The following is a 111,667-nucleotide window of genomic DNA, read 5'->3' as shown; positions in this document are numbered from 1 at the left end:
AGTGCAACTAGAAGGAAGATAAGAAGTTCTTTAAAATAAAAAAATCATACAAAATAAGACAAGAATAACAAATAATGTAAAAAAATTGTCCAGTGTGTCTCTGACAGATAATAAAATCCACTAGTTGTACGTGTGTATTCACATATTTATTTTGACGTTGGGTGTTATAGTTTTTCATTTTTTTTGTTTCATGCCAATAATCCTGGGTTATTTTTTAGGGGACCACTCACATCAAGATGCACAAAACTACTTTTTTTTAAAGATTATGCATGAGGATGTGACAAGTGTCCTCACTTGTATTTTGGTTTATTTGAACGGGTTACTATAAAAAAAAGCCAAATTTTATAACTAAACCTTATAGATAGAATCGATTCGTTTGGATCATTTTAACCGATTTTTTTTACTTTTACATTAAAAATAAAATTTTTGGACAAATACAATATTGGGCTTGGACAGTTTATGTTAAAAAAACAATGAAAAGAGTCAAAATTGATCCTTACATTTCACCAAAAAAAACAAATCATTACAAATTATGCATTAGTTTGCAGGTTCCTATTATTTTTCAGTTTGAAGGTGCTGCAAAGTCTCTTGCTACTGGTGTTGGTAAATCCATGGAATGTCACAGAGGTTGCTGTTTCTATTGGTTATGCATTGGATATGCCAGCTGATGAAAGAAAAAAATGGCATTACAGAACAAAGCAAATTATGATGAAATCGGTAATTACAGCATAGCAGAGCTTCCTGGAGAAAATGAAATCAGTAGCAGCAGCAAGGAAGAAGAATTGGCACAGAAGGGGAGGAATTATGATGCCGCTGAGAAACTGAGTGTTAACTAGACTCCAAAAACAACGATGAACCTCGGACAAAACAGCATCACCGCCGGCGAAGATCCAGGCAAAGGCGAGGAAGCAGGCTAACGAAGGCATCAATTGGATGGGAAATGGCGAGGAGGCAAGTCGCATATTGGGAAATAGAGTTCTCTCATCGCATCGCTGGGTCCCTCATCCAAATCGCTGCGTCGCCGGAGCACCAACACGGACAGACCCGTGGGAAGAAGACGAACTGAACTAAGCAAGAGAAGGAGAAGTGGCGCTACGAAAAGGAGGAATGGGACCTGAAACGACCATTTGGGACACGAGGAGCTGCAAGAGAGTAGAAGTTGGATGGCATCTGCGATAAGGGAGAAGAACCGATCAACGAAACCAGGCAACCAGCACCTCTGGCTCGAGGAAGAAGGAGATCGATGCAGATCTTCTGGGTTAGGTTGGGTTGGGTGGGGCTCAGGGGGCCGGGATTTCTCGGTTGGTAAAAAAAATTAAGCATGCCAAGGACTGGTTTATTTAAACCGAATGGCGTCGAACTTGGTTTAAAAAACCGAGTTTGGAGAATAATAATTAATCGGTTATTAAAAATTTACTAATCACAGTGTGACATGTTACCAACTTTAAAAAAAGTTGTTTCATGCATCTTGATGTGAGTCTCCCCCTATTTTTTAATAAGTCTAGTATTTATCATTACAGATGAAACATATCAATTGTCATACTATTACCATTCCTGAACTGGCGTTTATAACATCATCTTTTTAGACAACAACGTGAAGCAGTAACTTTTTTTGTCTATCCTTCCATTTTATAATATTTTTGAAACTTTCTCTTTATATGTTTATTATGCAGCTTTAAAAGTTGTGTTCTGTATCTGTTTTACTAAATAATTCTTCTTCTTTTAAATGTTTTTTTTGTATATCTTACAATTTATTGATATTTATTTTGTTGTGTTTATTTCTAGGTGTCTATGGTTTTGCATTTTTGTTTGATGGTGCCATTACAGTTCAAGTGGTACAATCTTAAAGAAAGAGTGTGTTCTGGACTGATCTCACTTTTGTTCATTGCCTATCATACTTTTGTAATTGAAATTGACTATTCTTTCTTCGCAGAGTTGGATCAACCACTGTAATTATTTTGTTGTAATTTCATTACATGTTGTATATGTCTGATGGATTTCTCTAATGGATTTCTGTTGCAATATAATTCACATACAACTGCACATTCTTTGTCTATTATATTTGTTTGTTTTTGCAAGATATGTCGCAATGTGATTTTGTAATCTTGTGAAGTCTATGTTAACGTAAATTTTTTTTCAAAAATAAATGCTCTTATGACCGTCAAAGGAGTATGGATGTATTATAGTATCCAATAATAGTGTATAATTTATTTTGATATCATTGTATCAACACCACACCCTATTTAATTTAGAACATGAGAATTCGGAGAGTAATTTTGGTGGTTACTTAAAATATATATTCTTATTTATTATAATTTTGTTGTTGGTAGATACTTTAAAATTTCTATAGTATGATAAAGTGTTTTATGAAAAAAATGTTCTTGAAAAATTTGAGAGTAAGGCTATTATTACAAATATAAAATTAGTATTTTATTTGTTACTGCAGGAATTAAAGATTAAAGAAAAAAAAAACATTGTAATTTTTATTGATAACAAGAATATAGTAGGATGGCTAAATGAAAAAAAAAATATGTCTTGTGAGTAATGAAACCTAAGAAATAAAATTCATGGAATAAAATATTGAGATCAGATTTAGGAACACCAATAATTTTAAGACAAGAAAATAATAGAGAATGTGGCTATGACAAATAATAATTATTGGAGTATTGAGTAAAGTGAATTACATAGATATAAAGTGCATGGTAACGAAGGTGGGATGAATGAGGTGAGACTGTGAAATTAGAATGATATGAGTAGTTAACATAGTGAAATCATTTGGGAGAAAATCAAAGCAAAGACAAACACAATATTTAGAGTGCTAAGCAATATATAAGTAAAAATTTATTTATGTTTTGTCATATAATTTTAATCTGTTTGTTTAAGGCTCTGTTATTATATTTTGGTTGTTAGTTGTTTAGATTATTTTATTGTGATGTATATTTTATTTAATTTGTGTTTATCTTTGATGACAAAAGAAATAATTCACAAATTAAATTCTTTCTCCCTAGTTTTAGGTCAAGTCTATATATAACGATATAAAAAAAACTACTTATACCATGTAACATTTTAAGTTAGGAGAAATATAGGGTACTAATATATTATTTGCCAATTTATTATCAATAATAATTCATATTAAAGATACTTCCATTAGAAGACACATGTATAAAGAGACATATTCAAGAAACACATTTATAAAGACACTTTCATTAGATATTGTCATAAAAAAAATATTTTTATTAGACACATCCATAAAGATATTTCTATTAAATACAGCTATAAATAAAAATTGGCAAAAATTGATAAAATCTTTGTTAGTTACGTAACAAGATTGAGTTAGTTAGGATAGTGTTCATAATAATCAAAAAATGGATTTTATATAACTATAATAAAGATATTTTTTTAAATTAGTATAATTATGCATTATTATTTAAATGCTAATTATAGTATAATTATAATAAAGATATTTTTATAAAATAAATTTATAAGAGAAAATAGTGCATTCATTTTGGCGAAAAAATGGATTCATGAAGAATTGACGCCTTACTTTTATTAATTGGGAAAACCCAATTTTAATATATTAAGTAGATAGATATTTTCATTTTTATTGAAATATTTATTAAGTATAAACTTTTTAGAACAATTTTGATACATTTTTTTGTGTCTATATTCATATTAAATATGATATTAAATAATCAAATTACTATATATATATACACAACAACCCATGTTGTTTTTTTCTTTTTCTTAAATTAATTCTTGAACATTTGATTTGAGGACGAAACATTATTATTGCTCCTGCTTGAAATTTGAATAATCTAAAGTTCTAAACACATTTAATTTTGTCACTAGAACCATACATTTGATTTGAATATTGTCATGGCACCATCTTGAGGGTCCACCATCCACCATGATTGCAACTTGGAAAAGTATAGACTACCAATATATTATTTGTCAATTTATTGTCAACAATAATTAATTAATATATTTTAAATATATATATATATATATATAAAGAGACACATCCAAAAAATATATCTATAAAAATACTTCTATTAAATACAACCATAAAAAGAATATTTTTATTAGACACATCTACGAAGACACTTCTATAAAATACAGTTATAAATAAGAGTTGGCAAAAGTTGACAGATATGTTGTTGGTAACGTAGCAGAATCGTTGCAACTTTTATAACATTCGCAGGGTAACACACTAGTAGATCAGATATAGATCTTCATCATCATTATTGCTTTAAAATATATATAGTTGCAAATCGTGGTAATCACAATTGCCAAGTTCAATCTGCATTAAAAAAACATCACGCATGCACTTTTTTACGCCTAACAATAATAATAACGATAAAGTCAGAGAGACCAAAAATTTTTTTTATTTTATTTAGTATTTATTAATTATTATAATAAATATTAAATAAAATAATTTTTTATTATTTTTTATTATCAAACATTTCTGTAATAATAATAATACTATAATTTTTATTTATTTTTTGGTAGTCTATGTTATGTAATGAGAAATCATAGTAAATAAATAGTTCTATATGTACTCGTAAATTTACGGCAAAAGAGAAATCAATCAATTAAATTATTGGGAAGAAGATACTTGAGGCGCTGATTAAGATGAGCTATAATAACATTATGGTTTTGAATTAACAATATATAATAATCCATGATCTATATATATTACATGCAATGTTATTGATAGGTATATATAATATATTATATGCATACATTCTAATAACCCAAATTGAAGTTTCCATTTCCATATGGATACAAAGGAGTCGTTGAACCTAAAGCTAATAGTCTAATTTGTCTATTGTGAAGTTGTGGCCCTTCAATTCAAACCCGCAATGTCTAGCTACTAATAAAGATTCATCTATGTAATTCTCGGAGTTATTTTCTGTACTGGATGTCTCCGGTACGGGTTGAGAGATGGATCGGAAACTTGCGGGTCGAGACGGATGCCGGATCGCTTGACTGGAGCAGTGGGGGGAGGTACCTGCAAAAACACTCCGACGCTCAAGTCAGAATGGATCTAAGAGGTAGAAGGTGTGAGGATGAATGAATACCTGGAGGGACGTGGGTCCTCTATTTATAGGTGATGGTGAATATCTTATCTTATCTTATTTGGCTAAGATAAGGGAGGCGTTTGATTTCGAAAGTCGGTTGAGAGTTCTAGAGGGCCGGTTTTCGGGCCTTCTAGAAGAGAGAGGCGGGTTGGACCCGGGAAACCAAGTTCGGGTCTAACCTCGGGCTAGGGATCTGTGGCCTAGATCTGTAACAGTTACCCCCGCAGCAGGAGAGCGAGCAAGGTCGGTCTGTCGCTGGGAGATATGGTTTTGACCGCGGGTTAGGTCTTTCGTTTTTCTCGGGTTGTCATTTGGTTCTCCGGAGGGAGGTCGGTACCTCGGACCTGTCTTTGCAGAAGATTTCGTCCGGCCGTTTTGGTGTGACGTGACTCTTCCGTATCTACTGCGTCTGTTGCGTTTTTCGAGGTGTGCTTTATTAGTTTCTTTTTTCGAGGGGCATTTAATGTGAAGGGACGTTTTCCTTTATTGCCCCTACGCGCCTTTTGTTGCTTAGGGCTATTCGTGTCTTTTCCTAGCCCTTTTGAAAACTGTTTTTAGTTTTCCTCCTTGCTTCCCTTGATCAGTTCATTTTCCTTTCGTTCTCTCTTCTTCTGAAAAACTGTTCTTCTTCTCTGTGGTGTTTTTGGGCGTTTGCTTTGCTGTGGAGCTTCTGCGTTCATCAGCTTTTTTCCCAGGCTTTTCCTGCGTTTGTTAGGTTGGTTTTCTTCTGCTTTTCCTTGTTTTTACTTTTTATTGTCTTGTATTTGCCTATGTATTGTTTTGCCATTTCCTTTTTGTACTGCATTTTGTGTTTTGGGTGGTGGTATTTGTTTTTTAGAGGGGTTGAGCACCGCTGTGTTGGGTTGTTAGTGGCAGTAGGGTTTTGGTTGTCTTCCTTGCTTCTGCGTAGGTTTAGTAGGCTGATGGTGGTGCTCCTCCCTATTTTAGGTATGCATCGGCGGAGGAGTGAGGGTGTGGGTACTCCAATAGCCCCTTCCAGGGGCGTCCCTACTCGCTATACTTGGGTGACTAGCGACGTATGGGGCGTCCCGTCGCGGATGACGGAGGCCGATCTTCAATGCCTCCGTGATCAGGGGGCGATTTGTGGCGGTGGCGACATGGAGCGGCAGTACGAGCTTGCCCTTCCGGACGCCGATGAGCGCGTTTGCTATTTGAACCTTGATTCGCCCACTGTTCCGGACTGGATGTGGGTTTACGAATCAATGCTTACTCGGCTTGGCGTACGGCTTCCTTTTTTGCCGTTTGTTCAGGAGTTGCTAAGTCGGTGTTCCGTGGCGCCGTCTCAGCTTCATCCGAATAGTTGGGTAGCCGTTCGGACTTTCGAGCTTGTGTGTCGGTATCTTGATCTCCCGACTTCGGTTCCTGTCTTCCTTTTTCTATTCTTATGTACTCTTCCGTCTAAGGAGGGGAAGCATAAGAAAGGGTATATGTCGTTTCGGGCTCAGCCTCATCGCCGCATTTTCGGTTTGTTTGAAGACTCTTTTCATGGTTTTAAGAGAGAGTATTTTAAGGTGCGCCCTGTCCGGGGGCATCATCCATTTTGGTTGTCTTTAGAGGGCGTGCGCCGGTTTCCGACCTATTGGAATTTCCGCGCCGGACCGTCGGTTTTGACTAAGGTCTCCTATGATGGTCTGTCTTCGGAGGATAAGGATATTGCCAATGTCTTGTGGCATTTGTTTGGCGAGCGCCCGTTAAATCCTCGAGACGTCATGGGGGATCCCGAGGCTTGTCAGACGTATATTGGTGTGTGACTGTTTCTTTCTCGTTTTTCGTGTTTGTTCTCCCGTTTTTGTAACTTGAAATTTTTCTTTGGTTCTTTTCAGTTGAAATGGCTGGTGGTTTGACTTCTTTGGCGCGGCTGAAGGCAGCGATGGGTCGGGAGGAGGGGTCTTCGTCTCCATCTACCCCTGTTTCGAATCCTGCCGTGGATTCTCAGCCAGTTTCTCAGGAGGTGGTCTCTTCGGGGGTGCAGGTTGATGTTCAGGCTTCGCCTGGTCTCGCGAACTCGCCTGAAGTCGTTGTGGTCATGGCTGCCAAGGCTTCTCGGAAGAGGAAGAGGCCCGAGGAGCCTAACAGTGAGACTTTTGAGGAGGAGGGTGATGTGCCCAGTGTAATGGATCGGCGTTTTGATGCTTCTGGGTTTTATTGATCAGCACCTGATGCCTGGGACGGAGCCATTTTTCGATGATTCTGATGTTTCGTTCCAGGCTAAGTCGGTGTATCGTGCCCTCCTCCGATCTGCTGTTGTTGTTCGGAAGGCCGAACCTGTGATGGCTCAGGTTGGTTTGTTGGACAAAAAACTTCGTCATTCGCACGCTGAGGTGGCTAATTTGAAGGAGCAGCTCAAGGCTGCCGAGGTCGCGAGGGAGAAAGCGGTGAAGTCTTCCGAGGAGGCTGGGGCGGAGATCCTTCGTCTTTCCGAGGTAGAGTCTTCACTTCTTTCCCAACTGAGCGCGGAGTGACAACGGGCTTCCGACGCGGGTTCTCAAGCTGCCGTGTTTCTTAGCGAGCTGGAGGTTTTAAAGGCTGAGGTTGCAGCTCTGAAGAGGGAGAAGTCGGAGTTGTTGGCTGATGCTAAGGATGCGATTGCTGCTACTGAGGAGACGATGAAGGCTCAGGCCTTGGTGTTGGATCCGGGTGTGGACGTGTCTGTGATGGGGGCTTTCAAGACCATCTGCGATGGCCGAATTGTCGACCTTGAGTAGCTTTATATCTTGTATTTTGAATTTTGCTTTGAACTTTAGTTTTTGCTTTGGGTATTTGGTTGGCCGTGGGCCGTGTAACCGTGAACTCGTAGTTTAAACTTCGTTTAATGATTTTTGGGTTGTTCGGGCCTCTTTTTGTATTCCGTTTTAAGCTGTTCTATTGTTCATTTGTTCCCTGCTTGGGGTGAGCGGACCGTCGTGAGGTCGGTTTTTATATGGATATCCGTATTTCGGGCCTGGGGGTGATCGGTCCTTCTGTGGTGGCCGTGTTTTTGTTCCGTATTTGGGACAGTTTAGAAAATAAAGAAAATAGGGATAGCTTTTAATGGAATTTTATTGATTGGCGGGCCTCGTTAAAACCCTCCGTATGTGGCGGGAAAGAGTACCCGGGATTGATACTTAAGCGAAATAAAAAATTTAGGATTCGTAAAGAGAAGATAAGTGAAGAAAAGACATAAGCGATAAAGAGAAAATGGGTGACCTAGGGAGGTCGGTCTAAGTGTAGTATCGTCGTAAGTTGGCGGCGTTCCATGTCCTCGGGACTTCGTTGCCGTTAAGCCGTTCGAGCTTGTATGCTCCCTTTTCGATTGCATCCTTGATTCTGTATGGTCCTTCCCAGTTGGAGGTGAGTTTTCCCTCTCCTGGGGTTGGGGGACCGATGTCGTTTCGTCGTAGGACGAGGTCGTCAGTTGCGAATTCTCGCCGGATGACTCCGTGGTTGTATCTTAGGCTGATTCTCTGTTTTAGGGCTAGCTCTCTGAGATGGGCTATGCTTCTTACTTCATCTGAAAGGTCTCGTTCTGCTTCTTCGTCATTACCCCCGATCGTTCTCCGTGGACTGGGGTCTCCGATCTCTACTGGGATAACAGCCTCCGTGCCGTATGTTAATCGGAAGGGGGTTTCCCCGGTGGCTGTCTGGAGGGTCGTGCGGTACGACCATAAGACCGATCCGAGTTTGTCTGCCCATAGTCCTTTGGCTTCGTCGAGCCATTTCTTGAGTCCTTTGACTATTATTTTGTTTGCGGATTCCACCTGTCCGTTCGTTTGGGGGTGTTCGACTGAGCTAAAATAGTGGGATATGCATAGTCCTTTTAGGAATTTTCTGAATTTTTTGTCGGCGAATTGGGTTCCGTTGTCCGAGATGACGATCTCAGGGATCCCGAATCAGGTGATGATCTGTCGCCAGAGAAATTTTCGACATTGGGTTGCCATGATGGAGGCCAGGGGCTCGGCCTCGATCCACTTAGTGTAGTAGTCTATGGCGACGATGAGATATCGGAGTTGGCCAGGTGCCGTGGGGAAAGGTCCGACAAGGTCGATCCCCCAGGTGCCGAATGGCCGTTCTGCCGATATGATGCTGAGCTGGTGTGGGGCGGCTTGGTGGATATTGGCGTGCCTTTGGCATTTGTCGCAGTTTTTTACTAGCTGCATGGAGTCTCGGATGACCGTGGGCCAGAAGTAGCCAGCCCGGATAATTTTTTGGGCAAAGGTTTTACCTCCGACGTGGTGGGCGCAACAACCTTCATGGATTTCGCGGAGTATGTACTCCGTGTCCCCAGGCTCGACGCATTTGAGTAGGGGTTGCGAGAATCCGCGTTTGTATAGTTGTCCTGCGACGACTGTATAGTTGGCGGCTTCCCTTTTTGTCCTTTTTTCCTCTTTGGGATCTTTGGGCAGTGTTCCTTTGAGGAGATATTGCAGGATGGGATAGGTCCATGATCCTTGGTTGGAGAGTGTTAGGTAGGTGTTAGCCGTCGTAGATATGGACGGTGATTTGATGACTTCCTGAATTAGGGATTTGTTGCCGTGTCCTGGTTTAGTGCTGACTAGTTTAGAGAGGAGGTCAGCCTTGGCATTACACTCCCTGGGGACGTACCGTATGGTTACGTGATTGAATTCTTCTTTTAATTTGTTAACTTTGGCAAGGTACTGTTGTAGCAGGAGATCTCGCGTTTGGTAGTCTCTGTTAATTTGGGAACTGACTACTTGCGAATCCGTGTTTATTTCCAGGACCTTTGCTCCGACTTCTTTGGCTAGGGCTAAGCCCGCCAGGAGGGCCTCATATTCTGCTTGGTTATTTGAGACTGGGAATTCGTATCGTACTGACTGTTCGATCACGACTCCGTTTTGACTTTCGAGAATGACTTCGGCGCCTCCGGAAGTGACGTTCGAGGAGCCGTCAACGTGTAGTTTCCATGATTCGAGGGGTGGAGTTTCCCGGCGTCATCTCGGCGATAAAGTCGGCCATGGCCTGTGCTTTGATCGCGTATCGGGGTTCGAACTTGATATCGAACTGGGATAGTTCGATGGATCATGCTAGCATTCTGCCCGCTAGGTCGGGTTTTTGTAGTACTTGTTTAACCGCTTGGTCGGTTCGAACTACCACAGGGTGGGCCTAAAAATATTGTCGTAGACGTCGGGAGGCCGTGAGGAGGACGAAGGCTAGCTTTTCTAGGCGCGAGTAGCGGGTTTCCGTGTCTTGAAGGACTTTGCTTATGAAGTATATGGGTTTTTGCTCTTTCTTTTCGTTTTCGAGGATAAGTGCCGCCGCGAGTGCTTCTTCTGCTATGGAGAGGTACAAGTAGAGAGTCTCTCCTGTTTCGGGTTTGGCGAGGACTGGTGGTTCCGCTAGGACTTTCTTGAAATGTTGGAAAGCTTCTTCACATTCTACTTCCCATTTGAAGGGGGCTCCTTTTTTCATTAGTTTTAAGAAGGGGATTGCTTTTTGAGCCGATGCTCCGAGAAAGCTAGATAGTGCTGTTAGTCGGCCGGTGAGCTTTTGGATGTCGTTTACATTTTTTGGGCTTGTCATTTCAAGGACGGCGCGGCACTTTTCTGGGTTGGCTTCAACTCCGCGTTGTGTGATCATGAAGCCGAGAAACTTCCCAGCCTCCATTTCGAAAGCGCATTTTGTCGGGTTGAGTCGCATTTGGTGCTTTTGTAGTGTGTTCATGATGACCTTGAGGTCGCTGATGAGTTGATCGCCGGAGTCGGTCTTGGCGAGCATGTCGTCTATGTAGACTTCTAGTTTGGTTCCGGACAGATCTTGGAATATTTTGTTAACGATTCGTTGGTAGGTGGCTCCGGCGTTCTTCAAGCCGAAGGGCATGACTGTGTAGCAATACGTTCCGTCGGGGGTGATGAATGCCGTTTTTTCCTCGTCGGGTCGGTGCATGGGTATTTGATTATAGCCGGAGTATGCGTCCATGAAGCTGAGGTATCGGTGTCCGGATGCGGCATCCACCAATCCGTCGATGTTTGGTAGGGGAAAAGCGTCTTTAGGACAGGCTTTGTTGAGGTCCGTGTAGTCGACGCACATTCGCCACTTTCCGTTGGACTTTTTTACCAGTACGACGTTTGCTAACCACGTCGTGTAGGGTAGTTCTCGGATGAAGTTTGCTTCGAGTAGGGCTTGTACTTGTCTTTTGACCTCGGTCGCTCGGTCTGACGACATTTTTCGTCTCCTTTGTGCCACGGGTTTGGCCTTGGGGTCTACGGCTAGCCGGTGGGACATTAAGTCGGGATCTATTCCCGGCATGTCGGCTGGTGTAAAAGCGAACAAGTCTCTGTTTTGTTTTAAAAATTGGGAAAGGTCTTCTTTAAGGTCATATGGGAGGTTCTTGTTTGATGAAGGTGTATTCGTCCTTGGTTTGCCCTACTTGTAGTTTTCCCATGCCGCCTTCCGGTTCAGGCCTAGGTTGGCCGTCTTGTCGGGCGTCCAGGTCGGCTAGGAATATCCCAGCTGCGTCGCGGGATTTTTTTCGTAGAGCTAGGCTGGTGTTGTCGTATTCTGCCGCGACTTTCCGGTCTCCATGGATGGTTCCGATGGAGCCGTCCTCCGTTATGAACTTCATAAGGAGGTATTTGGTAAAGATGATGGCCGAGAAGTCATTGATTGTTTTTCTCCCGAGGATGACGTTGTAAGCAGTGGAGTCTTTTAGGACCACGAATTCAAATAGAATTGTCATCCTTTGGTTGCCTGTTCCTATGGTGAGGGGGAGGGTGATGGAACCTTCTGGTTTGAGAAAGTTGTCCCCGAGTCCCGTGACGCCGTTGCGGTGTGTTTGGAGATTTTCGTTGCGGAGCCCAAGCTTGTCGAAGGCTCCTCGGAAAAGGATGTTGGAGTCTGCGCCGGTGTCCACCAGTATTCTCCAGACGAGTCCTGTTCCGATTCTTGCCGAGATGACGAAAGGGGCATCTTCAGTCGAGGTGCCGTGCTGGCAGTCCTCGGGTAGAAAAGTTATCGTTTTACCGGTGGTGGTGGTTGGAGCTTGGTCCCTGACGGCCAGGATTTTGAGGTCCTTTTTTAGTGTTGTTTTTTATTTACCTGATACGTCCTTGCCTGTGATAATGTTTACTATTATGGTCGGGTAGTCTTCTAAGCTTTCTCTGGGGGTTTGTTTTTGCGTCCTCGGGTTGTGCCCTTCTCTCTCTGGCGACCTATCTTTTTCCGTGCGCTTTGGTTCCCTGATGATTTTGGCGAATTCTAGGAGTTTGCCGTCCCTTATGGCTTGTTCGAGGGCGTCCTTGAGGTCAAAACAGTCTTGTGTCCTGTGCCCGTATCCTCGGTGGTAGTCGCAGTAAAAGGTTTTGCTGCCGCCCGTTCTTTCTTTCAGTTGCCGAGCTTTTGGGATGATACCCCTGTCCGCTATTTGGTGGTATATCTCGGTAATTGGGGCTGTCAGGGGTGTGTAATTAGAGAACTTGCCGATTCTGGGCGGTCGGTTGGCGTTTGTTGGCTTAGGGTGGTCCCTCTGATTTTCTCTGGGTGGGGGGTTATGTCGGGGCGCCGAGCTGCCGTGCTGGGTGTTGCCGTGTTGCCGTTTATTGGCGGCGATGACCTGGCTGACTTCCTCGTCATTGATGTAATCTCTGGTGACGTTCTGGATCTCGTGTATGGTCCATACTGGTTTGGTGGTGAGGTGTTTGCGAAAATCTTCATTCATGAGCCCGTTGGTTAGGCAGAGGCTTGCGACGGAATTCGTGAGTCCGTCGACCGTTAGGCATTCATCGTTGAAGCGGTCGAGGTACTTCCTTGTGGATTCTTCTTGTTTCTGGGTGACCCCTAGTAGGCTGATGGGGTGTTTGGCTTTAGTGATTCTAGTTGTGAATTAGGCCATGAATTTTCGCGAGATGTCGTGGAAGCTGGTTATGGATCCATTTGGGAGGGCGTTGAACCACTTGATTGCTGGCCCCGCTTAGGTTACTGGGAAGGCCCTACATCGGACCGCGTCGGCCACTCCTTCTAGGTTCATCTTGGCCTCGAGGCCGTTAGATGTTCTTGGGGATCCTTGGTTCTGTCGTACTTCATGTCGGTGGGTTTGTCGAAACCTTTAGGGAGTTTTGCTCTCTTAAGATCCTTTCTGTGAAAGGAGTAGCTCCCATTATTGTGTGGTCGTTTCTTGTGCGTTTAGTATCTCGGTGGCGCCGATCTTCGTCCGAGTCGTGCTGACGACTCAGGTCTCGGGAAGTGCTGTGGTTGTGTCTTTTGCTGTATCGCCGTTCTGGTGATTTCTCTCTCCAGTGGGTGCGAGAGGTGCTGCGACCGTCTCTTCTATCGTGTCGCCGAGTCGGCGATCTGCCGTGGCGAGATTTTGACCTGGAAGTTGCGTGGCTTCCGTGTTCGTTGTTGTGTCTTTCCTTGGTGGCCAATTTGCCTTCGAGTTCTTGGACCCGAAGGCAGAGATCTTGGATGATTTGTGCCGCTTTATCCCCCGTTTTCTTGGGGCGTCGCGGTTCCGTGATGATATGATCGTTTGTATGGTGGACAATACTTGCTATCCTTCCCTGGTTTGTGACCTCTTGGTGTTCTGGGGTCGGATTCTTTGGTTGAGAGTCCTCCCGGCTTGAGGAGGCTTCTTCCAGTACGTCCCCCATTCCGGCTTAGTTGGCGCAATTTTCCCACAGACGGTGCCAATGTACTGGATGTCTCCGGTACGGGTTGAGAGATGGATCGGGAACTTGCGGGTCGAGGCGGATGCCGGATTGCTTGACTGGAGCAATGGGGGGAGGTACCTGCAAAGACACTCCGACGCTCAAGTCAGAATGGATCTAAGAGGTAGAAGGTGTGAGGGATGAATGAATACCTGGAGGGACGTGGGTCCTCTATTTAGAGGTGATGGTGAATATCTTATCTTATCTTATTTGGCTAAGATAAGGGAGGCGTTTGATTTCGAAAGTCGGTTGAGAGTTCTAGAGGGCCGGTTTTCGGGCCTTTTAGAAGAGAGATGCGGGTCGGACCCGGGAAGCCGGGTTCGGGTCTAACCTCGGGCTAGAGATTTGTGGCCTAGATCCGTAACATTTTCTAATTTCTCACTTCTAGAATTCGCATCTGAATAAAGAAAGAAGGGTTAATAATCAAAATAATTTTCAAACGATTAAGTGGTCGTTAATTTAGTTAACGAAATATTAAATTCTCTAAATTGATTTTTGAAAGATATAATTTATTAATTCATTATTATAAAAGTATTGACTATATGTACATTAAAATCAGTCAACAAAGTCAATCACCAAAATCAGTCACCACTATAAAATACATATTGAAATATATACAAATATATATTTAAAATAAATTAAACTATATATATGTATTTATATATAAATATATAATACGTTAGTGACTGATTTTAGTGTGCGAATAATATTTTTATAAAAATATATATATGATCTCTCTATAACTAAATTAATGCATGATTCATCTTTTAAGAATTATTAAGGAGTGTTAGAAAACCAGCAACTTTTGTGATTTATAACCATCAAATAGCCATCAATAATAATTTTAATAGTATGAGATTGGTGTAAAATTTCATTCAATAACTTACTTTTTTTACTAACTACATACTGGACAGAATTTCAAAAAATTACTGGCCGTATACTTTTTCTTTATGGAATAATGCGACCCTGATGTACTGATGTACTACTAACAGTTATTAAGGATATATACAGATTATTTAATAATTCTTAATTTTTCCTTGGGAAAAAATAACCGTGAATGCTCTAATTCTCTTGCAAATTGTGAGAACAATAATGCCTCGCATAATTTTGCCAACCAAAATGAAATAGAAAATAATGGGATATAGTAGCTTGCCGTACCCATATTATCTGATAAATTAAAAAATAGTGTCTAGCATTAAGGATGGATATGTGATTCATGTGTATTAATATTATAGCTAGTGACTTCCATTTCATGATGGTAAGGAAGAAATTGAATAATAATGTAATGATAATTTTGGATACATATCCTATCATCATACAATAATAATGTAAATGGTCTTAACTATATATGTCCATCGCGACATATATTTTTTTTTTTTTTTCATAATATTTTTTAACTCAGTAAATTAACGACTAATTCATTGTAAATACGAATTTTATATAAAAATTTATTATTGGTCAATAGATTAGCACAAGACGGGAGTTGAACTTCAATAGATTATCTTCTAATAAATATTATTAAAGCATATACTAAACAAACTTTTTCGACATTAATATAGTAATATATCATAGAAGATTTTAGATAATGACTACTTATTATAATAGACAAATTATAAAGAGATATTAGTCTCTTTTACCAGCTCCTCCCTTCTAGAAACTAAGATTGGTCCTTATTAGTTATTACAAGACATTGAAGATATATAATAATATTATAAGTAGCAGAATCTAAGGCAAGATTTAGCTATCTAGATCTAAATTAAAACCAATTAAGTTGAAGGTTATTTGCATTTTATTAGCCAAAGTTACTTTATCTCCAAAATACGTACCAACTATTCTATATATTTCATGCATTTAGATACAAGGCATGCCTAGAGTAGTTAGTGCATGTGTGAAAAAGAGATGGAAAATGGAGGCACAAAAAGAGAGAAATTATTCCTTCAGATTCTCTTAAAATAATTGCAACTTTTAGGTAGTAATAATGGCTCAATTATTGAGAAATCGTGCATGTCCTTATGCAATTTTAGCTCTAATTTTCTATTGAATGTGTTCGTGACAACCCCACTATTCTTCTTTCTAGTTTATCAAATAATATCATCGTTCATGGTTGGTCTTGTCGTATTAATGAGCATTAACACGTTTACAAATCTTTTGTATCCATTTTCTCCTCCTTAATTGCCCCTTCTCACATTCTTTATATATATTTGATTAATCATCATATATAATTGGATGACCAAACTTGTATGACAATCAAGTTCGATTAAACAATTGGAGAACATGTTTTTCTTAATACTATGACTTTATCCAATAATCCAATAGGAGTAAGCATTAGATGTTATGATGGACCCCATTTTTAATTAAATATGTATGGTATATGTTTCATAGGGCTGCCTCCGTGTCATAGTTTGAGCTTTAATTTAATGCTGTGTACGTGAATGACAACCACCGAAGGCTGAAATTTTGATTCAATTCATTTTTATTTTATTAATTTTTTTTTTTTTTGAAAAAATGCATTCATGCAAGAGAGCACAACACACATATAATTCTTTCTTAATTAATAGCTTAAATAAATTTTTATATGCTTCATTAACCTAACTTATTTACCAATAAAGATTTTTAGAGAATTATTATAAAGAGGAGAAGGGTTAGCCCTAGCCTTATAGATAACCAACATGTCATGGAATTGGATGAGGTCAGCCGCCATTTTAATTAATTATGCAAATTAAAAGGAAATACTCTACTTTTAAACTAACAATCCACTTATTAAGGGGGAAAAGGTGATGTGAACTTTAATGTATTTTAATATATATTTAATGAATTAATAATGGCAATGGAAATTGGAAAACCTGTTTAGACGAGCAAAAGATACATCACTTTTTCAACCAACATATATACTGTAAACAATAATGTTTGAAAAATAATTAAAAATATTAATTTAAATAATTTAAAATTATTTTATTTAATATTTATTAATTATTATTAAAATAATTATATAATTTTAAATATAATAAATATATAATTATAATTATTATATATATAAAATTATAAATATTATATTATATAAAATAATTTTAGATATTATTTCTCTAGTTTCTAGCCTTAATGGATGTAAAATAACTTAATAACTTGTCAATACCTTACAAATGGTCAAGCAATTATAAAAGTAAATAAATAAATAAACAAATAATCCAGGACAATCTCTCACTCGAAAAAAATAACACTAATGATTTATGTTACGTTTTATTTGGTTTGTATTTTTGTATTTTTTTTTAAAATTTAATGATTTTGTTAATTCTTATCATTTTACCAAATTTAAATTATCTCTTTATGGTTTAAGATATTGTGATTAGATCTTTATATTAGATAAAAGTTTGTAATTATATTTTTATTAATTATTATTTTTCAAAAAAACACAATCCTAAAATAGCTAGAAATAACCTAATTAATTGAAAGTTTTAATTTAGTAAAATGATTCAATTACAAATTTTTAAATATAAAATTTAATTAAAAATTTGATATAATTATAAGAATTAATAGAATAATTAAATATTTTTTATTATTGATATTTTGTGTCTTTATAATTTGATGAAAGAAGTCAGTCCCACAAGTCCATTGAAACACTGGTGTTTAAATTGTTTATTTTTTTTTAATAAAAAATAAAATATTTAAAATAAAAATAAAATATTTAAAATTTATTAAATATTATTTTATTTTTTTTAGTAAATTAAATATAATGCGACAGACATCCACTTAATTTCAAAATTATTATGTTTAGACATAAGATAATGACACTATTTTCCCCACTCAATGGCCATCATTGGATTTCAGATGAATATACATGAATATAAGCGTGACAGAAGTACATTAAACTTAATTATTAAAATTAACTACCAAATTCGAATATAAAATACGTATTAAATATTAATTAAATAATACATATATTTCTATATAATTATATAATGATTGATTTTAATATATATATGTAATATTTTTATTAGAGTTAGTAATAGATAAAATAGAATAAGATTATTTATTGGTTTAGACTTTACAATAATTTTATTTGTAAATTTATTTTTTTTTTTAATTCAATTCTATCTTATTTGTTAATTAAAATTTTTTTAATCTTAATCTTACCCACATACTAAAATATACACTTGAACCTATCTGAACTGACCTGCAACAAATTATTTTTTTAAATTAAACACAATATTTAATTATTTCATAATACATGAATATACTAATAAAATTAAATTAAATTTTTATTAAAATTAAAAATAATAAAATCATAATAAAAATGAGAAGATATGAATTTGATTTCCATCCACTTAATAATAATAATAATAATAATAATAATAATAATAATAATAATAATAATAATAATAATTTTTAACTATATACTTGTTACGTTGGGTAACCGGAGATTAATGGGTTGGACTAGGTGGGTTGGCCAAATCGTCTGAGGAAGGAAGTCTCTGAGCAGTTTTGCGTTTAGGAGCCTCCGTCCGATTTGTAAACATGAGAGAATGGGGGTGGTACCTGCAAAGACATTCCGATGCTTAAGTCAGCAAGTATCTAAGCAAGTTTAGAGAGTATTGGGATTTAGTGATACCTGAGGGGTGTCAGTATATTTATAGTGGTGAGCCAATAACAACCGTTGAAGTAGTTCTACCTTTTAAGGAGGATAACCGTCCCTGTATCTTAGGGAAGTTGGGATATGGCTCCTGAAGTGGGTTGAGAGATTCTAAGGGTAGTTACCTATTTGAATAAGAGTTATCTACCAACTAATCTTCGTCCCCGACTTCTTTAGAGCAAGTCGTGGTAAGAACCGACTTCTTGAGGGAATGTCTATGTAAAATGAGGGTCAATCCTTTAAAATGGGCCTCTCATTTGGACCTAGATTTCAGCGTTCACCAGGATGTGAACAATACTAAAATATATTAAAGATATAAGTTTATTGTGTAGAATTAAGTCTAAATTCACATTTAATTTTATCTGTAGTTTCACTTATTTTATTTTCAACTCAATCCACTGCAGATCAAATTATCAATTTTATTCGAATAAATTAAGTCGAATTGAATACTCATAAATAAGATTAGTATTGTGAATCCTATCTTTTATATATAAATATGATTCAACAGATAAATACGAGGAGACTCAAAAGATAATGTTGTCCAACAACTATTGTATTGTATGTATATGTATATTTGGACATGCATATATAGACAATCATATAATAGCTAGTATAATGTTGTTGGTACATAAATATGGGTAACTGCCATTCACATGAGGCGTGCGTGTCTTTAACAACAACAACATCATCACCAATATTTGCTTCTATCATTAATTCATTAGGTATACTGCCATTGCATATACATGGTGTATGCATCCAAAGGAATTTTCAGAATTCACCAGCTAGAAAACTAGAAAAATACAAACAGGGCAACTTCATAGTTTATAGTAGATATTAAAAGTCTATGATAATAACAATAACAGAAATTGTGACAGTTCAGTAACTAAAAGAAGAAAATAAAAAAATTAAGTGACAGTCCTAAAAAAAATTAATTTTGATAATAAAGTCTAATTGAAATAAATGACATTAATATCCTTAAGAAAATTATCTCTACTAACAAAATACACCAAAGATGAGAAGACACATTTTAAAATTACTCTAAAGATCAACTTTCATCACATGACTTTCTTTTTTCCAAGTTTATTTAGGAAAATACAATATTTCTAACTTTCGAACTTAGTATTTTCATGTTAACTATTTTCTTATTTATTTATGCAAATGAACAAAATTAAAATAAAATTGAAAAAAAAGGGGTCTTGATATTAATTTTTGTTTCAAAGTTGTATATATACCTTTTAAGTAATTGTACAAATGTTTTTATAAAAAATTGAGTCAAATACATAAGATTTTTATTTTTTACCACTTTTGAAAGATATGGAAAAATATTATAGTTTGTCGAATAAAAATGATCTTTAAATGGCCAAAATAATATATTTTTTAAATATTATTTTATCAAAAATTAAAATTTTCAGAGACTAAAAGTATAAATTACTTGTTTAATGTGAGTGGCCAAAGGTGATAAAAGATTCCTATTAGAAAGGCTATGATTATAAAATTAATATTCCCTAATATTCTCACTAAAGATTATCACTTTTGAGTTTTGATATAGCTCCACGCCTTTTCAAGGAACCACAACCACCTATTGTATTAAGATTAGAGGAGATTGTGTGCGTGTGAGAGAAAGAATGGAAAAGGTGGGGGAACTTCACCTTTAGTCAATAAATAATTAAGTTCATTCTTTGAGCAATTCTATCTTACTAATGAGATAAAGAATGAAAATAAATCAGCATATTAGAGAAATTGCATGACAACTTATGATGCATAGAAACTCATATTGACATAGGACACCACGCAGAACACACATAAATTTTAAAATTTTATAAAATATAGAGATATATATACATATAAAATATAAAATATTTTTTAAATAAATTATAATATTATTTTAATATTTTTATTGATATTAAAATATAAATTAATTTTTTTAAATATTTTTTAATGTCTTGTTTTAATTATATATCAAGTATTTAATTTTTTTTGTTTTAATAAATAATAATATGTACTATATCTAAATTTATTTTAAAAATATATGTTAAGAATAAAATTGGACACGCTAACACGTGATAATATTTATGTGTGTCCAAACGTGATCGAAAAAGAACTTTTTATTTTCTATTAAGACACGATTGGGTACAACAGACGTTTGTGTCAAATGAGTATCGATAAGTATAGTGTCCGAAATATGTCCGACACGCAGACACGACAACTCAGCGAATGTCCGCGCTTCATAGATGACAACATATTAAAATGATTTATGATTCATGTGGAATCTACAATTTGGTTCTACTTTCTGAAAATCAATATTGATAGAAAAGTTCGGCAACTTATAATTCATGTTTCTCATTTATATATATACCAAGAAACACCTCCAAAATCCAGACAGCAATATTTTGATAGTCAGTTTCAAATTCATGTAGTGCCAATTCAATTAAAAGTGCAGTAAATTAGATGGAGATAAAAGAGAAGATAAACAAGAAAAGAGGAGTTAATAATGGAAATTTTTTTTTTTGTAATTTATTTGCTGACTATGTCAACAAGTCCATGCTGCTTACCCTTTTCTTCCCCCTTCCTTTTTGGCCTGAAAGGGAAATTTCTTGTTATTTGATCATATCAAGGTCATTAAATAGAATCAGTAATATCATATGTAACAAGGTTGAATCTACTCCCTTTAACTTATTCCCCACAAAAACAGAAGTTTTAATTTTTCTTGCACCTCTCCTAGTACACTAAAATCATAAATTTGATGTTGATAGATCTCCCCTTCTTTCCCTCCAAGATTTTTCCTTAAAGGCATGCCACAAACAAGTAATTTGAAATCTTGTAAAATTCTAGGAGCAGATTATTCTTGATCATTTCTATTATAAACCATATCTAACAAGCCAGAAAGTAAAAGCAACAAACTAGGTAAATGACAAAATCAAAAGTAAACTAAGATGATTTAACAAAATCAATCTCTTGTAAGTGATAACAAAATTGATGTGGCACCCAACTACCTTTCTTTCTTTCTTTCTTTCTTTCCATCCTGCTGGAAATCACCACAACTCCATCAACTACCCTTTGGTGGAAATATTCATATATCCATTCACCAATATCAGGAATATTAACTACACAAAACAGATGTAATATAGTAATAGTGGCCTCTCTACTCAACTCACCCTCTCATATCATACCACGATTTAAAATCATAACAAAATACTAAACTACAAAAACAGAAACTTCCACCAATTCAATTATTTCAACAGTAGAAATCATCAACCTTTTCCCCTCTACAGTCTACACTCTACACTACACATACACCCAAAACCAAACCAAATAAATCCCCTCCCCACCCTCCATTCCACAACACACTTCGCACTCCCAACTGAAAATCCAATTGACTAACACACACAACAACAACAACAACGACAACAGCCATTAATTATGTCACCCACAAAGCTTGCACCTTTGCAGGGCACAATGCTTCTGCTGCTCTTGATCCTTCTAACCACCACCATTACCATTACCGCTTCCACTCCATCATCACCTTCCAACAAGCTCAACCACCCTCATTTCCAGGAGCTCAACGTCAAACAAACAATAGCAGATACCAAACTGAACCCAACCCTAATCCCAAAAACACCCCAAAAACACAACACCACCAAACATGAAGGATCAGCAAAATGGAAGCTCAACCTACTTCACAGAGACAAAGTCACCACCTTTAACGCCACCCAAGATCACCGCACCCGTTTCAATGCACGAATGCAAAGAGACGCCAAAAGGGTCTCCGCCCTCCTCCGCCGTCTCTCCGCCGCAGCCGGAAAAACCAGCAACTACGAAGCAGAGGAGTTCGGGTCGGACGTAGTTTCGGGTATGGAGCAAGGCAGCGGCGAATACTTCGTCAGAATCGGAGTTGGAAGCCCACCGAGGAACCAATACGTTGTCATCGATTCCGGCAGCGACATCGTCTGGGTCCAATGCCAACCCTGCAATCAATGTTACCGTCAATCCGACCCGGTTTTCAACCCGTCAGAGTCTTCTTCTTATTCCGGCGTTTCTTGTGGCTCCAACGTATGCAGCCGCCTGGAGAATGCCGGCTGCCACGAGGGGCGGTGCCGGTACGAGGTTTCCTACGGCGACGGGTCCTACACGAAAGGGACACTTGCCCTTGAGACTCTCACGTTCGGGCGAACCGTGATCCGAAACGTGGCGATCGGGTGCGGGCACAGCAACCAAGGAATGTTTGTTGGGGCTGCTGGGCTTTTGGGCCTTGGTGGTGGGCCCATGTCTTTTGTGGGCCAGCTTGGTGGCCAGACTGGCGGTGCATTTAGTTATTGTTTAGTGAGTCGGGGCATCGGGTCGTCCGGGTCACTTGAATTCGGTCTTGAATCCATGCCCGTGGGTGCTTCATGGGTCTCCCTGATCCATAACCTGCGGGCCCCGAGTTTCTACTATATTGGGCTCTCGGGTCTTGGGGTTGGGGGCATTAAGGTATCCATACCCGAAGATATTTTCAGGTTAACGGAAACAGGGGATGGAGGAGTGGTGATGGACACCGGCACGGCCGTGACTAGGCTGCCGACAGTGGCGTATAATGCATTCCGGGATGCTTTTATCGGGCAAACCACAAACTTGCCTCGGGCATCCGGAGTATCCATTTTTGACACGTGCTATGATTTATACGGGTTTATGTCGGTTCGGGTCCCGACCGTATCGTTTTACTTCTCGGGTGGGCCAATTTTGACCCTGCCAGCTAGGAATTTCTTAATTCCTGTTGATGATGTTGGAACATTCTGCTTTGCATTTGCTCCTTCTCCTTCGGGGCTTTCCATTATAGGTAACATCCAACAAGAAGGGATTGAAATTTCAGTTGATGGAGCTAATGGGTATGTGGGATTTGGACCCAATGTTTGTTGAATAAGCATGTACATGTACACCAACCATCTGAATTTTTGTTAGTCTTAGTAAGTAATGTTACATATTCACTATTGTACTAATATCATATATATTATATTATACTTAGCTATATTGTATTATTGTAATCATATAAGCTCCACTTTTTATTAGGTGCTAAAAGCAATTTTTATTTAGTGTGCAATAGTGTGTAGGAAGGAACATATCTAATATGTTATAATGAGTGGTCAAACATAAACATTGCCAAGGGGCTAACAATGAACATAGTCAAAAGGTCAATTGCACCATTGGGTTTATGTTGTGCATAGTCATAAGGAGGATCCAAGACATAGGAAGAGTTATAAATGATTCAGTCTCTCTCTCAAGACATAACCCTGACACCTTTTTCTTTCTCTTTCCTTTGTATGTGAAAGCTCAAAGCTGCTACAGAAATTGAATGATGAGGGAAGGGGAGCCACCACCACTATTAGGCTCTGCTCTCTACCTTTGTTGGGAGTGTGCATTCATTCATTCAAGTAATGACTTTTACAAAGGCAAAAGCCATTGCTTTTTCCTCTTTAGAGAGAGACCTCAGATTCATGAGAGGGATGAGAGGGGAAAATAAATCACTTTTTACACTCTTTTTTTTTCTTTTATTAAAATGTGGATGATCATTAGCAGGACGACATATACACTTAGATGTCCCACTCACATGTTATCTGATATATGTGGTTAATTAGAGTGGATGAAAATGATGTTTTGATTGCCCATATGGTTTTGAAAGCACCTTTTAGGCCCCACCAAAAGTTAAGACTTTGTTAGTGAAAAATGGTGAAAGAAGAGGAATCAAGAAGCAATGTACCACAACACCCATTCCTTTGGTCAGAGATTACGAATCATGCAGGAATTCGATGTACTAATTACAATTAGGTGAATTATATGATAAAGATGTAAGTTTACAAATTTTTCCTTTAATAGAATAAAAGAGAAATTAATAAAGATAGGACTCACATTTTGAATAATAATAAAATAATAAAAAATAACTATAAAAGGAATTATATTCTCTCTATACTCTATACCAGTACAATCTGTACAGAAGAGTGTCCCAAACAATTATCGTACTCATCCAAAACTGCATTTGACAAAACCATCATTTTACGTATATCACTATTATCATTTTCAAATCTGGTCACAATTTCACAAACCTTGAATGCTTTGATTGTACCAACATGTTAACTCAACTAAACCAATAATTGTTAGACAAACTGTTGGGTTTCTAGACTCAGCATTTTCTTGTACTCTACTTTGAAATGAGATGTATTAAAGTTTACTTTATTGAATAGTTAGTCTTAAAAACATGGGTAAGAGTTAAAACTTAGAAGCCATCACTGATCACTTGTTCCCAATTTTCGGGCTATGACTGTGTTTTCACTTTTAATAAAATTTATTTCAAATTAATGAAAATGTTTAATAATTTTAATTTGTTGTTTAAGAATAAGAATTGGAAGCAATAACATACAGCACAGTCTGCACCTGATCAATAGAATTGTAAAATGTAGCATTTCCATATATATAAATTTAATTAGAATATTTACAGGCAGCTTTGTGCTACACAAATTAGCCAAACTCACCAGTCAACTTGAGCAACACATGTCAGCAGGCACCAACAAAAAAGAAGCCATCCATCCCTTCAGAACTATCTTTAATTCCAAACCTAACCCTCCAAAGGCAAAACTTAACTATAACTATTAACCATTCATGGCGGGAACAAGTAGGCAATAATCTAAGAATCTACACCGAAAAGATATTTCAGAAATCATCCACTGAAAGGCGAGCGTCGGAATTGTCGGCATTGTCTTCGCCAAAAGTGGATGCAACCATTTTCCTCCTCTTCCTGCCAGACATAGTTCCAACAGAATGACAACATCAGCTTATCAATGACACACACACACACTTACTTCTCCCATTATGAAAGCAAGCAACCACACAAATTAAATGGTATGGGAATTTATGAGATCAACTTGCCCTTGGACCACAAGATAACTCATGCTGATACCATTCGGCCCTTGTAGCAGGTTATACTATTAGTCTGTTACTTTTTAGAAGTTAAAAAAGGGAAAATGTTGGCCTAAAAATGTCATCTATCAACTTGTACCATTCTGTTCAAAAAATTTAAAACAGTATTAGAAAGGGAAAATATAAAGGGGAGAAAAATCAGGACTTTTGAAGTTGGCTCTCATATTCACAAACAGCAAAGCCCCACTTTGGTGGCCCTAAATCCAATTATTTCTAATGTATCGCCGTGTTTTGACGCATGAAGCAAAACTTGATAAATAGACCAGTAGAATTACCTGAAGAACCAGTATTCTGTCTTCAACTGTATCTTTTATAGTGAGCCGTGTCACTGTAACAGGACGAATCTGTCCAATTCTATGAGCTCGATCAGTAGCTTGATCTTCATTTGTTGGAATCTACCACGGATCCAAAAGAATAACATGACACACAGCAACCATATTCAAACCAAGATTTCCTGCTTTCAGCGACATCAGCATAACAGTTACCTGGAAGGAATGTCAGTTGTCAGACACCAAAAGGCTATCGGGTTGAATGCACTTGGAACAGTAAATAATTCCCATAATAAAACCAATGCATCAACAGAATGATCAAGAAAGAGGATTAAATTTCACATTACTTCAGCTACCACCAAATAGGTCCTCATACTACTTCCTATCATATTTTTAGATTTGCATAAAACAATTATCAGCTTTGACAATGTCAGGGAAGACAGAAGACCAAACCTTGGAATCAGAATTAAAATCTTTAACAGATCTGTCTCTAGCACTCAGAGACATCATCCCATCAAGTCTCCTGTATTGTATAGGGGATTGTTGCAATGATGCCTCAACTAAGTCCAACATTCTAGTCCAAAAAACTATAGCATTTATTGGTCCTACGGTTGTCAACTGTGAATACTTTCTTCTGTTTCATAATCTTAGCATCTAAGTCGCAATCTTCAATATATGAATCATCAGAAGATGGTGGTGAACCTCTATGGCTTCCAGCAGAATTTAGTAAACCAGAGCTACAACTATTCAGTTTACAATTTGAATGTAGAATCTCAAGGACAGCTTTGATTTTATATGAAGTGTACTAACTCTGCTGCTAGTGAACGAGCAAAATCATGCACTTTTATGGAATTACTACCACCAAGTTCATCAGACAAGCAACTCCTCAACGTAGCCTTGGAGAAAACACCATCTTTTGCAAGTGCTGCTTTACAACCAGGAGCAGAGCATGTATTACCATCACCATTCAAGTAATCTGATACACATTGATAACAGAAGACATGGCCACACATTGTAACAACAGAGTCTTCAGGTGGATCCTATTGAAAAGAAGTACGAATCAACTAAAGCCCTTATCAACAACGTATTGCTATTGGTTACTACTCAGCTATAGGCCCAGAAGACAAACTGAGAAATCAAAACCTAAAAATCAACCAGTGATTAGTAAACAATTAAGTACTTAATCAATAGATCATAGCATCAGAATAAAAAATTGTTTTCTAGAAAACAAATATCCATAAGCAGGGTTACAACTGTAAGCTTCAGGAGATTAAAGCAGAAAAAATTAATTAGATCAGAAATACACTCAATTGAAAGTGATGGTTTTGGACATTATCCTACAGCATCCCGCGTATTTTCTTTTTTCTTATTAAAGCTGGGATGGTAAACATTTGTGTTTTACTGAAAGCTCACAACCAGTCAACCACAGTTCCCCATGGTATAAGATCTAATTTCCATCTAGTCACTCATTTTGTTCCATTTATCCACTTTCTAGACATGTGCTTGGGGCTGTGCTAACCATGCAGTTCCATAATGACATTGACAACATATAAGAAAATCCTAAATCTTGACCAGTGTCCAGTGTGCATGTGTATTTCTCAACAACAGCATAACTTAACATTGAAAGTTTACCTATAAGATACTATATTTTTAACCCAAAATCATTACATATACCATACATAGAGTTAAACTTCCATGTTATAATAAAAGGATATATTCCATCACGTTCTTAGAGCTCATATTAACAACAAAAAAACAACTGTCTGAATACATCATGTTAGAAACTAATTAACCTGCAAGCACAGCATATAGCAAAGGTTGTTTCCGAATTATTTCCCAAGAGGATCAGAAGAATCATTTTTAACAAGACGCGGGTGATCATAAGCTAGTCAAAGAAGCAAAAGCATTGAAAGAATATTTGCATAGGTACAGGTAGTCAAGATTGACCTGAAGCACACTGCAATTGCCAACAAATAAAGGATTGAGGCCCTGCCAACCTTCATCATCTTCAAGGATGGAGAGCCCTTCGCTCAACTTGTGAGTCGCATTTTGTTTTAGAATATTCTTAGATGAGGGCTTTTCTTGGCTTGTTTAGTTTTGGTGGAATTTTGAAAACTTCAACTTTGTATTGTGGAATATAATGGACTTGCTTCCAGTTTGAAACTAGGACTGGGTTCGTTTTCTCTAAGAACATAATGAAAACATGCTTTGGTTACAGGGAAATCTAACAAGTGCATCTGGTGAAGAATGTTTAAGACCTTAGTCTGTGGTTGATAGCATGACATGGTAGCATTATCTTTGATGTTCTAGTAGATTGTCACCTATGTTGTATATACAACTATAAATATATCCAAGTCATACCATTATTTTAAATGTTAACAGCTGAATATATTCACTTGAAACCTAGCAGGTCTCAAAGTCAAGCATGAATTGATGGTGCCTGCTGCACCTTATGCATTAGATTATGCAGTACTGACAGAGATAGCCACTGGGGATAATCATATGGACAAAAAGTAGAGTCACCAAGTTGAGGTAAACAACAAAATAAACTGCATTGATGAATGAGAGTAACACTTACAATAACAGAAAGTCATTAAGCAATAAACATGGACTGATTTTATTTTATCAGTAGTGGAAACTTGGAAGGCCTAAATCGGAGGGCGATACCAAGCTTTCTTGGTAAACATAGCAATTCTGATTATCTGCGTCGACAAAAGTTCGTTGGCCGAAAATTCGATGCGATTTGGGGGCATCATTTGAATTAATAATAACTAATTTGAAAATTCTAGAATCACTGGGACAAAGGGAAACAGCCAGAACGTCATCATTTTCCGCCATGTACATGGCTTTAAGTGAATAAAACATGGGTGGATATACCCGCTCATTACTAAATACGGTGATGAACTTAGTCCAAGACTCTTGAACCCCATACTCCTCCATCACCCACAAAATCCAACCACCATAGTTTTCCTTCAAACAAACACAAAGCCTGTCCCTCAACACACCCACCGCAGGATCATAATGCTCGTCCCTATTATTCATATCAGGCAGAGACAATGGGGCAAAATTCTCGTTGGCTAAGTCAAAGGAAATGATCACCCATTCGAGAAAGTTGCTACGAGCCTGAGCTACCCAATTCAGAGTGCCATACACAAACGTCCCTATCCCCAGCTTGGGGTGGTAAGATGGGGGATCTTGAACGATGGTTGTCCAATAATTCGAACCGAAGGTGTGAATTTTGTGGCCGTATCTCCAACAACCCTCGAGAAACTTGTAATTATCATGCACATGATCATAGCCAAAACCATACATGTCAGCCCGAATTTTCAACCAATCCGATGCCGATCTGGTACAGGGGTTCCACAATCTGATGGATCCCAAGTGAAAACGACCGCTCATCAAGCCGAGGCAGATCAAGCCATTGCAGGAACCCAAGATATGCAGATCACCATCCATCTCGAAGCAGCCATCTTTGGTAAGAAGGGCGGATGGGTTCTTGAATAGAGACTGCACCGACGAAAAGTGGATTTTGCGACTATCTCGAAAGCGATATACCAGTCTTGGATCTGCTCGTGACCGGTGAACGTTTCCGCTGACGAATTCGGGGTTGGAGATTAGTGCATTCCATGATTTGCACACAATCTTCAATTTCACAAGGGTACTCGCCGGGACCCTCACCAGGATCTCCTCGATCACCTCGCCCGGAAGGATGGGTGGCGCCTTCGTTGGAGACAGGGGTTTCGGCCGCTTGTCGGTGGTTCCGAGAAGGTTTCCCCGCATTGTGGAGGAACAAGGGGCGGGGCGGGGCGGCGCGATGAGTAACAGTAACAGTAACAGTAACAGTAGTTAACATGGTGCTTGGATTTGGCATTTTTATAAGTGTAACTTTGGACTGGGTTTGGAATATATTTTCATAGACCCGACTTGATCTCAAAGGATATTTTATGAGGTGAATTTTAGGTTGTTTATCATTTGGTATCTAACTTTTATCTATTTTATTTTTTATTATAAATTTGAATATTTAATAATTATTTAATTTTATATTTTTAAAATTAAATATTAATTTTTAAATTTTTTTATAAATTAGACAAATATTTTTAAATACTATAATTATTATTATTTTATAATTACGCTATATATTTTGCTGTAAAATTAATAAAATATTATGTTTTTTATTTTAATTAATTTTTTATATTATATGACATTATTTTTATTTTAAATAATTTATTTTAAGATAAAATATATTCTTTGTTTCTGAAATTTATCAAAAATTTTAAAAATATTAATAAATTTTATTTTATGTTAATTTTGTCCTAAAAATTTTTGATTTGCTTCAAATATAAAATTTAAGACCAATTCAACCATAATTCATGACAATTATGTTTAATTTGCTTATATTGAAGGTTGTTTTTATTAGTTGTCGCTAAATTGGTTCTAAATTTTTAAAAAATTAGCCACCACCCACTAAAGATATATTTAACACAAATCGAAAACTTTTGGATAAAATTAAAATAAAATAAAATTTAAGAGTATTTTTAAAATTTTTATCAAACTTTAAAAATAAAAAAAGTAAAATTTTGTTATTTTATTATATAAAATTTACAAAATCGTACATACTAATTATATATCGACTCGACTGTATCTAACTTTGTTTATTTCAGATTAATTTAGAATTAGGTTCGGACCTTTAAAATAGACCCTTGTCTCACCCTAAACTACTAAAGTCGGACCCAAGAAGGACCACAAGCCCAATCTATAATAAGACCCAGTTTTGGATAAATAGTTTAATTAAACAATAAATATTTATATTAAAAGTGTTTATTTTTAAAAAAAAATGATAAAAAAAACTTTTTATTATAAGAGAAATCATTATTTTAACTTCTCACAAGCACTTAAATAGCTTTTTAGAAGGTTATAATTTTATTTTAAAAATTGTACAAAACATTAATAAATTTTTCATAAGTTAAAAGTTCAAAAAAGTTATTTATGGACCTATTCAAACTGGCCCTAATTAACTTCCACGCTACTCTAATGCGCTACCCGACCTCCCAGAGGTCGGGCTTGGCAACGTCAACCCAGTGTGGTTTCTTCTATAATGGGTGGATCCAAACCACCACCTACAATCTTTCCTTATTTAGAAGAGAGATCTCAATAAACTACCTGCATAAAAGGAAGCAATAGCCCACTATTAAAGGTAGAACTATTCCAAAAGTGGTTATTGATCCCACATCTACACCTATAAATACACAGATGCACTCAAGTATCTCTAGAACCCAATTCTACGAAAACCTACTTTAAACTCATACTAACGTAAACATCGGAGTCCCTTGCAGGTACCACTCTCATCTCGCTCGAAGACATCGGACACCTACCTCTATTCAGAGAAGACCTCAGACATATCATTTATAAGAGTTTGGACCTCACGTTCACACCTAAATAATCTGTTTCATATAATTCTTGGAAGATTGGCACCGTTGTCGAAAACCTAGAACTCAACCCTTGACAATAGCGGATGAATATCCTGAAAATGAACACACTGCTTCAGAATCAAAACCCCAGAAAGAGGACCAAACTAAATATGATCATGCAATTGTTGTAACCCCCACATCCTGAAGGGAGAGGAGGCATAGACGAGAACAAACACAACCCTAAAGGAAGGAGGATAAGGTCAGGAGTCCATCAACCTGGAGATTCTGAAGACTATGATTTTACAGAGTTCATGGGACTTGTTTGTGGGCACCAAGAGCGATTAGAACAGTTGGAGCACGAACTAGAAAGACAATAGGATATATTAAAGTTTATTTTATTGAATAACTAGTCCTAAAAATATAGATAAGAGTTAGAACTTAAAAGTCATCCCTAAATATTCTCTGAATTTGTTTATGATAATGTAGATTTGTTTCTAGTTTTTGGTTTACCTAAGAAAAAGGGCCATGGTTTTTGGTTCATATTCCAAGTAATACATGATCCCTCCCATGTAGAGACAAAATAAGAAGACGAGTACCATTTGAAAACATAAAACGAAGTAACCCGAAAAATGATGAAAACATGCATCAGAATGTGGCATACATAAATGAGTGGTTTAGCCATGGATAGAGAATTAGTTCCCTTAATTACATTTTTAGTTCCTAATAGTTAGACATGATACAATGGTCAGGTTGTTGCCTTGCTCCCTAAGGCTCGGAGGTTCAAAATCCAAGACACATAATTTATGTCCTCAACCTCATGCATTAGGTCACCCTTGTATATGATAATTGTTAACTCACACGTCATCCTTGTATATGATAATTGTTGCCTCATGCACCTTATGCATTAGATTATGCAGTACTGACAAAGATAGCCACTGGGGATAATCATATGGACAAAAAGTAGAGTCACCAAGTTGAGGTAAACAACAAAATAAACTGCATTGATGAATGAGAGTAACACTTACAATAACAGAAAGTCATTAAGCAATAAACATGGACTGATTTTATTTTATCAGTAGTGGAAACTTGGAAGGCCTAAATGGGAGGGCGAAACCAAGCTTTCATGGTAAACATAGCAATTCTGATGATCTGCGTCGACAAAATTTCGTTGCGATGTGCGGACATCATTTGCTTTAATAATAACTAATTTGAAAAATTGAGAGGAAACAGCCAGAACGTCATCTTTTTCCGTCATGTACATGGCTTTAAATGAATAAAATATGGGTGGATATACGTGCTCATTACTAAATAGAGTCAGCAACTTAGTCCAAGACTCTTGAACCCCATACTCCTCCATCACCCACAAAATCCAACCACCATAGTTTTCCTTCAAACAAACACAAAGCCTGTCCCTCAACACACCCACCGCAGGATCATAATACTCGTCCCTATTATTTATATCAGGCAGAGACAATGGGGCAAAATTCTCGCTGGCTAAGTCAAAGGAAAGGATCACCCATTCGAGAGAGTTGCTACGAGCCTGAGCTGCCCAATTCAGAGTGCCATACACAAACGTCCCTATCCCCAGCTTGGGGTGGTAAGATGGGGGATCTTGAACGATGGTTGTCGAATAATTCGAACCGAAGGTGTGAATTTTGTGGCCGTATCTCCAACAACACTCAAGAAACTTGTAATTATCATGCACATGATCATAGCCAAAACCATACATGTCACCATCTATCGCCCGAATTTTCAACCAATCCGATGCCGATCTGGTACAGGGGTTCCACAATCTGATGGATCCCAAGTGAAAAGGACCGCTTATCAAGCCGAGGCAGATCAAGCCATTGCAGGAACCCAAGATATGCAGATCATCATCCATCTCGAAGCAGCAATCTTTGGTAAGAAGGGCGGATGGGTTCTTGAATAGAGACTGCACCGACGAAAAGTGGATTTTGCATTTACTTCGAGAGCGATATACCAGTCTTGGATCTGCTCTTGACCGGTAAACGTTGTCGCTCGTGAATTCGGGATTGGAGATGAGTGCATTCCATGATTTGCACACAATCTTCAATTTCACAAGGGTACTCGCCGGAACCCTCACCAGGATCTCCTCGATCAGCTCCTCCGGAAGGATGGGTGGCGCCTTCGTTGGAGAGTGGGGTTTCGGCCGCATTGTGGAGGAACAAGGGGCGGGGCGGCGCTATGAGTAACAGTAGTTAATTCGGGGTTTGGATTTGGCATTTTTATAAGCGTAACTTTGGACTGGGTTTGGAACATATTTTCATAGACCCGATTTTATCTCAAAGGAAATTTTATGAGGTGAATTTTACCGTGCTTATCATTTTGGTATCTAACTTTTATCTATTTTATTTTTTATTATAAATTTTGAATATTTAATCATTATTTAATTTTATATTTTTAAAATTAAATATTAATTTTTTTAATAAATTAGACAAATATTCTTAGATACTATAACAATTATTATTTTATAATTACCATATATATTTTACCGTAAAAGTAATAAAATATTGTATTTTTTATTTTAATTAATTTTTTATATTATATGATATTATTTTTATTTTTAAATAATTTATTTTAGGATAAAATATATTCTTTGTCCTTAAAATTTGTCAAAAGTTTTAAAAATATTCATAAACTTTATTTTATTTTAATTTTGTCCTAAAAATTTTTTATTTGTTTCAAATATATCAGTTAAATTTTCAAAAATTTAAGACCAATTCAACAATAATTTATGACAATTATGTTTAATTTGCTTATATTGAAGGTTGTTTTTATTAGTTGTTGTTGAATTGATCCTAAATTTTTAAAAGATTAGCCGCCACTTGCTAGGAATATATTTAATGCAAATCGAAATTTTTTTGGATAAAATTAAAACAAAATAAAATTTAAGAATATTTTTAAAATTTTTGTCAAATTTCAAAAATAAAAAGTATATTTTACTCTTTATTTTAAAATACATTTATTAAATTTAATATATAAAAGTAAAGTTTTGTTATTTTATTATATAAAATTTACAAAATCGTACATACTAATTATATATCGACCCGACTCTATCTAACTCTGTTTATTTTAGATTAATTTTGAATTAGGTTCAGACCTTTAAAATAGATTCTGGTCTCACCCTAGACTACTAGGTTGCATTTGTTTGGACAATAGAGACATGGACAATACATATTTAAAACGTGTTTGGATAGAGAGACATGGACACTAACATAATGTCTCTCGGACACTTTTTTTTTTTTTGTGTCCACTTCTAAACGAAGGACATTGATGGACACGAAAATAGGAAGGTAGATACAGAATTTTTAATGAATTTTTTTTCTTTTTGTCCGTAATTATTTTTCATTATTCTCTTATTACCCTTTTTTATTATCTTTTATTTTAGTAATTTTACCTTATATTTTAGTCTTATTTATATTTATCCAAATATAATACTAGACATTATATTAGTGTCTTATCTATTGTATCCAAAAATAATACATAAAAAGTAATTTTTGGTGTCTCTGTCTCAGTGTCAAGTCTTGTCCTGTCTACAAAAACAAATGCAGCCCTAAAGCCGGGCCCAAGAAGGACCACAAGCCCAATCTATAATAAGACTCAGTTTTGGATAAATATCTTAATAAGACTCAGTTTTCACAAAAGTTTAATTACTTTGTTGGTTCCTATAGTTTCGCAAAATTTTTAATTAGGTTCCTATATTTTTTTCTTTTAATTGAGTCCTTGCACCAATTTTTTTTTTAATTGAGTCCCTACACTTTTTTTTCTTTTTATTTGAGTCCCTACACTAATTTTCTTTTAGTTAAGTCCCTATACAATTAAGCCAATTACTACCAAGAGGGACCTAATTGAAAAAAAATATTTGGTGCAGGGACATAATTAACAGGAAAAAGTATAGGGACCTAATTAAAAATTTCGCGAAACTATAGGGACCAACAGAGTAATTAAATCTTTGAAAAAAGAGTTTAAACAATAAATATTTATATTAAAAGTGCTTATTTTAAAAGAAGAATGATAAAAAATTTTATTATAAGAAAATTTTTTTTTAACTTCTCCACAAACACTTAAATAGCTTTTTAAAAAGTTACAATTTGATTTTAAAAATTATACAAAATATTAATAAACTTTTCATAAATTAAAAGTAAAAAAAAAAAAGTTACCTATAGTCCTATTCAAACTGGCCCTAAGTCCCACACCACTCTAATGCACTACCCGACTTTCAATAGGTCAGGCTTGGTAACGTCAACCCAGTGTGGTTTCTTCTATAATGGGTGGATCCAAACCACCATCTACAATCTCTTCTCATTTAGAAGGGAGATCTCAATAAATTTCCTATATAAAAGGAAGTAATAGCCCACTATTAAAGGTGGAACCACTCCAAAAGTGGTTATTGATCCTACATCTACACCTATAAATACACAGATGCACTCAGGTATCTCTAGAACCCAATTCTACGAAAACTTGCTTTAAACCCATACTAACGTAAACATCGGAGTTCTTTGCAGATACCACTCCCATCTTGCTCGAAGACATCGGACACCTACCTCTATTCGGAGAAGACCTCGAACATATCATTTATAAAGAGTCTGGACCTCACGTTCACACCCAAATAATCTGTTTCATATAATCCTCGAAAGATTGACGCCGTTGTCAAAGACCTAGAGCTCAACCTTTGACAATGATGGATGAATATCCTGAAAATAAATACACTGCTTTAGAATCAGAACGCCAGAAAGAGGACCAAACTAAATATGATCATGCAATTGTTGTACCCCTCCCCCACGTCCTGAAGGAAGAGGAGGCATAGACGAGAACAAAAACAACCCTGAAGGAAGGAGGATAGGGCCAGGAGTCCATCAACCTGGAGATTCTGACGATCGTGATTATACAGAGTTTATGGGGCTCGTTCATGGACACCAAGAGCGATTAGAATAGTTGGAGCACGAACTAGAAAGACAATGGGATATATTAAAGTTTATTTTATTGAATAGCTAGTCTTAAAAATATAAATAAGAGTTAGAATTTAGAAATCATCACTAATCATTTGTTCTCAATTTTTGAGATATAACTGTGTTTCACTTTTTATAAAATTTATTTCAAATTAATGAAAATGTTTAATAATTTGAATTTATTGTTTAAGAATAAGAATTGGAAACAATGACATAGGCTACATTTGGTTGAGGTGTCCAGAGGAGAGAGAGAAAAACATATCTAAAAGCTAGCGACACCAAAAATGATGACAAACGCAACTTGAAGTAGAGGCAATGGCAAATCTGAAAACAGAGAGTAGGCGTGATGGTGAATAGCAATGACGACAACAGTGACTACAACGGAAGATCTTGATTTGGAAGAAGGAATTATGAAGGAGATTAAGCTTTAAAAGTGATGAATTGGGAGGGGATAAAATGCGAGAAAAGACAAAGAGAAGAGGGGTTGGAAGGAAAAGAGAAGAAAGGAGGGCGGCGGCGTGACGTGTAAAGGAGGGAGGTGGGTAAGGTGGATGAAGAAAGAAGAAGGACGAGGGAGGAAGGTGATAGTGGAAGGACAAAGTGAAAAGTTTGTGTGTCTTAAAAGTTGTGTCTCAATTTAAAGAAAGCGCATTAAATACATGTATTTCATGAGCACTTGTGTATTAGCGTATCTATCAAAAATTTGTGTCTTATTAAACAAATGGCAGACATGTACCACCATGTCTATGTCTCTGATGAGCGGATAATTTATACGCTTTTTGGCATTGTTTTTAGTATGTTTTTAGTAGAATCTAGTTACTTTTAGGGATGTTTTCATTAGTTTTTATGTTAAATTCACATTTCTGGACTTTACTATGAGTTTGTGTGTTTTTTCTGTGATTTCAGATATTTTCTGGCTGAAATTGAGGGACTTGAGCAAAAATCAGATTCAGAGGTTGAAGAAGGACTGCTGATGCTGTTGGATTCTGACCTCCCTGCACTCAAAGTGGATTTTCTGGAGCTACAGAACTCAAAATGGCGCGCTTCCAATTGCGTTGGAAAGTAGACATCCAGGGCTTTCCAGAAATATATAATAATCTATACTTTGGCCGAGTTTAGATGACGTAAAAGGGCGTTGAACGCCAGTTCTACGCTGCTGTCTGGAGTTAAACGCCAGAAACAAGTCACAAGCCAGAGTTGAACGCCAGAAATACGTTACAAACTGGCGTTCAACTCCAAGAAAGATCTTTGCACGTGTAACATTCAAGTTCAGCCCAAGCACACACCAAGTGGGCCCCGGAAGTGGATTTATGCATCAATTACTTACTTCTGTAAACCCTAGTAGCTAGTTTATTATAAATAGGACTTTTTACTATTGTATTAGACATCTTTGGATTATCTTTTGATCTATTGATCACGTTTGGGGGCTAGCCATTCGGCCATGCCTGAACCTTTCACTTATGTATTTTTAACGGTAGAGTTTCTGCACTCCATAGATTAAGGTGTGGAGCTCTGCTGTTCCTCAAAGATTAATGCAAAGTACTACTGTTTTTCTATTCAATTCAACTTATTCCGCTTCTAAGATATTCATTCGTACTTCAACCTGAATGTGATGAACGTGACAATCATCATCATTCCCCCATGAACGCGTGCCTGACAACCACTTCCGTTCCACCTTAGATTGAATGAGTATCTCTTGGATCTCTTAATCAGAATCTTTGTGGTATAAGCTAGATTGATGGTGGCATTCATGAGAGTCCAGAAAGTCTAAACCTTGTCTGTGGTATTTCGAGTAGGACTCAAGGATTGAATGACTGTGACGAGCTTCAAACTCGCGAGTGCTGGGCGTAGTGACAGACGCAAAAGGATAGTAAATCATATTCCAGTATGATCGAGAATCTCCAGATGATTAGCCATGCAGTGACAGCGCATCAGACCATTTTCACAGAGAGGATAGGACGCAGCCATTGATTACGGTGATGCCTCCAGACGATTAGCCATGCAGTGACAGCGCATCGGACCATTTTCCAGAGAGGATAAAAAGTAGCCAGTGACAAAGGTGATGTCTTTACATAAAGCCAGCCATAGAAAGGAGTAGGATTGATTGGATGAAGACAACAGGAAAGCAGAGGTTCAGAGGAACGAAAGCATCTCTATACACTTATCTGAAATTCTCACCAATGAATTACGTAAGTATTTCTATCTCTATTTTCTGTCTATTTATTATTTATTTTCGAAAACTCCATAACTATTTTATATCCGCCTGACTGAGATCTACAAGGTGACCATAGCTTGCTTCATACCAACAATCTCCGTGGGATCGACCCTTACTCGCGTAAGGTTTAATTACTTGGACGACCCAGTGCACTTGCTGGTTAGTTGTATCGAAGTTGTGACAAATTATGAAAAACAATTTATCAAGACGTGCGTACCAAGTTTTTGGCGCCGTTGCCTGAGATCACAATTTCGTGCACCACTTGCCTGTCTTTCCGAGCCTTTTTGCTTTAAGGACTTTAGGACAGCTTTTAAGCTTTTTCCCTAGGTTTTTTGATCTCTTTTTGGTTATTCCTTATACTCAACTTTGTTTTGTTGAGCTTTTATGACTTAGGTTATTTTTGCGATGCGTTTTCTTTTCTACTCGGTTTTTCATTTCGACTTATAAGTCGGAATGTCTCCGAGTTTCTCACGATCAACTTTTATAACCTCTTTACACCGACTTGTACCTCGTCTTTTTATCCTGACGACCATCTAGGTCGGTTCATGGGATTTTCACGTTTTGTCGAGCTTAAGTCGGCGCGTTTCGTAGGAAAGAGTAATCGAGAAGGAATTCATAAGAGATATTGTAAAAAAAATATCTTTATTTATTGGGGAAGTACCTTACTGCTACTAAGGGCTTTTGACGGCCTATTTTCCCTTAGCCTCCACTATGATGCCTCGTTAAAAACCCTTCTCCAGAAAAAATCCTTTGATTTTGGGAAAAAATCATGAAGTTGAGAAAAGAGTACATCAGGGAGTAGAGTTCGCTTTTAACTATAGTACCTTTTCATGTTACAAGCATGCCACGACTTTGGTAACTCGGTGCCACTTAGGTCGGTCACCTTATAATAACCTTTTCCTAAGACCTCGCTAACTTTGTAAGGTCCCTTCCAATTGGCAGCGAGCTTTCCTTCCCCTGATTTATTGACTCCAATGTCATTTTTGATCAAGACCAAGTCATTTGGGGTGAAGGTTCTTCGAATGACTTTTTTGTTGTATCTTGTAGTCATCCTTTGCTTCAGCGCTGCTTCTCTTATCCGGGCTTCTTCTCGGACTTCGGGGAGCAAATCGAGCTCTTCTTTGTGCCCCTGTACGTTTCCGATCTCATCGTGGAGAATCACCCTTGGACTTTGTTCGCTGATTTCTATTGGTATCGTGGCTTCTACGCCATAGACTAATCGGAAGGGCGTTTCTCCAGTGGCAGATTGGGGCGTTGTCCTGTAAGCCCATAACACTTGTGGGAGCTCCTAGCCCAGGCTCCTTTTGCATCTTGTAGCCTTTTCTTCAATCCTGCCAGTATGACTTTGTTGGCTGCCTCGGCTTGTCCATTTGCTTGCGGATGTTCCACCGAGGTGAACTGATGTTTAATCTTCATACTAGCCACCAGGCTTCTGAAGGTAGAGTCGGTGAACTGGGTTTCATTATCTGTAGTAATGGAATATGGTATCCCATATCTTGTGATGATATTCTTGTAGAGGAACCTCCGACTTCTTTGGGCTGTGATGGTAGCCAGTGATTCTGCTTCTATCCATTTTGTGAAGTAGTCTATTCCCACAATCAAGTATTTGACTTGTTACGGGGCCTGGGAGAAAGGGCCTAACAGGTCCATCCCCCATTTTGCAAAGGGCCATGGGGAAGTTATACTGATTAGTTCCTCAGGGGGAGCCACGTGGAAATTTGCATGCATTTGGCATGGTTGACATTTTTTCACAAATTCCCTGGCATCTCTCTACAAGGTCGGCCAATAGAATCTAGCTCGGATTACTTTTCTGGCAAGCGACCTGGCTCCGAGATGATTTCCGCAAATCCCATTGTGAACCTCCTCCAATACCTCGGTGGTTCTCGAGTTCGGTACGCACTTTAACAATGGTGTTGATATCCCTCTTCTATAGAGAATATTTTTCACCAAAGTGTAGTGTTGTGCTTCCCTCCGGATTTTCTTAGCCTCTTTTTCCTCCTTGGGGAGGATGTCGAATTTCATATATTCGACCAAGGGGTTCATCCATCCGAGGTTTAATCTGGTTACCTCAAGGACCACTTACCTTTCTTCTGTTTTTTCCACGGAAGGTTCTTGGAGAGTTTCTTGGATCAGGCTTCTATTATTCCCTCCTGACTTAGTACTTGCTAACTTGGAGAGGGCGTCTGCTCTGTTATTGAGATCTTGAGTTATGTGTTTGACTTCGCTTTTTGCAAAGCGCCCGAGGTACTCCAAAGTTTTTTCCAAGTATCTCTTCATATTTGGGTCTTTTGCCTGATACTCTCCGTTTATCTGGGAAGTCACTACCTGGGAATCGCTATATATCATCACTTTTGTTGCACCGACTTCTTCTGCCAGCTTTAATCCAGCAATCAGGGCTTCATATTCTGCTTGATTATTTGAAGCTGGGAATTCAAATTTGAGGGAAACCTCTATTTGGGTTCCCCTTTCATCGACCAATATTATGCCTGCGCCGCTTCCTGTCTTGTTTGAGGATCCATCTACATAGAGTTCCCATGTAGGTGGCTTTTCCTCTTGGTCTCCCGCGTACTCAGCTATGAAGTCGGTGAGGAATTGAGCTTTGATTGCCGTCCGAGTTTCATACCTCAAGTCGAACTCGGAGAGCTCTATTGCCCATTGAACCATTCTCCCTGCAACATCCGTCTTTTGGAGGATTTGCTTTATGGGTTGGTTCGTGCAGACTCTTATTGTATGAGCTTGAAAGTAAGGCCGTAGCCTTCGTGAGGCTACCACTAAGGAGTAGGCAAACTTCTCTAGTTTGTGGTACCTTAGCTCGGGGCCTTGTAGAACTTTACTGATGAAATACACTGGATGCTGACCGACCTCGTCTTCTCTTATCGGGGCTGACGCGACAGCCTTGTCTGCTACAGATAAGTATAGGACGAGGTCTTCTCCAACTACAGGCCGGGTCAGAATCAGAGGTTGACTCAAGAATCTTTTGAACTCTTGGAATGCCTCTTCGCATTCAGGAGTCCACTCGAACTGACATCCATTTCTCAATAAGGAGAACAGTGGAAGGGATTTTAGTGCTGATCCTGCCAAGAATCTGGAGAGGGCTGCAAGTCGGCCGTTTAGCTGCTGGACCTCTCTTAAGCAAGTCGGGCTTTTCATTTCCAGGATAGCTCTACACTTATCGGGATTTGCTTCGATCCCCCTTTGTGTCAGCATAAACCCTAGAAATTTTCCAGCCTCCACCGCGAAGGTACACTTTGCGGGATTTAGCCTCATCCCGTGTGACCTTATGGTGTCAAATACTTGCGAGAGGTCTGTTAAGAGGTCGGCCTCTTTCTTGGTTTTCACCAACATGTCATCTACATAAACTTCCATTAAGCTCCCAAGGTGGGGGGCAAACACTTTGTTCATCAGCCTTTGGTATGTGGCTCCTGCATTTTTCAACCCAAATGGCATGACCACATAGCAAAAATTTGCTCTGGGCGTGCTGGATGATGTTTTCTCCTGGTCTGGCTCATGCATCGGGATTTGGTTATATCCCGAGTAGGCATCCATGAACGACAAGTATTGATACCCTGAGCTAGAGTCTACAAGGGTATCAATACTTGGGAGCGGATAAGGGTCCTTGGGACATGCCTTATTTAAGTCGGTGTAGTCGACACACATTCTCCATTTGCCGTTTTGCTTCTTGACTAGAACTACATTTGCTAGCCATGTTGGATATTCGACTTCTCTGATGAAGCCGGCTTCTAGGAGTGCCTGCACTTGCTCTTCCATTGCTAGGGCTCGTTCTGGGCCAAGCTTGCGTCTTCTCTGTTGTACAGGTCGGGACCCTGGGTACACCGAGAGCTTGTGGGACATAAGCTCAGGGTCTATCCCGGGCATGTCGGAGGCTTTCCAGGCAAAGAGGTCGGAATTGTCTCTTAGGAGCTTAATCAGCCCTTGCTTTAGGGTTTCCCCTAGGTTGGCTCCTATGTTGGTGTTTTTTCCTTCCTCTTTGCCGACCTGTATTTCCTCAGTTTTTCCTCCCGGCTGTGGTCGCAGCTCTTCTCGGACCCTTGCACCGCCGAGCTCTATGGTGTGGACTTCTTTGCCTTTTTCCCTCAGGTTCAGGCTTTCATTATAGCACTTTCTTGCCAACTTCTGATCTCCCCTCACCGTTGCTATTCCTGCTGGGGTCGGGAATTTCATGCAAAGGTGCGGAGTTGACACCACCGCTTCGAGTCGATTAAGGGTAGCTCTGCCGATCAAAGCATTATATGCTGACCTTACGTCGATGACTATGAAGTCTATACTCAGAGTTTTGGATTTTTCCCCTTTTCCAAAGGTAGTGTGTAGGGGTAGAAATCCTAGTGGTCTTATCGGTATGTCGCCTAGTCCGTACAAGGTGTCGGAGTAGGCTCTTAATTCTTTCTCATCCAACCCTAGTTTGTCAAAGGCGGGCTTGAAAAGGATGTCCGCTGAGCTCCCTTGATCTACTAGGGTTCTGTGGAGATGGGCATTGGCTAGGATCATAGTAATTACCACTGGGTCATCATGCCCAGGGATTATTCCTTGCCCATCTTCTCTTGTGAATGAAATGGTGGGGAGGTCGGATGACTCTCCTCCGACCTGGTAGACTCGCTTGAGATGTCTTTTGCGAGAGGACTTGGTGAGTCCCCCTCCCGCGAATCCTCCTGAGATCATATGGATATGTCTCTCCGGAGTCTGCGGTGGTGGGTCTCTTCTATCCATATCGTCTCGCTTTCTCTTCCCATGACCGTCCGACCTTTCTATGAGATATCTGTCGAGCCGGCCTTCTCTAGCCAGCTTTTCTATCACATTTTTAAGGTCGTAACAGTCATTTGTCGAGTGACCATATATTTTATGGTACTCACAGTAGTCGCTGCGACTCCCTCCTTTTTTATTTTTAATGGGCCTGGGAGGTGGCAGTCTTTCAGTATTGCAAATCTCTCTGTATACATCCACTATGGAAATCTTTAGAGGAGTATAAGAGTGATATTTCCTTGGTCTATCGAGACCGAGTTCTTCCTTCTTCTTGGGCTCCCTCTCCCTCTCTTTTGTTGAGGGGAGATGCCCAGGTCGCCAACTCGAATCTCTCAGCCTAGCATTCTCCTCCATGTTAATGTACTTTTCAGCTCTTTCCTGTACATCACTTAAGGAGGTGGGGTGTCTTTTTGATATGGACTATGAGAAGGGGCCTTCTCTAAGCCCATTGACTAACTCCATTATGACTGCCTCGGTGGGCAGGTCTTGGATTTCTAAACATGCTTTGTTGAACCTTTCCATGTAGGCTCGTAAGGATTCTCCGACCTCCTGCTTTATTCCAAGGAGGCTTGGTGCATGTTTTACTTTGTCTTTCTGGATAGAGAACCTCATCAAGAACTTCCTTGAGAGGTCTTCAAAACTGGTGACTGACCTCGGGGGGAGGCTGTCGAACCACTTCATCGCTGCTTTCGACAGGGTAGTCGGAAAAGCTTTGCATCGTGTAGCGTCGGAGGCATCAGCCAGATACATCCGACTTTTGAAATTGCTTAGGTGATGCTTCGGATCTGTGGTTCCGTCATAGAGGTCCATATCGGGGCTTTTGAAGTTCCTCGGAACTTTTGCCCTCATTGTATCCTCGCTGAAGGGATCCTCCCCTCCTAGGGGCGACTCTTCTCGCTCGTCGCGGGAGTTCCGACCTTTGAGGGAGGATTCCAACTTTAAGAGTTTTCTTTCTAACTCCTTTCGTCGTTCCATCTCCTCTTTTAGGTTCTTTTCCGTCTCCCTTTGTCGCTCCCACTCCTGTTCCAATTGTTCCAGGCGGCTTTGGTGGACATGGACTAGTCCCATAAGTTCAGTTGTATGGGACTGTCCGTCCTTCTCCGATTCGCGCCCTTCTGAGGAGTTCACCTTCGGATTTTTGACTCCGGAGGTACCTTCTCTATGCTGATCGTTGGTTCCCTGGTGGAGGGTCAGGTCTGCGTCATTGTTTCCGGTATCCAGATTCTCTTGTTCGTAATCTGATTCCACATGACCCTCTTCGGGGGATCTGTTCGCCATCACTGGTTGATCTCTCGAGACCCGGCAACGGCGCCAATGTTACGATGGGTAACCGGAGATTGTTGGGCTGGACTCGCTGGGTTGGCCCAATCGTCTGAGGAAGGAAGCCTTCGAGCGGGTCTGCGCCTTGGGGGCCTCCGTCCGACTTGTGTGTATGAATGAATGGGGGTGGTACCTGCAAAGACACTCCGATGCCTAAGTCAGCAAGGATGTGAGCAGGTCTAGAGAGTATTGGGACTTAGAGATACCTGAGAGGTGTCAGTGTATTTATAGTGGTGAACCAATAACCACCATTGGAGTAGTTCCACCTTTTAAGGGGAATAACCGCCCATTTATCTTAGGGTGGTTGAGATATGGCTCTTGGAAGTGGTTAGAGAGATTCTAGGGGCAGTTATCCTCTTGAGGGAGGGTTTATCTGCCAGCTGATCCTCGTACCGACTTCTTTAGAGCAAGTCGTGAAGATAGCCGACTTCGTGGCATCTGGTTTGTGTATTGTGAGGCTCAATCCTTTTGGTTTGAGCATTTTTACTTGGATCCTGGGCCTTAGCGTTGGGCCAGGGTATGAACAAACACTAATAAAAAAATGAATTATATTATGTGTACACTAAAATCAGCTACTAAACTTAGTCATTAGTATAAAATATATATTAAAATATAAATACATATTAAAAATAAATTAAACCATATATATTTATATACAAATACATTGGTACATGATCTTAATAGCTTATTTTAATGGGTGATTTCATATTATTTTTGCAAAGAGGTAAATACTAAATCGATACCCGAAAGATTTTGACTCTGACAAAATAGTACCTGACTTTTGTTATTGACAAAATAGTTCCAAAAAATTTTAAAATTTGACAAAATCATTCCTAACATAAAAAGATGATGTCACAGTGAACGGAAAATGCTCGAAAGAGAGCTCCAACGACGTTAAAACCACCACCAATCCCTCTTCCAACTCCAACCCATTCTTCTTCTCCTTCTCCGGCGCCGGGAGCGAGGCAGGACACATACGACGACGACGCAAGAGAGTACGACCCACTGTGGCGTAATGGAGGAGGGCGACACGTTTTCTTATGGCCGCTGCTTCACTTTTGAATCTCTGTTCTCCTCTCGCATCAATTGCCGCGCGCCACTTCCACCACCACCAACTATATCTCCAAACCTCTTCTTTCCCTCTCTTCCACAACAAAACCCTCTTTAAACCCATCGCCGCCACCACAACACGTGCCGTTGGCTCCGCCAACCACAACTCTCCAATTCCCAAGTCATAACACCAACACTTGTCTCTCTTCTCCTTTTCCAATGACGATGAAAAATCACGTGAAGTATGCGGTATTGTTGGAATCTACGAAGACCCCAAAGCCTCCCGCCTCTGCTACCTCGCACCCCACACTCTCCAATATCACGGTTAAGAAGGTGCCGGCTCGACCAGCTCTTCGGCCCTTTCTTTGTGTGCGTCCTTCCTCCCCGGCGCCGAAAAAGAAGAAGAAGAATGGGTTGGTGGTAGGAAGGAGGAGGGTTGGTGGTGCTTTTTAACGTCGCCGGAGCTCTCTGCCACCGTCGGAGCTCTCTTCCGAAGGTCACATTAGTATTTTCCGTTCACTGTGACATCATCTTTTCATGTTAGGAGTGATTTTGTTAAATTTTAAAATCTTTCGAGTACTATTTTGCTAATAACAAAAGTCAAGTACCATTTTGTCAGCGCCAAAATCTTTCGAGTACCGATTTGGTATTTACCTCTTCTTGCAAAAGTCTAAAAAAAGATAGTTAGTTGTTAGAAAAGTTAATGTCATTTTGATCTGCTAGATTGTGTTTGTTTTTGAGAACAGGACAAGACAAAACACTAAGAACAAGACATAAATGACTGAAACACAAAATTTTGTATTCTTATATTCTATTTAGTGATAAACTAGAATAAATTATGAAAATATAATTTATTCTTATTTTTTCATTAAAAAATTTGAGAAAAAAATATAATAATAAAAAATAAGAATTATGAAAAATTAACAAGAATAATGAAAGAGAAAAAATAAAAAATAAGTTGTATTTTTTGTTAATATTTTTGTGTCTTTCCTATTAAAATAGACACAAAATACATTAATTCAGTGTCTTTGAATACATTATCTCTATTAATGTCTTCTCTGTCAAACACGATTTTGTATATCCAAACATACTTATTATTACTAACCTGTAAATGTAAATTGTTGAATATACTTTCTTACTTGCTTAGGAGATCATTTTCTTTTTTCTAGGTGAAGCTAAATGTGAATAATATTGCACACTATAGGTCGGTTAGCCCAGATACTTTTGCATATTTACTTTGGTTCAAGATTTTGTAGGGTTTGTAATAGACTAATAGCATATGAGGTGTTCCTAAATTGAATATTATAAAGGATGAAAATTTTTTTGATTTATTATCAATTTGTGCATACTTTCTACCTTATTTTTTATCCTCTTATTCATGTTTTAGTGTCTTCTATTATTTAATTTAATTATAGATTGAAACTTTATCCTCTTATAAATTTTTTTTAATAGAATTATGCTCTTAGACCGGCTATATTATGTGAATCAGAGTATTAGATAGTAAAAGGTGAGTATAAATATAAATTAAGTATGACAGAAAAAAAAATACTGAAACAAATGAATGGCCACACACGTATAGACAAAATAAAAAACGAAGATATAAGAGAGAAAATTGGTGTAGCACTTATTATAAGTAAGATGGTAAAATCTCATCGGTTATTTAGATATATAAAAAAAAAATTAGCAAAATACTCCATTAAGAGGGTAAATGAAATGAAAAGTGAACAGACGACAAATAATAAAAAAAACTTAAAAAACAATCTACGTATTAATAATATCGTATTAATAATATCGCTTAGACATAATACAACATAATAAGACACAATGTTTGTTGTTGTAGATTAATTTATGATACCATTTGCTTTTCTGTCGGAGTTCTCATTATAGAGTGGTGCTAAGTAATGAAATTTGAAATCATTGCAAATAACTTCTTGATCTCTTTTTGAATATAATTAATTAATTATAATAAATTTGGGCTATGACGTGTTTCCCTTTTTATAAAACTTATTTCAAATTAAAGAAAATGTTTAATTAATTTGAATTTGTTGTTTTAGAATAAGAATTGGAAGCAATAACATAAAGCACAACGTCCACCTGCAATTAGGATATTTCCAGGCAGCTTGATGCTACATAGATGTTCTGAGGACAAAAATGCCCTTTAAGGGCTCCAAAATAGACAAATTTAACAGCAAATAGAAAACAGAAATGAAGAGTGGATCAAAGTGATTAAAGGTTTAAAATCTAATAAGTGCATCTGTTGAAGAATGTTTAAGACCTTAGTCAGTGGTTGATATTATCTTTGATGTTCTAGTAGATTGTCACCTATGTTGTATATATAACCATTATTTTAAATGTTAATGAGAGCTTCTCTTGCTGAATATATTTACTTGAAAGTTTTCCTTGTGCTCACCAATTTTTGAAACACAAAACAGAGTTCTCATGTTGAAGCTACATCCTATATTTAGTTTGTACTTTATGACTGGAAATTTTATGGAAGTGGTGGCAAAAAGAGTAAGTGCCTGCATACCTAGGACCTTTGCTTTTGATTAATTGTCATGAATCCATGATTTAGGAATCCAATATTATACATCTTTCATGCGTTGCTTAGTGTTTTCCAACATTATGCATTAGATTATGCAGTACTGATAGAGATAGCCATCGGGGATAATCATATGGACAAAAAGTAGAGTCACCAAGTTGAGGTAAACAACAAAATAAACTGCATTGATGAATGAGAGTAACACTTACAATAACAGAAAGTCATTAAGCAATAAACATGGAGTGACTTGATTTAATCAGTAGTGAAAACTTGGAAGACCTAAATGGGAGGGCGAAACCAAGCTTTCATGGTAAACATAGCAGTCCTGATGACCTGCCTCGTAAAGATTTCGTTGCCATGGTCGGCCATCATTTGCTTTAATACTAACTAAATTGAAAGATAAATTATGATAGGGACTAAAGAAAACAGCCAGAACGTCATCATTTTCCGTCATGTACATGGCTTTAAATGAATAAAACGATCGATCTAATTGATGCGACTTACTAAAGATGGTGATGAACTTAGTCCAAGACTCTTGAACTCCATAATCCTCCATCACCCAGAAAATCCAACGACCATACTTTTCCTTCAAACAAACACAAAGCCTGTCCCTCAACGCACCCACGGCAGGAACATAACGCTCCTCACTATTATCCATATCAGGCAGAGACAATGGGCAAAAATTCTCGTTGGCTAAGTCAAAGGAAAGGATAACCCATTCGAGAGAGTTGCTACGAGCCTGAGCTGCCCAATTTAGAGTGCCATACACAAACGTCCCTATCGCCTGCTTGGGGTCGTAAGATGGGGGATCTTGCACGATGGTTGTCCGAGAATTCGAACCGAAAGTGTGAATTTTGTGGCCATATAGAAACTTGTAATTATGATGCACACGATCATAGCCAAAACCATACATGTCACCCGGTTGCGACTCAATTTTCAACCAATCGGATGCTGATCTGGTACAGGGATTCCACAATCTGATGGTGATGGATTGCCGCAGATAACCGGTAATCCAGCGGAGGCAGATCAAGCCATTGCAGGAACCCAAGATATCCAGAACAACATCCATCTCGAAGAACCCATCTTCGTTAAGAGGGGAGGATGGGTTCGAAAATCGGATTTTGCGATCATCTGAAAAGCTATATATCAGTCGTGGGCGGGTGCTTGGATCTGCTCTTGACCAGTGAAGGTGGTCTCTGGCGAATTCGGGGTTGGAGATGAGTGCATTCCATGATTTGCACACAATCTTCAATTTCACAAGGGTACTCGCCGGAACCCTCACCAGGATCTCCTCGATCACCTCGCTCGGAAGGATGGGTGGCGCCTTCGTTGGAGACAGGGGTTTCGGCCGCTTGTCGGTGGTTCCGAGAAGGTTACCCCGCATTGTAACAGTAACACTAGTTAATATGGGGTCAATTTACTGTAATAAATAAAATAGAAACCAATTTTAAAAAAATGCACAAAATGAAAAATGAATCCAAAAATGCATTTTTTTTATAATCTATATAAACCGTGACAAGAATTCTGCGATTTACGAATAGAGGAGTGCTAGGGTCAGCAATTTTTGTGTTTTGTAACAATCAATTGGCCATCAATAGTGTATTCAATGGTGTGAGATTACATCACTCACTTTTCTTTTGATAGTTAAATACTGACCACAAAATACAAAAGTTGCTGACCCCTTAGACTTTTCCTTACGAATATATATAATTCGGTATAAGGGTGTTGCGGTTTACGTGTAAGAAATGAACATAAACTGCGAGAGGAGTGTAGCCAGTTTATGCGTTAGTATACAGTTTATATAAACATAAAACAAAGTTCTATTCCGTCTTTGTTTATATAAATTGTATACTAACGCATAAACTGCTACATCCCTCTCGTGGTTTATGCACATTTTTCGTCCATACGTAAACCGCAACATGCTCATTTCTCGTTGCACCTAAACCGCGATACTCTTATCGCGATTTATATAGATTATGAAAAAAATACATTTTTGTATCCATTTTTTATTTTATACATTTTGATAAAATTGATTTCTATATTATTTATTATAGTAAATTGCCCTTAACATGGTGTTTGGATTTGGCATTTTTATAAGTGTAACTTTGGATTGGGTCAAATATATTTTCATACACCCGATTTGATCCGAAAGGATATTTTATATCAATAATGCTATTTGTCCTTTAAATTTAATTTTTTAATCAATTTTTAAATTTAATTACTTTATTATATTGTCTTTTAATTTTTATTTAATCATATTTTTTAAATTTTAGAATAATAGTGCTCCACGTGCATATAAAAAATCTAACCAAGTCATTCGAACACTTTTTTGTTAACACACCTTCCCCCTCTTCCAAGTTATGTGAAATACACGCGCCCCCCTCTCCCTTCTATTAACGTAACAGAATTACGTAAATCTCTTCTTCAATGTTAATAATTTGGATCTGCAATCTCTGCTGCTCATCGTTCTTCTTCTTTTTTCTTCTCTTCTGCTCTTTGTTCTTCTCTGCTGCTCGTTCTTTTTTTTCGTTTTCTTCTTCGATTTGTGAATTTATCTTATTCGTTTTCAGATTTCAATATTCTATCAAAACAATGAATGATTTAATTTCAAATTAGTTGAATGAGAGAGATTTGGATTATTCTTCTGAAACAAATCAAGCGGACGAGGTTTGGATTATTTTTTGAATTGAATTGAATGGAATACAATTGCTAAATGAATTGAATTGAATTGAATGTACGCAGGTGTTCTGAATTGAATTGATTTGAATTAAATTGATAATCTCTAAATTGTAGACATAGGTGTTTTGAATTTGATTTGATATAATGAATAATGTTCCGTTCATTTAGTACTATACAGTTGATTCACCTTAATAACGTCTTCAGTTCATTATGCAGAAAGCTGTTTTGAATTTGATTTTATACAATGGATAATATTCCGTTTATTTAGTACTATACAATTGTTTCACCTTAATAACATGTTCGGTTCATTCTGCAGAAAGCTGTTTTTAATTTGATTTTATATAATGGATAATGTTCCGTTCATTTAGTACTATATAATTGTTTCACCTTAATAACATGTTCGGTTCATTCTGCAGACCAGGTGAGTTGTGGATGAACAATTTGTCCTAAAATATTTTTATTGGTAAAATAAAATAAAATATAATAGTAAAAACTCGAGAAATATAGTTTTATTGGTAACACAACAATAAAGTGTTAAGCAGTGAAAGCTGAATATAAACTAATTACAACAGAGATAAAATTATAAAGTAGAGACACAAAACAAATGTATGCATGATAAAGCCACTAAAAATTGAGGTCTTTTTTTTATCCTGCTTATACATCGGGATTTGATTGTATCCCGAGTAGGCGTCAATAAAGGACAAGTATCTGTAGCCTGAAGCGGAGTCGACCAGAGCATCAATGCTAGGGAGTGGATAAGGGTTCTTAGGGCAGGCTTTATTGAGGTCAGTGTAATCGACACACATTCTTCATTTTCCGTTTTGCTTTTTTACCAACACCACATTGGCCAGCCAGAGCGGATACTTGATCTCCCTTATGAATCCTGCTTCTAGCAGAGCCTGCACTTGTTCTTTGGCGACTAGTGTTCGCTCTGGTCCGAGCTTTCTACATTTTTGCTGAATAGGTCGGGAGCCTAGGTACACAGCAAGCCTATGGTACATCAAGTTGGGATCTATATCGGGCATGTCAGAGGCTTTCCAGGAAAAGAGGTCAAAATTTTTCCTTAACAATTCAACGAGTTGTTTCTTCAGGCTTGTTGAGTTAAGAAATTAATTGATGATGACAAACATTTTATTAGTGGGCTAATCATCCAATTAGTTTTGATTATTTTGGATAAGTGATGCAGGCCAAAAATAAGTGTTGCAGCAGCCCAACATCAAACAAAAGATATCTGCTGGTGGGCTGAATGGTAAGTGAAAACAAAAAAAGCCCAAGTCATTCATCTCAAGCTCAATTCTTCAAAGAAGCAAAGGCAAAGCACCAACGGGCTGAACTTGAGAAGAACCCGATCCAAGCCCGAGTTGATTTCAAATCCCTACATCTTGCTTCCAAAGCAACGTTCCTTTCTTCTCTGTCTCAGTCAAATCACTGAACTCAGAAAAAGTAAGAAAGAGAGCTTAGTCCCTAAGCTAGTCATGAAAGAAGAAGGAAAGAGAAGGTTAAGCAAAGAGGGGGTAAGGTCTAATCAACCATTTCAAGCCTTATTAAGAAAAGATCAGAAGGTTAAAGGTAACCCATTTTCTCATACATGGAACCCACTTTCTTCTCTTCATCCTCAACTCTCTGCCACTCCGTTTTTGAGCTATATGGAAAAGAGGATTTCTGTTCTTTACTGCTGTGTATCTACGGTCACAAGTGATTCTTGGGGACCAAGTTGCTTCTCAATGGCTCAGATTCAGTTGACCATTCGAAGACTCTTGTGGTTGCTGCTTTATGGCTTTCGGTCAAGGTAGAGAAGTCAGAAGCAAAGTTTCTATTTTGAAGATTACTGAGAAAAAAGGTGATCGGCTGGGTTGGTGAAGCTCAAGGCTCAAGAAGTTGACCTAGGAAGAAGAGTTCAGCAACATGCAAGGAGATAAAAGAAGACTTTCTGCTCATTCAGAAGCAAGGGGAGAAAACTAGAGTTTAGTGAGTTGTGTTCTGTAAAGAAGTTCCTCTACTTGGATAATGCTTTCTTTCAAAGAAGCATTCAGCCAATACTGAAGAACTGAATCTGAGGCTTGCATGTCTGGTTTATCACATAGCAAATAGGCTGTTGATGAAGTCAATCTCCTTCATGTTTTTACAGATTGTATTTTACTTTTCAATATTTATCTTTCTGTAATTTCTTGAGTGAAAAGGCATATTGAGAGAGCTCAAGTAAAAGCCATGAGTGGAAAGAGGCTGAGTGATACACTTGAGAGAAAAGCCTAGAGTTAACTTCAGATTTCTTTAGGTATGTCTATGTGTTATATCTTGTACCTGTGAGGTATCCCTTTCTTAGTTGGGTTAGCACTAAGAGTGAAAAGTTAGGTATTAGCATAGTCAATGTCAAGTTAGGTTAGAACTTGAGTGTGAAAGGATTGTGTCAATCCTGTGAAATTGGGTATGTAATACTGTTAAATATAGTGGAAATTCCTCCATTGTTGTGAAGGAGACTGGATGTAGTTTGCATAGTACAAGGCAACCAAACCAGAATATATGCTGGTGTTAGCTTTTCTCTTCTCTGCAATGTTCTGTTTTCTGATATTCATGAGACAAAAATAAATTGTCTCATAAATTTCCGCTGCTGAGTTCAAACAGAATCAGAAATTAAAGTTTGTATTAAAGGGTCCTTTCAGTAACTTAAAAGAAAGGCATAGATTCAATCCCCCTTCTCTAAGCCTACCACAACGTTCAATTGGTATCAGGAGCTAAGGTCTCAAGAATCAAGCTTAACCGCTTGGAGTAAAGATCCAATGGCGAACAACTTGGGCACAACCACTGTTGCCTACATCCTCACTGAAGGCCAGTAAAACAACCGGCCACCCTTCTTCAACGGAAAGAACTATGCCTACTGGAAAGAGAGGATGAGAATCTTCATCCAATATATTGATTACAACATATAGAAGATTGTTACGAGCGGTCACAAGATTCCAACAAAAATAAGTGCTGATGGAGTGGTGACTCCAAAAGAAGAAGATGAATGGAATGAGGACGACAAGAAGAAGATGGAGCTGAATGCTAAAGCCATCAACCTTTTTTACTATGCTATCAGCTTTGAAGAGTACCGAAAGGTGTCAAGATGCAAGACAGCCAAAGAAATCTGGGAAAAACTCAAGGTTACACACGAAGGCACTAAACAGGTCAAAGAAACGAGGATTGATATGCTGCGAAAAGAATACGAGATGTTCAACATGAAGGATGGAGAAAGCATTGATGAAGCATTTGAGAGATTCTCAATCATAATCAACAACCTTGATGCTTTGGGTACAAACTACTCAGAACAAACCTTAGTGAGAAAACTCCTTAGAAGCCTCACAAAAGAATGGGAAACCACTGCCACTGTCCTAACCGAGAGTAACAACCTAAGCCCCATAACCTATGATGAGCTGAGAGGAAAACTCCTTGCCTATGAAACCACACACACAAACACAGACTCAAAGAAAAAGGAAATAACCCTCAAGTCAAAAATAGAATCAAAAGAGAGTGAGTCTAGTAATGGTATTTTAGATGATGAGCTTATGTTTTTTGCTAGGAGATTTGGAAGGATGATGAAGAACAAGGGAAAATACAAGGGTTCAAGCTCAAAGAACACAAGATAGACTTGAGCAAAGTGACGTGTCATCATTGCAAGGAGGCTGGACACTTCAAGCTAAACTGTCCAAAGCTCAAAAAAGATGACAAAGGAAAGAAGGAAAGGAAGAGAGTGCTCATGGCAGCTTAGGAGGATCTCGAGAACGACTCCAATGAGGAAGAAGAATCTGAAGGTGAAGACAAAGACTGTTTCATGGCTGGAAACAATAATTTTGATGAGGTAAATTACTTTGATTTGTCTATGGAAGATTTACATGCTATCATTGATGATCTCACCTTGAACACCTCAAAACTGCTTGACAAATACAATGATCTGAAAGAGATGTGTTAAGAGCTGAAAATGATATTTAAAAGAAAAGGTGAAGGAAACAGAATGTGCTTTGGACATTATTGAAGAAAACAGATTTCTAAAATCTGAACTTAAAAAGTTAAAAGGAAAGCACATTGTGGATCCTTCTCATGAGTTAATTGCTGAAAATAAAAGATTAAATGACATGATTAAAAGACTGAATGGCGACTTAGCAAAATTTACTCAAAGTTCTAGTAACTTGGACAAATTGCTTGCAAGCCAAAGACCATTATTTAAAAAATCTGGTTTAGGTTACATAGCCAAGAAAGATGCAGTTTCCAATGTTTCCTCTATAAAGTTTGTGGCTTCTTCATCAAATACCAAATCTATACCAAACAAATCTGGTATTGGATATGTTCCAACATTTGAAGAAAAATTTGATGAAGCATACACAAGTGAAACTGAGCCTTCACCAAGAACCGAACCGAGTTCAAACAGGCCAGGTTTGGGATACATTTCGAAAAATGAGGTAGCTTTTAAGAAACCATTTTTTTACAACAAAACCTCATTTTCGAAAAATCCAAAGGATTTCAAAAATTCTGGTGAAAATATTTTTGCAAAGAGGAATAATTTCAATAAAAATCAGTTTATCAAAAGAAATGCATCTCCTCCAAAAACTAGAAAATTTCAACCTTTAATCATTTCAAGTAAAATAATTCACCTCAATTTCAGCGACACACATCAGAAAATTATTGTGTTAATTGCAAGAAATTTGGTCACTCATATGCACAATGTTTCATTGAAAAGAGAGTTGTAGGAAACAAATTTTACAATGTTGTTTGTGATTTCAATGCACTTGGGCAACCAAGATGGATTAACTTCAAAGGATCCAAATTAATTTGGATACCTAAGGTTATTTGAAGCTTTCTATGCAGATTTGCCTAGCATCCAAGAACAAAAAGGATATGTGGTACTTGGATAGTGGATGCTCAAGGCACATGACTGGAAGGTCAACTTACTTCATCAAACTAAGCAAGTATGATGGAGGTTTTGTGACCTTTGGAGATGATGGTAAAGGTAAAATAATTGCTGTTGAAAAAGTAGGTAATGAACAATCTACTTTTATTGATGATGTATTTTTGGTATGTGGTTTAAAGCACAATCTTTTGAGTATAAGTTAGCTGTGTGACTTAGGATATTTAGTGACTTTCAAAAGGCTTGAATGCTGTGTTATAAATGAAAAGACAAATGAAGTACTTTTTGTTGCCAAGCATTTTAATAATGTGTATGGACTTACTCTTGATGAACTAAAGGATCAAAATGTAGCTTGTTTTCACTCTAAAGAATATGAAAAGTGGTTATGGTACAAGAGATTGGGCCATGCAAATATGGTTCAAATAAACAAACTTGTGAAGAAAGAATTAGTAAGAGGTCTTCCTTTGATAAAGTTTGACAAAGACATCACTTGTGATGCTTGCCAAATGGAAAACAAACAAAAAGTTTTTTTAAACCAAAGAAAGACATCTCTACTAAAAGACCACTTGAATTGCTACACATTGATTTATTTGGTCCAACAAGAACTCAAAGCCTAGGTGGTAAACATTATGGTTTAGTGATTGTGGATGACTATACTAAGTTTGGTTGGGTTTTATTTCTTGCACACAAAAATGAAGCCTTTTCGGCCTTTGAACCTTTTTGCAAGAAAATTCAAAATGAAAAGAATTTGAAGATCTCCTCAATAAGAAGTGATCATGGAACTGAATTTGAAAATAATTTATTTGAATCTTTTTGTGAGAAATTTGGAATATCTCACAACTTCTCTTGTCCAAGGACACCACAACAAAATGGTGTTGTGGAAAGAATAAATAGAAGCATACAAGAGATGACAAAAGCTATGCTTTGTGAGAGTAATGTTCCAAAATTCCTTTGAGCTGAAGCAGTTAACACAGCTTGCCACATTTTGAATAGAATAATCATAAGGAAATTTTTGAAAAAAACCCCTTATGAACTTTGGAAAAGCTACCCACCAAACTTAGAATACTTACATATCTTTGGATGCAAATGTTTTGTTTTAAATAACAAGGATAATTTGGGTAAATTTGATCCAAAGGCGTATGAGTGTTTGTTTGTAGAATATTCCACAACTAGTCAAGCATATAGAGTTTATCATCAAGATACTAGGATTATTGAGGAGTACATACATGTTACATTTTGTGATACTAACTTGGTGCAAAGCATTTTGGAAGATTGTGATGCAGGAAATCAATCTCAAAAGGATGTTGAAACTGTGCAAAATCAAAAAAATGGAAATTCTGTTCAAACTGAACCAGAAACTGCAGTTGCTGAAAATTCAAGAGACAATTCCATTTTGTCTCATGAATCTGAAGGAAATCCTGAAGCCAGCAGCACCCAGAATCCATTGGTACCTGAATCTTCCTCCAAGTCCACCAGACCTCGTGAATGGAGATTCTTGAAGAATTACCCTGAGGAATTTGTTATTGGGAACGTCTCTCATGGGGTTAGAACTCGGTCTTCAACTAGAAAGGCCAATGAAGAGACAAACATTGTCCTTCTCTCTCAAATAGAGCCTCAAAATGTCAAGGAAGCCCTTGGTGACCCTTCTTGGGTTAAAGCTATGGAGGATGAGCTTATTGAATTTGAGAAGAACCAAGTGTGGACTTTGGTTCCAAGGCCAAGTGGAAAGAAAGTGACCGGCACCAAATGGATATTTCGGAACAAGTTAGGAGAAGATGACAGCATTGCAAGAAACAAAGCAAGGCTGGTGGCACAAGGATATGATCAAGAAGAAGGAATAGACTTTGATGAATTCTTTGCCCCTGTTGCCCGAATGGAAGCCATAAGACTTCTCTTAGCCTATGCTGCATTTTGTGGTTTTAAATTATATCAAATGGATGTGAAATGTGCATTTTTGAATGGTGTGATAGATAGAGAAGTGTATGTGGAGCAGCCATCGGGTTTTGAAAGTAAAGAGCATTTTAATCATGTTTTCAAATTATCTAAAGCTCTCTATGGTTTAAGACAAGCTCCTAGAGCTTGGTATGAGAGACTTAGTTCTTTTCTTTTGAAAAATAGTTTTCAAAGAGGCACCACAGACACAATTTTATTTATCAAGAATTCTAATGATTCTTTTATTCTAGTCCAAATATATGTTGATGATATTATTTTTGGATCGGCCAATAAATCCCTTTGTTCTGAATTTGGAAAACTCATGACAAGTGAATTTGACATGAGTATGATGGGTGAACTTAATTTCTTCCTTGGGCTACAAATTAAACAAACTGAAAAGGGTATTTTCATACATCAAGAAAAGTATGCCAAGGAATTAGTTAAGAAATTTGGTATGGAAAATGCCAAACCCATGGGAACTCCCATGCACCCTAATTCAAAATTAGATAAGGGAGAAACTGAGAAAGATGTTGATGAGACTAGGTATAGAGGAATGATTGGTTCTCTTATGTACTTAACTTCCTCTAGACCCGATATTGTGCAAAGTATTGGATTGTGTTCAAGGTTCTAATCCAAGCCAAAAGAGTCACATCTTTCTGCAGTTAAGATGATCATTAGATATGTTCATGGAACATCTAATTTTGGTCTTTGGTATTCTAAGATTGATAATTTTTCTGTAGTTGGTTATTGTGATGCAGTTTTTGCCGGTGATAGAGTTGATAGAAGGAGCACATCAGGCTTATGTTATTTCCTTGGAAGGTTCTTAAATGTTTGGTCAAGTAAGAAGCAGCCAACGGTGGCTCTATCCACTGCAGAGGCTGAGTATATAGCTGCTTCTTCATGTTGTTCTCAGCTTTTATGGTTAAAAACACAGCTTGCTAATTACAAATTAAATGCTGAAAATATTCTCTTATTGTGTGATAATATGAGTGCCATTAATATTTCTAAAAATCCAGTTTTGCACTCTAAGACTAAATATATTGAAGTGAAATTTCACTCAATAAAAGAACATGTCTAAAAGGGGGATATTAGCATTCAATTTGTTAAATCAGAGGAGCAATTAGCAGATATTTTCACAAAACCACTAGCTGAGGACAGATTCTACATGCTTAGGACAAGTCTAGAAATTTTGAGTTATGATTCTTTGTTTAAAAATTGCTGATATATTTGCTGGAGCATTTTGTCTCATAAACAGGTATGAAACAATTCTAGGTAGAAGAAGAACGTTCCCCTGAATCAGTGTGTTCTGGGCTTGTTTCAAGTGAAAATTGATCTGGGCCAACCTCAAAAATAAGATCCAGAGTGGTCCAATGTGTTTCCTTAAATTCAACCATCTCTGGGCCCAAATATGAATGTTCTATTTTTGTTTGGTTGATATTTTTTTTACTTGAGTGTTTAATTTTTTTTAAAGGTTTTTTTTTCATTTAATGTTTTCTGGTCCAAAAAGATTTTTAGTTTGATTTAATTTTTTTTAATTTTTTGAAATTTAAAAATTAATTTTTTTTTAAAAATCAAATCAAATCTTTCCTTTATGAGGTCATGTCTTTTCAAGTCATTTCAAAAGGTGATGCAGTTGCATGGTTTGTAAAAAACTTCCTTTGGGTACGGTTACCAACACTCCCTCTCTTTCCTCCATTAACTTCTCCTCAACTCCTCGGTTTCCTCCACTATCTTTACTGCTTCTCTTCCCTCAAAAGCCTGAAACTAACCAAATGAGGAAGATAACCATTGCTAAAAGGGCTCCTCGTGAAAAAGTGTACAAGCTTTCCTCAAAGCCTTCCACTCGCTCCCAAGACCGAACCTTCACACCCTCACCATCTCCTCCTACCTCTCCTCCAAGAACTGACCCAATGGCACGGACCAAAACTACACCCAAATTTTCTGCCTCTGCTAAGCCGACGCCTCCTCCAAAGGCTCCTCCTTCAAAACCTGACTCCTCAAAACCAAGCTCATCCAAAGGCAAACGTCCGGCAGCCGAGGAACTAGTTTCCGAGCCTACTCAGCCAAAGTCTAGGTCTGTTCCTTTGCGTTCACAAAGAGGTAACCCTTGTCTGCCTCTCAAATCTGTTAGAGAACCAGACATTGATCCTTTTTCTCACAAATCTCACTTCATGACATCTCACTCCAACTATAACCCCCATCGTTTCAAATCTGCCATGAACGACGATTTTTATGAAGGAGTTATTCAGTATCGTACTCTGTGTCCCTCTTTTTTTGCGGATTTACCTACTTTGAAAAAGAAAGGTTTTCTTTTTGTTGAAAATTTAGAATTTTTAGACTGAAATCACCTTTTCAAAATCAAAAAACCTGTGTATCCTCTGTTAGTCAAAGAGTTTTATGCAAACATGACTTACCATGAAGGAAGTGGGCATTCTTATGTAAAGGGCAGAGACATTATTTTAAATGATGAAATTATCAGTAATTTTTTAAAGTACACTGATGTTGGGCCGTGTGCTTATACGTCTGTAAAGTAGGATGAAGGAGTTGATATCTCTTACCATGATGTTTTGGCTCACATTTGTGAACATGTTTCCTTAATTGATGGCATCACACCCACTCACAAAGTCTTAGGATATAAATGTGCTCAGTTGCACCGAATTGTCAACCACATCTTACTTCCTCAAAGTGGTTCATATCAAAGGGTTTCTTACACAGACACACTTGTTTTGTATGCCCTAATCACGAAAACAGAAATTTCTTTTGCCTATTTGATGGCTATATACATGTTTGATTCTGTTAGAAGTGAGAAAGATAAAGCACTACCTTATGGCATGTTTCTAACTTGCATATTTGAGCATTTTGGTGTTGACCTGTCAAATGAGGATTATGAAAATAGACATTCATATCTAAAGGGGGTGGTTCAGTGAAACAGCAAAAAGGACCTACTCGATCTGAAAAGGTTGTCTTAGACGATGAAGATGATGACTTTGTCCCTGAGGAATCTCCTCCTCCTTCCACCGAGGTACCTCCATCTCTACTGGCCAGAAATCTGCTTTGCTGAATGTTGTCAAGGATGTTGTTCAAGAATTTGTCTCCCAATCCAATCACATCATTACTATGAGTAAAGAACAAAGGAAGCTAGCAAGCAAGCATGAGAATTTTCTCCGGAAGTCAAGAGATAGAGTGGCTGTGTTCATGAATTTCATTGATAATCTTCAAAAGGATGAAGACCCTGCCACTGATGTTAAAGAGGAAGCTGATTTGGAGGGGAATGGTTCTAATGCCTAGATTTGTCTCATGAAAACTGCTGTTGCTCTCTTTTTGTCTCATGAATTCTGTTTCTTTAGCTACTGTTGAACTGTTTTATCTTGGATGACTGTAATAACTCTAAATACTACTGCACTTCTGATATTTTTGGTTAGTACTTTGAACTATGCTCTAACTCTTTCCTGCAGGGTTTAAGAGGTTTTTTTTTGTTGATCTTGCTTGTTATCCGCCCTTGATGACAAAAGGGGGAGTAATAGCAATAGGACAATAGGGAATGGTGAATGGGTCCTATGATTTTTATTGACTTTGCTGCAGCTACTATTATTTATTTCCTTTGCTACTATCTACTATTGTTTCTTTTGTGATCTTTTGTCTGATCACTGCATCAAAGTTTGTTTTCACATGTTGAAAATGTTGCTGTTGATATTAACTTGATGATTGGGCTGATTATGTGGTGTTGTTTGTTTATATTCCTTAGACAAGATAAATGTGTGTAGCTCTTTATTGTGTTCTCTTTAAGTACAATGTAAAACATGAAAAAAGAGGAAAGCATAAATCCAGGGGGAGCTAATCTTGAAAAGAAAATGGGGAGCAACATAAAAGCAAATGACAAAAATCAAAGGGAGTTTCTAAACCTTACTCAAATTCAATTCCTTTTGATTATCGCTTAAATCATGTTTGTCATCAAGGGGGAGATTGTTGAGTTAAAAAATTAATTGATGATGACAAACATTTAATTAGTGGGCTAATCACTCAATTAGTTTTGATTATTTTGGATAAGTGATGCAGGCCAAAAATAAGTGTTGCAGCAGCCCAACATCAAACAAAAGATATCTGCTGGTGGGCTGAATGGTAAGTGAAAACAAAAAAAGCCCAAGTCATTCATCTCAAGCTCAATTCTTCAAAGAAGCAAAGACAAAGCACCAACGGGCTGAACTTGAGAAGAACCCGATCCAAGCCCGAGTTGATTTCAAATCCCTACATCTTGCTTTCAAAGCAACGTTCCTTTCTTCTCTGTCTCAGTCAAATCACTGAACTCAGAAAAAGTAAGAAAGAGAGCTTAGTCCCTAAGCTACTCATGAAAGAAGAAGGAAAGAGAAGGTTAAGCAAAGAGGAGGTAAGGTCTAATCAACCATTTCAAGCCTTATTAAGAAAAGATCAGAAGGTTAAAGGTAACCCATTTTCTCATACATGCAACCCACTTTCTTCTCTTCATCCTCAACTCTCTGCCACTCTGTTTTTGAGCTATATGGAAAAAAAGATTTCTGTTCTTTACTACTGTGTATCTACGGTCACAAGTGATTCTTGGGGACCAAGTAGCTTCTCAATGGCTCAGATTCGGTTGACCATTGGAAGACTCTTGTGGTTGCTGCTTTATGGGTTTCGGTCAAGGTAGAGAAGTCAGAAGCAAAGTTTCTATTTTGAAAATTACTGAGAAAAAGGTGATCGGCTGGGTTGGTGAAGTTCAAGGCTCAAGAAGTTGACCTATGAAGAAGAGTTCAGCAACATGCAAGGAGATTAAAGAAGACTTTCTGCTCATTCAGAAGCAAGGGGAGAAAACCAGAGTTTGGTGTGTTGTGTTCTGTAAAGAAGTTCCTCTACTTGGATAATGCTTTCTTTCAAAGAAGTATTTAGCCAATACTGAAGAACTGAATCTGATGCTTGCATGTCTGGTTTATCACATAGCAAAGAGGCTGTTGATGAAGTCCATCTCCTTCATGTTTTTACAGATTGTATTTTACTTTTCAATGTTTATCTTTCTGTAATTTCTTGAGTGAAAAGGCTTATTGAGAGAGCTCAAGTAAAAGCCATGAGTGAAAAGAGGCTGAGTGATACACTTGAGAAAAAAGCCTAGAGTTAATTTCAGATTTCTTTAGGTATGTCTATGTGTTGTATCTTGTACCTGTGAGGTATTCCTTTCTTAGTTGGATTAGCACTAGGAGTGAATAGTTAAGTATTAGCATAGCCAATGTCAAGTTAGGTTAGAACTTGAGTGTGAAAGGATTGTGTCAATCCTGTGAAATTGGGTATGTAATACTGTTAACTATAGTGGAAATTCCTCCATTGTTGTGGAGGAGACTAGATGTAGTTTGCATAGCACAAGGCAACTGAACCAGGATATATGCTGGTGTTAGCTTTTCTTTTCTCTGCAATGTTCTATTTTCTGATATTCATGAGACAAAAATAAATTATCTCATAAATTTCCGCTACTGAGTTCAAACAGAATCAGAAATTAAAGTTTGTATTAAAGGGTCCTTTCAGTAACTTAAAAGAAAGGCATAGATTCAACCCCCTTCTCTAAGCCTACCACAACCTTCAAGGCTTTCTTTCAGGTTCGCCCCTATACTCATTGTTTTGTTGGGGTGGTCCCTGATTTGTATCTCCTCTATTTTGCCTTATGGTTGGGGTCGTAGTTCTCCTCGAATTCGGACTCCGTCTAACTCAATTGTATTGACTTCTTTGCCCCCTGAGCTGCCTTTCAAACTGAGGCTCTCATTATAGTATTTTTTGATAGCCTTTGATCTCCTTTGATGGTGGCAATTCCTTCAGCAGTGGAAAACTTGATGCAGAGATGTGGGATAGAAACGACGGCTACAAGTCGATTTAGGGTTGTCCGACCTATTAGGGCATTGTATGCTGAATTTTCGTTGACTACAATAAAATCGATATTTAGTGTCCTCGACCTGGCTCCCTTTTCGAAGGTGGTGTATCATAAGATGTAACCTAAAGGTCGGATCAGGATATCTCCCAATCCAAAGAGGTTATCCGAATATGCCTTTAGATTCTTTTCCTTTAACCCTAGCTTATCAAAGGCAAACTTAAACAGAATATATGCAAAACTGTCTTGATCTACCAAAGTTTGATGTAGGTTAGCATTTGCCAAGATCATAGTTGTTGTTGTTATAATAATAATAATAATAATAATAATAATAATAATAATAATAAAAAAGTAGTTAAAGGAAATAAGAATATATGCGGTAAAGTATTTGGCAACGGAAAAATTTTTAAATAACTTTAAATGATTAAATTATCATTATTTAAAATGAATTTTTAAAAATTTAAAAATAAAAGATAAAAAGAGAGTGTTAGTTATAAATTAAGAATTTAATTTTAATGTATCTATCGAATAAAATATTTTACAAAATTATTTTTTATTTATTCTTTTTGAATGATCATTTTCACATAGTTAATAAAATAAGAGAAATGATTAAGACTATTAGAATTTATTATTTTTTGAAAATTATTTTTAATCATTAATTCAATTTCTTTAGTTCAGTAATTCAACGACATACTTTTATTAAATATTAATGACTAACTGATAGCCAAAAATAATAAATTCTAATAATTTTTTAGTATTTTTTATTAAAAATATAATTATTCAAATGTATGTATAAAATGCTAAAACTAATTTATTAGTGTATTAAAATTAAATTTCTAAACTAATTAAATATTACTTGAAATTTAAACAGCTAGATACAACCGTCAATAAGTAAGACATAGGAGCCTTAAAAGTCGATCTTATCTACCAGCCCAAAATCAGCACTAATAAAATATGTGTATGCATTTAGATCTTTACCATTTTGTAAATAAAGATTTTTTTTCTTTTTTCTTTTCCATCAACCGAATGAAAAAAAAATAAATAAATAAAACGATCTCATTAAGTGAACTGAAGTATGCAAACATTGAAGAACATACCAAGGATGCAACCACTTTGCAAAAAATTGATGTATCATAATTGCTTCTGGGCCCTCACTGATATATGATTTTGTCATTGTGTATTTGTGTTTGGTTTATGATAGTTTTTGCATGTCAACCTCACACCTATACTAATACAAGTGAACCTCAGAATCATGCCCCTTACAACTGTATATATATAGTCTGAAATTAATGTTTCTGTGCATGTGTCATGTGAGTCTGTGACACTGCTACCACCATCCAAAATCCAAAGTTGTGTGTGTTGTAGTGGTTAACCCCTGACACACTCTTCATGCTCTTTTGCTCTGTCGCTCATTATAGAAGATGCATGCTTTCTTGTCAAATGAAGGGTGCAAAACATCATCACTCATACTAGTCACTTGGCATGATAGAACTTCAAATAACTGGCTGTAATATCAGAAATCCTTTCTTTGCTGTTTTTCTGGTCATGGTTTAAGTCACTCTCATCTGCAATGACTATCATTCATTCATTAGATTACTGATTATTCACTTGCTTTGTAGTAGTGCTAAGTGCTAACTCTTTCTTTCTACATTGGTAACAGGAGCTTTAACAACACAACAATGGGAGCTGGAGGGCGTGTCACTAAGATTGAAGCTCAAGAGAAGCCTCTTTCAAGGGTTCCACATTCAAACCCTCCATTCAGTGTTGGCCAACTCAAGAAAGCAATTCCACCACATTGCTTTGAACGTTCTCTTTTCATATCATTCTCCTATGTTGTCTATGATCTCTTAATGGCCTACTTACTCTTCTACATTGCCACCACTTATTTCCACCAGCTTCCATACCCATTTTCCTTCCTTGCTTGGCCAATCTATTGGGCCATCCAAGGCTGCATTCTCACTGGTGTTTGGGTGATTGCTCATGAGTGTGGCCACCATGCCTTCAGCAAGTATCAACTTGTTGATGACATGGTTGGTTTGATCCTTCACTCTTGTCTATTAGTCCCTTATTTCTCATGGAAAATCAGCCACCGCCACCTCCACTCCAACACCGGTTCCCTCGACCGCGACTAAGTGTTTGTCCTGAAACCAAAATCAAAGGTATCACGGTATAACAAGTACATGAACAATCCACTAGAGAGGGCTATTTCCCTTTTCATCACACTCACACTAGGATGGCCCTTGTACTTGGCCTTCAATGTTTCTGGCAGACCCTATGATAGATTTGCAAGCCACTATGACCCTTATGCTCCCATATACTCTAACAGGGAAAGGCTTCTAATTTATGTCTCAGGACTCAGATTCATCTGTCTTTGCTGTAACATATCTGCTATATCACATAGCAACTTTGAAAGGTTTGGGTTGGGTGGTATGTGTTTATGGGGTGCCATTGCTCATTGTGAATGGGTTTCTAGTTACCATAACCTGTTTGCAACACACACATGCATCATTGCCTCACTATGATTCATCCGAATGGGACTGGTTAAGAGGAGCATTGGCAACAGTGGACAGAGATTATGGGATACTGAATAAGGCATTTCATCATATAACTGATACACATGTGGCTCATCATTTGTTCTCAACAATGCCACATTACCATGCAATGGAAGCAACCAATGCAATAAAGCCAATATTGGGTGATTATTACCAATTTGATGGCACCCCATTTTACAAGGCATTGTGGAGAGAAGCCAAAGAGTGCCTCTATGTGGAGCCAGATGATGGAGCTTCTCAGAAGGGTGTTTATTGGTACAAGAACAAGTTCTGATGCATAGTGAGAGTTGGAAACGTGTGTTAAATTGGAAACTTAAGTAATTTAGTGACTTGTAATAGTTATCAACAAAAATTTCTGATTGGTACCGGTGTAATAGAATAACCCTGTCGTTGCATCATATATACCGTTTCAGTCAGCTTGCTATTTAGGAAGGCATTGTCAAAATCGAATTGCCTTTAAGAGTAATCCAAATGACACTGCTATAGATAAAATCACACAGTACTTCGTCTAACCACTGCGCTATATATTTCTTCATAGCCAACTCCCTCAGTTTGGTGAAAACCTCTACCCACAAGTCTTGCCTTGTATCTCAGAATCTTCCCATATTGATCTCTTTTGACAGCAAAAATCCACTTGCTGCGAATTATGATAGTTACATTTTTAAGTCAGTCCCTTGTTTATTCATTCATTTTTTCAATTTGTTTCTTATTTGTCTTGCTTAGGTATATGCAGTTGATGCCGGCGCCGACATTGTCGGGCAGGTAATCATCCAAAATGACAATCTTATTCTTAAGTTTGGCTTGTGTCTAGTTAATTTCCTGTCACAAAAAATTGCTAAGAACCAACTCTGTTTAAAGCTTAAACTATCACATCAGTGTAGCTTGGGTTCTTGGTTTCCACTTACTTTTACCTTTCTACAAGCAGGTGACAAATATTGTTGTCACAAATGATCTTTCAAATGTTATCGTTGTACTGAATGGACGATTTGAGGTAGGTTACTATGAACAATAAGTTTTAAACTTCGAAAGAGTTTTTGTACTTTTCTACTTTAAATTATGATGGTCTAGACTTGCATTTGGATGTGCGGTATGAATTTGATTTCACTTTTATTTTTTGAATTGGATAAGGAAATCACGTGCTAAATCTTAATTTAAACAATTACAAAGACCTTTTGGTTGCGAAAATCATTTTGGTTTCTTCAACTCTTTAAAGTATATAAAATTTTTATTGAATTTTACTTGAAAGTAAGATGTTCAAATAAAAAAGAAGGTGGATGTGATAGTTTTTGACTGGATGGGCCAAATGCTTATTGACAAGATACTTAATCTGTATTCTTTTAGTTGAATGTTGAAATCCAGTATTGTAAAATCATATGTAGAAAGTTTTAAAATATAGTTCTTTGTTTACTAAAATTTAAGTAAAATGAAACCCTCTTCTTTAGGACATGCTTTCATATTTCACCACTGCCAGAGATAGCTGACTCAAATTCACAGGTCTAATCCTTCCTTCAAGTACATTGGTAATTTTTTTTTTTGCAAATATATAAATATCAACTCAAATTTTCTCATGAAAAGCTATTTTGTTAGGCTTACAAACTTTGATTTTATCTTTATTTTTTACTCAATTTTATTTTGTAAACTGTATTTATGAATAATGATAAATTATAAGGGAATAAAACTACTTGAATGCAATTAGAAAATCAACAAGATAATACTGACACATGTAGTTGTACGTGGCTCCTTTCACCAATCCTGAACGGTACCGTGAAAGAGTTGATTGTTGGCTCAATATCACCTCGCCTTCAAAATCTTGACCTTCTTCCAGCTGAACTGAATGTAAATGTAAATCAACGTCTGCAAAGTGCAAACATTGATAACAAAATCTATCTATTAATATTCTATTATATTAATATATAATAAGAGAGTAGTAATAGGTTCTTTACTCGACAAGTGTCCAATTCAAATCTCTCTCGAGCGCGCTCTCTCTCTCTCTGATTGTCGGATTGAAGCAAATGTGTGTAAACATAAATATAGTGGTGGTTCAAAATACAGAAAGGTATCACCGGTGAGGAACAAGAAGGAGCTCGATGGAAGTAGTATCCGGCAAGTAAGACTGAGAATGAAGGTGGTCGGTGCCATGGTTAGGAGAGCGTCTGGCAAATAAAAGAGGAGAGAGAGGTAGACAGCAAGGATGAAGAACAATGAGTCAAGGTTGACTGTGGCTGTTGATGCAACCGCAAAGAGAAAGAACAGCGGCATCAGTTAGTGGTAGTGCTGCCTTCAGTGAAAACGGAACAGCTGGCAGCAAGATGAAGAGAATTGATAGCTCTGAGATCCTACTATCGAGTGTTGCAAAGATCATTTTTTTAAATTACAAATTTATTTTATATTTTCTTTTTTTTTAAATTATACAAAATCATTTATTTATGTTTAATCTGCTTCTGTTTTAACTTAAAGTTGAGGCTTGGCTAAATTGACAGAGAAGCTAATGGTGGTATGGTTGATTTGTAGTGATTACAACATCTTTTCGAACAGCTTCAAATCATCTTCAACTAATGCGTATAAAGTATTTATTTTTGTCTGTTAGAGTTTTATTGCTGTCACATTATGAAATATCCTTTGTATTGCTAAGATCTTGATTAAACATTTGGATGAATGGATATGTACCCACTAATTTTTATATTAGATCAAACACTGGGTTTACATTTTTTATATTAAAAAGAAAAATTTAAAGAAATGTTAACTATATTAAAAACACAAGAAAAAATTAAAGAAATGTTTCAACTGCATGTTGCACACTATAAGTAAAGACTTTAATAAGAAAATAGTTTAACAAAAAAATAGTTTGTACCTGTTTCCAGTGTGTTAGATCATCGTTAGATCCAGTGTAAAGAACTGGCAGCATATCCATTACTAATTCTTGTTCATCTTTTTTTGATGATCTATAAAATTCAACATGAAACCAAAAAGCAAAACCGTGTAACAAACCTAGAAATAATACATAAAACAACTTTCATAGTTGCATAGTAAACAAGGTGCATGGGATCTATCGGTTGAATCCAGCATAATTTTTAGAGAATCAAGAAGTTTAAGTATTATAAAATTGAAGGGTAGACATATAAAAATTACCCCGCTTCAGAGCTATTGACATAAAAGAAGTTCGTACATTCGCTACCTCAGGAATGGAAACACTATAGCATCAATATCCATCAATGGTTAATAATAAACTTCAAAAAATAAAATTACAAGCAAAAAAAGAAGATATTCAGAGACACTGGACAGCCTTACCGCATTATTTGTTGTCCTTGTTTGATTTTTTTTGTTCTAGAGAACTTTTGCATTTTTTTTTTCTTTTTCTTCATCTACTCTCTCAAACACAAAAAAAAAAAATCTAAGATTGTCAATATAAAACAAAATCACAAAAAAGAATTTGTGACTCACCTTATGAGGGTGAGCCAAAAGTTTTTTTTCTTTAATTCTGTTCACAATCGGTTGTTGAAATGCGTTTCGTTTGGTGAACGGTATCATGCGTGACACTGCCATTATTTTAAATTTTACCACAAAATAAGTATAGTCAAAATTTATTTGTCATTGAAAAAAATTTTGACTATACTTATTTTGTGGTGCAATTTAAAATAATTGCAGTGTCACGCATGAAACCGTTCACCAAACGAAACGCATTTCAACAACTGACCATAGACAGAATCAAAGAAGAAAAACTTTTGGCTCACCCTCACAAGGTGAATCACAATTTTTTTGTGATTTTGTTTTATGTTAACAGTCTTGAATTTTTTCTTGTGTGTGAGAGAGTATATAAAGAAAGAGAAAAAAAAGTGTAAAAATCCTCCAAAACAAGAAAATCAAACAAAAAAAACAAGGACAACAAATAATGCAGCAAGACTATCCAGTGTTTTTGAATATCTTCTTTTCTTGCTTGTAATTTTATCTTTTGAAAAAGTTTATTGTTTACCATTACATGTGATGGATATTGACTGCTATAGTATTTCCATAGCGAATGTACGAACTCCTTTTACGTCGACAGCACTGAAGTGGGTAATTTTTTTTATGTCTGCCCTTCAATTTTATAATACTTAAACTTCTTCCTTCTCTAAAAATGATGCTGGTTCAACTGATAGATCCCTACGCACCTTGTTTACTATGCAACTCTAAAAGTTGTTTTATATATTATTTCTAAGTTTGGTACACGATTTTGCTTTTTGGTTTCATGCTGAATTTGCTCAAAAAAAGAGGAACAAGAGTTAGTAGTGGATATATTGAATCCAGTGCCGGTTCTTTACACTGGGCCTAACGATAATCTAACATACTGGGAACAGGTACAAACTATTTTCTTATTAAACTATTTTCTTTTTAAAATCTTTACTTATAGTGTGCAAGGTATATCTTGTGTTTTTAATATAGTTAGCATTTTTTTAAATTTTTCTTTTTAATATAACAAGTGTAAAACTAGTGTTTGATCTAGACATCTAGTATAAAAATTAGTGGGTACATATCCATTCATCCAAATGTTTAATCAAGATGTCAGCAACACAAAAGATAATATTTCATAACGTGACAGCAATAAAACTCTAGCACACAAAAATAAATACCTTATACGCATTAATTGAAGATGATTTGAAGCTGTTCGAAAGGATGCTGTTGTAACAAGTGCAAATCAACCATACCACTAGCTCCTCTATCAACTTAGCCCAGCCTCAACCTTCAGCTAAAACAAATGCAGATTAAACATAAATAAATAATTTTGTATAGTTTAAAAAAAAAAGAAAAAATAAAATAAATTTTAATTTGAAAAAAATGACCTTTGCAACACTCGATAGTAGGATCTCAGAGCTATTCGTTCTCTTCATCTTGCTGCCAGTTGCTCCGTTTTCACTTACGGTTGCAACACCACTAACCGATGCCACTGTCCTTTCTCTTTGCGGTTGCATCAACAACCACCATCACCTTTGACTCATTGTTCTTCATCCTTGCCGTCGCCGAAAACAGATTCGGAGCCTCTACCTCCCTCTTCTCTTTTCTTTGACCATGGCACCGACCACCTTCATTATCTGTCTTACTTGCCAGATACTACTTTCATCGAGCTCCTTCTTGTTCAGAGAGAGCGCTACTTCCATCGAGCTCCTTCTTGTACAGAGATTTGACTGGACACTTGTTATGTATTTGAATTCAACACTTGTTGAACAATTAGCCTATACACTTGTCGAGTAAAGGACCTACTACTACTCTCTTATTGTATATTAATATAATAGAATATTAATAGATAGATTTTGTTATCAATGTTTGCACTTTACAGACGTTGATTTACTTTTTTTTATTCAGCTCGGCTGGAGGAAGGTCAAGTTTTTGTTTTTGAAAGCGAGGTGATATTGAGCCAACAATCAACTCTTTCACGGTATCGTTCAGGATTGGTGAAAGGAGCCACGTACAACTACATGCATAAATCAAGAAATCAATATTATCTTGTTGAATTTCTAATTGCATTTAAGCAGTTTTATTTCCTTATAATTTATCATTATTCATAAATACAATTTACAAAATAAAATTAAGTAAAAAATAAAGATAAAATCAAGGTTTGTAAACCTAACAAAATAACTTTTCATGAGAAAATTTGAGTTGGTATTTATAGATTTGCAAAAAAAATTACCGCTGCACTTGAAAAAAAGGTCTGATTAGACCTGTGGATTTGAGTCAGCTATTTCTGGCAGTGATGAAATATGAAAGCATGTCCTAAAGAAGAGGATTTTATTTTACTTCAATTTTAATAAATAAAGAACTATATTTTAAAACTTTCTATATATGATTTTACAATAATGGGTTTCAACATTCAACTAAAAGAATACAAACTAAGTACCTTGTCAATAAGCATATCCAGTCAAAAACCATCACATCCACCTTTTTTCTATTTGAACATTCTACTCATCAACATAAAGCAAGTAAAATTCAATAAAAAATGTATATACTTTAAGGAGTTGAAGAAACCAAAATGATTTTGGCAATCAAAAGGTATTCTTAATTGTTTAAATTAAGATTTAGCCAGTGACAATTTGATTTCGTTATCCAATTCAAAAAATAAAAGTGAAATCAAATTCAGACCGCACATCCAAAATGTTTGGTAATTCTACTTGCCAGATGTAAGTCTAGACCATCATAATTTAAAGTAGAAAAGTACAAAAACTCTTTCGAAGTTTAAAATTTATTGTTCATAGTAACCTACCTCAAATCGTCCATTCAGTACAACGATAACATTTGAAAGATCATTTGTGACAACAATATTTGTCACCTGCTTGTAGAAAGGTAAAAGTAAGTGGAAACCAAGAACCCAAGCTACACTTATGTGATAGTTTAAGCTTTAAACAGAGTTGGTTCTTAGCAATTTTTTGTGACAGGAAATTAACTAGACACAAGCCAAACTTAAGAATAAGATTGTCATTTTGGATGATTACCTGCCCGACAATGTCGGCGCCGGCATCAACTGCATATACCTAAGCAAGACAAATAAGAAACAAATTGAAAAAATGAATGAATAAACAAGGGACTGACTTAAAAATGTAACTATCATAATTCGCGGCAAATGGATTTTTGCTGTCAAAAGAGATCAATATGGGAAGATTCTGAGATACGAGGCAAGACTTGTGGGTAGAGGTTTTCACCAACCTGAGGGAGTTGGCTATGAAGAAATTTATAGCGTAGTGGTTAGACCAAGTACTATGTGATTTTATCTATAGCAGTGTCTTCCAAAGGACAATCTTTATGTTTAATAAAGAAAAACATAAACCCGTTTTACCTTTTTAAAACAGCCTCAAAGCAAAATTCTCTTTCGAATGACTTGTACCCAAAATTCTTCTTGGAAAATAAGGAGAAATCATGATTCTCTTTTCAAAAATTCTTTCAAAGTGTAACTTCATTGCTTTCTTAATTGTTCTAAGTAAAGGTAATAAAAGAAGCCATAATTTCACAATCCTTGAAATAAATAGGAAAGGCATTAAACTCAAAATTCTCCAAATAACATTTCAAATAAGGACTCGGATTCTATAGAAATTTCGGCAACATCTCCCCTAAAACTTGGACTTTGCCACCCAGTTCGGGTCCTAACTAAACCGTTCCTCAATCCCTTTCAACAGTCCAAAAATCCAAAAAAATCAATTCCAATTCAAGCATAATCCAACAGTCGCCTCATTGGCATATCTCAAGGAAACCGTTTCAAAATCAAATCAACATCAACCGATTTAACTCATTTCCAAAGCTTTAAAGAAACGACTCAGTAACAAAGCATTTGTCCCAAAACCAAGTCAATTAAAGTAATCCAGGCTAAATTCAAAAGTGTATTCGACTTTTCACATCATCAAAATAATTGACTCAATTCAAACCAATCCTCAACGGATTAAACTCAGATTTCAAATCTTTTAAAGAATCAACTTCAAAAAATTACATTTCACAAAGCCGCACAACAATTCAGCCAAACCAACATCCATAACCATACTAGTCAATCAAATAATACATAAGGCAATTACAATCACCAAATACACAATATCTCACATCAGTATCCATATGTAATAATTCCAACAATAAACTATAGTTTTCGGAAAGCCCCCTACCTCAACGCAAAACTATAGCCCAAACGCGTCACAGAGTCCTTTCCGCCTCAACCCGAAATCAACAATCGAAATCCCGGCAACCAAAACCTCGGTTCCAATCCACTTTCACAACAGTCTCAACAACCCTAATCGCAACATACAACAACCGAAACTCAATCGTATAGCAATTAACGCCGCAAAACTTAATAAAACAGCGATTAAAGGACTCTTCCAAACAAAACGCTTACCAAACTCGAGGGAACCAAGTAGCGGCTGCACCAGTGGTGGATTCCGGCAACACCAACTTCACAGCCGGTGACAAGAACGACGGCAACTCGCGGTAAACTCCTGACACAACCAGCCTTAGCAACAACTCTCATGGCCCATGGAGAAATTAACAGGTAAAGAAGCTGAAGCAGGGTTAGAGCTTCCCATCATAGAAGACTCAGCGGCTGTTTCCGGCAGCAGAGGTGGCGGCATCGAGGTTTTCCGGCGGCCAAAACAATAGCAACAGCACTAACCCAAAACAGAGCAGAATCTGAATGAGTGGCAAAACCCCAGGACAGTTCCGGCGACACAACAGTAGCATACGGCGAGCCCAGCAGCTCCGGTGATGGATCTTCGGTGATGGTGGAGGAAGGCGGCGACCCTCCACAGCGGCGAGCCCAGCCTCGCGGCGGCTCCTTTTTCGCGCACCCTCTCTCTCTGTGCGTGTGGTCAGCAGCGGTGGTAGGGACAGGTTCGACGGCGGAAACCCGACGAAACCAGCGGCGCTGTGCCTCCTCCACGCTCGCGAGCTCGACGGCGGCGATGTAGGGAGGGTGACGGCAGCGACGCGGCGTGGGCGCGGTGGCGACGAAGGCGCGGCGGCCCCCAAGCCCGCGACAGCCATCACTCGCGGACCAACCCTCTCCTCGGTTCTGCTCTCCCTGGCGACGGCGCCGATGGTGCGGCGGTGGCGGGCTGAACTGGAGCGCGATCGGCGGCTCGTGGTGAGTCGCAGTGAGGACGATGGCGGCGTGGGTGAAGCCCCCTCTCTTTCCCTCAGCTCTCTCAGAAGTTCTCCTCCCCTGTTTTGTGTCTGCGCTTTTCGTTTTTGGGGGGAGAAAGGGGCTTGCGGCTGCTGCTGCAGCTTCTGATGGAAACGGTAACGGGTTAGGGTTTTTAGGGTTAGGGTTTCATTTAAAAAAATGAGGGTTATGGGTATTTTAGTAATTTTATTTGAAATTGGGGATAATATGATAATTGAAACCCAAATTAAATCCAACATTAAATGTATATAGAAAATACTATTTGCTCATCAATTTTTACAAATTACTTTTAATAAAATGCCTAAATCAAATAATTAGAAATAATATACTTAATTTCTTCATTTTTTTAAAATAGCAATAGTAATATTTAAAATATTACTTACCTAATCCAAATCATATAAAATTTTTATTATTTTATAACTATTAACTTTATAATTTAAATATAAAAAATAATCCAATAATTATAAAATTGGATAATAATCATAACTTGTCTCAAATTCAATAAATCAAAACGTGCCTTAATTATCTTTAATAAAATTATTTCTGAAATTAAGGCTATAAATAACTATACGATTTGAAACTTGATCATAATAAGACTTTTCAAAGATTCTGTGTCTTACATTCTACCCACCTTATAAAAATTTTCGTCCTCAAAAATTGATACAAAACAAAAGAAATTTCATAACAGTTCACCTTTGAACATATTTAAGGAAGAAGTAAAAATATCTCAAAATATAAACATATATACGGTTTCCAAATACTTGGGTGGTCGTATGCATAAAGATACAAAAGTATGAGTGTGGTTGTAAAGCAAACTTTACAAGATGGGCTCAATGCACAAGGTCATATGATCTGAAGGCTTTACAAACACTTCAGGTGCCAAAATAGGGTGCAAATCAAAATAGGCGTTCACAAGGCAAAGTGGTAATAAATGTGGTAAAAGGCTGCAAGGCATGTTGATATTTAAACAGCGGCATAACGTTCGCTGACAAATCTTGTTCCCACTTCAGAATTTCAATTTCCTAACTCCACCAATCATTTTACAACCTCATAGCCAATCATAAGCCTAACACCCGCAAACTCGTTTGCAAGAAACAAAACACCCACAGCTCATAACGTTGTATACCTACCGTTTCGCCTTCCATATACACACATCACGTCTTAAAGAACTAACGCATCGCGTTACTACGTCTATAAGTCGCACGTGATATCAAAACAATTCTCGAGTCTACTCAGAAGGATACAAGATTTAGAAAGGAGAGACAATTGTCAAAGTTAATACTCATCAATTTGAGAGAATGTATCCAATTCTAGACAAACAAGGATACTCAAGTAATGAAGTTTGCTAGACACAATTTAATTGACAACTTCAAAGATAACCCTTGAAACAAAGAAATCCAATAGGATTAATAAGAAGAAAATCAGCGCATTAGTTTGAAACAAATTCAAGCTGAGTCAATGAAGTATGAGGTTTATAGAGAAGAATTCCTCAAACCAAAGACAAAGCTCACAGAACTTCAAGAGCACGATTAAAAACACTTCCGAATACATTGTTTTTAAAAGAAACGAAAACTTGCAAAAAAATCACTTCGCAATCTGAAAGAGAAGTTACACAACAAACATTCTCCAAGAGAGTAACAAAAGCATAAACGTGGCTTTGCCTTAATACAATTTCATGTTGAAATATATCATGTAGAGTTTTAAAAACAATATGCACACCGGCTTGGCTAAGAGCTAAAATATTTTCATCAAATATTTTAGAAAGTTAGTTAAGTGCACAATCTTAACCAAAAGTAATTCACAAAACTCAGGAGAGAAATCAAATGCTTGTTCGGAAAATCCCAAAGTCCATATTCAAACAAGCGTGTATGGAAGTCTTAGCAAGGGCGAAAGAAAAAGTTAAACTCTACTTGGAAGAGAAAATCCGAGGCAAAAGTTTGCGTGTAAATTGGTAAAAGAAACAAGTGGTGCGTTACAAACGAACCGGTTTTCTACTAAATAAGGAAGCTTTTCAAAAACTTCATTTAAAATAGCGCATGCCAACTTAAAAATTAACTTCGTCAAAATCGAACAATGGTTTCAATCTCAATTAAGCAACAGAAAAAATAAATTCTGTTTAGAATTTCTTCAAAGAGAATTCAAAACTTCCTTAAAAGTTCAAAAACAAGACTCACAAGTGTTCTTGAAATCACCATCTCAAAAGGATATTCAGGAAGATTAGAATGTACTTAAAAGGAGTCAAGCCATAAAAGAAAGAATCTTAAATCAAAATAGTTAAAACAAAATCCACTAGGCGTGGGACATCAAACCAGCTTTCAATTGATTCAAAAGGATACAAAAATCACAGGAAAAGACAACTCAATCATTAGTAACTTCTCAAGAATAAATCTTTGACTAAAACTCTGTTAGAAACAATGAGAAGATAAACGATGCACTAATTTGAAACGAATCAAACTGACTCACATAAGGATGAAATTTACAAGAGATCGAAGGAGAACCAAAACCAATGGTAATGTTCACAAGGTGCAAAAGATTAGTTAAAGACAAAGTCAAGTATGGCATCCGTAGAGATGGAAGGCTTAAGAGAGAATTTAGTCCGTTCATAAGAAGAAAGCTATGAGTCCAACATTTTTAAAAGAAGTAGCAATGGCATAAACAATGTGGTATGCTAAATCAGACTCAAACCAAAAATAAATCAAGTGTAGTTCATCAAACGAAACTCAACCGAGACAAAAGTGGTAAATCCTTTCTTTTCAAAATTTTGAAAAATATCCAAATACAGAATCAAATGAAGATGTGCATTGGAACTATAGTAAAATTACTAGAAAGTCAAATTGTAATTTAAAGTAAATGCAGTTCCGTAAACCAGTAAAAGTACAGGCGAGATATTAGGAATAAATAGTTATTAAACTGTATAAGAAATCTTTAAGGTTTCATATATAGACAAGTATGTATCTATTCAACAGCAATGTTTATAAAAATCTCAAAATTGGCTGTGATCACTGTCAAATAAGAGAAAAATTGAATCAACAAGTTCTCTAAGAATGGGCTCGGAATCCGGAGTTAAAATGTACAACGCAATAGGATAAGTTCAAAGCTGTATCAAAGAACACGTGAATCAAGAAGAACTCAAACAGAGAAAGACAGATACAACAAGGATTTCAAACAATCATATGCACTTAGGATCAAACAAGAATACATATGAATAGAGGAATAGAGTGGAACATCAAACTACTTTTCAAGAGGAGTAGCAAACGAGAACTTCAAGTTAGGACATGAAAGAACAGATCGACTCGAGCAAAATCCAAGATACACAACTGAATAGCCTCGAGAAGTAGTTTCTAACGTTCCCAAAACCTGCGATTCGTTTTACTCAAAACTCGTATATCATCTATGATAACCCATTAGTGCTTTTATATACATAATTCACTAGTATTAAGCAGGCCAAACTTAATTCCAAGAATTATGCAATGCAAGACTAACAGCGTTAATCAACAGACTGTCATGTGCTTAAAGCTCTAATTCTCGTCATCCGACAAGACCTAATACATGACAAATGCTCAGAGTATGCAATTGAAGCATAGTCGGTCCATTCCTCAGGCTCTACAGGAAGAAATGCTCTGATACCATAATATAGCGCAATTCGATTTTGACAATGCCTTCCTAAATGACAAGCTAACTGAAACTGTATATATGATGCAACCACAGGGTTATTCTGTTACACTGGTACCAATCAAAAATGTTCACACACCAGTACACCACACAGAAGCACAAAATAGACCCGAACAGGGCACACATTTTAGTAGAATGACTAAACATTTTGGATGCGCATAAACTAGCCTATGTAGAGGCTTTTCTGGCAAAAGAGGCCGTGGACAGTAGTTCACAGTAATTCAGTAGTTCACAGTTTAACTAATAATAATTAATCACAATTATTCAACAAAGTTCACAGTTCATTTCAGTAACTTCATTTCACAGTTCACGGAAAAATAAAAAATTAAAGATCACAGTTCACACTTCACAGTTCACAACTATTCAACAAACAACAAAGTTCAGTAGTTCACAGCTTAACTAACAATAATTAATTAAAATTATTTAACAAAGTTCACAGTTCAGTTCAGTAACATCAGTTCACAGTTCACATAAAAATATAAAATCACATATCACAGTTCACACTTCACAGTTCACAATTATTCAACAAACAACAAATTTCAGTAGTTCACGACTTAACTAAAAATAATTAATCACAATTATTCAACAAAGCTCACAATTCAGTTCAGTTCAGTAACTTCAGTTCACATTTCACACAAAAAAATCGCAGATCACAATTCACACTTCACAGTTCACAATTATTCAACAAAGTTCACAGTTCACAGAAAAAAAAATCACAGATCACAGTTCACAATTCACACTTCACAGAATTGAAAAATTATTCAATTATAGTTAAAAAAATTGCCTAAAAGCTAGAAGAAGCCTTCAACAGAGCAATCGAGAGGGAGACAGAGACACCGAGACAAGGAGCACCTTCGAATGGGACAGTGACTGCGGTGGAGCAGAGCTAGCGCTGGCGGCGGCGTGGCTACGCGACGGAGGCTTCCACGTTCGCACGGTGGCCGCGCGATGGAAGGGAAGGAAGGTTGGGATGGCGGCTGCGCGATGGAGGGGAAGTGAGGGAGCAGGCAGTGGCTGTTCAAAGTTCCGACAGCGGCGGTAGCAGGCGGTGGCTGGATGGAGGTGAGGGACGACCAGGAGCTCAATGAGAGGAGCCCTGGACTGAGTGTCAGAGAGGCGTTCTGGATCTGGATTCTGGGTGATGGAGTCTGGGTAGGGCTATGTAAGTGACTTAGTGTGCACTGTGCAGCAGCTTGATGAAACGACGACGTTTGATTCCTTAATAAGAAAACCGGCCAAATCACGGTTCGGTTCGACCGATCGGTCCCCGACCGGTTCGACAGTTCAATTGTGGTTTTCGAAATTAGCGGTTTTATCATTTGCTTGATTTGTTTTTTCCAATGTTCTGAAAACTGGTTCGAACCGGCCGGTCAAACTGGTCAAACTGTGAATCGGACACTAAAGCGGTTCGAACATTAAGGAAAACCGTAAAATTAGAAAACCAGCATTGAACCGACGAATCGGCCGGTTACCGGTCGGTCGAACCGAACCGGGACCCGGCCGGTTTTTTAGCTGTGCAGCAAAACGCTGCCGTTTTGCGTTTTGTGAACCCTAATTCCCTTTGCCCTTCGCAGTTTCGTTTCACGCCCCACAGTTCAGCACTTCAGCTCCACTCTCATCAAGGGTCACTGGGTCAGAGAGATATAGAGAACGCCTGAACGCCATCACGATCCGTCGCGCCGTCAGCACTGTCGCGCCGTCAGCTCCGTCGCGCAGTCAGCACCGTCGCGCCGTCAGCTATGTCGCGCACTCAGCTCCGTCGTGCACTCAGCCACTTCGACCAGTCACCTCCGTCAAGCTCTGAGAGAAAGCAATAGAGTTCGGTTGAAGCGTTGAAGCCTGAAGCCTCAAGGTGCCTTCGAGCTCTGAGAGAAAGCAATAGAGTTCCAGGTAATTTTTATTTTAGTTATGAACTTATGATTGTTTGATTGAATCACTGAATAACTGTTGCATGATGAACTGACTATGAGTCTCTGATTCTGTGATGAAATCTGATACTGTGAACTCTGATGAAACTGTGAAATCTGATGAAACTGTGAACTCTGATTTTGTGAGCTCTGATTTTGTGACATGATTTTGTGAACAAAGAATTTTTTGAACTCTGATTTTGTGACATGATTTTGTGAACTCTGATTTTGTGAAATCTGATTGTGTGAACTCTGATTGTGTGAAGTGTGAACTCTGATTTTGTCAACACTGATTTTGAGACATGATGAACTGCTAAACTTTGAATTTTGGATGTTGTTTGTTCATTTGTTGTGAACTTTAGAGTTGAGATTATTGGGTTGGATTGCTGGTAATATTTAGGTATGGATGAAAGTATCAACCAAGAACTACCTAGGAATAATAATGCTGAAAATAATTCTGCTTCGAATGAACGTTCTCTTCCTCCCGCGAGTAACGAAAGTCAGTCACAAACTTCTAATGTTCGGGGGAAAACTGATCCTGCTTGGAGATACGTTGCTTTATAAAATATAAATGAAAAACCGCATTACCAATGCTTATTTCGTCTGAGTACTTTTGGGGGCAGGGAAATTAATAGAATAAAAAATCATTTGGCGAAGATAGGTGGAGACATTAAGAAGTGTTCTAAGGTCCCGTATGATGTAGAAAAATAAATGGAAGATTTATTGAAAGAGATTCAGAAAAGTAAAACTAGTATAAGGAAAGTAAGTTTCAACGAAGATGGTACCGATGAGTGTGAGGATGCAATTGATGAAGCAATACCGCAAGAAGAACAACAAACTCCGAGTCAGTTACCAACTAAGGAGGTTATTGGAGGCGATCCAACAAAGAAAGCAAAAACCATTATTCCTCCTATGTTTGCACCAAGAACAACTCCGGGAAGTCAACCAAGTCTGAAAAGTGTGTTTCAAAACATAGAGGCGCTTCATGAAGTTGATAAGCGAGTGGCTAGATGACTTTTGGATTGTAGGATTCCTTTCAATGCGGTTATGTCACCTTTTTTTCAAGATATGTTGGATGGTGTAGCTGGCTTTGGGCCTGGTTATAAAGGTCCTTCTTATGACTCTTTGAGGGTTAACTTATTAGCCGATCTCAAAAGGGAGTGTCAAATGGTTGTTGATAGCTATAGGTCGGCTTGGAAAGAAATTGGATGTACTCTCATGGCTGATGGTTGGACAGATCAAAGGCAAAGAACGTTGATTAATTTTTTGGTTTATTGTTCGAAAGGGTTATGCTTTGTGAAATCTGTAGATGCCTCAAGTATGGTTAAAAATGCTTCAAGCTTGTGTGACTTGTTTTCAGAGGTGATTGAATGGATTGGACCTAATAATTATTTCATCTTTTCATTTCATATCATTAGATTTTGTATAGCTAATATACTAGGCTTATCATATATTGTATTAAATTTGTTAGGAAGGAAAGAAAAAAAAGAAAGCAAAAGTCGCAATATGATCCAATCGATATTGAAACTATTGATAAGGTTGATTTTTGGGTGACGGAAGAGGTTGTTGAAAAAGAGCCTGATCTTCCAAGTAATATTGAAGACTTGCTTGGTGAGTATTATAGTTTATTGATCAGACAATAAATTACAATAGTTTTGATCTTTAATTTATTGATAATGTGTTATATTTTCTTAGATGAGATTGATGCTGATTTAGATCAAGGTGGTGGTGGTGGTAGTACTAGTACATTTTATGCTGCACCACTTGCTTTTTTTGGTCCAAGTAGTGGAAATGAAGGTGATGGAATAAATGACGCAAATCTGCAGCAAGTTATGGAGGATTTTGATGATTGATGACAAACTTGGATCATTTTGATGCTGCTATGTTATGTTTGATTGGTTGTTTTGTTTGTTGACTTTTGATTTTTGAATTTGTATTTGAATGAGATTATAACATTTGATTTATGTAATACTTTTAATTTGAATGATATTTTAAAGTTTAGATTAGACTATAATTATATTTTCATGTGCTTATTTATATTTTATTTATTATTTTATTATAAAACGGTTTTTACGGTTCAACCACGGTCGAACCAGTTGAACCTATAAACCAGTACTTAGAGTGATTCGATGATCGGTTCAGTTTTCAAAACCTTCGTTTTTTCAGCAGTTTACGATTCAACTGGTTCGGCCGACCAATCTAAACCGATTTTCAGAACATTAGTTATGGAGAATGCATGCGCGTGTGAGAGAGAGAAAGAGAGCTCTTGGGAAGTTTTGATGTTTGGGAAATAAAGTCCAGTAGCTTCAGTAAATTTGGGACTAACACAATTAACGCCAGTAATTGGAGGATTAATTTGGTTGAACAAAAATTACAGAATTAATTTGACTTATATGTTAGAAATAAGATTTGAGAGATCATTTTCACTGTTTACACATTATTTTACAAAAATTATTTGAGAGAGACGAATGTGAAATAAATTGAATAGTTATATAAAATTAAATAATTCTCTTTTGAGTAATTTTTGAGTTAAACAAAACAATAAATAGATAGTCAATTTTAAGTTTATCAAATTAAATTCATACGTCTAAATAATATTTTAAATAATAAATTTAAAAATGAGTTACTTTTTAATGATATGATAATATATATAATTAATTAATTATATAAAAAAAATATGATACAGTAGAAATTAATTTTTCTTTTTATTCGTTGGGTGGTGATCCACGTGTATTGGCAGACCGCAGAATGTAAGAGTTCCTTTTTAAAACTTGCATTTTGAAGAAGCGCTGTAGTTCATATACCACACAATGAATTGTGAAAGTTTATAAGTGTTGAGAATTAGTCTTGACAATGTGAAATAGATATCTTAAAGTTGTCTATAAGAAGTATCTGAAATGGATGTTGTAGTATGCTATAATAATTAGCAAGAAATATCAGTTGTTATTGAATACGTAAGACTGTTATTGAATTGCTCTTTGTTTCAAAAGAAAATTTATCCTTTTATTCTTGCAGAGCATGTTTATTCCATAATTGTATGCAAATTTGTGTGGAACTTTTTAAGAATGAAATAGATCAAACTCTATCATCTACTCTGAAGCCCTTGGGATACCTCTTCACATCTTCACAATATTTGATTATCTGATTTTGGTGCTTTTGTGGTTTCCAATTCAATATTTGCTTCTGCCTCCAGCTATCTTATATAGTTGTGGTGGGGCATAATGGAATCATCAATGACTTGAGGAAAAGCAAAATGAAGCTCTTGCTCCTATTGCATGTACCGTGGATTGATATCTCATTTACCAACTGGCTACAAGTGGTATGGACGAGGATAAAATTGATAGTTGCATTATCTGAGTCACTTCTTTTTAAACAAGTAATCATATTATTGTTAGAGTCATTGAACTCACCTGCGAAGAGAGTTCATTTGTATTCTGCATCAAGTCCAAATACAAATTGCTGCTGACTGGGGCCCCTTAGTTGATGTTGTTGTTAATTGTTTCTTAAACCTTGGATCAAAGCTTTTGTGCAATGGATTCAGAAAGGGACACCTCCAGTATAATTTGGGTTTGGGAGCATGGTATGGCAATTTAACTCGAACTCAAATCTGATCAGTAACTTGTGTTTGGATTTTCAAGAATAGGAAGCATGTTGAGATTCACTGTAACAACTGGTACCTGAGGTAAGAAATTTAACAGCAATAGCAAAATAGAAAACAGAATTGAAGAGTGGATCAAAGTGATTAAAGGTTTAAAATCTAATAAGTGCATCTGTTGAAGAATGTTTAAGACCTTAGTCAGTGGTTGATAGCATAAAATGGTAGCATTATCTTTGATGTTCTAGTAGATTGTCACCTATGTTGTATATATAACTACAAATTTATTCAAGTCATACCATTATTTTAAATGTTAATCAGAGCTTCTCTTGCTGAATATATTTACTTGAAAGTTTTCCTTGTTCCCACCAATTTCAACAAGAGTTCTCATGTTGAAGCTACTCCTATATTTAGTATGTATTTTATGACTGGAAATTTTATGGAAGTGGTGGCAAAAAGAGTAAGTGCCTGCATACCTAGGACCTTTGCTTTTGATTAATTGTCATGAACCCAAGATTTAGGAATCCAATAGTATACATCTTTCATGCATTGCTTAGGTAGCGTTTGTTTTGAGGTACTGAGACAAAGACCGAGAGACTGAGACTCAGTATCGTGTTTGTTAGTTTAGAGACTGATACTAAAATTTTTGTCTGTCTCTAAAATTTCAGTATTTCAGTACCTCCAAAAAGTAGGACACAGGGGACTAAAATTTTTAGAGATAAAGACTGAAACTTTAATAACATTTTATACTTAAAATACTTTCATTTCAATTAATTAATTCCAATTTTACCCTTTGTGCAAATTAAATTAGAGTTTTATTCTTGTTTCAATTCCTGTCTCCCATTTTGCACCAAACAGAATACTGCGATTTATTCAATCTCTGTCTCTTGGTCTCTGTCTCTCAGTCTCAGTCTCAGTCTTTCCGTCTCTGTCTCTCCACCAAACGCTACCTTAGTGTTTTCCAACATTATGCATTAGATTATGCAATACTGATAGAGATAGCCATTGGGGATAATCATATGGACAAAAAGTAGAGTCACCAAGTTGAGATAAACAACAAAATAAACTGCATTGATGAATGAGAGTAACACTTACAATAACAGAAAGTCATTAAGCAATAAACATGGACTGACTTGATTTAATCAGTAGTGAAAACTTGGAAGACCTAAATGGGAGGGCGAAACCAAGCTTTCATGGTAAACATAGCAGTACTGATGACCTGCCATGTAAAGATTTCGTTGCGATGCTCGGCCATCATTTGCTTCAATAATAACTAAATTGAAAGATACATTATCATACGGACTGAAGAAAACAGCCAGAACGTCATCATTTTCCGTCATGTACATGGCTTTAAATGAATAACACGTTAGAGTTTCTTGATGCCGCTTACTAAATATGGTGATGAACTTAGTCCAAGACTCTTGGACTCCATAATCCTCCATCACCCAGAAGATCCAACGACCATACTTTTCCTTCAAACAAACACAAAGCCTGTCCCTCAACGCACCCACGGCAGGAACATAACGCTCGTCACTATTATCCATACCAGGCAGAGACAATGGGCAAAAATTCTCGTTGGCTAAGTGAAAGGAAAGGATCACCCATTCGAGAAAGTTGCTACGAGCCTGAGCTGCCCAATTTAGAGTGCCATACACAAACGTCCCTATCGCCGGCTTGGGGTCGTAAGATGGGGGATCTTGCACGATGGTTGTCCGAGAATTCGAACCGAAAGTGTGAATTTTGTGGCCATATAGAAACTTGTAATTATGATGCACACGATCATAGCCAAAACCATACATGTTACCCGGTTGCGACGCAATTTTCAACCAATCGGATGCTGATCTGGTACAGGGATTCCACAATCTGATGGATTGCCGCAGATAACCGGTAATCCAGCGGAGGCAGATCAAGCCATTGCAGGAACCCAAGATATCCAGACCAACATCCATCTCGAAGAACCCATCTTCATTAAGAGGGGAGGATGGGTTCGAAAATCGGATTTTGCGATCATTTGAAAAGCTATATATCAGTCGTGGGCGGGTCATGCTTGGATCTGCTCTTGACCAGTGAAGGTGGTCTCTGGCGAATACGGGGTTGGAGATGAGTGCATTCCATGATTTGCACACAATCTTCAATTTCACAAGGGTACTCGCCGGAACCCTCACCAGGATCTCCTCGATCACCTCGCTCGGAAGGATGGGTGGCGCCTTTGTTGGAGACAGGGGTTTCGGCCGCTTGTCGGTGGTTCCGAGAAGGTTTCCCCGCATTGTAACAGTAACACTAGTTAATAGGAAAAGTCTAGGGGGCAGCAATTTTATTGCATTTTGGCCAGCATGTAACCAGTAGAGAAAGGTGAGTCATTGGATGAAATCTCACGCCAATCTCACACCATCAAATCATCATTGATGGCTAGTTGATGGCTACCAATCACAAATGTTGCTGGCCCCCTAGCATTGCTCCTAGTTAATATGGTGTTTGGATTTAATTTTTAAATTTAATTACTTTATTATATTATCTTTTAATTTTTATTTAATCATATTTTCTAAATTTTAGAATAATAATGCTCCGTATTCATATAAAAAACTTAACTAAGTCTCCAAGCACTTTTTTTGTTAACGTCCCTCTCCCTTTTCCCCACGCGCGCCCCTTTCTCTCATATTAACGTAATAGAATTACGTAAACTTCTTCTTTAACATAGACATTCTTCAATGTTAACGATTTGGATACGCAATCTCTGTTGCTCATTGTTCTTCTTCTTTTTTCTTCTCTTCTATTCGTTGTTCTTTTCTGCTGCTCGTCCTTCTTTTTCCTATTCTTCTTCGTTTTCTTCTTCGTTTTCGGATTTCAATATTCTATCAAAACAATGAATGATTCAACTTCAAATCAGTTGAATGAGAGCAATTTGGATTATTCTTCTGAAACGAATCAAGCGAACGAGGTTTGGATTGTTTTTTGAATCGAATTGAATGGTGTTCATACCCTGACCCAAAACATAAGCCAGACCCAATAAAGCTGAAAAGGACCTACTGAGAGAGTAGCCTCTACCATATACCCGACCTCTTTGAGGAGGTCAGAATCGACGAAAACGGGCAGCTTATACTTACCCACGTAAGTAACTGCCTCCCTAAATCTCTCACCCACTTATAGAAGGGAGATCTCAACAGCCCTAAGATAAAGGGACGGTTATCCATCACCAGAAGTGGAACTACTCTAATGGTGGTTATTGGTTCATCACCTATAAATACCCTACACTCAGGTACCTTTAAGTTCCAATACATCAGAAACCTACTTAACCCCTTACTGACTTAGGAATTGGAGTGTCTTACAGGTACCACCCCCACCTTTTCAGACACGCAACTCAGACGGCGGCTCTCTGACACAGGACAAGTCGGAGACCACTCCCTCGAGCATTTGGGCCTCGCCTCAAAGCCCAAACATTATCCGGTTTCAGGTAACCCTCGGAACATTGGCATCATTGCCGGGGACCTGGAAAACAACACTCCATGGCAAACGATCAGTATGAAGACGGACGCACAGCGTCTAAATTAGAACAAGAATACCAAGATAGAATAAACAACAACCAAGCTCTAGTGATACATCCCCTAAGAATGGAGGGACCTCATGGTGAAGGCCCCTCCGATGACCAACACCAAAGGAGAATCCCATCCGAGGTTCGTCTCCCCGAAGGGGAAGAACAACCTCATAGCGCCGACCTCATGGGATTGCTACATGGACACCATGGTCGACTTAAACAACTGGAGCAGGAATTAGAGCAACAACGAAAAGCGGAGAAAAGCCTAAGGAAGGAGATCAAACGGCGAAGGGAGCTATAGGAGAGGCTCTCAAAGATAGAATCCAACCTTTGAAACAAGGATTCTCGCACAGTTCAGGAAGATAGCCCATTGGGAGGAGAAGATCCTTTCACCGAAGATATCATGCGGGCTAAAGTTTCTAGAAACTTTAAAAGTTCCGACATGAACCTATGCGACGGGACAACCGACCCGAAGCACCACCTCAACAATTTCAAGTCGGATGTATTTGGCTGACGCCTCAGACGCTACTCGCTGCAAGGCTTTCCCGACAATCTTGACAAACGCGGCCATGAAGTGGTTCGACAACCTGCCCCCTAGGTCGGTTATGAGTTTCGACGACCTAGTGCGTAAATTCCTTACACGATTTTCAATTAAAAAAGATAAGATCAAGCATGCACCCAGCCTACTCGGAGTCAAACAGGAGGTCAGAGAACCCCTGAGTGACTATATGGAAAGATTCAACAAAGCATGCTTGGAAATCCAAGACCTGTCTACTGAGGCGGTAATATGGGGCTGGTCAATGGTCTCCGAGAAGGACCCTTCTCCCAATTTATCTCAAAAAGGCACCTGACTTCTTTGAACGATGCAAGAGTGAGCTGAAAAGTACATCAACATGGAGGAAAATGCCAGGTTACAATAACTGAGATAGCGACTTGGGCATCCGCATCAGCTAAAGGAAAAAGAGAGGGAGCCCAAGAAGAAAGAAGAAGTCGGACCCGAGAAACCTAGAAGGTACCACAATTATACTCCGTTACGAGTTTCTCTCGTGGACGTTTATAGAGAAATCTGTCACACCGAGAAGCTCCCTCCCCCACGTCCAATAAAAAACAAAAAGGGTGGAAGCTATAATGAATATTGTGAGTACCACAAGCTGTACAGACATTCAACAAATGACTGTTACGACCTAAAAATATGATAGAAAAGCTGGCCAGGGAATGTCGGTTAGACAGATATCTCATGGAAAGGTCAAACAATCACAGAAAAAGAAAAAGAGACGACGAAGAATTTGACCGAAGAGGTCCGCTCCCACAGACTCTAAAACGACACGTTCACATGATATCGGGAGGATTCACTGGAGGGCGGTTGACCAAGTCGTCTCAGAAGAGACATTTAAAAGAAGTCTACCAAGTTGGGAATGATGGACCCGATCTCCCAACAATCTCTTTCACCAAAGAAGACGGACAGGGCATTGTACCCGGGCACGACAATCCAGTAGTAATCACCATGATCCTTGCCAATGCTCACTTGCACAGAACCCTGGTAGACCAAGGCAGTTTAGCCGACATACTATTTAAGCCAGCATTTGAATTCGCAATTGAGTTAGTACCTGGAGCCGGTCCGATATCGATTACTCCTTACAGGATGTCACCTTTAGAAATGGCTGAGCTGAAAGCTCAGCTGGAAGATCTGTTGAGTAAGCACTTCATTCGACTAAGTGTTTCTCCGTGGGGAGCACCAGTGTTACTGGTAAAGAAGAAGGACGGAAGTATGCGCTTGTATGTCGATTATCGGCAACTGAATAAGATTACTGTGAAGAATAAATATTCATTACCTAGAATCGACGACCTAATGGAGCAGTTACAGGGTGTCGGTGTGTTCTCTAGGATTGATTTGCGATCCGGGTATCATCAAATAAGGGTTAGAGGTGAAGATATTCTGAAAACTGCTTTTAGAACACGTTATGGTCATTATGAGTATACGGTGATGTCTTTCAGATTAACCAATGCTCCGGAAGTATTCATGGATTATATGAACAGGATTTTCTGGCCGTACCTGGACATGTTTGTTATTGTCTTCATTGATGATATCCTTGTTTACTCTAAGACTGGAGAAGAGCATGCTGATCACTTGCGAACTGTACTGCAAATTTTGAAAGACAGGAAGTTATACGCTAAGTTATCTAAATGCGAGTTCTGGAAGAGTGAGGTGAAATTTCTTGGTCACGTAGTGAGCAAGCAAGGAATAGCTGTGGATCCTGCTAAGGTAGAAGCGGTAATGAATTGGGAGCGACTAACTTCAGTGACAGAGATCAGGAATTTTCTAAGTTTGGCGGGGTATTATCAAAGATTCATTAAGGGATTTTCACAGCTTGCCTTACCTTTAACTAAGTTGACTAGGAAGGATACGCCTTTTGTCTGGACTTCGGAGTGCGAAGAGAGTTTTCAAGCATTGAAGCAAAGGTTGACTACTACATCTGTGTTGGTATTGCCTCAGCCAAGTGAACCGTTTGAAGTGTACTGTGATGTATCATTAAAGGGTTTGGGGTGCGTTCTGATGCAGCACCGAAATGTTGAAGCATACACCTCATGGCAATTAAGGCCGCATGAGATGAACTATCTGACTCACGACTTAGAACTTGCTGCAGTTGTGTTTGCTCTAAAGATCTGGAGGCATTATCTCTATGGCGTTAAGTTTTGCATTTTCTCAGACCATAAGAGTTTGAAGTATCTATTTAAGCAGAAATAGTTGAATATGCGTCAGAGGAGGTGGATGGAGCTTCTGAAAGATTATGATTTCGAATTGAATTGCCATCCTGGAAAAACAAACGTTGTGGCGGATGCCTTGAGTCGGAAGTCTTTGAATGCATCTTGGATGATGCTACGAGAAGAAGAGTTACTAAAAGCATTTCAGGGTTTGAAATTGGGAGTTCGGGAAGAATCTGGAATTCTGTGTTTGAGTCAGTTGCAAATTTCAAGTTATTTTAAATAAGAACTTCTGAAGGCTCATCAAGATGGTGAAGCGTTACGTAAGGTATTGCCGGCAATTGAGCAAGGAAAACAGTGGAGAGTGCCAGAAGATAAGGATGGTTTATGGAGGTTTAAGAACCGAATTATTGTGCCAGATGTCGGAGATGTGCGACAAAGTATCTCGAAGGAACCTCATAAGAGCGGGTTTTCAATCCATCCAAGAAGTACCAAAATGTATCAAGATTTGAAATCAATGTTCTGGTGGCCAGGAATGAAGAATGATGTGGCATTGTATGTATCTAAATGTTTAACATGTTAGAAGGTTAAAATCAAACATCAGAGACCATCAGGAACCCTTCAGCCTTTAGAGATTCCACAATGGAAATGGGAGAGTATCGCAATCGACTTCGTGATAGGTTTTCCTAGGACTCGGACTGGTTATGACGCTATTTGGGTGGTAGTGGATCGACTAACAAAATCAGCTCACTTTCTCCCCATCCGGATAAGTTGCACAATGGAAGAATGGGCTCGAATGTACATCAAAGAGATTGTCAGATTGCACGGCGTGCTTTCTACCATTATATCTGACAGAGATCCTCGTTTCATATCAAGGTTCTAGGGAGCCTTTCAGCGTGCATTTGGGACTCAGTTGAGTTTGAGTACTGCATATCACCCTCAAACAGATGGTCAATCAGAGAGAACTATCCGGACTCTAGAGGATATGCTAAGGGCTTGTGTTTTAGACCAGCCGGCAAGCTGGGATCGATATATGCCACTAGCGGAATTTGCTTATAACAACAACTACAATACGAGCATCGGAATGGCTCTGTATGAGGCTCTATATGGCAAGAAATGTCAATCTCCGCTATGTTGGTATGAAACTGGAAAAAAGAGCTTATTAGGGCCTGAGATGATAACTAAAACTACTGAGCAGATAAAGAAGATACGTAGTCGAATGCTGGTAGCCCAAAGCTGTCAAAAGATCTATGCTAATCAAAGGAGAAAGCCTTTGGAGTTTGAAGAATGAGAGCATGTTTTTTCTGAAGGTTACACCAGCCACTGGAGTGGGAAGAGCCATTAAGACTAAGAAACTGAATCCCCGTTATATTGGACCGTTTGAGATCCTGAAAAGAATTGGGCCGATGGCTTATAGAAACGCCTTACCTCCGTATCTTTCGAACTTGCACGACGTGTTTCATGTGTCACAGCTTCGAAAGTGTACTCCTGATGCAAGTCATGTTCTGGAATCGGAACCGATTCAAGTGAGAGAATATCTAATACTTCCAGTAATTCCGGTGAGAATTGATGACATTAGCGTTAAACGATTGCGCGAGAAAGAAGTATCACTAGTAAAAGTAGCTTGGAGTCGAGCTGGTATTGAGGAACATACTTGGGAGCTCGAATCAGATATGCGAAAAGACTACCCACATCTCTTTTCAGGTAACTAAATTTGAATTTTGAGGGCAAAATTCTTTGTTAGATGGGTAGGATATAAACCCCGTTAAATTAAAAAATAATTAGTCAATAAATTAATTTTTAATAAAAAAATTAGAAATGTGAATATTATATTAAATTAGGATAGAGCTAATCAAAACGAGAATTTTGACACTAATTTCGAAGAATTCGGTCCAAGATTGGACCGAACGGGCCGAACCGGTTGAGCCGGACCCAAACTGGGCCCGTGGGCTCAACCGGCTTAGCATTTAAAAGAACCGAAGCCCATCTTCTTCCTCCCCATTCACCAAAGAACGCTGAAACAGCAGGGAAGAGGAGAAGAAGATTAACCCTTACGCTAACTTTAAAATCCCGTATTTCCTCCGTTCGAGCTCCGATCGCCGCACCGTTTGTGGCTACGTGACCACCGCATTGAGCTCTACGTTTCTACCAGAACAATTTTATAGGTAACCCGCTTATTCACTCTCAGCCTCTTCTTCCCCAATTTTCGAAAATTAAGTGGAAGTATTGAATTTCTTTGCTCTTTGATGTTTTAGGATCCAATTAGCTTTAGGAAAACGTTCACTCTTGCTTATACGAAGCTTGGGTAAGGTGAAGATATCATAAATCCTATTTAACTTACTAAATTTATGCCTTGGGTATTAAATTGGGTATATATGTGTTATGAATGTGTATTAGGTTATGAATAAATAATTGGAGCTTGAAATTGTGGATATTAGAACTTAGAGGAAGCTGTTTTATTGAACTTTTGGGGGGATGTGTTTATTTCAGTAAGTTACCTTGGACAATACGTGAAAACCGGCCAAGGTATGGTTTAGGTTTTTTGTATTTAATATATAATATTCTGTGAAAACTTAGCCTAGATGACCGTAGGATAAGTTGGAATGCATGTGTATATTTATTGTTTAGTATCTTGTTGAGAAACATGTTTGGTTTGGTGCTTGTTGATTAATTGATGATTTGGTAAATTATTGATTTGAGGTATGATTATTGTGGTGGTTGTTGTGATGAGAATTGTGTTATAAGCCTAGGATTTGTAAACTATGGTTTTTGGTTGGTTTTGGTTGATGGATTTGAATAGTATATCTGTATTAATGTTTATTTGAGGTAGGTTTATTGTGGTGATTGTTGTGATGATGAGGAAGGGTATACTGTATTGAAAAATGCAGGTTTGGTGATGAAAATAATCATTTTTGAATGGAAATGAGGTTTGGGAATTTTGCAAAATTTGGTTTTGGGCCAAACTTCGGCGAGCTATAACTTAGCTTCTGGACCCTCAATTTGTTTCCAACTTGTTTTAAATTAAAATTGGGTTCGTGAAGTTTATGCTGTTCGAAGAACGGATGAAAAACGATTTAAAATGATTAAGTTATGAGCGTCGGAAGTTTGGTTAAAAATTATGTAATTCTGCAGCTTTCTGCCTAATCAGGCTTTTAGGAAAACGTACGCCCACCCGTACGCATGGCATGGAATTTTTAACTGTGCGTACGCGGGTAGCCCTATGTGTACGCATAATAGACCAGCATGCATGTCCACGCGTACGCATAGCCCACGCGTACGCGTGACATGAAGTATTCATCTACGCGTACGCATGACAAGGGGATGCGCGCGTGAGCTGCCTTTTTACACTCCCACGCGTATGCGTGAGCCACGCGTACGCGTGGCCCCTATTTCAGCAAACATATTTTTTCTGAGTTTTAAACCCAATTTCAAACTTCTATACATCTATTTTCATTCTTCTAGTCATAAATAACAGTATTAAGTTTGATAATCAAGTGAAGTTAGGAAATGGGGATAACTTGGGGGTGAAGTAAAGCTGAAAAGGCGTTGAATTGACTATGAAATGTTATGAATGATTATGTATGATATTTGGCTTGAATAATCAAATGATCTGAGATATGAGATTCCCTGGGTAAAGTACCGTGGCTTGCCACCACGTGATTTCCGGAGCTCGGCCTTGAGGGTTGCCTTTTCCTCCTCCAGCTCCTTTTCTACCCCCCGAAGAGTGGCCACCTCGGCCTGAAGGGACTCCAAAGAACGTTAAGTGGCATTCAGAGGAGTCCTATCCAGCTCTTTCAGGAGGGAAGTGCAATCCTCAGTAGTCCTTATCCCTCCCCAAATCAAAACCTGGAGATGATTTCTGATCGAAGCATCATCCATAGAAATGGAACTGCGGGGCATAATGTGCTTCTCACAGAATTTCACTCCGTCAAATCCAGCGTTGCCAATATTGGAAAAATCAGGCTCCAAGGTTTTTCTCTTCTTGGAACTTGGCTCCGAGAAGGGAGGGATAGGTGGGATAGCAACTAAAAAAGGAAGAGGAGGAGGAGGAGGAAGAGGATTTACCAACTTACCCAGGGAAGAGGAAGAGGTCCCCGAATCCGACTTCTGAGGAGAAGGTGTCGCCGACGTTCTGCCCTCTTGCGATTGAGCAGCTCGGGCGCGAGCGTTCCTCTTTGCTTCCTGGACCTTAAGGTACGCCTTAGATCCACTTTTCATTTTTTCTGAAAAAGAAACTTGAGGGCGTTAGCAAACAGGTCAGAAAAGCAGATAGGTCGGAAAAGCAAAAAAAAAATCTACAAATAAAAAGTAAACGGCTACCTAGCTTGGTACCAATATAACTTGGAATTCCGAGAAGGAACTTTTTTGTGTCGAGGTTTGGAGCCCACCCCCAAGCCTCTCAGAGAAATTCGACCACATCCTCTTCGACTTCGTCCAAATCTACTAAATTTTATTTTTCAACAGAGGTTGTCTCTATCCAATATAGTGGAAAGTGAGGCTCATTATTCTCATTTAGAAAAAAGGGATGGTGACCCTCTACGGCTCGGACTTTGAAGAAGAAATTCTTGAAATCATGGAAGAATTCGTCAAAAATGGAAAAGACTTTCTGACCTTGAATGGCTTGGAAGGAAACCTATTACTGTTTGTTTTTATTAGAAGTGGCACTAAAGGGTTTGGTAAGATGAAACAGAAAGAAGAATATCTTTAAAGAAATTGGAAAACCAAGCTTGCGACTGACAAGCTGGTAGATTTTCATGAAACCCCAAGAATTTGTTGGGAATGGGCTACTCTGCAGTAAGACAGGACTTCCGTTTCAAAATCAGAAAAAGGAAAAGTCACCCCAAGCCGGGTGAAAAAACAATCATACATGAAAATGAAGTGGGGTTCAGAATCTATAACTCGACCAAAATAGACTCGATCCTCAGAATCAGGGGCAACCAATTCGTACTTCACTTCATCCTCCCCAGAACTGCAGAACCTGTGGTGCTTTCGAAACTCATCCACAAAACACTATCTACTAAAGGAATTTCACAAAGAACTGAGACATCTACCCATCTCAACAAGTCCTTAGGAACCCTCGAAGACATTTTGGAAACAGATGATCGAGACATATAGGATGGTATACCTACATTACACAAAAAAGGGAATCATTACAAACAAGTTCGAAACAGGGGCAGTTTTCTTTTAAAGAGCAGCCCATAGACACAAAGAAATAAACTTTTAAAGAAAAAGCGAAACACAACAGGTCTTGAAGGCTTCTAACGAGTACAGCAACAAGACGACAATAGAGACATATAAAACCACATAAAATCCCTTGACAGTCACCTAGTTCATCAGGCAGAAATTGCAGAAACAGTAAAGAATGCCGTAAAGCCAGAAAAAAGTTTAAACAGTAAGGAACTAACCTTTCTTTGGAGAAGAACGAAGAGAGGGAAATCTCAACAAAGGAAGAGCAAGCATTTTGAAGCACCAAACACTGGAAGACGAAGGAAGCAAGAAAGAAAGTTCACAGAGGAAGACGAAAAAGAAGAAAGAGAAAGAGGGAGAAAGCGTAAAACGTCCCACTCATTTAAATGGTTTGCCGTTACCAACGTAACTGCCCCCCACGTGTTAATGCGAAAAGCTAACGGATGCGACGGTTGGCAACCTGAAATCACGTCACTTTTATTCAAAATCACATTGGTTTTTCGACTTGACAAAAGATACCGACCTAAATATCTCCGACTTCACTCATACTTGAATCCGACTCAAAGTAAAGAGATCGGACTCAAGTAGGGGCACTGTTCATACCCTGACCCAAAACATAAGCTACGCCCAATAAAGTTGAAAAGGCCCTACTGAGAGAGTAGCCTCTACCATATATCCGACCTCTTTGAGGAGGTCGGAATCGACGAAAACGAGCAACTTATACTTACCCACGTAAGTAACTGCCTCCCTAAATCTCTCACCCACTTCTAGAAAGGAGATCTCAACAGCCCTAAGATGAAGGGACGGTTATCTACCACCAGAAGTGGAACTACTCCAATGGTGGTTATTGGTTCATCACCTATAAATACCCTGACAGACTCAGGTACCTTTAAGTTCCAATACATCAAAAACATGCTTAACCCCTTGCTGACTTAGGCATTTGAGTGTCTTGCAGGTACCACCCCCTACCTTTTCAGACACGCAACTCGGACGGCAGCTCTCTGACGCGGGACAAGTCGGAGACCACTCCCTCAAGCATTTGGGCCTCACCTCCAAGCACAAACATCATTCGGTTTCAGGTAACCCTCGGAACAGAATACAATTGCTAAATTTAATTGAATTGAATGTACGCAAGTATTCTGAATTGAATTGAATTGATAATCTCTAAATTGTAGACATAAGTGTTTTGAATTTGATTTTATATAGTGGATAATGTTCCGTTCATTTAGTACTATATAGTTGATTCACCTTAATAACGTCTTCGGTTCATTATGCAGAAAGCTGTTTTGAATTTGATTTTATACAATGGATAATGTTTCGTTCATTTAGTACTATACACTTGTTTCACCTTAATAACATGTTTGGTTCATTCTGCGAAAAAGCTATTTTGAATTTGATTTTATTTAATGGATAATGTTCCGTTCATTTAGTACTATATAATTGTTTCACCTTAATAACATGGTCGGTTCATTCTGCAGACCAGGTGTGTTGTGGATGAACAATTTGTTCCGAAATAGTTTTATTGGTAAAATAAAATAAAATAAAACAGTAAAAACCCGAAAAATATAATTTTATTGGTAATACAACAATAAGGCATTAAGCAGTAAGTACAGTGAAAGCTGGATATAAACTAATTACAACAGAGATAAAATTACAAAGTAAAGACACAAAACAAACATATGCATGTTAAAGCCACTAAAAATTGAGGTCTTTTCTTGATTTTGCTTATACATCGGGATTTGATTGTATCCCGAGTAGGCGTCCAAAAAGGACAAGTATCTGTTGCCTGAAGTGGAGTCGACCAGAGCATCGATGCTAGGGAGTGGATAAGGGTCCTTAGAGCAAGCTTTATTGAGGTCAGTGTAATCGACGCACATTCTCCATTTTCTGTTTTGCTTTTTTACCAACACCACATTGGCCAGCCAAAGCGGATACTTGACCTTCCTTATGAATCATGCATCTAGCAGAGCCTGCACTTGTTCTTTGACGACTTGTGTTCGCTCTAGTCCGAGCTTTCTACGTTTTTGCTGAATAGGTCGAGAGCCTGGGTACATAGCAAGCCTATGGTATAACAAGTCGGGATCTATACCGGACATGTCAGAAGCTTTCCAGGCAAAGAGGTCAGAGTTTTTCCTTAATAATTCAACGAGCTATTTCTTCAGGCTTTCTTTCAGGTTCGCCCCTATACTCGTTGTTTTGTCGGGGTGGTCTCCGATTTGTATCTCCTCTGTTTTGCCTTCTGGTTGGGGTCGTAGTTCTTCTCGAACTCGAACTCCGCCTAACTCAATTGTATTGACTTCTTTGCCCTCTGAGCTGCCTTTCAAACTGAGGCTCTCATTATAACATTTTCTTGTTAGCCTTTGATCTCCTTTTAGCTGTGAAAAACTTCATGCAAAGATGTGGGGTGGAAACGACGGCTGCAAGTCAATTTAGGGTTGTCCGACCTATTAGGGCATTGTATGTTGAATTTTCGTTGACTACAATGAAGTCGATACTTAGTGTCCTCGACCTGGCTCCCTTTTCGAAGGTGGTGTATAATGAGATGTAACCTAGAGGTCGGATCGGGATATCTCCCAGTCCAAAGAGGCTATCCAGGTATGCCCTTAGATCCTTTTCCTCTAACCCGAGCTTGTCAAAGGCGGGCTTAAACAGGATATCCGTAGAGCTGCCTTGATCTACCAAAGTCCAATGTAGGTTAGCATTTGCCAGGATCATTGTTATTATTATTATTATTTTAAAGTAGTTAAAGGAAATAGGAATATACAAGGTAAAGTATTTGGCAACGGAAAAATTTTTAAATAACTTTAAATGATTAAATTATCATTATTTAAAAATAATTTTTGAAAAATTTAAAAATAAAAGATAAAGAGAGAGTGTTAGTTATAAATTAAGAATTTAATTTTGATGCATCTATCGAATAAAATATTTTACAAAATTATTTAATTTTATTTGTTCTTTTTGAATGATCATTTTTACATAGTTAATAAAATAAGAGAAATGATTAAGACTATTAGAATTTATCCCTTTTGACAATTATTTTTAGCTGTTAATTCAATTTTTTTCGTTCAGTAATTCAACGACATACTTTTATTCAACACTTTTAAATATTGATGACTATCTGATAGTCAAAAATAATAAATTCTAATGGTCTTCTAGCATTTTTCATTAAAACTATAATTATTTAAATGTATGTATAAAATGCTAAAACAAATTTATTAGTGTATTAAAATTAAATTTCTAAACTAAATAAATATTACTTGAAATTTAAACAGCTAGATACAACCATCAATAAGCAAGACATAGGAGCCTTAAAAGTTGATCTTATCTACCAACCCAAAATCAGCACTAATAAAATATGTGTATGCATTTAGATCTTTACCATTTTGTAAATAAAGATTTTTTTCTTTTTTACTTTTCCATCAACTGAATGAAAAAAATAAATAAAACGACCTCCTTAAGTGAACTGAAGTATGCAAACATTGAAGAACATACCAGGATGCAACCACTTTGCAAAAAATTGATGTATCATAATTGCTTCTGGGCCCTCACTGATATATGACTTTGTCATTGTGTTTATGATAGTTTTTGCATGTCAACCTCACGTATACTAATACAAGTGAACCCCAGAATCATGCCCCTTACAACTATATATATAGTGTGAAATTAATGTTTCTATGCATGTGTCATGTGAGTCTGTGACACTGCTAACCCCATCCAAAATCCAAAGAAGTTGTGTGTGTTGAAGTGGTTAACCCCTGACACACTCTTTTGCTCTGTCCCTCATTATAGAAGATGCATGCTTTCTTGTCAAATGAAGGGTGCAAAACATCATCACTCATACTAGTCACTTGGCATGATAGAACTTCAAATAACTGCTTGTAGTATCAGAAATCCTTTTTTTATTGAGCTTATCCAAGTTCAAGATCGGCTCATTTAATTTATGAGCTCAAGATTAACTCACCAGCTTACGAGTTTAGCTTATCGAGCTATTAACGAGTCGAGTTAGAGCTTACTTGACTACTGAACTTTGTTGTTTGTTTAATAGTTGTGAATAATTATTGTTAGCGCTGTGAACTACTGAACTTTGTTGTTGTTACTTCACTGGGTTGAATAATTATTGAATAATTTTTACTGTTAAGATTATTCAATTATTGGGTTGGAATGGTTTGCCGTGGGTTCTTGTGAACCTGTGATATTGTAATTGGATTTATTGTTATTGAATTGCTGATAATTTTTAGGCCTATAACTGCCAACAATGGCTGACCAACATCCAAATAGACCGGTCAAGCTCAGGTTGAAGTTCCTAACGAAGACCATTACTACCGGCGATGCTACCCTCCTCAAATCGAATTGTACGAAGAAAAAAACAAGGTTAATGCAACTTTCATCTTTGAATTTGTCTAATTTCGGGGTCTCGAAAGGCGGCGTGGAAACACATAAGAACTCTTTGCTTATTTCTTTTTTTGAGGATCGGCGAATCAAATAATATTTTTGTTCCAATTTCACCTTGAATTGGTCGAAATACGCGAATTTTCTTACTTTTCGTGGAGAATTAGATCTAGTAACTAGCGGTTTATGGCTGACTGATATTGCGCACCATCATCTAGCTATAAATATTGTTTAAACCTATAAAAACCAAAAATTAACAGTTTGTGACAAAGTAAGGAACCGTACATATCACGAGGTTGTTCTATCATACCAGTAAAATTCGTGACTAAGGTAATTAATTACAAACTTTTTTTCCATTCTTATTGTTCTTTTGTTACTAATTGCATGCATTTTCAGGCGGTTTTGGTTCTTGGATAAGGTACAGGCATCCTATCCATTTTTTGTGCTAAGGTTGGGGCAACCAAAGTAAATTCTTTCTCTATATTTTAATTCATATAAATTTTGTAAATTCGTCTGAATATGCAAGTAATCATAGGTGTTGGAACTGACTTAGCATCAATCTGCAATATTTGTATAACACATCTTTTATGAGGCCATAGGAATCTCTACAATGTACCTACGTTTTCTCTCAGCCCTCCCATTTTGTTGATGGGTGTGAGGGCATGAGAATCTATGAACAATACCATGCATAGTTAAAAAAGAAGAAAATGAAGATGACAAATACTCCCTGCCATGATCATGATCAGATTGCAGGGACTTAATCTTGAGACTTCTCCATTTGATTTTTAAATTACATGAATGACGGTAAAACTTGTGATTTTGTTTGAAGTAAAAAGACTGAAGTAAGTCTATAAATGCATCCACAAAAGAAACATAATATCGAAAACCATGATCAGATAACATGGTGCTGGACCCCAAACATCAGTATAAATCATCTCTAAAGGTGCATGAAATTGAAAAGAATCAGATTGAAATGGAAGAGCATGCATCTTTGCCATGCAACAGTATTCACAAACCTGATTGTTCGTTGTATTATTATTAGAAATAGGAAGATTACATTTAGAAATGACATTCTTGATTACATTGGATGAAGCATGACCTAATCCATCATGCCAAAGAGAAAATGCGGGACAATTAGCACTGAAACTTCTAGGAACAAATTGAGAACTACATTGATTATCTCTAGGAAAATGAACTTGCTGGTTTGAGACAGATTCATTAGAAGTAGATGAAGTAATAGCAATTCTTTGAAATTCATATATGTCATGCTTAGGTATGCCACGGAGGAGTATCTCCTGAGTTTCCTGTGATTTAACACACAAAAAGTGGGATGAAATTCAAAGAAACAGTGAATATCTTCTACAAATTCCTGAACACTAAGTTCTGTGACATATCAGGGGCATGAATGATATTTTCTTAGAAAAAAGTGTCGATTTGTATCTAAAGAAATGAGATAAGTGTGGCCAATGTGTGCAATGGGAGTACCTGTTCCATTACCTAACAAAATGTGGTCAGAACCATTAAATTCGGATGCTGTTAAGAGATATGATTGATCGGGGGTGATATGGTGAGATGCACTAGTATCTGGAAACCAGGAATTGTTTGAAAATTTTGCAGCAGTAGAAAGATAAGCTCTTGGATTGTGGTATGATGCTGGTGGAGGAATTAGTGGGCCTGAGTTTGAACTCAAAGAAGGTAAAGATGCTTGATAATTTTGATTGTAACAATGGAAACAGGTCAAGGCAGATCCTTGTCCACGGTCTCTTCTGCCAAACCTCTATATAGGCTAGCGTATGCACATCTAAAATGTTTGGTCATTCTACTAAAAATTGTGCCCTGTTCGAGTCTATTTTATGCTTCTGTGGTGTACTGGTGTGTGAACATTTTTTATTGGTACCAGTGTAACAGAATAACCTTGTGGTTACATCATATATACAGTTTAAGTTAGCTTGCCATTTAAGAAGGCATTGTCAAAATTGAATTGCCTTAAGGGTCAGATGACACTGCTATAGATTAAATCACACACAGTACTTGGTCTAACCACTGGGCTATATATTTGTTCATAGCCAACTCCCTCAGCTTGGTGAAAACCTCTGCCCACAAGTCTTGCCTTATATCTCAAAATCTTCCCATATACTCTTTGGAGGGAGAATATCCACTTGGCTGCGAATTATGATAGTTACATTTTTAAGTCAGTCCCTTATCTTATTCATTCATTTTTTCAATTTGTTTCTTGTTTGTCTTGCCTAGGTATATGCAGTTGATGCCCGCACCGACATTGCCGGGGAGGTAATCATCCAAAATCACAATCTTATTCTTAAGTTTAGCTTGTGTCTAGTTAATTTCCTGTCACAGAAAATTACTAAGAACCAACTTTGTTTAAAGCTAAAACTATCACATAAGTGTCGCTTGTGTTCTTGGTTTCCACTGTTGTACCGAATGGGCGATTTGAGGTAACAATAAGTTTTAAACTTCGAAAAGGTTTTTGTACTTTTCTACTTTAAATTATGATGGTCTAGCAAGTAGAATGACCAAACATTTTGGATGTGCGGTCTGAATTTGATTTCACTTTTATTATTTTTTTTTGAATTGGATAACGAAATCAAATTGTCACTGGCTAAATCTTAATTTAAACAATTAAGAAGACTTTTTGGTTGCGAAAATCATTTTGGTTTCTTCAACTCCTTAAAGTATATAAAATTTTTATTGAATTTTACTTGCTTTGTGTTTCGAAAGAGTATTATCTTGTTCAGTTTCTATTTGAACATCCTACTCATCAACATAAAGCAAGTAAAATTCAATAAAAATTTTATTTACTTGAAGGAGTTGAAGAAACCAAAATTATTTTCGCAACCAAAAGGTCTTCTTAATTGTTTAAATTAAGATTTAGCCCGTGACAATTTGATTTCATTATCCAATTCAAAAAACAAAAGTGAAATAAAATTCAGACCGCACATCCAAAATGTTTGGTCATTCTACTTGCTAGACCATCATAATTTAAAGTAGAAAAGTACAAAAAAAAATTTCGAAGTTTAAAACTTATTGTCCATAGTAACCTACCTCAAATCGCCCATTCGGTACAACGATAACATCTGAAAGATCATTTGCGGCAACAATATTTGTCAGTTGTTTGTAGAAGGGTAAAAGTAAGTGGAAACCAAGAACACAAACGTAACTTGTGTGATAGTTTAAGCTTTAAACAGAGTTGGTTCTTAGCAATTTTTTGTGACAGGAAATTAACTAGCCACAAGCTAAACTTAAGAATAAGATTATGATTTTGGATGATTACCTGCCCAGCAATGTCGGTGCCGGCATATACCTAGGCAAGACAAACAGAAAACAAATTGAAAAAATGAATGAATAAACAAGGAACTAGGAACTGACTTAAAAATGTAACTATCATAATTCGCAGCAAGTGGATATTTGCTATCCAAAAAGATCAATATGGGAAGATTCTGAGATATAAGGCAAGACTTGTGGGCAGAGGTTTTCACCAAACTGAAGGAGTTGGCTATGAACAAATATATAGCCCAGTGGTTAGACCAAGTACGGTGTGTGATTTTATCTATAGCAGAGTGATCTGGATGACCTTTAAGGCAATTCAATTTTGACAATGGCTTCCTAAATGGCAAGCTAACTGAAACTGTATATATAATGTAACCACAGGTTATTTTGTTACACTGGTACCAATCAGAAATGTTCACACACCAATACACCACACAGAAGGACAAAATAAACCCGAATAGGACACAATTTTTAGTAGAATGACCAAACATTTTGCATGTGCATAAGCTAGCCTATATAGAGGTTTTTCTGACAGAAGAGGCCGTGGAAGGACGTGGTCAAGTCTGTGGCAGAATATGACATTCTGCCTTGACCTGTTTCCATGGTTACAATCAAGATTATCAAGCATCTTCACCTTCTTCGAGTTCAAACTCAGGCCCACCAAATCCTCCACCAGCATCATACCACAATCCAAGAGCTTATCTTTCTACTGGTGCATCTCACCATATCACCCCCAATCAATCAAATCTCTTAACAGCATCCAAATTTAATGGTTCTGACCACATTTTGTTAGGTAATGGAACAGGTACTCCCATTGCACACACTGGCCATACTTATCTCATTTCTTTAGATACAAATCGACAATTTTTTCTAAGAAAATATCATTCATGCCCATAATATGTCACAGAACTTAGTGTTCAGAAATTCGCAGAAGATATCACTGTTTCTTTGAAGTTCATCCCACTTTTTGTGGTGTTAAATCACGGGAAACTCCGGAGATACTCCTCCGGAGCATACCTAAGCATGGCATATATGAATTTCAAAGAATTGCTATTACTTCATCTACTTCTAATGAATCTGTCTCAAACCAGCAAGTTCATTTTCCTAGAGATAATCAATGTAGTTCTCAATTCGTTCTTAGAAGGTTCAGTGCTAATTGTCCCTCATTTTCTCTTCGGCATGATAAATTAGGTCATGCTTCATCTAATGATATCAAGAATGTCATTTCTAAATGTAATTTTCCTATTTCTAATAATAATACAACGAACAATAAAGTTTGTGAATACTGTGGCATGACAAAGATGCATGCTCTTCCATTTCAATCTGATTCTTTTCAATTTCATGCACCTTTAGAGATGATTTATACTGAGTTTGGGGTCCAGCACCCATGTTATCTTATCATGGTTTTCGATATTATATTTCTTTCGTGGATGCATTTACTACACTTACTTCAATCTTTTTACTTCAAACAAAATCACAAGTTTTACAAGCATTCATGCAATTTAAAAATCAAATGGAGAACCACATAGGTCTCAAGATAAAGTCCCTCCAATCTGATCATGGCAGGTAGTATTTGTCATCTTCATTTTTTTCTTTTTTAACTATGCATAGTATTGTTCATATATTCTCATGCCCTCACACACCCATCAATAAAATGGGAGGGCGGAGAGAAAACATAGACACATTGTAGAGATTGGTATGGCCTCATAAAAGATGTGTTACACAAATCTTGCAAATTGATGCTAAGTCAGTTCCAACACCTATGATTACTTGCATATTCAGATTAATTTACAAAATTTATATGAATTAACATATAGAGAAAGAACTTACTTTCTGCATCCAAGAACCAGAACCGCCTGAAAATGCATGTAATTAGTAACAAAAGATCAAAAGAACAATAAGAATGAAAAAAAAAGTTTGTAATTAATTACCTTGTCACGAATTTTACTGGTATGATAGAAGATGGCCTCGTGATATGTACGGTTCCTTACTTTGTCCTTTCATGAGAAAGAAAAAATAAAGAAACATACAATTGCATAATCTCGGAAGCATATTTCAGGGTCACAAACTGTTTAGTTTTCGGTTTTTACACCAAAAAGGTTTAAACAATATTTATAGATGGTGCGCAATATCAGTCGGCCATAAACCGCCAGTTACTAGATCTAATCATTTACGAAAAGTAAGAAAATCCGCGTATTTTGACCAATTCAAGGTGAAATTGGAACAAAAATATTATTTGATTCGCCGATCCTCAAAAAAAGAAATAAGCAAAGAGTTCTTATGTGTTTCCACGCCGCCTTTTGAGATCCCGAAATTGGACAAATTCAAAGATGAAAGTTGCATTAACCTTGTTTTTTCTTCGTACAATTCGACTTGAGGAGGGTAGCGTCGCCGGTAGTAATCGTCTTCGTTAGGAACTTCAACCTGAGCTTGACCATCGGTACGCGGTCTCTTGGGACGTTGGTCAGCCATTGTTGGCGGTTATAGACCTAAAAATTATCAGCAATCCAATAACAATAAATCCAATTACAATATCATAGGTTCACAAGAACCCACGGCAAACCACTCCAACCCAATAATTGAATAATCTTAACAGCAAAAATTATTCAACCCAGTGAAGTAGCAACAACAAAGTTCAGTAGTTCACAGCGCTAACAATAATTATTCACAATTATTCAACAAACAACAAAGTTCAGTAGTTCACAATTTAACTAACAATAATTAATCACAATTATTCAACAAAGTTCACAATTCAGTTCAGTAACTTCAGTTCACAGTTCACAAAAAAAATCATAAATTACAGATCACAGTTCACACTTTCACAACTATTCAACAAACAACAAAGTTCAGTAGTTCACAGCTTTACTAACAATAATTAATCACAATTATTCAACAAAGTTCACAGTTCAGTTCATTAACTTCAGTTCACAGTTCACAGTTCACAACTATTCAACAAACAACAAAGTTCAGTCGTTCACAGCTTAACTAACAATAATTAATCACAATTATTCAACAAAGTTCACAGTCCAGTTCATTAACTTCAGTTCACAGTTCACAATTATTCAACAAACAACAAAGTTCAGTAGTAGTTCACAGCTTAACTAAGAATAATTAATCACAATTATTCGACAAAGTTCACAGTTCAGTTCAGTAACTTCAGTTCACCGTTCACAGAAAAATAAAAAAATTGCAGATCACAGTTCACACTTCACATTCACAATTATTCAACAAACAACAAAGTTCAGTAGTTCATAGCTTATCTAACAATAATTAATCATAATTATTCAACAAAGTTCACGGTTCAGTTCAGTAACTTCAGTTCACAGTTCACAGAAAAATAAAAAATCACAGTTCACACTTCACAATTCACAGAATTGAAAAATTATTCAATTATAATTAAAAAAATTACCTAGAAGCTAGAAGCCTTCAACAGAGCAATCAAGAGGGAGACAGAGACACCGAGACAAGGAGCACCTTCGAACGGGCTTCGAACAGGACAGTGACAGCGGTGGAGCAGAGCTAGCGCTGGCGGCGGCGTGGCTGCGCGACGGAGGCTTCCACGTTCGCACAGTGGCTGCGCGATGGAAGGGAAGGAAGGTTGCGATGGCTGCTGCGCGATAGAGGGAAAGTGAGGGAGCAGGCGTTGGCTGTTCGAAGTTCCGACGGCGGAGGTAGCAGGCGGTGGCTGGACGGAGGTGAGGGACGACCAGGAGTTCAATGAGAGGAGCCCTGGAGTGAGTGTGCACTGTGCATCAGCTTGATGAAACGACGACATTTGGTTTCTTATTCAAAAAACCGGCCGAATTACGGTTCGGTTCGACCGACCGGTCCTCGACCGGTTCAACAATTCAATTACGATTTTTGAATAACGGTTTTAACATTTGCTCGATTCGTCTTTTGCAGCGCAGTTCAACCGGTTAAATTTAAAAACATTTCAAAACATTGATAGTATGCCTCGTGTGATTATTTTATTTGTATTTTTTATTATTTTATATATATTTATAACACATCTAAAATAATAAGAGAATACACACAATATTTTTTATACATATTTAAAATTCGTTTAGTTCTTTGTTTATATTTTTTTATATATAAATAAATTTTTAACACATCTAAAATAATAAGATAAAATATAAAATATTTTTAATACACATCCAAAATTCATCAAATTTGTGGTTATATTTTCTTAACATAAATATTTGTTTTAAACACAAATAATAACAAAAGAATTTGATTCTCTTTTGCTGCTTTGATTTTGGGAACAACTGAATATATAATATAGCACTTCTTCTATAGTAAACTCCTGGAACGAGGTTTTTAAATACGCTTTTGAGCGACGCATACAAAACTAATAAAATAGAAATTTCCATATACTCAAAGAAAAAGAAAACGTTGTTTGTCATAAAGCAAATGTGGTCGTCACTACTGTGTTATACTAATGTTTAATTGTGTTGTTGTATACATTAGTGAACATATCTAAAATTATAAAATTGTATACTAAATAATTTCTTAACATATCCGAAACTCATCCAAAAATAATTGTGTTTTTATTCTTGTTAATTAGAATAAAAAAAATTATATATACCATTCTTAAAATCGAAAAAATTATTTTGATAGTATTATTTTAATTTTAATTTGATTAGAGTTTAATTTGATTTGTTATTTATACCAAATTATATATATCAATCTTACATTTAGTTGTTTGTGACTCTAGACTCTAGTTGACAACTGAGTTTCCAAACACATACTTCCTAAGAAATACGTCCTAGAATATAAAAATCCACCGGCTCAAGACCACAATGTATTTTTTTATTTTATTTTTTTAACTTAGAGTTGGAAGTTAAAAGATTTATTCAACAAACACAAATTTCTCAAAAAGATTTTAGCCAAGAAGTTAAAACCAAAAACAATTACACAGAACAAACTGATTACAATGATAGTTTCATAAAAAAAATTACGTATTTATTTTAATTTTTTTTATATTTTTTCTATTATAGAAGCACATACAAATGCACCAAAGTATTAGAAGTTAGAAAGCATAATTTTTCATTAGACATTTTTATCCATAATTATATCTCATTTGTGAATTGAAAAAGAAGGGAGAAAAAAGCAGATGAAATGAAAGAAAGTTAGATGATATATTCAACCACGCTAGAAACGAAGTTTTTTTCCTCCTTGTATGCACATTTGGAATTTGGAAACATTAAGCTACTAGTTATATAGAATGCACCTCAATATAATTTTCATAGGCAAGATACTTAACATTGTAAAATGATCATTCACTCTAAGAATGGTAGGAATAAACTAAACCTGCCAAACTGAATTGGTGTACCTTAAACATAGGAAATTATCAGAATTTGCATAATAAATACACAAGGATATGACCATAGTAATAAATGGAGAAATAGCACTTCAACATTGTTGGAATCCTTTTTATCTTCAAAATCAGAATTTAAAATATCAAGACAACCAACTTTTCTACCATAGTAGACATGCTCACCATCCCAATGGCCAATGCACATTTTAATGCTTCACCTTAGCAGCTCTCAATCTCTTCAGAGTTCAGACTTCCTTCATGTATTGCTGAAATTCAAATGGAATATTGGAATTAGGCTTGCAAGAAAAATAATATCATATCAGCTAAATCATAGTAAACACATGACGACCTAAAATTATAAATTAGAAATAAAAAATTTATTTTATCTAATGAGTGTCAAATAGTTGCATGTTTTAATCAACAACAAAGAATATATTAAAGTAAAATTTTTTAATAAAATGTTTGAGCAGTAAGGTATCAATTGTTAGACTAGATGTGAAGTTTAAGAACTCAATACAATTTTCAAAGCAGAGCTAGTGAGCTTGACAATCCAGCAAAATTCACAAGTATGATAGATTTTTTTAAAGTAACAACATTATAAACATATGTCTCAACTCATGCAATTAACTTGAATGCATTAGAAAATATGTTTCCCAAAAGGGAGACCTGAGCTGTGGTTAAAAAGATTCCTGATGAATATCTTTTTATTCTGAAGCACCAACAATGACATTGTGACTAGCTACCAAGCATTGAATTGTAGTTTCAACATTTCAGCTATGGAGAACAGTTAATGAACCAAACTTAAGCTGCTATTTGCTTCAACATTTTGTCATCAAGTGTATCTAAATAATTCCTTCCCAGATCAAGCTATTATAACTTACTTCTTTTTCAACAAAAATGGTAAAAGTAACTGAATTTCAGAGAGGTAAAGAGAAATTATACCAATCTGAAGAAAAATTAGAAATCACTTCTTTTGATTATGTTTATTTGGTTTTGAAAATTAAAATACTAATAGTAATTAATCATATGAATATAATAAAATGAGTACATTTATTTTTGTTAAATTAAATTAAATCGTTAATTTAAATTATATCTATTTGAATTTTTGGATAATCAAACTAGACTAGATAAGTGAATGGATAAGTAGACTTGAAAATAAAATATTTGGTTGACTTAAAACTTAAAAGAAATTATGGAGATCATAGTACACACATAAATACTATAAACAAAGGCAAAGATTCTGATATTAAATTATCTCTATTTCATAACAGTTTTTAACTAACAAAATCTTATAAACCCCAATAAAGTAGGGATGGAGATATATATTTGACTTTTTTATTTGGGTTTGAAAATTAAAATTCGTTTTCCAGTTTAAATTATCCCTCCGTCTTTATATTTTTTATTATGCAAACTAAATATTATCTTTCTGTTAATGAGACCAAAAGTATCATCTCTCACCATTTATTTCATAGGTGGGACAAAAAAAATGAGAGAAATTATTCAAAGATGAGAGATCACATTTTACTCTTTAAAGTGAAAATTCAAAATTTAGAGGATCCAAATTCAAAACGTTTTTCTTCAATATCTGGTTTGATTGATCTGTCAAGCCATTAAAATGATAGAATTATAATTTCTTTAATAAAATGTAAAAAAATATATATATTTAAGAGCTGTAGAGATTCACAAAATCAGTTTTTGTCCCTCTTACCACATCTTTGATAGGTAAGAAGGAGGAGATGGTTTGTAGGAACTAACCAAACATATATGCATCTAGACTTTTGTTTGGCATGTACTCATAAATCAAAATCTTCTCTTCTTCTATACAACATCCAAAAAGTCTAACAAGATTACCATAACCTCATTCTTAAATTCTTCATATCCTTGCCCGGATGATCTTGAAAGCCTTTTCACTGCTATTTCGAGTCCATCTTCCAATGTTCCCTAAAGAACAATTTAGAAAAATTCATGATTTGGGGCATGGTGAAATTCATTGTTTTCCAACATACCTTATACACTGGTCCATAACCTCCTTCTCCTAGCTTATTAGATTGATTGAAGTTATTTGTTGCAGCAACAAGTCTTTCAAACTCAAATTGGGAAAGCTCTGGGAGTTTTACTAGGTCATTGTCTTCTCTCCTTAGTTTGTTTTTCACTCTCTTTGTATTCAATGATCAACATTCAACAATTTTCATCTTAGTAATATTAACGGAAAGGCATATAGTATTTCCAATACCCAAAGGGAAAAAGAGCAATATTTAGTATTCTATAGTTGGAAAGCTTTTACTCAAGTTAGGAGTCTATACAAAGTCAGAAAATCTATGTTGAAAAGAAACACTTGCAGTTTTGGATTACTGATCTACTGATCTACCAAGCACTTGTAACAAATTTAAGATGCAGTTCCTCCAGTTGAGGATATCTGAAGATCAATTAAGCTTCCAATCCATGACATGCAGCCAGTGCCAGCATCATATGCATATGCTGTGCAGGAGCATGTACATATTTAAGATGATGCTTTATTACTCTGTTCACTTAATTGTAAATTTTGTATTAATAAAAAACTCTTTGCAAAATTAGCACCTAGAGCTATCATATATACCCAGCAGTGAAAGCAAGAGTTTTCAAATTATATAAGGTTGTCCCCTTTATGGTTTAGTATTGTTTTCATGTCATTCTTGCACAAGTCTAGAAAAAGATAGATAGTTGGAAAAGTTAATGTCATCCTGATCTGCTATAGATAGATTCAGTCAGAATGTTAAATTCCTAATGCTATATATGAAAAGGTGGATTCTATGGTGCCTTTTATTGTTGTGCCTAAATTGCCTAACTTGTTTTTATAAATAAAAAATAAAATGTATAAAGTAAAAATAAAATATATAAAGTTTATTAAATATTATTTCTTTTTCTTTTTTAGTAAGTTAGGCACCATAACTTAGACACCATAACATTCACCATATGAAAATTCGAGCCTGAAGTATCCAAACATACTTATTATTCACTAACCTGTAAATGTAAATTGTTGAATATACTTTCTTACTTGCTTAGGGGGTCATTTTCTTTTTCTAGGTGAAGCTAAATGTCAATAATATTGCACACTATAGTTGGTTAGCCAAGATACTTTGGTTCAGGATTTAGTAGGGTTCGTAATAGACTAATAGCATATGAGGTGTACTAAATTGGATATTATAATATAAACGATGAATTTTTTTTTTAATTTATTATCAATTTGTGCATACCTTCTACCTTATTTCCTATCATCTTATTCCTGTTTGTGTCTTCTTCTATTATTTAATTTAATTGTAGATTGAAACTTTAGCCTCTTATAAAGGAAAATTTTATATAACTCTGCTATTAGACTGGCTAGTGACTATATTATGTGAATCAAAGTATTGGACGACAAAAGGTAAACATAAACATAAATTAAATATGGCAGAGATAGAATAGCCACACATATAGACAAAACAAAAAACGAAAATATGAAAGAGAAAATTGGCGTCTGTTGTAGGCAAGGTGATAGAATCTCATCAGTTATTTAAGCATGTGAGAAAAAAGTTAGCAAAACACCCCAAGATGGTGAATCAAATAAAAAATAGACTGGCAACAAATAATAGAAAAAGAACTAAAAAAACTATACATGAGGTAATAAAAAATGATGTAATTATTAATATTTAATAATATCGCTGCGACATAATACAACATAATAAGAC

At 37.0% G+C, this 111,667-nt stretch overlaps 5 protein-coding genes, 1 long non-coding RNA gene and 1 pseudogene across 7 annotated transcripts; 2 read left to right on the top strand and 5 right to left on the bottom strand.

The window, feature by feature from the left end:
• The first annotated feature begins 20,784 nt into the window (after window positions 1–20,784).
• On the top strand, window positions 20,785–24,239 carry LOC112777295 (protein ASPARTIC PROTEASE IN GUARD CELL 2). The gene is made up of 2 exons (XM_072227416.1): window positions 20,785–23,311; window positions 23,675–24,239. The coding sequence occupies exon 1, from the start codon at window positions 21,789–21,791 to the stop codon at window positions 23,262–23,264; it is 1,476 nt and encodes a 491-aa protein (XP_072083517.1). The 5' UTR covers window positions 20,785–21,788; the 3' UTR covers window positions 23,265–23,311; window positions 23,675–24,239.
• A 542-nt stretch (window positions 24,240–24,781) lies between these two features.
• LOC112777160 (F-box/kelch-repeat protein At3g23880) lies at window positions 24,782–29,559 on the bottom strand. 2 transcript variants are annotated; one of them, XM_072227415.1, is made up of 5 exons: window positions 28,164–29,559; window positions 27,533–28,073; window positions 26,039–26,728; window positions 25,592–25,801; window positions 24,782–25,134 (listed from the first exon to the last, which is right to left on the bottom strand). In XM_072227415.1, the coding sequence occupies exon 1, from the start codon at window positions 29,363–29,365 to the stop codon at window positions 28,211–28,213; it is 1,155 nt and encodes a 384-aa protein (XP_072083516.1). In that variant the 5' UTR covers window positions 29,366–29,559; the 3' UTR covers window positions 24,782–25,134; window positions 25,592–25,801; window positions 26,039–26,728; window positions 27,533–28,073; window positions 28,164–28,210. The 2 variants fall into 2 exon arrangements, with proteins under 2 accessions (XP_072083516.1, XP_025677242.1); XM_025821457.3 differs by lacking the exon at window positions 27,533–28,073.
• A 2,408-nt stretch (window positions 29,560–31,967) lies between these two features.
• LOC112779486 (F-box/kelch-repeat protein At3g23880-like) lies at window positions 31,968–33,310 on the bottom strand. The gene has a single exon (XM_025823779.3). It carries the CDS (start codon window positions 33,167–33,169, stop codon window positions 32,066–32,068), a length of 1,104 nt encoding a protein of 367 aa, XP_025679564.1. The 5' UTR covers window positions 33,170–33,310; the 3' UTR covers window positions 31,968–32,065.
• A 14,791-nt stretch (window positions 33,311–48,101) lies between these two features.
• On the bottom strand, window positions 48,102–49,229 carry LOC112779516 (F-box/kelch-repeat protein At3g23880). Its single transcript, XM_025823813.3, has one exon. It carries the CDS (start codon window positions 49,227–49,229, stop codon window positions 48,102–48,104), a length of 1,128 nt encoding a protein of 375 aa, XP_025679598.1.
• Window positions 49,230–64,522: 15,293 nt separating this feature from the next.
• On the top strand, window positions 64,523–66,151 carry LOC112775320 (omega-6 fatty acid desaturase, endoplasmic reticulum isozyme 1-like; annotated as a pseudogene).
• Window positions 66,152–84,594: 18,443 nt separating this feature from the next.
• LOC112779767 (F-box/kelch-repeat protein At3g23880-like) lies at window positions 84,595–86,105 on the bottom strand. Its single transcript, XM_025824108.3, has one exon. The coding sequence runs from the start codon at window positions 85,815–85,817 to the stop codon at window positions 84,693–84,695; it is 1,125 nt and encodes a 374-aa protein (XP_025679893.1). The 5' UTR covers window positions 85,818–86,105; the 3' UTR covers window positions 84,595–84,692.
• A 17,912-nt stretch (window positions 86,106–104,017) lies between these two features.
• Window positions 104,018–106,386, bottom strand: LOC140182490 (uncharacterized). Its single transcript, XR_011878157.1, has 3 exons — window positions 106,056–106,386; window positions 104,578–105,135; window positions 104,018–104,502 (listed from the first exon to the last, which is right to left on the bottom strand). It is a non-coding gene; the product is annotated as an uncharacterized lncRNA (long non-coding RNA).
• Between the last annotated feature and the right edge of the window lie 5,281 nt (window positions 106,387–111,667).

Source organism: Arachis hypogaea, chromosome 19 (genome assembly GCF_003086295.3).
Source record: "Arachis hypogaea cultivar Tifrunner chromosome 19, arahy.Tifrunner.gnm2.J5K5, whole genome shotgun sequence".
In the NCBI taxonomy this organism is placed as follows: Eukaryota; Viridiplantae; Streptophyta; class Magnoliopsida; order Fabales; family Fabaceae; genus Arachis; species Arachis hypogaea.
The sequence above is the reverse complement of the archived record's forward strand: the minus strand, read 5'-3'. Positions and strand labels throughout refer to the sequence as shown.

Bases quoted from the DNA above. Each gene is read 5' to 3' on its own strand.
- LOC112777295 (XM_072227416.1), top strand. From the start codon at position 21,789: ATGTCACCCACAAAGCTTGCACCTTTGCAGGGCACAATGCTTCTGCTG.
- LOC112777160 (XM_072227415.1), bottom strand. From the start codon at position 29,365: ATGCGGGGAAACCTTCTCGGAACCACCGACAAGCGGCCGAAACCCCTG.
- LOC112779516 (XM_025823813.3), bottom strand. From the start codon at position 49,229: ATGCGGGGTAACCTTCTCGGAACCACCGACAAGCGGCCGAAACCCCTG.
- LOC112779767 (XM_025824108.3), bottom strand. From the start codon at position 85,817: ATGCGGGGAAACCTTCTCGGAACCACCGACAAGCGGCCGAAACCCCTG.
- LOC112779486 (XM_025823779.3), bottom strand. From the start codon at position 33,169: ATGCGGCCGAAACCCCACTCTCCAACGAAGGCGCCACCCATCCTTCCG.